At 33.3% G+C, this 101,185-nt stretch overlaps 12 protein-coding genes and 1 long non-coding RNA gene across 26 annotated transcripts; 8 read left to right on the forward strand and 5 right to left on the reverse strand.

The window, feature by feature from the left end:
* The first annotated feature begins 809 nt into the window (after positions 1-809).
* LOC140664597 (reticulon-4-interacting protein 1, mitochondrial) lies at positions 810-3,681 on the forward strand. 2 transcript variants are annotated; one of them, XM_072889837.1, is made up of 8 exons: positions 810-1,164; positions 1,549-1,825; positions 1,911-2,056; positions 2,135-2,284; positions 2,376-2,665; positions 2,736-2,921; positions 3,039-3,216; positions 3,287-3,681. In XM_072889837.1, the coding sequence occupies exons 1-8, from the start codon at positions 1,117-1,119 to the stop codon at positions 3,488-3,490; spliced, it is 1,479 nt and encodes a 492-aa protein (XP_072745938.1). In that variant the 5' UTR covers positions 810-1,116; the 3' UTR covers positions 3,491-3,681. The 2 variants fall into 2 exon arrangements, with proteins under 2 accessions (XP_072745938.1, XP_072745939.1); XM_072889838.1 differs by having other exon boundaries at positions 812-1,164; positions 1,585-1,825.
* A 231-nt stretch (positions 3,682-3,912) lies between these two features.
* Positions 3,913-6,065, reverse strand: Fen1 (Flap structure-specific endonuclease 1). Its single transcript, XM_072889843.1, has 8 exons — positions 5,885-6,065; positions 5,601-5,703; positions 5,353-5,519; positions 5,124-5,233; positions 4,859-5,062; positions 4,568-4,786; positions 4,305-4,487; positions 3,913-4,183 (listed from the first exon to the last, which is right to left on the reverse strand). The coding sequence occupies exons 1-8, from the start codon at positions 5,964-5,966 to the stop codon at positions 4,109-4,111; spliced, it is 1,143 nt and encodes a 380-aa protein (XP_072745944.1). The 5' UTR covers positions 5,967-6,065; the 3' UTR covers positions 3,913-4,108.
* Positions 6,066-18,468: 12,403 nt separating this feature from the next.
* Rs1 (Dead-box helicase Rs1) lies at positions 18,469-23,736 on the forward strand. Of its 2 annotated transcripts, XM_072889809.1 has the most exons (14): positions 18,469-18,719; positions 18,954-19,136; positions 19,474-19,564; positions 19,740-19,885; positions 20,022-20,327; positions 20,424-20,551; positions 20,690-20,887; positions 21,076-21,220; positions 21,288-21,469; positions 21,583-21,908; positions 21,989-22,234; positions 22,294-22,375; positions 22,471-22,529; positions 22,624-23,736. In XM_072889809.1, the coding sequence occupies exons 1-14, from the start codon at positions 18,666-18,668 to the stop codon at positions 22,626-22,628; spliced, it is 2,151 nt and encodes a 716-aa protein (XP_072745910.1). In that variant the 5' UTR covers positions 18,469-18,665; the 3' UTR covers positions 22,629-23,736. The 2 variants fall into 2 exon arrangements, with proteins under 2 accessions (XP_072745910.1, XP_072745909.1); XM_072889808.1 differs by having other exon boundaries at positions 22,471-23,736.
* Pds5 (cohesin associated factor B pds5) lies at positions 23,281-31,189 on the reverse strand. 2 transcript variants are annotated; one of them, XM_072889791.1, is made up of 17 exons: positions 30,881-31,189; positions 29,825-29,979; positions 29,541-29,735; positions 29,230-29,420; positions 28,936-29,143; positions 28,329-28,835; positions 27,949-28,247; positions 27,520-27,862; positions 27,233-27,337; positions 26,704-27,123; positions 26,251-26,613; positions 25,927-26,158; positions 25,572-25,819; positions 25,189-25,485; positions 24,926-24,961; positions 24,760-24,810; positions 23,281-24,671 (listed from the first exon to the last, which is right to left on the reverse strand). In XM_072889791.1, exons 2-17 carry the CDS (start codon positions 29,903-29,905, stop codon positions 24,615-24,617), a joined length of 3,633 nt encoding a protein of 1,210 aa, XP_072745892.1. In that variant the 5' UTR covers positions 29,906-29,979; positions 30,881-31,189; the 3' UTR covers positions 23,281-24,614. The 2 variants fall into 2 exon arrangements, with proteins under 2 accessions (XP_072745892.1, XP_072745894.1); XM_072889793.1 differs by lacking the exon at positions 24,926-24,961.
* A 602-nt stretch (positions 31,190-31,791) lies between these two features.
* On the forward strand, positions 31,792-33,892 carry Poldip2 (DNA polymerase delta interacting protein 2). Its single transcript, XM_072889841.1, has 6 exons — positions 31,792-32,098; positions 32,443-32,598; positions 32,722-32,821; positions 32,893-33,234; positions 33,307-33,512; positions 33,594-33,892. Exons 1-6 carry the CDS (start codon positions 31,827-31,829, stop codon positions 33,703-33,705), a joined length of 1,188 nt encoding a protein of 395 aa, XP_072745942.1. The 5' UTR covers positions 31,792-31,826; the 3' UTR covers positions 33,706-33,892.
* Positions 33,893-34,301: 409 nt separating this feature from the next.
* On the forward strand, positions 34,302-37,323 carry LOC140664599 (bleomycin hydrolase). The gene is made up of 4 exons (XM_072889839.1): positions 34,302-34,603; positions 35,033-35,343; positions 35,427-36,254; positions 36,328-37,323. Exons 1-4 carry the CDS (start codon positions 34,594-34,596, stop codon positions 36,541-36,543), a joined length of 1,365 nt encoding a protein of 454 aa, XP_072745940.1. The 5' UTR covers positions 34,302-34,593; the 3' UTR covers positions 36,544-37,323.
* Positions 37,324-37,428: 105 nt separating this feature from the next.
* Positions 37,429-38,933, reverse strand: LOC140664608 (uncharacterized protein F58A4.6). The gene is made up of 4 exons (XM_072889850.1): positions 38,810-38,933; positions 38,086-38,671; positions 37,885-37,999; positions 37,429-37,802 (listed from the first exon to the last, which is right to left on the reverse strand). The coding sequence occupies exons 2-4, from the start codon at positions 38,448-38,450 to the stop codon at positions 37,506-37,508; spliced, it is 777 nt and encodes a 258-aa protein (XP_072745951.1). The 5' UTR covers positions 38,451-38,671; positions 38,810-38,933; the 3' UTR covers positions 37,429-37,505.
* A 175-nt stretch (positions 38,934-39,108) lies between these two features.
* LOC140664611 (uncharacterized) lies at positions 39,109-42,642 on the forward strand. Its single transcript, XR_012046476.1, has 3 exons — positions 39,109-39,258; positions 39,371-39,434; positions 41,344-42,642. It is a non-coding gene; the product is annotated as an uncharacterized lncRNA (long non-coding RNA).
* On the reverse strand, positions 39,625-42,576 carry LOC140664609 (uncharacterized). The gene is made up of 3 exons (XM_072889851.1): positions 42,439-42,576; positions 41,862-41,963; positions 39,625-41,521 (listed from the first exon to the last, which is right to left on the reverse strand). The coding sequence occupies exons 1-3, from the start codon at positions 42,574-42,576 to the stop codon at positions 41,189-41,191; spliced, it is 573 nt and encodes a 190-aa protein (XP_072745952.1). The 3' UTR covers positions 39,625-41,188.
* A 275-nt stretch (positions 42,643-42,917) lies between the features above and the next one.
* Positions 42,918-49,791, forward strand: LOC140664583 (uncharacterized). Of its 2 annotated transcripts, none has more exons than XM_072889794.1 (3): positions 42,918-43,443; positions 44,525-47,069; positions 47,435-49,791. In XM_072889794.1, exons 1-3 carry the CDS (start codon positions 43,375-43,377, stop codon positions 48,247-48,249), a joined length of 3,429 nt encoding a protein of 1,142 aa, XP_072745895.1. In that variant the 5' UTR covers positions 42,918-43,374; the 3' UTR covers positions 48,250-49,791. The 2 variants fall into 2 exon arrangements, with proteins under 2 accessions (XP_072745895.1, XP_072745896.1); XM_072889795.1 differs by having other exon boundaries at positions 47,438-49,791.
* A 1,596-nt stretch (positions 49,792-51,387) lies between these two features.
* LOC140664587 (uncharacterized) lies at positions 51,388-74,743 on the forward strand. 4 transcript variants are annotated; one of them, XM_072889799.1, is made up of 4 exons: positions 51,388-51,802; positions 64,322-64,424; positions 68,324-68,535; positions 71,151-74,743. In XM_072889799.1, the coding sequence occupies exons 3-4, from the start codon at positions 68,354-68,356 to the stop codon at positions 73,444-73,446; spliced, it is 2,478 nt and encodes an 825-aa protein (XP_072745900.1). In that variant the 5' UTR covers positions 51,388-51,802; positions 64,322-64,424; positions 68,324-68,353; the 3' UTR covers positions 73,447-74,743. The 4 variants fall into 4 exon arrangements, with proteins under 4 accessions (XP_072745900.1, XP_072745903.1, XP_072745902.1 ...); XM_072889801.1 differs by lacking the exon at positions 51,388-51,802 and adding an exon at positions 61,843-63,125; XM_072889802.1 differs by lacking the exon at positions 64,322-64,424.
* On the reverse strand, positions 74,430-87,008 carry LOC140664596 (hexuronate transporter). Its single transcript, XM_072889836.1, has 10 exons — positions 86,870-87,008; positions 79,386-79,502; positions 79,070-79,193; positions 78,455-78,607; positions 78,214-78,324; positions 77,938-78,100; positions 77,304-77,499; positions 76,278-76,556; positions 75,906-76,103; positions 74,430-75,610 (listed from the first exon to the last, which is right to left on the reverse strand). The coding sequence occupies exons 2-10, from the start codon at positions 79,489-79,491 to the stop codon at positions 75,411-75,413; spliced, it is 1,530 nt and encodes a 509-aa protein (XP_072745937.1). The 5' UTR covers positions 79,492-79,502; positions 86,870-87,008; the 3' UTR covers positions 74,430-75,410.
* Positions 87,009-87,060: 52 nt separating this feature from the next.
* Positions 87,061-100,231, forward strand: LOC140664593 (UNC93-like protein). Of its 7 annotated transcripts, XM_072889823.1 has the most exons (9): positions 88,980-90,291; positions 92,458-92,621; positions 92,929-93,263; positions 93,728-94,152; positions 94,932-95,137; positions 95,416-95,807; positions 96,219-96,351; positions 96,665-96,802; positions 97,288-100,231. In XM_072889823.1, exons 3-9 carry the CDS (start codon positions 93,069-93,071, stop codon positions 97,506-97,508), a joined length of 1,710 nt encoding a protein of 569 aa, XP_072745924.1. In that variant the 5' UTR covers positions 88,980-90,291; positions 92,458-92,621; positions 92,929-93,068; the 3' UTR covers positions 97,509-100,231. The 7 variants fall into 7 exon arrangements, with proteins under 7 accessions (XP_072745925.1, XP_072745926.1, XP_072745928.1 ...); XM_072889824.1 differs by lacking the exons at positions 88,980-90,291; positions 92,458-92,621 and adding an exon at positions 87,061-87,193; XM_072889825.1 differs by lacking the exons at positions 88,980-90,291; positions 92,458-92,621 and adding an exon at positions 87,109-87,197.
* The last annotated feature ends 954 nt before the right edge of the window (positions 100,232-101,185 follow it).

A 101,185-nucleotide genomic window follows, 5' to 3' on the forward strand; every position in this document is an offset into this window, starting at 1 on the left:
TATCGTATTATATTTATCGACGCATACTGTTGCATACTTGATACAACAGCTTTCTAAAGTAGCATAATCGTAAATAACATAAAGCAAGAATTTAATATATAAATTTAAAATTCAATTCTTAAATTTCAACTATAATTATAAAGCAAATTTCCAATATAAATATACCCTTATTTCTAAAACATTGTGCTTATTGTATTCGCGCAAATGTATGTTGAGCCACATATGTAGAAATTGTATTAATAAAATGTATTAATTCGGCGAAGCGAGTTTGTCAAAAAAAATCATATATAAATTAATATATTGTATATACCATAAGACATTATAACAATATATACTTTTTAACAATATATATATCACAAATATATTCCTATCATTAATTTATTCCTCATCTACCGTTTCTCGTTCAAATTTTGTAAAGGCTTGCCATGATAAAACAACAACGATGTATAATCGTGCAAAGCGTGCGATTGAATTAATAACTCACCGTCATATGTTGCTATGACAGCTGCATTCTACGGATAGGACACTGCACTTCGATTACACTTTATGATATTTGTAAAATTAATGCCGCGCTTCTTTTCTAAATACCGAAAACTAATTAACTTTTGCACTCGCGAGCCGACAAAAGCTTCCACTCTTCTGACCTGAGAAAATTTGCCGTTACTCTGGCGTCGAGATTTAAAGTACAGTATACGGCGCGAAATTCACGTGTCACGTGATCCGAGTTGCGCAATGCGTCATCGTTACGTCACGCTCACATGAAGGATAAAGGTTATACGCCATAAGTGTGCAGCGCGAACTAACCTGTATTCCTCGATGCTAACTTGAAGGGCAATGGTCTTGTAAAAATAACATGACAACGTACGAAAGCATTTATCCGATTGAGAGACATTGACGTACGTCATCGCGAAAAATGTTTGCCAAACCGTCGTCGCGATTCGCAACACAAACTTGATATCTATTTCGAGTGGTTAACGCAATGCGTTAATCGTTTATTTATAACATTGCTGTGCCGCTTTTCCAGTTGCCGTTTACGTATTGTCTACGCATTGTCGTATATTTTACAATGCATTAAATTTTATTATTAATTTCTTTTTCTTTTTCCGCATATTAATTATGGACGAAGTTTATTTTCACTTTTCGAATCAGCTTGAAACATTACAGGTAATTGGATTTTCTTTTGTATAAATATCCACACTCCTGTAATCGTGCTTTATATAATATTTTAATAATATACATGTATGTAGTAAAATTATTTTGTTAGAATTTAAATATTCTATCAAGTAATTATACCAATTGTTACTTGTTTTTAAATTGCATGTTACATTGTTTTCTATTTATGCAAAAATTATATAATTTTCTATTCTATATAGAGAAATAATGTATATTGCAAGTAATATATAATTATATCTATATATATATATATATATATTTCATATTTTCATTTCTAGAAAGAAGAAATAGAAATATTTTAATGTGTAAAATTTTTCTATTTTAAATGTGAAAAATATATGCAAATTACTTTGCATTAAATATAATTATTCATAGAAATCTCAATATACAAAAAAAAAAATTTGGGGGAAGGTTCAAGCATCCGTAGCAGTTCAACAGGCACAACAATCGTGTATGACATGGCTAGCTCAGTTGCATCAGTTTATCCTGCAGCTTTGCGACGAGCAATACACGCAGCATGCCAAAGACATTGTGCTAGGTATGGCTACTTCTGTACAAAGAGGCTGGCAAGAAGTCCAATTTCAATATTACACTGTCCAATGGAATACAGTAGATTTTTATCGTCAATTAGGAGTCATGTGGGCTAATAAAGGCATGGAAAATATTTAATTGTTGATAAACTATGTTTCTATGTACTTCAAAAATTAACTTATAAGTTTGTTTATATTCTATTCTAGTATCAAGAAGAGAAGCGATATATTGCTTAACAGGCATAGCAATTGGAACTGTGATAGGCTATTATATTGGTCTCAATTGTAAACCCTCTTCTCATCACATACATCACATAAAAGCTATAGCTTGCCATCATTATTATGGTATCGAGGTATATCATACATATATATATATATATATATATCTAATTAGTTTTTGGATATAATTTTTTTTTCCATTTGTCATACAGAGTGTATTGATGATAGACGATTTTGAAATACCAACGATAAAAAAATCGAACGACTTATTAATACAAGTTAAAGCTGCTTCACTTAATGTTATTGATACAAGGATATGTTCTGGATACTCTAGAATTTATAGAAGATTACTTAATTCAGGGGTAAGTATAAATTTTTTCAAGAATCTAGTGATATATCTCGCAATATAATATTATATGTTATAATGAATGAATATGTGAATGTATTATTTAGAAACAAAAAGAACTACCTGTAACTTTAGGGAGAGATTGCACAGGAGTGATAGTTGACATTGGACAAGGTGTTATCAATTTTGATATTGGAGATGAAGTATTTTTAGCTGTTCCATCGTGGGCTCCTGGCACGATGGCGGAATATATAATTGTTCCAGAAACGCAAGTAGCAAGACGGCCTAAATCTTGTAATTTTGAAGCATCTGCCAGCTTACCATACAATGGTTGCTTGGCATGGGACGCTCTAGTTAATAGATCTGTTATAAAAGAAGGCAATGCCAAAGGAAAACGGTAATACTTTTTACTATTAGTTCAAATCTTCTAAACTGTTGTGTTCAAAATGTTAATAATATTATTACAGAGTTTTTATATATGGCGGAAGCACTCCAATCGGTTGTATTTTAACGCAATTAGTTAAGTTATGGGGTGGATATGTAGTGACCGCATGCAGAATAAATGCAGAACCTGTAATGAAAGCACTAGGTGCCGATGAAGTTATAATAATAAACGAAACCGATATTGAAAAGGAATTACAATTGCATGATAAGTATGTAAAATTAAATATGATTTATTATATATATAAACTTATACTTTATTTAAATTTAAATGATTAAAACAACATGTAATAGTATTTTCTAATTAAGGTACACTTCTTTCATTACAGGTATGACGCAATTTTTTATACTGATAATGAACCCTTTCAAGAACATATTTTAAAGAAATTCTTACTGCCACATGGTTCCTACGTATCTACTGTTCCCGAACAATTAAGATCGGACTCGTTGGGATTTATTTGTGGAAGTATATTTGCTGGATGTGTTAGGATAAAGTTATTGGTTCAAGTATGTTTCAGTTAATGTGTTCGCAATATTAAAACTGGATTGCATTACTGACTGATGCTTTATATTATAGTACATGTTCGGATTCAACATGCATCAATGGAAAGAGGGCGCAAAATTGAATGCTGCATATTTACGAGCTTTATGCGAGTTGACTGATGCGAATCAACTGCAAACAGTCGTAGATAGAGTGTATGCACCATACAATATTGAGCGGGCATTGCTTCACGTTTTAGATCCGAATTCTATTGGTAGTACGATTATTACATTTCAGTGACATTTCATTGTCATTATTAGAAAAAATTTATTCCGCGATTACCTCGTTTTGTATATAATAGTGTATAATTTTGATGTAAACTGCCAAATATTAATGAACATTCACAATTTTGCAAATAGAATATTGAATAGTAGTCATAAATAAATTTATAGTCATAATACTTGGTGCTAAAATAAAGACTGACAACATAATACAATTAACAAACCATAATATAAAATATTACTATATACTTTTTTCTAAATTCTTTCTAAATCAAATTATACTAAAAAAGTTATATGAAAGAGAGAAAGTATATAATAAATAATCACATTGCAAAAATCTAAATATTTGTAAAAATTTTTATAGAAACATGCGAAAAATTATTGTTAAATATAACGTATTGGAGTTTATAATATATAAGGATATACATTATATGAATATTATTGTACTTGATATATTTTATGAAATAAACAAAAAATGCATGCTATTATGTTATCAGTTGAAATTTTACAATTTGTTTAGAAATTTAAAAAAATAAATGCGAAATATGTTATAAAAATAAAAATTCGAGACGTCTTATAAATAATACATAAATATGCAATTTTAACATTGTACCTGTTTATGAAGTTCATATTATTTTTATTTTGCTTTTCCGCGGAATTTACTGTTACCTGCTGTTTTCGCCTTTTTAGCTGGTAACTTTTTTTCTTCTGTCTATAACAATATATAAAGAAAACATTTTATATAAATATTTATGTAGATTAATATGAGTATTAGTATGAGTATTAATTAGATGGAAATTAAATAAATATTTCATGTTTAAAAAATATTTCACCTTTCGCTTTGGTGTTGGGGTCGTCGGTAAAACTTTGAAGAATGAATCCAGTCTGCCTTGTGTGGATGTATTTCGGGCTTTATGAAGTTTTTTAGCTCCGTTTCTGACCCGTTCTTCGTTAAATTGCTTATCACCACACAAAAACTTTACCAGACCTTCTTCATCTGGTTCAGACCATTTTAACTTGCAAAATAAATCATATTTAGTATATATAATTTAAACAGAAAAAAGAAATTTATTTGAAAATTATTATCAAAAAGTACTTGGATATCTTCTGCATTTGTTACTTCTGGTTCTTGAAATAATAATTTTGCCTCTTTATAATTCCAATTTTCTGGCGTGGGGTACTTTTTGGAATCTATATTTTCAATAATTTTGTCAAGAGATCTATGATTTTTTATCAATTCTATTGCTCTTTTTGGACCAACACCTTTAATGCTCCCAGTATAATCACAACCCAACATAATACAAAGATCAATAAACTGTAAATTATGTTATTTCAGAATTTGATAAAGTAACACTTATTGTAAAACAAATATAAAAAAAATACATACCTCATCTTGATTCAACTCTAAACCTGTGAGAACTTTGTCCAAATGAATCTCTTGTACAGGCAATTTTCTGGCTTCGCTGAGAGTTAAACGTCGAAGTAGCACATTACAGCCAAAAGTGAGTGCATCCATATCTTCCGTAGCAGTGGCAAAAACTTTACCAGCTTTCACTAAAGCAGCACATTGTGCTTCAGCCTCGCAAGGAGCCTATAGAAAATATCTGTTAGTAAGAAAAAAAAAAAAATTATGATTTTATACAAATGCTTACATCAATATAAGGTATGCCCATTAATTGGAGTAATTGTTTAGCTTCATCAGCATGATTTTTTGTAACTTTAACCAATCTTCTGCTAAATTTGTCTATAGCCTCTACATTTCCTTTAAGAAAAAACATCTGCTATTAAAATCTTTTACAATTTTTTCTGCAGAATGTAAAATTTAAATTATTTTTAAAATAATTATAACTCTGAAAAATAAAATATTTTATATGTTATTACCATCTTCTTCAGCAGCTTGCAAGAGTTTTTGTGCTTCGTCTCTCCTCTCAGCTCGTTTAGCTAACTCTCCGCTTTTTAAGTTTGGTGGCTTTCCATCAAATACATAAACAGGTTTTATTCCTTGTTCTACCAAACGTATGGTCCGATAAAATGTGCCCATTAAATGGCTACGTAACAAAATTTACTAATTAATCCTTCTTTACAATTTAATTCATAAAAACCTAACATAATATATAGGTAAGAAATACCTAGTTGTTTCACCATCTACAGTAGTGAGTTGAGCCCCTTCACTGCGCACAGCTATGAGAAATTGATATAAACACATAGAGGCATCAATAGCAATTTTACGACCTGAAACATGAAACTAGAAATTAATAATGCAATATGAATATTAATAATAAAACGGCTAATTAAGAATATAAAATATATATTATAAATATTATTCGCATGGAAATTTTAAATAATAGGTTAATTTCTTTTTGGTTAAATATAAAAGCTCAACACATACAAGACAGAGATAACAATTACGTACCAAAATAATGCTTCAATTCTCGCTCTTTGATAGCTTCCGGAGCTATATCTGCTATGAGCTTCGATAAACCTAAAATACCCATAATTGGCGAAATATTTATTAAATACGTAAGAAAAACAGACAAGTCGTTAGACAGTCGACATTTTCTAACACACGTTTCCCGCCAATTTGCCTAATATAAACCAGAGAGAAGCTTAAGAGACGCCACGGCCCGATTTTACGTGATTTCTGAAAGCGATACGCCCTCTATGGACATAAACATTCAACTACATAGCTAATGTCCACGAATGTTCTCAATGGATAACACATAACGTGCACAGTTTTGGTTGCGATCCGTGCTATGTCAACAAAATTTATTACACATTTTGCTTATTCGCTTTCACCTAAAAATAATTTGTTATTTCTCCACACTGGCAATAATTTACTTTTAATATCAAATAACCATGTAAATATTGTCAATATTCTAATTTTGCCAATAATATCTTGATTTTTGGTAATTCTTTTTCTTTTATTAAACGCTATTTTTACATTCTACATTTTACAAATTAAAACTTATTTAATATAAAAAAGAAATTTTCTTTCAACAATTTAATAATTTAGAGTATTATATTGTTCTACAAATACAATAATAAACTTTAAAATATCGATAGATTCAATTAAATGAAATAAAAATCAGATATATTATATGTGTACGTATATATACAAAATTTTTTTAATTAGAGAAAAATGTCAATTTTTTACTTATTTAAATAAAAATTGCCCGAATTATATCGTGTTTGCTGTCATAATCGCAAAAATTTCATTAATTTTAATTACATATTATTTTAAAAAAGATAAAATGAAAAATAAAAGTTTTAATTTTTACTTGACAAGCATTTTAATTTATATAGCTAAAGCATTAGAGCTAAAAAAAGGTGCTAAATATTTAATCTTATAAATTGTTGTATTATTAATAAAAAAGTTGATGCAAGACACTTTTTGTAACAACTAATGATTTGAAAAGAAAAGGAAAATTACTTATCAAAATTAATTAACTCAGATCATTGTTGCAAGAGACTCTTATGTAACTATATATATATGATATATAAATACATATTTATAATATAATTTTATTTTATTTAATTACTGTAATTCTATTCATCAGTTGACTCATTTAATTCATCTACTTGTTGCTTTGAATTTACAATTTTAAGAGCAGGACGTTTAATATATTAATTTCAAGAAAAGAAACTTTATTAATTAATGTTAATTAATGCATATTATCCAATCGGCATACTTGTATGCGATTAGTAATATTTAATTCTAAACTTTGTAATATTTTACTTTAAAATATACTCATATTTTTGCGCAATCGATATCAATATCAATCGGCGAATGTCGCGGGGTTGTGCGCGCTTCGGTGGGCGGAAGGCCCCGACCGATCGATCTATGCCGGCGCGTATCGATTCGAGTATGGATCCGCGGGTGGATCGTGGTTGGCGGCTTCTCGCGGGGCGCGGTTTCGTCGGCTCGTTCGGGTGGCCGACAAGATGGCCGGGAACGGAAAGGACCGCTTTGCTCGAGACTCGTAGAGCGCTTGGATATGATTAAAAAATGGGCGCTCTGCGTCTCTGCCCATTGTCCGGCGGGTGTTGGCCGGGTAACGAGGGCGCGGGGTAATTTCGTTTTCGCGCATTATGGCCAGTATTTGACCACGTACTTTTCTAGCCAGTTGGACCTACCTTTGTTGCTCCTGGCCATATTCATTCTGACTCGATTTTTAGCCAGAGATCAAAGAAGAAAATAATTCCTTCCTATTGCCGGTTAATTATTATCGCCGGCAAATAAGACGACCTATATTTATAGGATCGTACGATATTATAATCGTTTTCTAGACGTGTTGTACGTCATTCAGTCGTTTAAAGTCGCAAAAAATAATATAATCATGTATATACCGAATTTTTTCGATGCATATAAAATATATTAGCATGTATGTTAGGTACCCCTCTGTCGGCAGGTCATTAAAATCTGTATCTTTAAAATTATTTTATAAAACTCATATTACAAATATATAATTGAAATAAATATTTTATGTATATTTCATTCATCATATACATTTTATAATACGTGTCTTGCATAAAATTGGAATAAATATTACATATTCTTATTCCTAAAATATTTTTCCTTTTCTTTCAATTTATATGTATAACTTTTCTATTTTAACAAAATTTTCTATTAAAAAAAAATGAATAAAAAATATAAAATTTTATCTTACATATAATTAAGATATAAAAGAAATTTTTCTATGATTTAAAATTGGCTCAGAATTCACTAGAATACGTTATCCTGCCGTCCGAGGGTTAAAGCAACGGATTTATCTACAATCTACATCTCTATCTACCAGAATCTCTACATAAATTCGTTGCTTTAAAATAAAAACTTTTTTTCGCTCACCGTCACTGATGTGCAACAGCGGAGTTGTCGATATTGAAGCTATGTTATCTGTAACATACAAATATAAAGTCCAAATTATAGCAGCGCTTAAAATAATTAATATTTCAAAATTTCTTATACTCATTAAATTTATATTCGATGCGTACAAAAATAAGCAGATATCTAAATATTAAATAATTTTGTAAATTAAAAAAACTTTTCTTTTTAAATAGAAACTTCTATAAGATTTATACAAAAATCTTTATCTCTGAATTTCTTTTGATTAAATCATTCAACTAAAAGAATCGAATTATTTCGTATAAGGCATTTATTAATTAATATACAAATAATATTTACCCTGGGGTTGCTCCGCCGATGCAGGATGCCTCTCCAAGGCCTTCTCCTCCTCTCAAATTGTAAGGGACGTCAGGAACTACATATTGTTTTACACGCGCGATATAGTTTTTTTAATTTGTTGAAACCGCACAAAAATAAAATTGCGCAATATATTAAACCGTACAAAAGTAAAAACGCGCGATAGTTTGACGGCACTCCCGCACTTTTACGCGCGATACTTTGACGGCACTCCCGAATTTCGAAACGATCGAAAATCCCATTTTATCACGCGCGAGAATCATACTTGGAGTCGACAGGTCGGGCACGATCAAACTCCGAGCAAGAATTTAAGTCCGAATCGGAAGAGGACGGAAGATCGAGGGAATCGATCGCGAATGGGGTCCGCTCGATTCTCGTTCGTGCAGTTCCGCATCTCAGACCGACTCAAACTCATTAGGCACGATTTCGGATGAGCATATGTGTCTATCATACAGACAGTCCACATGATACGTCATAGGGCTGGTAGACGGATCAAGAGGAACACCCATTTCATGAATGTTCAACAATCTGAACATTTATCAACTGGATCGGACCTCTTTACTGAGCGTAAATCATGACCTAAATCTTTCAGTCGACGTCCTCAATGCGATACGTCGTATTGCTGGTGAACGGTACAAGAAAGCCCATCAACGATTTATTCCAACAATCGACCGACCTCTAATCGATTAGGACCGAAACCTGTTGCCGAAGCAGACCGTGCTCTCAACAACCGATTATCGAGCGTTAGCTCAATATTAACCGCGCGTTCAGGTATCTCTCTATACTGAACATACGTCTTACGCGGCCGGCATTCGCCTTAGCCGCGATACTGAGGCGTGTAAACGTTGTTGCCCAGTAAGAAATGACGATTGAAAAAATGCAAATTAAACGCCGATAAACGACATCCATTTGACAACATCTTCCTCAATCAATCATTTTTCACTGGAAAGCAACACTGAGAGAATCCCAGTTAGTCGGCATCAAATACGATCCCCGACAACATAATTTCGTGATCGAAATCAGGAAATATGAACGAAAACACGACCGCGATCGCGATGAAACCGAGAACCGAGAGCCAAGAGCCAAGACGAATGTCAAAAACAATAGCGCGCTATATGTCACCAAAGTCGAATGTTATTATTTTATTTCGAAATCATTTTAGACGTATTTTAACACGTTAAGATTTATCGTAATATTATTGCATATTATTCGTATTATTATTACGTATATTATCGTCGCGAGAAACGTGTACGACGCGCTCGACCTCGAGGTGACCGAACGCGAGGCGCATGTGCCAGCGCAGACGTCGGAGTAAAAACACGTGCGCACACTACGTCCGCCCAAGTCGAAATGAATGACTCACCGCTGTCACGAGTCGCGTACGCCGTGGTCTCCCCTCTCTTACCACCTCTTACTATGGAATGCGTGACGTCAACACAAGGTCGAGTATGCTCATTTATCCCGCGGGAAGAAGGATACCTTCTTTGCGAAATATGTTTTCCTAATAAATATGAAAAATTTAAAGAATTATATATAAAACAACAATTTCATTCTAATTATTTAAACACGTTTCTCATTCCTTCCATAGGTCGCGTTCGGGGAGACACTATTAGCACTAACAGCATCGTTCACATAAATTTGGAAAAATAAAAAATGTCTTTAAATAATTAGAATGAAATTGTTGTTTTATAAATAATTCTTTAAATTTTCCAAATTTATGTGGACGACGCTGTTAGTGCTAATAGTGTCTCCCCGAACGCGACCTATGAAAGGAATGAGAAACGTGTTTAAATAATTAGAATGAAATTGTTATTTTATATATAATTCTTTAAATTTTTCATATTTATTAGGAAAACATATTTCGCAAAGAAGGTATCCTTCTTCCCGCGGGATAAATGAGCATACTCGACCTTGTGTTGACGTCACGCATTCCATAGTAAGAGGTGGTAAGAGAGGGGAGACCACGGCGTACGCGACTCGTGACAGCGGTGAGTCATTCATTTCGACTTGGGCGGACGTAGTGTGCGCACGTGTTTTTACTCCGACGTCTGCGCCGGCATGTGCGTCTCGCGTTCGGTCACTTCGAGATCGAGCGCGCCGTGTACAAGTTTCTCGCGACGATAATACGTAATAATAATACGAATAATATGTAATAATATTACGATTAATCTTAACGTGTTAAAGTACGTCTAAAATGACTCCGAAATAAAATAATAACATTCGATCTTAGTGACATATAGAACGCTATTGTTTTTGACATTTGTCTCGACTTCGTCGCGATCGTGATCGTGTTTTCGTTCATTTATCCTGATTTTAATCTTTCTTTCGTTGGAGTTTGATCGTGCCCGACCTGTCGACTCCAAGTATGATTCTCGCGCCTGATAAAATGGGATTTTCGATCGTTCGATGGGATTTACGAAATTCGGGAGTGCCGTCAAAGTATCGCGCGTAAAAGTGCGGGAGTGCCGTCAAACTATCGCGCGTTTTTACTTTTGTACGGTTTAAAATATTGCGCGATTTTATTTTTGTGCGGTTTCAATAAATTAAAAAAAGTATATCGCGCGTATAAAACAATAATTCCTGACGTCCCTTACAATCTGAGAGGAGGAGGAGGCCTAGGAGAGGCATCCTGCATCGGCGGAGCAACCCCAGGGTAAATATAATTTGTATATTATTATTTGTAGATTAATTATTATAAATCACGTATATGATTTAATTCAGTTTATTTAGTTGATTGATTTCAACAAGAGAAAGTCAGAGATAAAGACTTTTACATAAATCTTATAAAAGTCTATTTATTTAAAAAATAGTTCTTTTTTTTAATTATATAATTATTCGATATTTATATATCTGCTTATTATTGTACGCATTGAATATAAAATTTAATGAGTACATAATAATAATTTGATGAGTATATATAATAATAAATTCTTGAATATTAATTATTTTAAGCGCTGCTATAATTTATATTTTATATTTGTATGTTACAGACAACGTATAGATTCAATATCAACAACTCCGCTGTTGTACATCAGTGTCGGTGAGTGATAAAAAGCTTTTATTATATTTTAAAGCAACGGATTTGTGTAGAGATTTGTAGATGTAGATTAATAGACTTGTAGATAAAGATGTAGATTGTAGATAAATTCGTTGCTTTAACCCTCGAACGGCGGAATGCATGCATGCCGTACTCTGGGTCAATTTTAAATTATAAAAAAATTTCTTTTTGTACGTATTCCAAAAGAAAATTTTATATTACATTTTTCATTTACTTTTTTTTTAACTTTTGTTAAAATAGATATACCATTTGTATATTAAAATTGAGAGAAAAAGAAAAATATTAAAAAAAATAAAAATATATGATTTATTCCGGTTTTATGCAAGACATACATAAAATATTTATTTTAATTATATATATTAGATTTTTATAAAACAATTTTAAAGATACAAATGTTTAATGACCCGCCGACAGAGGGATTGATATGCATGCTAATATATTTTACGTACATCGAAAAAATTATATCCTCAGCTTAAGAATATTTTATTTAACTTTATAATATATTTCTTTAAAATAAACACTAAGAAGATCTTCTTACAATTAGTTTAAGAGAGAAATCTTCTAAAGAGTACTTCCAGATATTCTTAGCAAGTAAGAATATATATACTGAATAAAATATTTTCTTATCATCTTATATTATTTAATATTTGAGATTATGAATCCCAATAACAAAAAAAAGCAATTTTACAAATCATTATAAATTAGGTGTTTTAAAATATATCACGGTAAAAAATTATTCTTGTTTATTAAGAATATCTATTAAGAAGGCTTATAAAGTCTACATTTTGAGTACAATTTTTTCGGTATATACATGATTATATTTGTTATATATCTTTTGCAACTTTCGACGACTAATGATACGCATTTACAAAACGATTGTATTATAATATCATACGATCCTAAATGAATATAAGTCGTCTTATTTGCCGGTGATAATTATTACCGGCAGTAGAAGAAGTTGTTTTTCTTCCTCAATTCTTGGCTCGTAGAAATCGAGTCAGAATGAATAGCCAGGAGCAACAAAAGGTAGGTCCAACTGGCTGAAAATACGTGGTCAATTCTGGCCACAATGTGTAAAAAATATGTAATCGCAAATTTCCAATTAGGACTCTCCAAATCTTGTTTTATCGGATTTTTGCTGATGTAGCTAGTAGAATTAGGTCTGCTAGGGCTATTAAGACAATTTAAAAAAATATATAAAATTTAATAAAAGAAAAATTATAGCTATTATAAAATTAAATTTATTTGTAAGGAAAAAATATAAAAATATAAATATAAGATAATATAAAATTGTAAAAATATAAAAATTTAATATTTTTTTCAATAAAATAAAAAATTAATTAAATATAAATTACATATAAAAACTGTAAAAACAAGTATTAAAACATTATTAGGTAAAAATTAAAATTATATTTATAATAAAATTTAGTTTAATTATGAAAAACGTAAAAAAATGTAACTTATTTATTGTACATGTAACTTATTGTATGTACGTATATAATATGTATATTATATGCATATCTTTTATATTAAAATGTATATTATGCAGGTATAACATTGTATTTATGGTATGTTATATATTATATATTATTATATATTATATTGCATAAGATTGTATGAACATTAAGTATGAATTTTAAATATTATATTATATTATTAAAATAGTATATAAGATATTATTGCGTAAGAGATAGATTTAAGTTGCGTTATATTATATGTATGAATTATATTTATTATATACTTATTGTAAAAAGTAAAATTACACGAAATGGAAGAATACATACAATAACATAAAATTCCATTAATATTCTAGGTTTTCTTAATTGAGAGAGACGTATCGATAAATTTATTAATAATTCGATCTTTTGATCGTGATATAGACTATATCAATTACGTTTTAAAAATTTCTAATAAATTATATAGGTCAATTTCGGATATTTCGTATAATTCTATGTAATAAAATTATTTTGAATTAAAAATTAAAATTATATTTTATATTAAATTTTGTATACACCTGCGCTAGCTCCTAATTGCCTTTCTCGGTGACGTTTTAATTAAATTTTGTAAAATATATTTGTAATATAATTAATTCTCTATATGTAACATTGAATTAATTATATATAATATGTATTTTGTACATTTTACAATGTATTTTATACATTTTGTAATATATTTTATATTAAATTTTATATCATATTCATTCGTTGCGAATACATTATCTTATTTCGGTATGGCGTTTCTAATTTCCTGAACTGAATAATTCATGCAGACTCGATCGATAGCTAATTCGATTTTTGATCGAATAGAGAATTCGAATTTCGTTTACCGCGGAACATCTCGCAATATCTTATTGACTTTCTGATTTCTTTCTTTTCGCATCCTTCTAGCATTCTCATCACATATCCTTCTGGCTATGTCTTATCTTTAATTTTTAATAATGCATCGAAATTAATTAACCGAGTATATTGTTGCAAGAGACACTTATATAACTATATATATGATATATAAATGCATATTTATAATATATAATTTTATTTTATTTAATTACTGTAATTCTATTCATCAGTTGACTCATTTAATTCATCTATTTGTCGCTTTGAATTTACAATTATAAAAGCAGAACGTTTGATATATTAATTTCGGGAAAAGAAGCTTTATTAATTTTTGTTAATTAATGCCGATTATGCAATTGACATACTCGTACGCGATTAATAATATGTGTCTTCTAATCTCCTCGAAAGTTCAATTTTTATTAATAAAATATTTTACATAAATATCGGCAATGTACTTTACGAGCAGTAATATATCTTAAAATGCTCGAAAATTCGCTTCTGAGTTATTGAGAGAACATATTTCGCAAAGAAGGTATCGTTCTTTCCGCGGATCTTAGCGATACCTTCTTTGCGAAATATGTTTTCCTAATAAATATGGAAAATTTAAAGAATTATATATAAAACAACAATTTCATTCTAATTATTTAAACACGTTTCTCATTTCTTACATAGGTCGCGTTCCGGGAGACACTATTAGCACTAACAGCGTCGTTCACATAAATTTGGAAAAATAAAAAATGTCTTTAAATAATTAGAATGAAATTGTTGTTTTATAAATAATTCTTTAAATTTTCCAAATTTATGTGGACGACGCTGTTAGTGCTAATAGTGTCTCCCCGAACGCGACCTATGAAAGGAATGAGAAACGTGTTTAAATAATTAGAATGAAATTGTTGTTTTATAAATAATTCTTTAAATTTTCCATATTTATTAGGAGAACATATTTCGCAAAAAAGGTATCGCTCTTCCTGCGGGATAAATGAGCATACTCGACCTTGTGTTGACGTCACGCATTCCATAGTAAGAGGTGGTAAGAGAGGGGAGACCACGGCGTACGCGACTCGTGACAGCGGTGAGTCATTCATTTCGACTTGGGCGGACGTAGTGTGCGCACGTGTTTTTACTCCGACGTCTGCGCCGGCATGTGCGTCTCGCGTTCGTTCACTTCGAGGTCGAGCGCGCCGTGTACAAGTTTCTCGCGACGATAATACGTAATAATAATACGAATAATATGTAATAATATTACGATTAATCTTAACGTGTTAAAGTACGTCTAAAATGACTCCGAAATAAAATAATAACATTCGATCTTAGTGACATATAGAACGCTATTGTTTTTGACATTTGTCTCGACTTCGTCGCGATCGTGATCGTGTTTTCGTTCATTTATCCTGATTTTAATCTTTCTTTCGTTGAAGTTTGATCGTGCCCGACCTGTCGACTCCAAATATGATTCTCGCGCGTGATAAAATGGGATTTTCGATCGTTTCGAAATTCGGGAGTGCCGTCAAAGTATCGCGCGTAAAAGTGCGGGAGTGCCGTCAAACTATCGCGCGTTTTTACTTTTGTACGGTTTAATATATTGCGCAATTTTATTTTTGTGCGGTTTCAACAAATTAAAAAAACTATATCGCGCGTGTAAAACAATATATAGTTCCTGACGTCCCTTACAATTTGAGAGGAGGAGAAGGCCTTGGAGAGGCATCCTGCATCGGCGGAGCAACCCCAGGGTAAATATTATTTGTATATTAATTAATAAATGCCTTATACGAAATAATTCGATTCTTTTAGTTGAATGATTTAATCAAAAGAAATTCAGAGATAAAGATTTTTGTATAAATCTTATAGAAGTTTCTATTTAAAAAGAAAAGTTTTTTTAATTTACAAAATTATTTAATATTTAGATATCTGCTTATTTTTGTACGCATCGAATATAAATTTAATGAGTACAATAAGAAATTTTGAAATATTAATTATTTTAAGCGCTGCTATAATTTGGACTTTATATTTGTATGTTATAGATAACATAGCTTCAATATCGACAACTCCGCTGTTGCACATCAGTGTCGGTGAGCGAAAAAAAGTTTTTATTTTAAAGCAACGAATTTATGTAGAGATTTTGGTAGATAGAGATGTAGATTGTAGATAAATCCGTTGCTTTAACCCTCGGACGGCAGGATAACGTATTCTAGTGAATTCTGAGCCAATTTTAAATCAGAAAAATTTCTTTTATATCTTAATTATATGTAAGATAAAATTTTATATTTTTTATTCATTTTTTTTTAATAGAAAATTTTGTTAAAATAGAAAAGTTATACATATAAATTGAAAGAAAAGGAAAAATATTTTAGGAATAAGAATATGTAATATTTATTCCAATTTTATGCAAGACACGTATTATAAAATGTATATGATGAATGAAATATACATAAAATATTTATTTTAATTATATATTTGTAATATGAGTTTTATAAAATAATTTTAAAGATACAGATGTTAATGACCTGCCGACAGAGGGGTACCTAACATACATGCTAATATATTTTATATGCATCGAAAAAATTCGGTATATACATGATTATATTATTTTTTGCGACTTTAAACGACTGAATGACGTACAACACGTCTAGAAAACGATTATAATATCGTACGATCCTATAAATATAGGTCGTCTTATTTGCCGGCGATAATAATTAACCGGCAATAGGAAGGAATTATTTTCTTCTTTGATCTCTGGCTAAAAATCGAGTCAGAATGAATATGGCCAGGAGCAACAAAGGTAGGTCCAACTGGCTAGAAAAGTACGTGGTCAAATACTGGCCATAATGCGCGAAAACGAAATTACCCCGCGCCCTCGTTACCCGGCCAACACCCGCCGGACAATGGGCAGAGACGCAGAGCGCCCATTTTTTAATCATATCCAAGCGCTCTACGAGTCTCGAGCAAAGCGGTCCTTTCCGTTCCCGGCCATCTTGTCGGCCACCCGAACGAGCCGACGAAACCGCGCCCCGCGAGAAGCCGCCAACCACGATCCACCCGCGGATTCATACTCGAATCGATACGCGCCGGCATAGATCGATCGGTCGGGGCCTTCCGCCCACCGAAGCGCGCACAACCCCGCGACATTCGCCGATTGATATTGATATCGATTGCGCAAAAATATGAGTATATTTTAAAGTAAAATATTACAAAGTTTAGAATTAAATATTACTAATCGCATACAAGTATGCCGATTGGATAATATGCATTAATTAACATTAATTAATAAAGTTTCTTTTCTTGAAATTAATATATTAAACGTCCTGCTCTTAAAATTGTAAATTCAAAGCGACAAGTAGATGAATTAAATGAGTCAACTGATGAATAGAATTACAGTAATTAAATAAAATAAAATTATATTATAAATATGTATTTATATATCATATATATATATATATATATATATATATATATATATATATATATATATAGTTACATAAGAGTCTCTTGCAACAATGATCTGAGTTAATTAATTTTGATAAGTAATTTTCCTTTTCTTTTCAAATCATTAGTTGTTACAAAAAGTGTCTTGCATCAACTTTTTTATTAATAATACAACAATTTATAAGATTAAATATTTAGCACCTTTTTTTAGCTCTAATGCTTTAGCTATATAAATTAAAATGCTTGTCAAGTAAAAATTAAAACTTTTATTTTTCATTTTATCTTTTTTAAAATAATATGTAATTAAAATTAATGAAATTTTTGCGATTATGACAGCAAACACGATATAATTCGGGCAATTTTTATTTAAATAAGTAAAAAATTGACATTTTTCTCTAATTAAAAAAATTTTGTATATATACGTACACATATAATATATCTGATTTTTATTTCATTTAATTGAATCTATCGATATTTTAAAGTTTATTATTGTATTTGTAGAACAATATAATACTCTAAATTATTAAATTGTTGAAAGAAAATTTCTTTTTTATATTAAATAAGTTTTAATTTGTAAAATGTAGAATGTAAAAATAGCGTTTAATAAAAGAAAAAGAATTACCAAAAATCAAGATATTATTGGCAAAATTAGAATATTGACAATATTTACATGGTTATTTGATATTAAAAGTAAATTATTGCCAGTGTGGAGAAATAACAAATTATTTTTAGGTGAAAGCGAATAAGCAAAATGTGTAATAAATTTTGTGGACATAGCACGGATCGCAACCAAAACTGTGCACATTATGCGTTATCCATTGAGAACATTCGTGGACATTGGCTATGTAGTTGAATGTCCACGTTTTTATGTCCACAGAGGGCGTATCGCTTTCAGGGATTACGTAAAACCGGGCCGTGGTGTCTCTCAGGCTTCTCTTTGTGTAAACGAAGCTTAAATTGATACTTATGAATAGACCTTAATACACATTGTGTTCCACGGGTACCACGTGTGTATATATTTGTTTTGTTTACACTTTTTACACTCAGAGTTTCTTAACTTTCTTTCTCTCTAACGTCAATGAATATGTCCATCTCATTTCAAGTGCAGAAATTTTAAAAACTTCTAGCAAATAAAAAGAATCTAAAACTAACCTAATTATAGGTTTCAAGTATTTTCAAGATGGAATTTATACAATCTGCGAATTATTCTGAAAGTTCGGACGAAGAAGACGATGTAAGTTGAAATCATTGTATTAAAAAATAATGTACAGCATCTGTGTATTAAAATGTATTATTTTATATAATGTTATTTGTTATTTTTGTGAATACATTTTAATTTATCTTGGATTTTTTAACCTCCTTTGAACAGCGGATACCGAGTGTATAGTAGAATTTCTTGAATTATAATGTAATTATATTTATATTTACATGTTCTTGAATAAGAAAATGTATATTAGATTTTTATTAGTTTCAGCCAAGAAAACAAAAAAAGAAAGGGAGTAAAGACTTTGATAGTAGTTTCCAATTTATAAGTAGTGCAGCTGAATACAATCAGGATCCTTGGAATGATCTGAGCAAATATATTAAACGCAAGCCAAAAACAAAATTAGATGACAAGATAAACAAGATTCGAAAGGAACATAGCAGTCAGGTACGTGATATTATCATCTATATTATTTTAACTCTCAAACTGAACATGTGGGTCTTTTGTGTCCATGTCATTTTTAATCCATTGTTTAAAAAAAATATTAATAAAATCTCAAAGTTGGAAACTTATCCAAAAAAAAGTTTGTGTCAAAAGGGACTTATAACTGAAAGAACAATTTAAACAGGTCATTCAGTGCAATGTACTGACGAATCTAAATCTGAAGCAGACACAAAAAACATTCAGTTTGAGGGTTAAAATTATAACGACATAAATTATAAGATCAAAGATTATTATAATTTATATGAAATTATTAGAAAGAATTTATTATTATATTTGTTAGGATGGAACAGAGGATGATTCTATTAAAATAGAACTAGAAACAGATCAGAATGATGATACCATTTCCCTATCTGAGGATGAGCTTAAAAAAGGTATGTATATTTTATTTATTTACATGATAAAACAAATTTGTAAAAATTATAATTTTTATAGGTTTCTGTTATTACTTATGTTTGCACAACAAAATCTTTAATTGTATATTTATTGTAAAATATTTATCTTTGAGACTATATAGATATATTTATTTTATTTATTGATTTATTATAGATACTATTAAGACCAAGGAAAAGAAAAAGAAAATAAAGGAACTTGTCAAAGAAAATGATGAAGAAGCACTTGATTTTGAGGAATATACCGATTCTCAAACATATTCTACATTTTATCAAATGAATTTGTCTAGACCTTTGCTAAAGGTATGTGTGTATACTAATTAGTAAAGTAATTACTAAATCAATATATACAAAATAATGTGTTAAATATGTAATAAAACAGTAAACTTGATAAAACAGTATAATGTAAAAGATACTGATTAATTTTTACACTTTCTAGGCTATAACAGCAATGAATTTTGTACAACCAACTCCCATACAAGCTGCTACCATTCCTGTAGCTTTAATGGGCCGTGACATTTGTGGTTGTGCAGCGACAGGTACTGGCAAAACTGCAGCTTATATGCTTCCAACTTTGGAAAGATTATTATACAGGCCACTAGATGGTCCTGCTATTTCACGTGTTCTTGTACTTGTACCTACCAGAGAGCTGGGAGTACAAGTTTATCAAGTGACAAAACAGCTAACTCAATTTACAACAGTAGAAGTTGGTTTGTCTGTAGGTGGATTGGATGTAAAAATACAGGTGAGTTATTTTGTCTCTTGTATAAAAAGTTCTTTTACATAAATTATCTTCAATTAAATAACATGCCTAATAAATTTGTCATATTTTTAAATGCAGGAAAGTGTATTGAGAAAAAATCCAGATATTGTAATAGCAACCCCTGGAAGATTAATTGATCACTTAAAAAATGCACCTACTTTTTCATTAAACAATATTGAAGTATTAATTTTAGATGAAGCTGATAGGTAAAATGATTAATATAAGCAAATATATATTCTCATATACACATATGCAATACAATAATATTATTAATTTATTAGATGTAATAAAAATAATTATATAATTAATTATACATATACATAATACATATTTTTTTATTTAAGAATGTTAGATGAATATTTTGCTGAACAAATGAAATACATTGTGAAGCAATGTGCAAGAACCAGACAGACTATTCTCTTTTCTGCTACTATGACAGAGGAAGTAAAAGATTTAGCAGCAGTATCTCTTGATAAACCTATTAAAATATTTGTGGATAGCAATCAAGATGTAGCCTTTAATCTACGCCAAGAATTCATTCGGTAAGTAAATTTTACCTGTAATTAATATGTTTTATTTCTTTATATTTTTCGTATTTTTTTATTTTTTATATAATATTTAAAATATTTTTATATTTTATTTTTATATTTATTATTGTATTTATTATATCTATAATTATTATTTTTTATTATTACTTTCTCCTTTTTTTTTACTTTCAATATGATTTTAGCATACGTAAGGAAAGAGAAGGAGATCGTGAAGCAATTTTAACAGCATTAGTTTGTCGAACTTTTCATGATCATACCATGATCTTTGTACAAACAAAAAGACAAGCCCATAGATTGCATATTTTATTGGGCTTATTAGGTTTAAAGGTAAATAAATTATTAATATTAGTGAAATTAGTAATTATATTATATTTTTTTTCTTATATTTGACTAGGTTGGAGAACTTCATGGTAATCTCACACAACCACAACGATTGGAGAATCTGCAGAAATTTAAAGAAGAAGAAATTGATATTTTATTAGCAACTGATGTTGCTGCAAGAGGTTTGGATATAAGTGGTGTAAAAACTGTAATTAATTTTGTAATGCCTGCTACTCTACAACATTATATACACAGGTATAATTTTTAATTAACATCATTTTTATATATATATATATATATATATATATATATATATATATATATATATATATACCAGAGTTATAACAAATTATTTTTGTAATTATTAGAGTTGGGAGAACTGCAAGAGCAGGTCGTGGAGGTGTTTCTGTATCGTTAGCTGGTGAACAGGAACGTTCCTTAGTAAAAGAAATTATTAAACAAGCAAAAAATCCGATCAAGAATAGGATAATACCATCTGACATAATAGAAAAATATAACAAAAAATTAGAATCATTGGAAGCAGATGTGGAAAGAATTTTACAAGAAGAAAAGGCTGAGAAAGAATTGGCTAAAATAGAAAATCAAGCTAATCGTGCTGAGAAATTACTTAAAGATGAAGATAAGGATCAGAGAAGTTGGTTCCAGTCTAAAAATGAAAGAAAGAGAGAAAAAGGTAAAGAATCGAAATATTTTACATTCTACTAACAATAGTATATAATCATATAACTACTTGAATTTTTTGTATACTTTCAGATAATCTTCTATTAAGTAAAAAACAAGTTAGCAAAAATAAAAAACGTGAAAAAGAACCTTCCAATATAGTGGAAGAAAAAAAGAAGAAAACGCAAAATGAACTTAAGAAGGATACAGCCGAAGATAGAGCTAAGAGAGAATTAGAGAAGATAGCTGCCTATCAAGCACGATTGGCCAAAAAGAGTAATAAGCAAAAGAAGATTAGAGTAGTTATGGATGAACATAATCGTGACTTTACTAAAAAAGGTATAATTTTATATTATTTTATAATATCGAAAGAATCTTTTAACAAATTGTTATTTCAGGATCATTGAAACGATCAAGATCATCTTTTGTCACTGATCTAACAGACACAAGCAAAAAAGGTGTGAAAAGAATGCGATATGAGTGAGTATATTTTTTTCATTAAAATCATAAGATAAAAGAAGATATAGATATTTCTATATATGTATATGTATAATAATCTTTATTATACGTTTTAGGGCAAATGTTAAGAAAAAACAGAATACATTTAAAATGCAACAAAAGAGTGTGAGAAAAGGTCAAAAAAAATTTTCTAAAAAACGTTAATTTTATAATGTAACATAATTTTATAATTAAATACATGGCATATTATTTGATTTGTTTTATTATAGAATGATTATACAATACGCCATACGTATCTCACAGATTGACAGATGAATAGCACTGATTGATTGTTTAATCAGATGTATGTATACTTTTCGTAGTTTGTGACCTGTTTGAAAAAATTGCAGTACTATGCAATAAAATAATCATATATTTGCAAATATATTTCAATAAAATCAATACAGTAGATAGATATTTGCTGATAGAAATATCTAATGAGAAAAAATGTAAGAAAAAAATAACATTGCAATAAATATTTCTATATTTTCACAAATGTGAAAAATTACAGAGCGGTTGAACCTTGCATTGTACTGTAATTTCTATAAAAGGTAATAGATATACGTTAATTCTATAATTATTAATGTGATTTCAATCATTCATCATCATTCATGAATTCGTTCACAATTTTCATTCATCTTTAGATCTAATATTGAATGCTTAAGTTTGGTAATTCTAATATTGAGAACTTAAGTTTTCTCAAAATCTAGGCCCATTTCATTTAAACTTTATGCTTAAAATTCTTATTCAAAAATCTCTTCTATTGTTTGAATATTTAGAATATTTAATAAATAAAATCGAAATACGTCCTTTTTACATGTGTCGTAAAAATTGCATTTACGTTAATATAAATTAAGGTATTACACAATAATCGTTTGCAATCAATATAATTTTAATTTTATGTTTATTTATAAATACAAAAGTTGAAGGTTTTCGCACAAGTTCTCGCAATATTCTTTTTTTTTTTATTACACATGTAGATCATACTTAATGTGCATTAATTATAATAATCACGACTAAAATGTAGCGATAATTGTATTGTTAAAAACCAACAACTTTGGATCACAAAGCCAATAAACACACAACTTCTTATTTAATACATATTGTTTACGCAACAAAACTAATAATATTTTCTTTCGCTGTTTATAAAGTGATCGTATATTTGATATATCTGAATATATTTTCTTTTGCAGAAAATGGATTTTGTTGTATGTGCTTAAGTCATTTATTAATAATGTTGACAATATTGTGTATATGTACTTGCTGATTAAACTGAATACTATTTTTCAAGCAATATAATGTTGTAATTAAATGTTCGTGAAGTAAAAAGAAACAAAAAACGATCTTTATCTAATAGTGTAAAAGTGAATGCAATATCAAGTGAATGGTCAAATGCGAAATAAGAAAGAGCACATTAATATGACAAATAATCGTAGAAACATTACATAATTTATAAAAAATTTTTATGTTCACAGCATTTCCTCGTTAACAGAAAAAAGACTCATCTTTTTCTGTTAATAAAATAGTGAACTCGTTTACCTTTCAAAAATCATGTTTTATATTATTTTTTCAACTCGTCGAAAAAAAAAAGAAAGAGCAAAATCAGGACAAAAAGTAGAAGAGTAAGAGAGAATAAGAATGCATAATTTTTCAAAACTTGTGCACTATCATATGTTGAAAAGATATTCAAACAAGTTCGAGACTCACTTACATAAAGAAAAAAAAAAAGGGAAAGGGAGATGACTTTCTATTAATAAAATTTTTTTTCAACGAGGAAATACTATGTATATGACCATTTATAGGAATTGTTCTATCATAAATTATATATGTATGAAACATATTTTTGTAATTCGTAGTATTAACGAGAAATATATAATAAAGTATTTTGTTATCAACGCGAAATAGATTCATGAATTCAATTTAGCTGTGAAAAATTGATAATATTTTCGCTCCACTTTTATTTTTTTTCTTTACTCATAAGTTGCAAGTCCAAAGAGTTCTCTGCATTGTAAGCCTGACATTAATGTGCCATAATCTTAATATCTTACACTCTAAAGATACATGAACGACTTAGGTTTATTAATCGTTATACATAACCAAAATATTCTGTTTTCTAATTTATAAAGTATTTTTTAGATCCTTTAATTTTTTTTCTTATCCTCACATACTCTTTAAGTCTTTCCCCATCCCAATGTTCCCTGGGTATAGTCCAATCACTGAATTATTTATTTACTTTATCCGATTCCCTTAATGCCCTCTTTGCTGGTGGTTCTTCAATCTAAAAGTAATTTTGACAAAAAAAAAATCAGAAAACCATTTTATCAATATTTTTTAAAAATTTCGCTTTAAGGCAGAAATCAACTTGCCTCTTCCTCCAAGCCAGGTAATTGAATTCTGGTCTCTGATGCTTCAGCAGGCTGTAAATAAACTTACTTAAATAATCAAATATGTTCATAAATTTACTTTAGTGTATTTAAAGAAAAATCTTCATATAGAAGAGCAAACATTAGTCTAACATTACATCCAAGTTACCTGTGCATCGATACATTCCATTTCCCCAATTTGCAGCTTGAAATCATTAAAATTATACATATCCGAAGAATTAAATGGATGCTATTACAATTAATTTTTTAATCTACTATACAGCTTGTCATATATTTTCGTAATTTACTATATATATCTTGTTTAATGTGGATATAAATGTCTATCATGATTAATTTTTATATTTAACTATGAATTAAATTCAGCAAAATATTCAGTAAGTAATTAGAGAATTATTCTAAAACTTATCTTACCCTTGCATCTGTTTCATTAGGTCCAATGCCCACTTCCTTCTGTTGTTTAGACTTAGTTCTGCGTTGTGGTTTCTCATTGACTGTATGTGTATTATGGAATGATCCCTTTCCTTTCGGATTCGTCATATTTACTTGTAATTCCGCAGGCAAATAATTCTTAGTATTAGCCACCATATCGTCCACTCGTTTGAAGTACATTGTAGGTATTCGTGTTTCGCTTGGAAATTCCTTCATGTCGAAATTTGTAGTCTTTGTATATATTACATTCATTGCCAAATCACAAACGGCCCACAATTTCTATGAATGTGTAAAAAATAAAAATTAATTTACAACGAACTATTTTATTGAAAAAGAGAATCTAAAAAATAATTTATGATAATTACATAATTCATTTCGTTGTTTTCAGGTTTGAGCGCATCTTTATGACTTTTCATGCGTTCCACGAGATTTTTGTAAAATCCGTAACAATAATATTCATTTTTTGTGATAAGGGGTTCTAAAATGAACCAGAGACACTGTTGAATAACTTTTAACTGGCTGACCATTATATGACTTGTGAATTCAGGATCATGCGCGAGAATAGGTACCGCGAAAACCAACATGTAATCTGGCAAAATATGGGGTAGTTGACCTGTGAAATTGTGAAATAGCAAGAATTTTTAGAATAATGAAATATAAGTATAAAAGTAATACTAAATAATTTATTTCGACTATCCCTATTACTATTTAATCTCTTACCCATAGCTCGCTCGACGGTACCCAATGAAAGTGTCTTCACATAATCCCTCCTCTTATTTATGTCTGTTTGCATGTATGTTTTCATCACACACTTTAACCTTTTGTCTTGTTCTTTACCAGCCAGAGCGTAATATCCCATGAAATCCAGTGGCAAACATTTGTTTGGAATTCCTCTTCCAAGACCTTTGTGTAATTTACTACCAAAAGCTTCTCTGACTTGAGGAACTTCATCCTATATATCAAGTCAATATAATTAAATAAATTTTATTAATTACAATTAAAATTTTATTAAATGTAAAAAAAATATGTTTGTATCAAACGTACCACCATGAGTTGTGAAAGATTATAGAATTGTTCTGCAGTAAATTGATCTCCAACACCTTTCTGTTCACATATTTTCAACATTGAACAACCCGCTTGCAATCGTAACCAACTCATTTCAGCTTTGCTTAGCCGTCCTTGCGATAGCAAATCTCCTTTATTCACCATAAAGGCATTCAGCATTCTGAATGTTTTTTGCGCTGACAACACGTCGCTCTTCAATCCTAATAGCCAACGCGCCATGCACTTTAAGCCTTCCAATCTGCATCGTGTCTCTTCAGGTAATTGATCCTCTCTGCACCAATCTCCCTCAATAGTTTCGGAAGTTTGCTCGCTGCTTTCCTTCACTAGTAATTCTTTAACTATCTACAGGAGTGAAGATTGTGTTTCGTGTATATAACAATTGTGTAAAAGCGGTCAAAAATTCATTACTGTTACAACTTTGTTTTTACTTACTTTTCTGGAAACCATATTTTTTATTTGTATTTGATATTTGTCTGGCAAATTATATGCTATGTGACCTAACGTGACTATAGACGTTCGATAATATTCCGATGTTGGCGTTAGCGTGTTCTTAATTCTCTCGATGATTTCAGGGAAGATAGTATCGTGAATGTTGGTCATGTTAACAAATAAACATCTTACGGCCTGTTTTGCCTGCTTTGGTGTTCCTGTTTCAGCGAAGTTCTTGCATATCGGAACCATAAGATTCATAATATCCGGTGCTACATCGCACAAAGGTTTGTATTTTCCTAAAAATGTGAAAATGGAGAGAACTAATGGTGCCACCATCTCGTCCTCTAAATCGAGTAGATTGACCAGTTGCATCAAGATATCGTTATGCAGGAAATGCGGGCCAAATACAAACGACAGCATCTAAAATTTTATTAAAAATTTATTTTTAAGTTCACATTTGTTTTCAAAATAAAATCACATTTATAAACATTTATATTTATATTTAAGAATATAAAATTATCAAACTTACCACTAATAATCTCAAGCCTTTCTCGCCGGCATTATTTGGATTAAGACCGACCTCTTCTATTACGTTACCTCCTTTTAAACAATCTAACACATAGCCTATCAAAACCTAAAAAAATATATGCACATACATATATATATACACACACACACACACACACACACACATATATATATATATATATATATATATATATATATATATATAGAGGTGTGTGTGTGTGTAAATTAGTAAACATGTTGAATGTTTCTTTAAATAAAAAAATAAACTTTTGAAGATAAAATGCCTACCCTAATTGCCTCTTCATCGATCATAACAGAGCTTACTCTTTCGAGTAGCATCTTAATTGTATTGTAATATAGATTAGTCATAACAGGCTGTCCTAGTTTTTTAAGAACTTTAGTTATTGTTTCAGCACATTCCTTACAAGAAACATTAGGTTGTACAATCGTTTCCATTTCCTGCAATAATCTAGCATCCTTCTTCATGTGAGTACTATACTTTTGAAGAAATTCTTGCACTTTCATAGGATCTGGCAAAAAGCGCGATATCTGATGAATCTTCGTCACTAATTCGTTTTTAGCATCCGCTTTCTTCACGATTTCTATCCACTCGACTACTGCTCTTCGTACACTGAGTATATACATAATCAATTTGTATCAAAATGAAAGATTGTTTTTATCATATATAAATTGAAACAAATAATATACAACACATACGCAAGCTGATGTTTCTGAAGTTCCACAAATGCTTTGGAAGCATGATCATCAATTGTACCTAGGAGATGATACAATTTCTTCATTCTTTCCTCAGCTGGCAGTTGATAAGGTACTAAACATGTATTTAGCAATCTCTCCACTAACAATCTGTCTTCCATGCCTGCCATATAATAACCATGCAATATTTTATCTTTTATCCAAATAACTGCCTTCTTTGTTGCCTGTGGCACATCTGCATCATTCAGATGTTTTTTATATATCATAGCTAAGCCAGACATCGCTTCTTTTCGAATTTTAAACTGGAAATATAATCATTAAGCTCAAGCCATAAGTTATAATGTTTAATTTTAAATTTAAACAACTATAGATTAATATTTTACCTTTTTATCCAATGTTCTTTCTTTGACAAATTCAAGTAAATCTTCACTATCTGACACCACTTCGAAGTCTCGTCTGGCAGTTGTCACAATAGCCATCACGACTTCATAACGAACACTCTCATCAGCATCATGTTGCCTTAATTTCAAAGTATCTGTGATATCCTTCCTCAATTCTGGATGATTTAATAAGAAATGCATCGAATACTGCACACATTTAATACGAATCGATACACTAATATCATTAAATCGTCCTAAAAATGCTCTCCACAATTGTGTATGTTGTACAGCTAATTGCGAACCCTTTTCAGAAAACATTCTTGCTAGCAATGCCACAGCACCCAATCTTTCAGTCTCGGAAGAAGATTTCAATTTGCATTCTAATTGAGGAAGGACGGATAGCAAAACACTCGGACATATGTGATTCAACTCGTAAATCAGATCATAGACCTTTTTGCAAATCTGCAAACTTTTTTCTTCCTTACCCAGTATCAAAACATGATTGAAGAACTGTAAAAAGAGTAATATAACATTTGGTGTATCATGTTTCTATATGAAAATGCATACATTCATTTCTTGACAGAAATTTTTCACGTTTTTTATTACTCACTGCTTGAATGTATGGTTCTAATGTATCACTACATTTAATCACCAACTCTTTAGCAAGCAAATATGCATTTTTTTTCTGTGTTTTGTTTGGTTCTACAATATTCATAAGTATAATATCCAGAAGTTCGTTGCTGACAATATCTGATTCAGTAATCAGTGGACATAGAACATCCAGCATGAAGCTTTTAACTTTGCCAGAATGTTCATCGCTAAAAACAAATTGCATTGATCATATTATATTGCAGAACTTTTAACAATAGGTTTTTCATTTTCAGATATATTCAGATGTACTCACTTTACAATTCTAAACATGAGAGAAAATAATGCGCAAAAAATCTCTTGGCAATCCTCTAACTCAAAGCACATATTAAATGATTTGACATATGCTAAATTCTCAAGTAGGTAAAAGTACCTTTTAAAAGCAGGATCTTTAGGATCTTTTAAACCTGCCAGTTGTTTAATAAGAAATAGGAATATTGTTTTGACCTAAAAAGTCATATTAAAAATAGCAATGTTAAAACTGCTTTATATGCCTAATTAATATTTATTATTTTAATTTATATAAATACAATTAAAATGATTTGATACAATGTTATTAAGTATTACCTGATCAGCATCTTTGTAAGGAGCTTCTGGTGCATAAACTCTTAAAACATCTGCAATGCAGCAAGCAATTAATAGTTGCACATCTTTACTCTGATGCATCAGAAAGTGTTCTTCTGCCAAATGTAATGCAAGTGGAATATATTGTTGGTACATTCCTTCATCTTGTCCCATAGCTTGTAGTGTGTGTGCTAGTGTCTATACAATTATTACATTTTAATGCTATATACTTTTGTACATAATAGATATTTTTTATCATAACAAAATAAGATGTCGAGCAATTGTACCTTGAGTCTCCTGATTAATTCATCTGGACCTAAATCTTCGCTAACCGACCTGCACCCTGCTGGGTATACTATTTCTGACATGATGGTTACTTCGTAAACCAATCAAATATAACAAGCACTTTATTTTTAATATATTCTAAAACACGGTCCAAATTCTGCAATATAATAATATAGTAAATTAAATATAATTAAATTAAAAAGATTTAAAATACAGGAAAAACATGATTAATATTTTTAATAATTTTGTTTCCTTTGTACCAATATTAAATAATATATCACTGATAACTCTTATCTCATATGTTTGCTCTACTTTTGAAGAAAAACTAATCTGTTATATGTTATATGTTTCAAAAAATATAACATATGTATAATACTTAAAGGAAAAAGCATGTAAAATTTGTATAAATTTATAAAATACCAAAAATTTTGCACTACATTTTATACAGCATTTTCTATACATATCATAACTTTTTTATACAACACATTTATAATACACCTTAAATCCCATCTGTGTATTATAACAGTAAATGTTACCATAAGGTATATATGTGACATAATATTTTAAAGACTGTTATAATTAAAAGAACGAATTGTGTGCATTTAAAAATTTTAAAATAAAAGATTGACAAGATCATTGTAAACGTGACAATAATTTAAATACTAGACGTTATAACAGGTATAAATGCTATCAACTTTTGCAGTTTGCGTAAGCCTCTATACTCTATATGATACATCTTTTAGCGTATTTTACACAAGATATATTAAGAAAAAAAAGTGAAAGTATTACCAGAGAATAAAATATATATTAACGTCATATTAATACATTAATAGGCGCATTATTGTTAGAGAGATCTTTTTCTTTTTCTTTTGCAGCCCCTCTTCAACTCGAAAAAGTTATCCGATTAGTTTCGAGGTTATGTGCATTTGCCGTGCACGTATACAAGCCACGACGTAAACAAGATTCTCGCGTAACGAAGTTGGTGAGAAGCTCTGGGAGGCGAAAATGTCGCGGCGGAAAACAGGACGAGCGGTATTATTAATACGGTTAAACATTACCTGGAGATATGCATAGGCCTGTGACACTCAAAATATCAATAAAGCAAATATATCCAACCCGCGGGGCACTCACTGCACGGTAGATCGCTTCTTTCAGAGTTCACTGTCCGGGCGAACAAGTCGCCAATTTTTCAGTCCTTAATTTACTAAGCGCACACGTATCGTCTACGACATAATTTGCGTGAGTTTATCGAAACACTTGGCATGGTAAGAACGACTAAAAATGTCAGCGGAGAAACGGCGGCGGAATCGGTTTCAATACGCGGTTAAGCGTGTCAAAGGACGCGAATTCGCTCGTCTGAAGTTGCCGACCACGGCGATGCGATGCGTCACTACATCACCAAGGATGCGTTCGAAAATTAATACTCACCGGAGTAGAAGATCATCCGCTTGACCAATTGGGATAAAAGAGGCGAAAATTTCTTCGTCTCGATTGGTCAATCGGTAAGGCTACTTCGTCCGACAATTAGATCTTCGAACGTAACCCGGTCTGAGTTGACTTCTCAAATCTTATTGGTCGACGCCCGGCGATTGTATGGCGTGAAGTTGCCGCTGTTTGTACGATTTATCTCGAAATCAAAGCTTTCTTGCACGTTTTCACAAGTCACCATACTCTTTTCGTTCAACTGGAAGTAACCAATGAAACGTTTCCTTCGTCAACTTGCATTCGCAGAGCGAATCACACTGTATATGTGGTGTGTTTTCATAAGTTACTTTGCTGGAAAATTTTTCAATTATATTTCGCGAATAACTATTGTACGTATTTTACGCACAATTTTTTTATTAACTAAATTAAATAATTTTAATTTTAATTAAAATTAAATTCAAATGCGTCGCACATATAATAATGACTATATCTTATTTTTTCGTCATAATCGATTCAATTTCTCTCGTGTGTGTTGTGTGTGTGTGTGTGAGATGCGTGTGATGCGTGTATCACATACACATGTACATATGTCAGATATATAAACAGTATAGTATAACCTCCGGTATTCCGGGATGCTTGGAACAAATCAGTAGAAATGTCAATGCAGCGGCGACAGTTGTTCGCAATTTTCCATCTAACAACATAAATCTCTTCGATCGCATCAGATTTTCAGATATCGGCAATATCTCCCGGGCAAGTATGGAACTTATGCGAAATCTCATTGGTCACAAACTGGCACGGTCGCTCTTGAAGGCGCCTGCAACACGCCTACAACACGCGCGATATATCAGGTACCGAAATGAGATAAACGCAATTTATTTTATTACCTTAATTAATTAATGTTAATCGTTTTGAATAATCATGCCTTATCGTAAATAAAAAATTTATTTCAAAATAAGATCTTACTAATGTCTATTACAACTGATTTTCACACATTTATTCGTATTTATATGTAAGATTATAAAAGAAAAAAATAAAAATTTACTATTTTCTCTATGGTTTATTAATCAAATAATTTATGTGACATGTGAAACATCTGTCTTTATTTAAAATGTTTTTGATTGTTATAATGAGAAGAAAAGAGTATTGTAAAAAATAATTATGTATTAATATATGCCAATAATTATTTTTGTAGATTGGCAGAAGTCGGTAAATTGGAAACACCAAAGTTACAAGGAAAGTATGAGGCAGGTCAAATGATTTTGCACAGGGTCTTTGGTTATCGAGGCGTAATTCTATTTCCATGGCTAGCAAGAGTATATGACAGAGATATATCCAATAAAAAGGATAAGTATGTGTAAATATTTATAATTGTATGAATAAAAAATGTATCTACTTTTTCTTATGTTTAAATACTATATACTATATTCTATATATATATATATATAAGTAATCTATGTATTTACTTATATAGAAAAGATAACAATTCCAACAATGTTGACGACAAGGAAGTAAAAGGTAGAACACATACATTCTATCAAGTTTTAATCGATCAACGTGATTGTCCTTATATAGTAAGTAAAGATGAGAAAATGTTTTAATGATAGATGATTTTATATATGTAACATTTCTGCATACTGTCTAGCGTGCTCAAACAGAGGCAGTAACTTTTCTGGGTAATCATGAGAGCAGTCGCAGCTTATATGCTATTCCTGGATTAGATTATGTTGCCCATGAAGATGTGTTACCATATACTACGAACGAAAAAGCGGCACTGCAACATGAACTATTTGATAAATTTCTAAATTATCATCCGGGAAAAGAACCATGCTTTGTAGCACAAGAAACTCTTCGAGCATGGCAGAAAAAAAATCATCCATGGCTCGAGTTGTCGGACGTACATAAAGAAACAACTGAAAATGTTCGAATTACTGTTATACCATTTTATATGGGTTGCAGGGAGAGTCAGGCTACTTCTGTATATTGGGTAAATTAATACTAAACTTATTTACAACAGATGTAATTGATAAATATTAATTGTTATTCATCTCTTTTATAGTGGCGCTATTGTATCCGACTAGAAAACTTAGGTGAATCAAGTGTGCAGTTACGCGAAAGGCATTGGAGAATATTTAGCTTATCAGGTACATTAGAAACTGTTAGAGGAAGAGGTGTAGTAGGTCAAGAACCTGTGCTATCAAAAGCTTTACCTGCTTTTCAATATAGCAGTCATGTGAGTTTGCAAGCTCCAAGTGGTCACATGTGGTAAGCATTAATTAACAAATTTTTACTAATATAAAAAAGTTATTTCTTGTTTGATTATTTATTCAACAATTCTGTTTATAGGGGAACATTTAGAATGGAAAGAGAAGATGGATACGCTTTTGATTGTAGAATACCACCATTCTCTTTAGAATCAAAAGCAGAAGAAACATCCACGCCTAATGTAGAAATCTGATTCTTCAAAATAGAATGAAATAGTTACAAGTAACTAGCTAGTTAACATATAACAATTGTTAGGTGGCGATACTACAGTTTCAAATGCAATTGGCAAATGGATAAACTTGATTAAGCGTGAATTTTGTGATAACTTTTGAGACCAGTTTCCATCGTAAGCCAGATTCAATAAAATTATAGTGTACATATTTTCTTCCAAAATTCTGTTATAATCTTCCATGTAAAAGAGAGAAAATATCACCTCTAATTATTTATTTCCTTTAGTTATTTTTGAGTAAAATTTATTAACATATGTAAAGAAATTTAAAAAGTGATCTAATTATATAGTTTTTAAACAATAAGAATACAGTATATGTATACGGGAAAAATACTTTGTGTTTGTAATTTTATTGTATATAAAGTTACCTTTATTTAAAAAAAAAATGAAAAAAAACGTCAAAAAGAAAAAAGATTCTGAACAAAGTAACATTAATAAAAACTATAAACAATATTATATTAAAAAGGATTATATATATATATTTTTTTTTATTGCTTAAAAATAATTGTTCTTTATAAATGTATTTGTATATATATTTTGAGTCACGTTACATATAAAGTCACGTTAGAAATAAAAAAAAAAGAAAGATCGTCCAGGAAAGCTTTTTAAACAAAATCTGAGATTGCATATTTGGCGACCTTTAAAAGGCCCCTAATGTAGAACACGAGGAAGAGCGAGCGAGACAGAACGTGTAGATTTTACTTTGTCTATCGATCACGGGATACGAGACGAGATAAAAGCGACGTGCGCCGTTTCTATAAACGGTAGTTTGAACGTAGCTTAAGCATAGCGTGATATACAACTTCTTGACGTCGCCTGAGTTCCTTGGAGTTGCTTGCTATATCCGTTACAATGGTTATTTGTAAGTTACATATGTCGAAAATTCCACATCGCAGAAAAAAAAATATATATATATACTTATCTAAAAAAAAAAAAACTTGATTAGAAACTAATATGTAAGAGTGTAACTGACCAACCTTAACCTTTCCGAATATGCCCGATTTTTTGTTCCGGAGCAAGCCACACCCCTCTGACGCTATTAATAATTTTAAAACCAGCCTATCCACAGTATCCGCGTATTCACTAGCCATTATAAAGGACGCGAATATTTACATTATTTTCGCGTAAATAAATCTTTGAAATAAAGATGATGGAGATTTTTTATTCGTCATAACGCGCAATTGCAATAACCCAATATTATATAACTAATAATAAGCCATGTAGATTAAATTTAACATTGAATATTAACATTGAATGTTTTCCTTTTTTTTTTTTTTTTTTTTTTTAATAGGTCCTCTAACCCCCGACGTTCTTAGTCAGTTACGTGCGAAGTTTTATGCCGACGATCGTAATGTATTGGCGCAAAATGTCTGCACGAAAACGAATCCTATTGAAGCTTGTTCTTCGAGGAAAATCTTGGAGGAAGCTAATCATGTTTTCACCCATAAAATCGAGACTGAAGGCAAGCCTGTAACTAATCAGAAAAATTCTGGAAGATGCTGGTTGTTTGCAATCTTAAATGTCATGAGGACTGGCTTCATGAAACAATATAATTTAGATGAGTTTGAATTTAGCCAGGCTTACTTGTTTTTCTGGGATAAAGTATGTATATGCCAACAAATAATATCATTTAACTCTCGTTTTATTATTACAAACAATTATATGCAATAATATTTATCTTATAGGTAGAACGTTGCAATTACTTTTTGTATAATATCGTGAATACTGCAAAACGCGGTGAACAGGTTGAAGGTCGTCTGGTTAACTTTTTATTGACCGATCCGACTTCCGATGGTGGTCAATGGGATATGATTGTGAATCTGATAACTAGATATGGTGTCGTACCAAAGACATGTTTCCCAGAATCATATAGTTCTGAAGCCAGTGTTCGCATGAATAGTCTGTTGAAGAGTAAATTGAGAGAGTATGCCAAAGCTTTGCGGACCATGATCGAGAATGGCGCTTCGGACGAAGAATTGAAGACGCGGATAAGTGAGCAGATGACAGTGATTTATCGAATAATTGGCATTTGTCTGGGTATACCTTCTGAGAAGATTACATGGGAGTATTATGATAAATCGAAAAATTACAATTGCGTGGGACCCATCACGCCATTAGAGTTTTATGAAAACTATGTGAAACCACATTATAATGTGAATGATAAAGTATGCTTGGTGACCGATCCTCGACCAAGTAATCCTTATGGTAAACTGTATACTGTGGATTGTCTAGGAAACGTTGTAGGTGGGAAAATTACTCGCTACAATAATCAACCAGTGGAATTATTGATGAAACTGTGTGCGCAGAGTATCAAAGACAATGAGCCTGTTTGGTTTGGCTGCGATGTTAACAAAAGATTAATAGATAAGCATGGTATTCACGATTTAAAAACTTATAATTTTGAGCTGATGTTTGGCTCGGATATTAATCTTGGTCTTTCAAAGGCTGATAGACTGCTTTATGGGGATTCCATGATGGTGCATGCAATGACTTTTACAGCCGTTTCAATAGATGTAAGTATTTTTATAAAAAATTGAAGTAATTTTTATTAATATGTTATTTAACATATGTATACTATTCTTTTAGCGAGATGGTAAGATAAAGAAGTTCCGGATAGAAAATTCATGGGGCGAAGATCATGGGCAAAAAGGTTATCAGGTTGTATCCCGTGAATGGTTCGGCGAATTCGTCTTTGAGGCAGTCGTAGATAAAAAATACGTACCTGAGGACGTGCTTGCTGTATTCAATCAGGAACCCTTTATTTTACCAGCTTGGGATCCTATGGGCACACTCGCTCATTGATATTAAAGTGGATTTAATTAAACACAGTGGCAAGCTGTTTTCCTTTACAGATGAAAGATTTGAGGCATAATATGAGAAATGAAATATTTAATGAAAATTTCAGATGCAGCGAGTGTACAAAATATAGATATTTTATACCTTAAAAGAATGTAGTAGTATTGATAAGTGGCTTTGCCGTTTATACGAATTTCAAATCTTATTTCTTCTTTATTACAGTATATGAGGGCAATGGTTAGTTCAATTATGTCAAGACTGAATATATGAGTTACCATATTGAAATTATGAATTATAAATGATTTTTTTTACACATACAACTGCAGTCTCTGATCATTTCTGTAATATACATATTTGCTGAAGCATATTAATTTGCTATGTCGTATTATATATTTTATCTTAATAGATAATAAGGTAATATAAATGCAATCTGTTATAAATACCCAAATGATCATTTCAATATTTCAGTTTTTAACATAATAATTGTAAAACTAAAAATGAATAGATATATATAAATTGGAAACAATATTTCATATATTATATCACATACCTACGATTTAAAGAATTATGTTATTTAAGTGCAGTAATGTATGATGTAGTAGATACAGGCTCTCTGTACCTCTGTATATTAATTTTTAATTAATTACATGCACATATTACAATAAAAAGCAATAGAAAAATTATAATTATATATAAATATATAATTATAAAATTATAAATATAATGCGCGTGTGTGTATAAATAGATATGTCAAATTTATAATAAAGACTTGCCAATGATTGAAAACGTCTGGTCAATAGACCATTTTGAATTTATTACTATTGTTTCTTACTTAACTTGGAAGTAATATGTACAAGATTTATTTTAATTAAGAAGATAATGTTCAATAAATTGTAGAGAACTTTGTGTTTGCAAAATAATATATTCTTAGTATATTTAAAAACATACATATACAAAGTTCAAATTTCCTATGCTTTTGAGGATATATGTAAAGTTTTAAGTGATATAGACTTTCTTTGTTTATATTGTTTATAATTATGTCGCAACTTGGCCCATACACCATGACACATGTTTTGCAGACGCACATCCTTTTCTCTAAGTGCCAATTTGTAAATTCTCTGTATCATGTATTTTGGAGTAGTAAAGCAATCACGTTGAATTAAGCTTAAAGCAGAATATAATCTGCAACGAGCAATAAGGAGAGGATTGTCAAGACGTAATGCTAATTCAAATTGTCTCACTGAAATTTTTCCTGCCATTTCAGCCTATACAAAAGAAACATAACAGATTATTAATTACAGTATATGTATATAACTCGACAAAGTGAAAAACCTAGCCGCAACTTACACAATGTTCAAATTCTTCCCCCAATGCGGAAAATGCTCCTCCTAATGTGGACAACCAAGACATAGCACAATCAGCTTCTTGCTTTTCTAGAACTATTTGCATTAATCTTTTGTTCCTAAGAAATATAAATGTAAAAAGAAAAAAACTGTAGTTTATCGTACAATTTAAAAGTTATATTATAAGATCACTGATAAAACTTGCCATTTGTAATCTAAAAATTGTTTTTTTGGCATTCTCAATCTTATAAATATTATCTTTAAATATCCTTCATCAAATGACAAGTTATTGCATGTTCGTAGAAACGTTTCCAACATTTTCATAGCACTTTTACGATAAACAAATGATTTGGATAATGTTACAGTATAAGCTGAGACAAGATAGGAATTGAGTCCTTTTGCACATAAACAAACTGGCTTTGCTCTATTTTTACATGTATTTTCAACATCCCCTGCAGGTCCTTTAAACCATTCACCGATATCGTATTTAAATATAGCTTCTGGTTTGACAACGATATCGTTGAAAATCATATTATTCCTATATATAATCAATCGTAGACGAACATCCATTTCTCGTTTTAATTTGTGTAACTCTAATATTTTACAGCGTTATTGCACCTTCATCAAGACGCGCTAAAATTTACTAAATGAATTTATTCAAATATAATTCTCTATCTAGATTTTTATGATTAATTAATTATTAAGTCCAAAATTTAATTCTAAAACTAAGCTTTATAAATAAATATGAGTTTCAGTATTTGTTTTCCATCGACGATTACTCGAATCAATTTCTGGAATAAGGTTATATTATTTAACGCAACGTGATGCACACGTGACATGCATCACACAGATGATATATAGTTATATAGTAAATATAAGAAATAAGAAAGAAATAACATGCATTTAGACTTCAGACGAAAACCACCTACAAACGTAATCACTAATAACGAATTCAATCACTGCACTAGTGCATTCTAAAGGCTGTTATGTATGAAGTATCTAATGCAATAACATATTATATAAATATTTTGATGGTGAAATAATTATGTTTTGTTAAATAATACGTGACAATACGTCATATGGGATTTTAATTCTTTAAAATGTTTATATCACCTTTTTTATATTTAGGTAACTTCATGTAAAGCAGCCTTAAGTACTAGTGTAAGTGACCGATTGCGCTATAAATTTCCCTAGTCTGTTAGTTATCGCATTAGTTATTATATCTTGTGTGTGGCTGCACTCGATTCGGTTTTTAACGAATATATTTTTCCGGAACGAAAAGTTTACGCACATGTTGAAAGTAGATTTAAAACAGGTTTAACGCCGTGCGCGATCGATAAATCAATAAACATCTCGTCGACGATAATAACTTTGAAAGGTTAAATATTTTTGCGCGTTTTTTGCATCTCGATTATTTATCAGTCGTATTATTTATATACATCTGTATTATTTATGCATTGTGAAATATGACATTTATATTCTATTTACAGATTCTATTTAAAACGAATACGAGCTGCCCGATATCGACGCTATTCCAGAAAAATGTTAAAGGAGGTACGATTTTAGATAAAAATTTTTAGTTCAAGGTTCTTTTCTACAACATTTTAGCATGCAAATCCAATATCAAATCAACGTCAAGGCAAAAGTTTATCTCGGTAATATTGCATTAAGAATTTAATTACAAAATAATGTGTTACATTGCACAGATATCTTCGAGAATAAATAACATTATAAACAGCAACAATATTGATAATAATTACGTTATTGTATTTGCAAACGTATGTGCGTGTGTACGTGTATTACATGTATGTGTGTATGTGTATATATATGCGCGCGCGCGCGCGTTTTGCTTAAAAGTCGAATATAGTTTAAAATATTACTTGTACGACTAAAAACGTCGTTATTATAAACGCCATTATATTTGAATAATATACATTATTTTTTTATAGCAGTAGATTATATTATTTCTTGCATATATTTCTGCGATGTGTGTATATATATATAGAATGGAAGAAGTTAAAATGTGCAACATATATATATATATATATATTACATAAATTTAACCCTCTGTGGATTAATGCAATTATTTGAGAGTAATATATCGCGTAGAATGTATAATAAATTCAATGATTGTATCGTCATAAAATATAAAATAAATATTACAATTTTTGTATAAAAAAAACTTTGCATTTATTCGAAACTTTTATTCGAAAATAAAAAGAAATAATATGATTTCATCCAAAGAGGGTTATGAATATTTCGAATCTCAATTTACCGTGTCTTATAAGAAATAATCGAAACCAAAACACTTAATACAATTTATTGTTTTGAATTTTAATGCAAAGAGAAACGGCGAATATGTATTGGCTCACAGATAGTCGCAATCGCTATACATATATACATTATGTATATATGTATATTATATGTCGCTAAATTTAAATACAGACGGAATAAAAAATAAAATTATTCGATAATAAAATGTATCCGCCGTTCACTTATTATTACGCGGCGTTAAAACTTAGATTTAGAAAAATAGAGCGTAAACTATATATTTGATAATAAAAATATATACGGTTTCTAGAAGAGATTATAATATCTCTCTAAATCGATGTAAAATAATATCACATTATTTGCATAGTAGGAAAGTTTATCACCGGCTCGGTTCGCCAACATGCATTTTTTTTACACCTGATATGTCGATATTGTCAAAGATCTAAGCACAAAGCCTTGATTGCCGGACATTCGTGTTTACAACAATACTAAATTTATCAACAATATGTATTCGCGTATATATACATTTCATAATATATATGTATATTACCATAACAATATTGGGCTTTCAGCGACAAAGAAAATGTCGCGCGATATATGAAAGAATCAATAACAATCAGAAGATCAAAAATATATCACGAGAAAAATATCAATATACGATGCAACAATTAAACTTTATACACACAATTTAACAATCTTAAGTCTATACGAATTCTTACGTATATGCTGGACGCTTACTGCTTATTATTTATGCTTTTCTTATAGGATTATATAAGTATCTTTCTCTACAAAACTGCAAAATTTATGCCAAGAAATTTCTTGAAAAATTTCTCGGTTAATACTTACACAAGTAACATATTTGTAAAATATAATTTTATACATATTTTTCTAATATGCATTTAAAATGAAAGATATGAATTAGAATTTAATTAAGAATCATATCTTATATGAATTTATCGTCCAGCCGAGGTCCGTTAATTAGTAATTTATTTCGTTAATTGTAAATCGATGGAGTGACGATTTTTCGAAGGTTTCGATTACTTCTTCAGGAACTTCCGCATTTGTTTCGTCTGATGTTGCATACTATATTGAGCGTTTTCAGCCTTCGTGATCAAAGAATCCAACTTATCTAAGTGAGATCCCATTTTCTGACTGAGATCAATTTGTTTCGGCTGGTCGCCGCTGTTCTCAGGATCATTCGCAGTATCCGCGGTGGTGTCATCCGACATTTCCACCGTCATCACCTCTTCTGCTGCGGCTCCTGGCTCCTGATTGTTGTCGGGATTCGGCTCCTCGGACTTATGTTGAGGCGTACTACCACGAGAGCTCACCTTCACTTTGAGCAATGTTCCCAGACTGCCGCAAACTGTCTACAGAATTTTTTTATTTCAGGTAAGAATTCTTATTTTCACCTGGTATGCATGAATACAGGTGTAATATCGATCAGTTGTAAGTATGTCAGTATGCGTAAAACACGTTACGTTGTTACGATTTCTGCTTAAAATAATTTGTTTAGTCGGTCGATAAAATCAAAGTGTAACGAGAAAAAAGCGTTATCAGTTTGCGACCGGGTAAGGATATAAAGCATTCCGTCGTATCGGTCGTAACAATTCCGCGCTATCGTTATGATAAACAAAATAATAATTAATTCGAGTGAACCTGAGCGAAATAAGGTGCGGGTCCGCTCAACAATTAATTATCCTAAGTCACCTTGAATCTATTAAGCTTCTTCTGCGTGGTACTCAAAATGCTGTTCAGCTCATCCAGCCCGCCGCCGATGCGTCTGGCCTTCTCGTCCGCGTAATCCAAATCCTGAGATAAAAATCGTCGTAAGAGGAATTATACTGTACTACTGTGACATGCAAACGTAGGCGTTAATGAACTCGTGATTCGACGTCAGCGATTTATTCTCGACAATCTGGCTTACACGTGGACGCGCAATCCGATCCTGCCGCGTAATGTCTATTGCGAACATGATATTGACATAAGTGCATTAGCCGTTCATAGATACGTGAAAGGATGGAAGAATAAAAGAAATTGCACTGTATGCACATGCAAAGTGTGTATTGCTTGAATCTCTTTTCACATTTTATTTATATTTATTTGATGTGATGTTCAATTTAAAATTTTTATTAATTTGAAATTAATAAGAAACATATTAAAATAATTGATGATGGATGTTAATTATGGTCGATAATAAAAATTTATTATTCTCTGTGCCTTTTCTGAATACATTCTCAGCTTGTATTTTATAAAGTTTTAGTCGTAGCTTTAAATAAGATGTTACCTGTAATGCACCATCGCCGTCATCATCGCAACGATTTTCATTCTGCGCCGCTTGTGTCTGCCTCCACTCCTCCTCGCTCGGCTTCGACAAACCCAATAATTCTGCCCTCTCACAAGCATGTTGATAGTCCTCAGACATTATACTAAGTTCTAGCTATATAACAACGGGTTATACCCAGCTACGAATGGGAGACTATCGTCACGACGACGAGGCGAACGATCGTTCGCGAGTACTCTCGGACGCGAAATTCCGCTAAAATTACTGCACCCTTAGCATGAGACATGCATTACTCGGGGAATCCATATTAGGATGGAAACTGCGCAAGCTCGACCGTCGAGGTGGGCAGAATTTTAGATAAAGCTTGTACGAAGCGCTTGCGTTTGCAAACTGTAATATTTTTCTTATTTAAATAATTTTAATTATTATATATATTAATTGGCAAGACAATAAGCTGATTCTATTGAGATTTCTATTGAGAAGTAGAAGAATTAAATAATATATAATTAAAAATGTTTTCGAACAGAAAACAAATTTTGAAAAACTTTGTAAAGCAACTATGATAATGACAAATAATATTGGATTATAGTTAGAAAGTTAGAGAGTTAAATATATACTATTAATTTTATAAAAACAACTTACATGTATAATTATATCGATTATAAGAAAAAGCATTAGATTGTAAGATAAGTATGAGTGGAACTCGAGTTTTCAGGACCGCGCAACGTATCGTCGCGATAACGTGTAATGTAATTAATTTCAATCCCATCGATACACTCGATACTGGTCCACACAAGCTACATACGTCCTCATCCACGTGCATATCATAAAGACATTCATGTGCACCTTATATAAGCTACGCGACAGCTTGATCGGTTTGCATTGTTATCGGAGCGAACTGCGTCTCGCGAGTGACTTGCGTGAATTATAGCACTGACAATGTCATCTCAATTCATAATACAGGGAATCGGATGTATTTTGACCATGCTGCTTGTGTTATCCGTGCAGGTGAGATAGGGATGTCTGACCTTAACAAAACACGTGGAAAATTAAAGAAAAAAAGAGAGAGAGAAAGAGAAAGAGATGATGGTCGAAGATAATATATTAATATATTTCAATTGTTTTTATTTTTATAAATATAAATAATTATAATTTTGAATTTTTTAAGTAAAAAAATTTTTTGATATTAATTAGTTGAGAAAGGAAAGTTAATAGGAAGGAATAAAAATAAAAACATTTTAATAACTAAAAGCTTTTGATATTCATTAACATAAATTGTATATTTAATACAATTTTAAACGAATTATTTCAAATGTTATAAACAATTGTGATAAAGTCTAGTTATAATTTAAGTCTAGTTATAAAAAAAGCAAAGGATTACGTTTATCTATTTTTCAAGATTTATTATGGGTTATTATCTATTAAATTAAAAACATCAATTGTCAACGATATCAATTTTGAAATGAGTAACAGTGTATTATTATATAATATTCGCGTCGTCGTCCCAATATTGCCGACGCGTTATTGAACGGGTTAACAATGAGAACGATGCTTGATATAACTCGTTAAATTTTTCGTAACTTTTCGTAATAATAGACTGGAGAAAATGAAAGAAATCACGGACGGCCATGGAATTTAAGAAATTAGTTTAATATAGTTCTCGCATAATCAATAAGATTAAATAAAACTTTGACTATGTTATAAACTAGATTTTTTAAGCGGGCTCTCAATCCTCTCAAATCTTTTTTTTGAAAAGTAAGAAGTTTTACTTATTTTCTAATTTCAGTATACAATGTTTCTGTATGTAATATGCTGTATGTAATTTATTTCTATACGTGATAACATAAAAAGTGTATGCATTTATATATAAAAATAAAAATAAAATAAAAACAAAAAGAGTAAGATATATATATATAATAAATTTAATAAATAAGTAAATCAATAGTGATTAACAATAGTAATTTTAATTCATTTAATTGCATTACTAAGATAATTTAATTTCCAAAAATATATTAATATATAAAAGGCGACTTCGACAATCTCTCTGAGTGTTTCAGGATAGAAATTCATTTCTCAACAATTTCTTTAGGCAATCAACTATGAAGTTCATAGATACGACGTAACACCAACCAAACTGAACAGCAACATAATCTTAACGAATCGTGATCTTCTCGAGCAATTGAATCATGTCGCACCGAAAGCGAGTTACACATTACAAGAGAGCACGGAACGCTTGCTGTACTTTGGTGCCCTTTTGCGAGCGCGAATCCTTGACACTTTCGGCAATCTCCTGTACATCTATTACGATGACTTCAGTGTAAAAGAAGTGGAGGCATTATATAAGGTTTATCAAGAGATGTTTGAGCGACGATACGATATATTCAATCTGGTCCCCGTCATTCTTAAGAACCCGAACACAAGACCGTCAAAGATTTGCGCCGGAATTTACGTCTATGCAGAGCCCTGCTTGAAGAGAAGCGCCAACATATGTCGTAGGATCAAGAAGCATAATTTTCCGCATCCTGATGATCTCAGCATGCCCGCTTTGAATGTTACGCATTTAGCGTATCGTTTTTCCAGGATATCGAGGCAATATCTTAGAGGATTTTCCTTAGCGGCGATATTAAAACTCTTACAGAGAAAAGTGTTAAGAATCACACCCGATCTGTTATCTGGACTTCTTTACAACGTAAGATATGATAATTTTGATGATGACGTTCGTCTCGCCGAGAGAGAGCTCGTACAGTCTTTTCGCAAGATCGCGCAGATTACTAAAATTCCGATACCGTTGCCGGAGCTGAAGAAATTCCGCACTGTGAATTCTTTCCTCAAGTATTATGTCAATATATACGCTGAGAAAGTTCCAGATAATAATCTAAAGAGACATGCGTCTCTAATCAAGAAACGTATTATCGACGACGTCGGTACGATAAACGAGAATATTTATCTACTTGGTAACGTTTACGAGAACCAAACAATTCACATCAAGTATCTCTTTGATCTTGTATTGCCCGATGACTTACTTGACAACGATGTTATCGAAGCTAAGAGATATCTGGTGAAGAAATTAAACGAATTTAACATGGTGGAGAAATATCTCAAGGTGCAAAAGTATCAGCAGGCCACACCGGCTCACTTGGCGATGGAAATCACCGGACAGCTGAAGGATATCGATTTTGCTAAGAGCATTGCGATATCTTTGCGAATACACGCGAGATTCTGGCGTAGCAACCACATGATCGAGAGTCTCGATGAGCTGCTAGAACTGTTTGACGCCTATGAAAATCTACGTCAAGTGCCGTACTACAACGATATGATGCAAAAGATCGACAGCATTAAGGAAAATCTGTGGGATATGAAAGACATCCCCGTTGAGATCCTTTGCAACACTCCACGAGCTTGTCTGCAAATAGGTCTACGATCAATTTTACATTGCAAATATATGAATTCTGAAATCAAGGAACTCATTAAGGATTTCTTTAAATTGAGCAATATGTGCGTGGTTCCCGTATACGCGATACAAGAAACATCGAGACGGACGGTGGATATTCCTTTCAAAATATCGAAAATACATTTTCTCACGCAGCTAACAAACGTAAGTACTATAGAGAAACCCAAGATGCAAAGAAAGAAAAAACTGACGACAACCAGCGAAACCACGATTCAACCTAGCATAGTTGAAGACTATGTTAAGAGTAAAAGTATGGAGAGTTCTGAATCTGAAGAAACTACGGAATCTAGTGAAATATCGAAAGAATCTACGGAATCTGCTGAAATTTCAACGAAGCCTAAAACATCTTCGGACGAAAGTACAAACTTTATGAACAAGGCGACGACGATTATGCTGAGGACAATTGAACATACGGAGCCTATTTCGACAACGATGATAATAAATGATAGAGCATCAATAATTCAGGAAGAAACTACGACTACAAAGAGTACCACAACTATGACAACTACAGTATCACCTATGACAACTACATTATCACCTACGACAACTACAATATTACCTACGACAACTACATTATCACCTACGACAACTACATTATCACCTACGACAATTACAGTATCACCTACGACAATTACATTATCACCTACGACAACTACATTATCACCTACAACAACTACATTATCATCTACGACAACTACATTATCACCTACAACAACTACAGTATTAACTACAACATTGCCTACAACATTATCTACAACGCTTACTACAACATCGCCTACAACTACAACATCGCCTATCACTACAATATTACCTACAACTACTACATTGGCCACAACGACTACTACTTCTCCAGTTACAACAATATCAACCGAGACAATCACAAAGTTACCAATTTTGGACATAAAAATGACGTTTGAACATTCAAATATTAATAATTTATATAACGATGAAATTACACAGAGTTCAACATCTGTTACGACATCTGCCTCGAGGTCTTGCGAATCTGACGAATGCTCCACGGAGCAAAGTTCAGAAGAAACTAATGAAAAAACGACGACACAGACTTCTACTCTTGAAACTATTCAAATAACATCTGAACCGTCAATAACTAATCAAGACTTTGCCATCACCGAGACGACAGTGACTTCAACGACGGAATTAAGTGAAACGTTAGTTACAAAAGGTAAATAAAATAATGTTTTATGTAGCTTGCAATAATAATACGAGATCAATTCTCAATGTTGCACATATTATTACCATAGAAAAAAAATTAGGTTTTCTCGTTTTCGACGTTTTTATTTCAATTTCGATTCAAATATATTTTTTATTGAGTTTTATATACATATATGTATATATATATATATATATATATTTATACATATATACATATATACATATATACATATATACATATATACATATATACATATATACATATAAACACGTACGCGTACATTAACATATTTTAAACAGAGCTATATAAAAAAAAAATCTTAAGATTAATATTATGAAATGCAATGCAAGCAATGATTGCACGATCTTGTTTAGAAGGATGCAGATCCAAGAGTGAAAGCATCGAGTTATCAAGAACGTTCTGCGAAACAAGCTGTGACTCCGATGCGGATTGCGATGGAGAGGACAGTGTTCTGAAAGACATCTCTGAAAAAGTAAAGAATCACACTGCCAAGTGTTCCAAACACTTACACTGCAAAGAGAATTCTCCGGAGATTTCTTCGAAATGCGAAACGGAGACCGACAAGAGTTGCGAATGCATTTCCAAGGAAGAAAAAAGCGCAGAATGTATGACATCGTGTTCCTCGGATGAGAACAGTTCGTCATGCGAAGGAAGCCAGAATGATTGCTCGAGGTCGGAAGTGCCGACGGTCAACATGAAACTCGAGCTCGCTAAAAAACGAGGCATGTGCGAGATTCAGGATCCTCATCATCGGCGCCAAATGAAACGGTTAGCAAAGATGCGAGCGATCAGCACCCTCGTTGCAACATCGAACGCCGACGTTTTCAGATCAAAAGTATTACGACATCGGACCGCAAGCAAGAAGCTATATAATTTATTAGCTGCCAAACTATCTCATATCAAAGATGAAAGATCCAGAAGTAGGATAGCAGAATACTTGCTGAAGAGACCTCTTAGGCTAAAGAGAATTGAAGGTAACAATCGTAAGCAACAAGAACAAGTTTACAGGTTGAGGAGGTTGGCGACAAAACTCAATGGAAAATTGATTGAAAGGACAATGCATCGATCAATGAATATACCGTTTCAACAGAGCCAGATCAAGAGGATATCGAGCAGAAACGTGAAATCGATAAATGCGACAATGCATAAAAAAGTGATACAAGGTTAGAATCTGTCGATTTAAAATTACGCATCACTTTTGTTAATAATATTATATTATCGCATATTATGTTATTATATAAAAAAATTGCTATCGAGTGTATATTATTACTATTCGCGCCATGTTGTCTTTATCTGTCTGAACTTTCCGTTCAGTTTATTTAATTAGAAAAATATTAAGGAACGTAACGAGATTCATTCTTAAAGAAGTAATTTTGTTTGAAACAAGAATATTTATCGAATTCGATTAAATAATGATTTAATCTGAATATTTTAATATTCATCTATATAAAATTGAATATTTTAAATTCAGGATTATCGCGATATTTTTGTGTGCATTATAAATTATTTCTCCGACTCTTCCATCTTTAACGAGACATTAATCAATTAATTTTGAAGTTTTTTTATCAAGTGATTTATTCAAGCAACGATCTATGATATTATGAACGGCCGAAGTCTTTCCTTTATCCTCAATCATCAATATCTTGAATCAATTATTAAAAATTTTGATGAGTTTTGTAAATATGGTGTTTGATATATCCGGCCGTTAAAAATAACTTTGTGATTGAACATTATATTGACGATATACAATGCAATAATTTTGTTCGTATATTAAATATACTAATATAACATCTACTTATTAGACTGATAAAAAATTAACAAAAAAGTGTATAAAAATTGCAGAAAACATAAATTACAGAGACAGAAAGAGTAAACAATCTAATGAAAGATATATTTATAATTATTTGAATATTTCTTTAGTTAGATCCGTTTGTTTTCATTAGATTTAGGCTCTTTTTTTAACAAGCGTCGAATAAATACTCGTTAAATATATTTTCGCTTCTCGTACCAACAACGAGGTCCGGCATGAATGTCATAAACGGATAAGCGGGGTGAGCGATAGAACAATGAGAAGTAAATTTGACATGGCCAGTGCGCGGCGCGTAATCTGTCTTATTAAACGGTCCTCGTATGGTGAGCGATTACATTTGAATTTAGTTTATGCTCGAAATAAGCGCCGTGTCGCGCTATCGGCCAATTAATTCTCCATCCCCAGGATACTTTTACGACCACGGCGAATTTGCTTGATTTCATCGAACGCTATTTCACCGCGACGTACACAAGTAATTTTTTTCTCGCAATCAAGATCGCGTGTTCTTCTAAATCTTCGCGATCTCGGAATCGCGACACGCGACTTTATAGAGTTTATATTACGAAAGAAACTCGACCACTTTCACCTGTCACAGCGAGGCAAATACGCGCGTTTCCAACAAACGTAAATATTTCACCTGTGCGACTCGCATTTGCGGATAGAATGGAACGCATCAATATTCGTGAAGGCAAATTAAGAGAGCCGGCTGTGTTAAAGAACAGAGGATGTAAATGATTAAAAAATCATAAAAAAAAAGAAAGATTAATTGCCGATGTGGTGAATAATTTTACCGATAATATACATATATTGTTCTTAAGAGCAGAAATAAATCTACCGCAGCGATATGAATTCGATCAAGACTTTGAACAAGTTTATGTAAAAACTACTCTTCTTATGATATTCTTGTGATATTTCAAAGAAGTTAATCTTTATTGAAAAAATAGGGATTTTTTTGTCAGAAATTATTATTAAGAGAACCTATATGTATATTCTTATAAAATATTTCATTGCTCTTTTTTAGAGCTTATCGCCTTAATGCGACACTTATCCTTCGTCGACCTTGTGGTTGCGAGAGAGTATGCGGATGCAAGTATTGATCCGTGATTATGTAGCGCTTGAAATTCTAAGGACCTTACCTTGGAAAATGCGACACGTGCGCGAAAAGAGAAGTCGAGATAAATTGTCGGTATAATCAGTACACGTGCCAGACTGATATTTGAAATATCATTCGCTTTGCATAGACTAGACAATGCAGCCGATGAAGCGTATTCACATAAACGTACAAGTGCACATACACACGCACGTGTGCGTGACCTGTCAGGAGTTTAAATAGAATCGAATGGGATGGAAATCTTACAATTAGAGGAATACAAGCTTTATATTATGAAGAATCGCTTTGTAAAATGTAAATTACTTTGCAAGTATTAGTCTACTTTATCATAAATCCTTGAGTGCGTCATTTTCACGAGAGTCCGCTGAATAAACGATCGCATTTTACCATATACGATAGAAATTTTCCGCTGAAGAATTTTATAATTTATGCAAAATTTTACGATGCGTCATAGCGGATAGATTGACATTTGCGGTGGCTTGGTGGTCACAAATATCTTTAAATAGCTTTAACCAGTTGAAGTTGGTTGATTCCTAAAATACGCTGACTGTCCCGTGTTCAGCAGTGCATGTAAGTTGTTTTTTTATGAATTCATTTGACATCACGTGCTCCTCTATAAATCGCCTTTTGCATGCGCGCGAATTGACTACGCGCGACATATTTGCGGTGCTCATTAACTTCTGCGGTTAACATACCTCTATACAGTTGGCTCATGTGACCGGCAATTTGTATCGATGTACAAATTGCGATTTGCACAGGCGGCAGGATACGTCATCGCGAGATTCCAGAAAGGTAAAACGGATATGATTATATGTACACGGCAAAGAGTAAATAAATTGCGATCACGCGCTGTTTAAGCAAAATCTTTCGCGCGTTTGAGAAAATATAATTAAATATTAGCAAAACTAACGAAATTGCTTTATCGAAAGGCGATCATTTTTTTCGTTTTGTTTGAATAAAAAAATTTATTCATTCATCATCGCGGGAATTCTGATAATGAGATACACTCATCTTGTCTACCTACCTACGCTCGGTTTATCCCCGTAGTTTTCGTTCAAAGGGCAAAAATCTACTCCATCATCATTTAAAGATCGAGAGAGGGTTTAGCGTGTCGGGAAAGTCCCATCGAGACGCCGTTGCTAGGCTGCGGTAGATATCCCATACAAGTGTGGGGGGAAGATAGGAACAAAAAGAGAGAGAAAGAGAGAGAGAAAAAGGGAAGAGCGAGAAAGTGTCGTGACAGAGAAAGAAAAAGAAAGACGATCTCCCGCGCGTTTGGCGCGCGCGCACGCTCACCCAGTCTCGGCTGCCGGTCGTGCGGCGATCGGGCGTACTCGGCGGTTCGGCGGCTCGGCGGCTCGACGGGCGACGCGCTCACGCGTTTCACGCTCGTCGTTCAGTCCATTACGGTGCGTCGCGTTGTATGGACACGTGTTTGTGTGTGTGTGTGTGTGTTTTTTTTTAAAGAAAGAGGACGCACCGTTGTTGCAACGTCGCTGCAGTGTGGAAAGCGCCCACAGGCAGCGATATAATAATTTTTTTCGTTAAACGCGCTCTTTTTCTCTCTCTTTTGGGGGAAAACCATCCCTCGAGCGCACGCATCTCTGACATGCGGCCGGCGATCACGAGCCATTGTTCGCGCCGTTTGACATTCGGGGCAACGGCCAGCCGCGGCGACTCTTCGCAGCCATACCGTGCCGCGCGCGCGACTCCGGCTTGAATTTACCTGAGGATCGCCGAGAGGAGGCGGAGGACGAAGCAGGAGGCTGCGCGTCGCGCCGAATCGGGGATATTTTTATGGTGAGTATTTACCATGCACTGTACTTTTAACCGCTTTGTGGACTCTCGACAGACTTGCTCACTGATTCTCGCTCTTTCAAAGTGGAATATTCTATGTAAATCACCTCTCGTTATTATACCACTGTAAGGTTTCAGGCAAATTTTATTGTTTAAATTTATTATTCGATTATTCTCTTTAATATATAATGCCATATACTTCATATTTTTATAATATTAATAGTAATTTTTTATACACAAAATACATACACACATATATATATATATATATATATATATATATATATATATATATATATATATATACATTACGCTATTTCTTTTTCACTGTCGAGACGATTATGGAGCTGTAAATTTTCTTACTATGTAAATGCAAACCGCAATATCTTTAGGTGCTACATCTTGTTGGCAGGACTTCTCAACGAGTAATATTTTGTGTCTTTCTTTCCATCTCTCTCTTTCTATTTCTTTTTTTCTGCCGCACCCCCACAAATTTTCTATAACGGAAAGGCCCCGTTATAATATTCAGAATATATTTAAAAAATTTTTTTGGATGTTTAGAATTACTTTTATAGAATATTTTGAATATTTCAAAATGTTTATATTTTAAAATGTTAATGAAATATTAAAATAGATAATTTTCAATTTAATCTTGTGAAAAACTTGTTAATAATTATTTAATTTATGTGATAATAATTTAATTACACATACTTAGAAAAAAATAGTTTCTTGAATGCAAAAGATTCAACTTTATATACTTTCGTCACGATCGATTATTTTACGCGTTATTACCAATTTATATTTATGTCGACATAAACATTATATAATTTGTTCACAGTTAACATTTGAACAGTCAATTTTCTATTGTAACGCGCTTACAATTAGCGTTTAACTCAACAAACGATTTCTCCAGTCATTTTTTTAATGCGAAAATAAAAAGCGGAAGGTTCCGTTGATTGAACCGGTACCGTTGTGTCTAACAACGTCACGTAACTTTCATTATTTTCGGCAATTTACTTCAAGCAAATATATTTCAAAATAACATATGATCGATACATTATATACATTCAAAAATTAAATACACACAATCATGGTCAGCAGAGAAAAAAAAAGAGAAAAGAATTCTTGTTTTCTCTTTTCGTTATAAATTTATATAATATTCTGCAGTTTATCGTCATCACGGTCGACAGATCGCTATGAATGGGATCAAGATCGTATTCTAAAGGCGGCACGATACACATATCGCGCGCGACTCGCGTTTAGAAAGTTTGAATTTATGCTAACTTACGTAATATATTTCGTTTGAGATCATAGCCGGCGACCTTTTGCTCGCAATGCCCGCTTTCGATATCTGAGTTCTTCCCAGATGGGATTTTTTACGATTTATTTTGGTACCGGACTATATTTGCAGAAATGTTCACACACTTTTATAACTATGTATGGCGATTAATTTAAATTGAACAAATTTTGTAAAATATTTTTATAATTTTTAATGGCAATTCTTAAAATCTATTTTTCCTAAACTGGAAAATATTTGAAATATTTACAAAATTAATAATTTTATAAGATATTATGTATATATATATATATATATATATATATATATATATATATATATATATATAATATTAAATGTTTGTGTGTGTGTGACGCTAAAGGTATAGTACAATATTTGGAGATTAATGCAATAATCGAATATTTTATATCGTAATACAAACAAGAGGAGAGAATTTATATTAAAATTTTTCAGTGGCATATTTATATTGTTTCCAATTTATATCACAACCGTAAATTTATGCACTTCTTTATCGCGTTTATGTATCATTTCCATTAAAAATGATTAATTTGCTCTCGGGTCCACTTGTATATACAGAATGCGTGCAGTTATCGGCTTTTAGAAATCAATAACGTGCAGATACGCGGAGTAGAATATTTTCTAGAAATCAAATGACTCCGTAATGCGTATGACGTTTGCACTTAAAGAAGGTACATGATGATTCACACGGTACTTTACATGATGTTCGTTTGTATCTAACTGATGTCATCATCAACGATGTAACCTTTTCATGCATTCAATCAAGAGACACGGTAGTATCTTGTCCCAAATCACAAACTATACATTTATATGTGAGCTGCGCAATTAAATATCTTATAGATTTTATTAACGACTTTATTAAACTAATCAAGTTCTTAATATGTTTTAGCTTGAATTTCAGGTATACACAGTAAAAAATAAAATGTTAATTTTTTGCATATACCCCAGAAAGTTCACTCTAAATTTTAAGTTAAAATATTTATTGTGTGTTCACAAACTAGCAATATTAAATAATTGACACAAAACTTTACATTTATTTTTGTCAGTGTGACTTTAAGTGTGATGTAAAAATAACATACAATTTAATTAAAAACTACATGAAAAAGTAGTTACAATAACTTGTAAGAAATGTTGATAGAACATTTTAAAGTTTATGATTACTCGAAGATTTATTTTAACTTTTCTTAGAATGTTAACTGATTTTGGAACATGTTGATTGTTTGAAATTCTTGTTAATGTTGTGTTAAAAGCACTCAAAATATTATTCCATTTCTAAGAGACATACACAAAGTGTTAAATTATGAAGTTATAAAGTTGACATAAATATATCACATGAAAATATTATAAAATTATTAACATATCAGTTATGTATGTTAATTTTACAGTGAAGTAGTAATCAAAATGTGGTAACAAAAGAAAATTTTAACATATGGACGTACAATTTTTTACTGTGTATATAATAAAAATGTCTGTTTACTTTATATGTCTTACAAAAGATTATAGATATCAGTTATTATCACTTATTATAGATATCAGTTTGGACGATCTCGAGGACTTGACTTTTCTTCTTTTTGGGAAAAGATAATGTTTTTATTTGTTTTTATTATTTGATAAAATAATTAATAAAATAATAATAAAATCGTAAATAATTTTCAAGTCGTTGATTAAGCGATCAATTTCTTTTTTTTTTTGTTTTATTATCTCACATGCGTGACAGGCAAAATTATAAAATTATGTGAAAGTCAATAACTTACGTATTGACAATAATAAGCAGAAATCGAATCGGTCATCGATAATCATAGCCGTAAGAAAGCACAGGTTCAGAATTTCATCTTCGCTAGCCGACTGACGTCAGGAGTCCCTAAAAAATTTCCAATGTACCGAACATGAACGAAAATGATTGGCAGATATGTTGTTGAATAGTAAGCGAAATTAGACGGCTGCGGATCACGATGGAATAATACCCAATGCTCTGTTATTTTTGTTACAGACAGTCTTTTAATAGAACGTACCTCGTCGATCTGCATATGCGTGAAAATTGATTTTATCTTGTTTTGTTTCGCAATAAACTAATCATATAAAAATATAATAATCTAACTATTGGAATTAACAAACTATTAAAATAATTATTCTTGTTTTAGAAATCTGTAATGTCAAAAATTTTAATAAAGAGCTAATGTGTGACAAAGAATAAAAAATTTCTACAGTAGATTTACAGTCACGTGAGCAGTTTTTTAGTTTAATATAAAAAAAAAGAAATCTTATACATTTACTCTTATATCGTATAATTACGGCTGATAGGTAAGAAAGTTGAGAGTAGTGAAAGTGACGTGCAATAAATTACTTTGTAATGTACTCTTTGATGTACATATTATACATGATTGCGATTGACTCTGGGGATCTATACATGGGAATTGCATTTTACTCTGTGTTCCTTCCAATATCTCGATATTACATTCCTGATCGCACACACAAGACTTGATATAGAATTTCTCCGCAATATGGGTCTTCATAAAATTCTAATCTAATTTCCCAGATTTGCAAATTAAGCGGAGCGAAATATTTAATTATCTTTTCGACGTTTAAAAAAACATTTCGACTTCCTCGATTACGATTTATCTTTGATTGAATAGGAAATGACGGGAAGTAGCCTGGAAAAGTACCGTTACGATATTTTCTCATTTGCGATTATCTCGTAGAAAAGCTCGCGCGATTCCCCGCTGTTCGGGTTGGTGTAGTTAGTGTTAATGTCTGATAAAAATCTGACCGGGTCAACAGTGATTCTCATTCGCCTTAACCTAGTTCGCACAAGCTTGCTTGATGGGTGCAAACCGATCTGTGCCATGATTACGGGCGCAAATCATGCCGGTAACGATAACCGGCGCAATGCCAGCTCGTGTCACTGTTGCCGTAACATTGAATGGAATCGCGCATTTCGTATCGCCCTTATTACAGACGAAATCGCCAAAGTCGATAGATTCAATAATTTAAGAATACACATTAACTCTTTAATCGTAAGATCGTTCGGTTCAATCATATAAATTTATTTCAAATATGTACTTAATAAAGAGTACACTATATAAATATACTACATGTAAAAAGTCATTAACACACAGATATTTGTGTTACATTACAGGATTTTGTAAAAGTTGGGCTGGCTATATATGTACAGTCATGATTTTCTCATTAAAACATAAAACAAACAAAAAAAAGTTCTTATAAAACTTTTCCTAAAATGCTTCGTTAATAATGCATAAAATATGATGCGAAAGAATCTGGAAATGCATTTCTTCACGCAGTAGACATATTGAATATCTTCTTTGAGTTTTGTTTCTTTTTGAACTTTTTAACATTATTTTTTTAATTTTTTAACTTTAACATCAACATTTATTATTCTTTCAATCTAAACTTGACATTAACTTTTTATTAAAGAGTTTAAGAACATATTTTATAAGCACTTTTCCATTTATCTTGAAAAAAATATGAGTATATATAGCTAGCCCAAGCTTTACGAAACACCCTGTATATATATATATATATATATATATATATATATATATATATATATATATATATATTCCCTCAATTATTGTCTCTAAAAGAATATGGCATGATATATTTGTAACAAGTATATATCACGATTTATATGTATATTAGAATAATTCTCATTTTTATTACATTTGCCGAAGACAAGATGTTACATCCGCGTTTAGTTAAATAGTAAATAATATCGCGGAAAAAAATGCAGTTAGTAATACGAGATGGAAAGGCCGGGTTGTGCTGGGAGGGGTTGCGCTGCAAAATCTCAGATCTCAGAAGGAGCTGTGTTGCAGCGCTGCATCGAGCGTTACTCGATACATGCCGATAAGCTGCATAATTTTTCCATGATGCCGCAATACAGCCGTTATACGATTCGAGTTGAATTAAGGAACTTTCCTTTGGAGATGACACAAGAGGATCGCGCGAGGCACGATCCCGATAAATGTAATCGCCTCAAGAGAGGATGTATGTGCAACGACCGAATTACGACGCGTGACAAAGTCCAAGAATAACGAATACTTATATTTGTCTGGAATACGATACACATTATCGTAAAGAGTCGTGAGTTTACATCAGTGACTTTTCGGTTTTACTTTGTACCGCGCCGAATTCTTCGAATTGTTGCGTTCCCGACCATATTTCTTAATATTGTCTCTGTTAACGCTTTGTCTCCAAGTAGAATATAGTACTAACTGTGTGAAGAGAAAGAGAGAGAGAGAGAGAGAGAGAGAGAGAGAGAGAGAGAGAGAGAAAGAAAACGATATTGAAACGTGGAGTAGGGCGAAATGTAAACGATGACGCATATCTGTAAATTTAACAACACCCGTACTATCCGTTAGAGATAGTCTCTAAGATATATATAAATTTCTTTAGCAATAAATTTCTTTCGCTTAACGATTTGTTTTCTTACGTTGTACTTAACGATCAACGAAAGTGGCGAGGTAGAAATTCGGAGAGGTTTATATATATTGTTAATGTCATAACACGTTACAATATTATCATGGCAACTAAAGAATGTACAATTGAGTACGCATTGACTGTATAATGTATAACACTTTGGATAAAGATTTATAGAGAAAATTTGTCAATCGATCGAGCAATGTTGACCCGCTTATTAAGCTTCGCTAAGCTAATTGCGTGATCGGTGATTAATGCGACTTACCGTGTTGACCGGTATTAATTTATTCGAGACACGACTAGGATGGAAATGGCGAGATGTCACAAGCTAGAACGTTGTTGAAGCATTCCACGGCATATTGTTGGAATTAGCATTCGAATCCATTCTTTATAATGGCCGGACATCAAAGTACGTAATGCATTAAGTAATTGTCTATGCTCACAAGAGCGTTCAATATTCTACGAACAATTCTGACGTAATAATCGTTCTGAGAGAGAGATCATTTATAACAAGATTATTATTCATATTAATTAATATTCTCGTTTGAATTATTATTTCAAAGATTATCAGTAATATTTTAAAATTGAAGTATTTTCTCTGGAATTATCTTGATCGATAAAATTCATAAAGATATAGAGAAATTAAAAAGAGAGAAAGAGAGAGTCGGAAAAATTTCGTTATCGAAAATAATCTATAATAACTTCTCGATAGAACATAAGTATGTGATCTTGATCCTTTTCAGATCACTTGAGAGTTATTATTTGCATGATTTTGCAAAATTATCAGCATTGTTAAGATTGCTAAGTATTTTCATGTTGAAATTATCTTTACCCATATGAATATACAAAAATATATGACTGATATCCGAGTCTTCGTTATCGAAACTGATCCACGATTTTTCGACGTGTACATTCAACCTTGATATGTAGAATCTTTACGCGCGATATAATACGATTTATATACGTGTCATTATGATTTAACGGGAAAATTGGCGTGGAATGGTTTATGATTTCTCTTCTACTTAAGAAGTTAATATACAGAGATAATAATAGCGCGCAAAAGAATTAATGCGATTTCAGCTCACTTCGGATCGATTTTACACGCCTATTCACTGCTTTTTAATCGATTAAATATCTTCGTTTAGCGTATCGAACTACGGCGAAGCGAGTCGCGATGCCTTCCTTCGCGCAATCCGTAGCATAATTATTCCGGGCGCGCGCTTACTCGACGCACTTTTTCCCCGAAGCTCGCTTATTAATAACACCTCGTGTATTTCGCCACGATGAATTTTAAGGCGTTAAATTGGACGTAGCCGGTGTGTCGAGACAATATTTCAAGCTCAGCCATCCGTTGACAGACGCACCAAAAAGTATCGACCTTGGGTATCACCACCGGTAGTCGCTAAAACTTTGACAATGGATTATAAAAATAAGTTACAAAGAGAATAAAGATAAAATATGAAAGAAACATTGAAAATTTTAATGTACAAGGTCCAAGTATAATTCTATCATATTCCAGCATCTACTATCATATCAGAGATTAACCTCTACTCTGCCGCTATTTTTGCATTAAAATAGTGTTTTTTTTTTTCTCAAAAATTTATATATATAAACAACAGGCACATTGCGTATAATTTCGAGTTTTATTCAAAGCCACAAAAGTTGCTTTGCGTCAGGGAACGGAGGTAAAAAGTTTAAAAAATTTTTATTTTCTCAAGAATAGCGTATTTGGAGGTTCTCGATGTCACAGATTTCGATTCTGAACACTGATTTATGAAATTTTGAATCTAAGAGCAATATTGACAATATGAATGTATATAAATGTATAGGCTTATGTATTATGAAAAATTATATATTTTTTGAAATAAATAAAACAATTAGTAATTATATTTTTTTGTATTGTATTTTTTTTTTGTATATTGTATTGTTTTTCAATTTCTGTAAGTTTTATTTATATTCTTTTGTTACATTTTATGATTTTTATGATATGTAATAGGCTACGTGTTTATATATATATGTGTATATGCTATGTCTATAATGTAAGAAATAACAATAATTTTGTCAAATATATGCTTAGTGCATAACTAAAAAAATAGCAGAAAATTTTAGTGCTATACGAACACACATACACAGGCACGTACGCACGCACACACGCACACATATACATATAAGAACGCAAATACACATTATATACTCGCTACATACACATATATATGTGTATTAATATATATTTAGAATTTATTAAATACCACCATTTTATTAGCACACTTAGAGCCACAAAAGTGGCTTTGCAGCAGTCTAAAGGTTAATCTCTCTGCTAGTATAATACATATTAAAATTTTAAGTAATTTTTATGATATTTTTGTTTGCAAATGTTTCTAGTTAAATCTGTTTTAAAATCGTATTTTATTCTCTTTTTCTGTCTTAAGCTTTGATGTTGACCGACGATGTAGGTATCGATGGCGAGTTGCAACACACTCGTGAATGGCCGCGAGCCAGCTCAAGGTGCTAACAAGTCTATGAAACGACGCTCTCGTTCGCCGATATCCACCTTGTGGAATTTGTTAATTGAGTTCGTGTAAACTACAGCGTTACGAAACGCGGTACGCGTGCGTGCGTGCGTGTGCGCCGACGAAAGCTTGGAGGAAGAAGCTATTCGTGTAACGGGAAAATTTAATGTCGCACAAGAAGAGATCACGCATGGGTTTCCGCCGCTTATAACAGTAGATGATTGCGTAGTGAGATTGGACATGGGAAATTTTTTTCTTCCTCCGGGAAACGTAAGTCTTGTGAGAAAACGGAGTACGTTTGAAATATGTTGCATTCTTATTATGCAACGCATATATGTTCTGGAAATTATCAGAGATTTCTTCTATGCAGTAGAGATATTATTTGTCGGCTCAATGATTTTTGCAGCAGTTATTTAATACTAGTTTTATTCAATACTGGTTTTCATATTTGGATAACACTACGTAATACTTAATGAATTTCAAGAAGTCGTTACGTCACGTAATGCGACGTTATACATGTTTATATATGTTTATCATAATCTGCCAATAAGTCGATTAAAATGTTTAAGCCTGATATACCGGTCAAAGTTGAGAGTGTACAAAAAAGAAAACTATACGGAAACAAGAAAATAGAATTGCAAGTCAACGTGAATTTTCCATGAAAGATACTTTGCTTAGCGCGGCGAAAACTTTGACTATACTCGATGAAATGGCCAGAAATGTTCCGCGGATATTGTGGCTTCCGCGTGCGTCGGAAACAAACATCGGGCACAAGAAAGAGAGAAGTTTCAGTGATGTCAGAAGTACTGATGTCGGAGACCCGCATATAACCCGCCTGCTGCGCTCTTACATAGTCCTCTTTGTTCGTTACACGCTATATAAAGAGTATTCTAGAACCAATAAGCGCTTTCTTTCTGCCCACAACACAATGACTAACTTATAAAAAAAAGCCTAAAATTTAACTGTAAATTAATTTAAAAAATATTTAAAATGGATATTAAAAAAATAAAATTCGTTATGGATATAGCTTATTCTTATATAACTTTTTTTTATTTGCTAAATTTATTATATTCAAAGTGTCCCAATGTTAACATACTATCTGAATAATATTATTAACAATTTGCAGAAAAAAGTTTCATGGTAAAAATTTTTAATAAATTTTTTTAGGGAAAGATAAACTTCAAGTTTGTTGAAGATATAATATTAATCAAGTTTGAAGATATAATAACTGACGGAAATTGCGATAATTTTGGAGTATCCTGCGGCAATCGTGCATGTATATTGAACAGATAAGTCACTGTGAACACGCGAGCAAATAGACTTTGTAAGGTGTATCATTCGAATGATATATCACGATCTTACGTGGATCAGATATGGAAGCTTGATTTCTATTAGTCGTATATAATTATCGTAATGGGATAATCGACAAGAGTAGCCTTGTAACAATATGTGGCAGGGTTTTTTCGCGAGTTATTTGTAGCATTATTTATGCAATTATCGCGTGGATATTATGCTTATCGATCTTCTTAAAAACAGCAAAAGACTTTAAATATAAAAATGAATGTGAATTAGAAACAATCAGTGTTATGTAAAGAAAAAGATAGATTTTTTGCAACTAATATCAGCAGTAGTAATATCAGTTGCGGATGTTGATATGTTGATTGAAAATTTTTATTATATAATTTATTATTTAACAGCAACGATTATTTATATTAAAATTATTTTTATGTCTATAATAAAAAAAATTTCATTAATTTTTTTTCAAAATCCATATATTTTTAAATTTAGTAGATGTATAATAATAATTTTTATGATTCCATAAAAAAACACACGAATAACGGGGAAGAGCGATAAATATTCAAGAAATGGAATATTTCGTATTCGTTCGAACGAGGAAATGAGATTGTATTCAACGCGCGTCGGCGACACTCCGGTTTCTCGCAAAGTTTCGTAAATCTTCAACCGGTTTACGGGGGAGTGCTTATATGCGTATACGCATTCTCATTTATGCGATGAAAGAAAGGACATTCTTTTTTTTTTTTTTTTTGTCACTGGTAATATAATTTCAAAAGCAGTAACACACTCTGAGAGATTCGCATTGTAAAATTTTTTCTCTCCCAACGTAACACGCGGAAGTAGCAGGCGGTAATACGGCGTAATAATAAATAAGGGGTTCAGGGAAAAAAGAGACGATAGTTTTTCCACGGGCGGTGAATTAATTAATTAATTTCTAGCGTCGCCAAGTAATAAGAAAAACGACATATGCGTAAACATCGATTTCTTGTCTGCAGAAGCACGATTATGTTTCGTTAATGAAATTGATGTTGTAGAAAAAAAGTACGTAATACAAAGATGCATCTGCATCTGCTAATGAATATGCTTGATTTTTTATGATTCTTGTTGCACGCGAATCATGACTATGATGACACAGATTAAGAACACTGTTTTATTGCAATTCTTAGTATCAAGTCTGTTCCGTGCTATATAACACGCACTTTCTACGTTTCTCTATATTCTGTTTTATTACTTTTTTCTCTCGCTAGTGTTTCTCAACTTATCCAATTTCTCAACTATGTAATCGTTCAAAACAATAATCTCGTAAGATTGCATTGCAATAAGATTGGCGATGCTTTATCCGTAATCGATAAGATACAATGTTAACTCAGGAAATTATACGATACCACATTAATATTAGAGCTAAGTACACATAGATATCCCCTCTCTTTACTCTCTTCCATAACATGATTTTAAATATTTCGTCAATGACTTCAGTCCCACGTTATTTGTTCATCCAGTAGACTCTTGTGAATTGTCCCAAAAGATTTGCTACCTTTAACTCTCTTTGGTTGTCACATTTGACAATTTCCTTTGTCGCGAATTAGATGAATTTCTCATTATCGATCAAAGTGATTTTCGCGTATGCAAAAGATTCAATTGATAATTTTCATTCTCAGATCGACGCTGAAAACTTTAGTGCGATTACTAACTTCTTAAAAATTTCGCATAAAAGCAAACATCGCTTTAACAAATTTTATTTACAAATGTGTTTTAATTTATGTGAGTGGTGAGTGTAAAAAGTATCTTCTATAAATTCGACAATTTTGTGGAGCCGTGCAAATTTGTGAAAGCCGAAGATTTGTTTTCGCAATTTTTCTTCGAGGAGTTTGTTTTCTTAGACGAATTGTATCTTGTAGAACGAAATAGTGCACATTTTTTTGTACCGATATATATATATATATATATATATATATATATATATATATATATATCGACACATATATCTCATTTTAGATATGCTTTTTTACACACTTTTTCAACGTGTGTAAAAAGTTCAATATATCTATCGAATATATGTAACCGAAGGAGGAACTTTTTCACAAATAAAATTTTTATGACTCTGCCTCTTATCTGATGTGCTATAAGTTTTATCAAAATAAACGCTATCTTTATTACTATTTAAAACTTCTAATTTTGTTTTACTTTATATGTGATCTTTTAATTTGAAATTCTTGCAGTGCTATGTATATACATGCACTGTTTCCACCTGTTCTTTGCGTTATTAAATTATCTGTTCGTGTGTAATTTTACCTTGAACGATACGTGGCGAAGAGTGTAAATTGCACAGACAGAATTAATTCGATGATAATGAGGCCTCAGAAACTAATCAATCCTTATGAATCAGTCGCGGCCTAAAGCTATCAGGCATCTGGAGAATTCCAGGAAGAGTACCGACATGTCTTTTGATAAATGCGATAAAATACCGCTTATCAGCGTGACTGTGCCTGTTCGATTTATAAGAGAGAGAGAGAGAGAGAGAGAGAGAGAGATGCACTTACAGAGATTTATCATGATTATACTTATCGAAGATATTCAATAATTTTTCTCGAACAGGATATACATCGAGAATGAAGATTTTTAATGAATCCATAATAAATTTTAATTGTGTTTTAATGTAGTTCCAAAAAAGATTACTTTATGATTTTTTTTTGTTGCTCTTTTCTATTTCAATTTTTTTCAATAGTTTGTTTTAATACATTTAAATCAAATTAATACTACGGAAAATCTTTGTTGTATTTTATATATATTTTCAAATTAATTATCTATGTTTTGGTCACGATTAAAAAAATTCTTACGTAAAATTCCTTTCAAGTTGCATCTTGTGTGGTCCGAGGTCACGATGTATGATAAGAAATACTTGGGAAATACTGTTTATCCGGACGCAGAAAGAATAATGCTTTTTGTGTCTGTTTTATCTTCAAGGTTTTCAAGAATCAACATGGAAAATTGAGGCAAAGGGAATAGCGATCGGCACCATGTCATGCCTTTGTATCGTCAAAATCATTGGCTGAATTTCACACATCTGGTGAGTTATTGACCTCTATTCAATTCTTGTTAACCCAATTTCGAATAACCTTCCGAAAAAAATTGACGAGATATTTTTTGTCGCGCCTGATAAATCAGTCCTCGAGTTCATTGTGCATCTTTCCAAATTTCTTGGTGAAACCATTGTGTAAAAATATAACAACGTTTTCGAAACATGTTGTGTTACTATTATTTTTTTTTACGAAAATAGCTCTTTAAATATTGGTTTTTAAATTTTATCTTAAACATTTATTTTAATGGAAAATAAGTTTTAGAGAAAAGAACAACACGGTCAATTTTTTATTACGATACGAGCAGAATAATTGCTGACGCCGTGTCTGAAAATGCGAAATCGAATCTTATCGGAATCGATGGAGGCGTATACATACTCCGATGTCACCGACCGTTACCAAATCAAATTTTCTCATATATTTTATTATATATACATACATATATACATACATATATATATATATATATATATATATATATATATCAGGAAATTGTACATGTATAATATATGTGTGTGTATTTCCGTACACCCGCATAGCATGTGATGTGCACTGACAATATCGCGGTTCACGTCACTTAACTCACGTGAGTGACATGCTACGCAGAATGACAATGACATCTGCTTCGGATTTACTGATGGTGATTTTGTTATCGTGCGCGTATATATACATAATCAGGCGAATAAAATGAGCAATTTTGGCGCTGTGTTTAGATATTCGCGCTCTATTCTTAGCAAAGATAAACACAATAGTGGTAGACATTGTCGCGGTCGTTCGCGTGGAAACGATTTCGTGCTTTATCGAGTCATGTGCGCGAAAATAGCTCCGTATTATAAGACGAATACATTACGCAGCATTTTCGCATAATCGGCACTCGTACAAGCCTTTTATAGCAACAGCTCCGGCTCTTGATATTGAATCGGTCACGACGAATTATCGATGATTGCAAATTGTTTTCTGATCGAATGTTAAATTTAGTATAAATGTATAAAAAATACATAAATTAAGTTGTGTACAATTTTTAAATAAAAAAAGAGTGAGAAATTGCGGCAATTAAAAGATTTATATATACACGGTAAAAAATTTAACACATTTCTCGTGTCCCATTTTAGCCACTCTAATTTTAATGTTAATTTAACAGAAGGCAAATATGTAGACAAATAACGCAAATAATATGTAAAAAATTAACACAAAAATGTGAATTAGTGTAAGATTTACTTGTTAATTGTGTTGTTTTAACTCTTAGAAATGGTGAATATTAACTCAATGCAAAAAAGTTAAAATAACATAACGACAGTATGTTATATTAACATAAGAGTATGTTAAAAGTTTAACACAAAAATTTCTACGCAAGAAAATTTCAACAAAAATACAAAATGTTTTTTACCGTGTACGTATACATAATTTAAATTTAAGAAAAGCAAATTTATTTATTAGAAAACTTTTTTTTTATATTAAAGATAAATATGGCCGAAAATTTTATATATGTATAGTAATATAACACTAAATTTACATAAATTTATATATTAGAAATTTGAGAATGAATTAAAAGATTTAAAAATAAAGAAGCGTTAATAATGCACCCTACAATTATAATGCTGTATGTTATATGCAAAAAAAAATGTAATGATATGTGAAAGAAAGGAGACTATATATCTTTTATATATTTCTCAATTTTCTTGTAACATTTTACATTTATGAGATCTAAAATTTTTACTACGAAATATACCGCAACGATTTTACTCGTGATATTCGACACCGGTTATAAAAAATATATTAAAGACAGAGTCTTCTTCATATATTAAGAAATTAGGTCTGAAGGATATTGAGGAATAAAATCGAGTTAAAAGATCGGATTTAATTTATTGCGCAATGCGAATGAGCTTCACATACGAAATGGTTTCTTCTCAACTGTTTTTCAACTCAACTGCTGTTATCGTTCGCTTCATAAAATTGCGGGGGGTATGTTTGTTGTTATTGGCACGTTTGCGTTGTCGCAAGCGCATGACATACGATAACATTGATTTCGAAGCGACCAGCCGTTAATGATTCGCCTGTCGGCTCGATTTGCGTCTCACGATCGTGGTTTAAGCGACACTTTCCGCCGAGAGTTTCGTTAAACCGAAATAAACGACTATACATACGCCTGCAGATCATGTAGATTGATGTCTATGTGATGTGTTCTCTCTCACTATTCGAGTCTTGAACCGCTGCCAAATCTCCCGGCGATATCGACCATAAGGTCGATCATTGCACGCCGAAGTGATGGATCGTTTTTGTCAGCTTTTCCTTTTTCGTTATCCATCGTCGCAAAAAATATTGAGAAATGAAAGTTATAATTTACATCAGATACATAAAGAGGTTGCTGTGTAGACTTTTCTTTTTCCATTGTTCTTCATCACAAAAGAAAAATATATGAATCTAAGATTTTACTGCTAGAAAGGCTGATCTTGTTTCATTCAAACACTTCTCACAATGTAATTTTTAGATAAATTGTCATAGAATGACGTAATATAATTTATTACCGGCTAATCGTCCATTATATTTTACGACGTTAAATGTTGGCTGTTTTAAAAATAACCGGTATAAAATATGTAGAAGAGATTTTCTTTTAATTTTCATTATATATATAGTCTGAGTTTCGCGTTATAAGTACTAGCAAATTTAGACTTTATGTGATATTAAAAACATATCTTGATAATATTGTATCAAAAATCGTACTGTCTAAATAGGCACTTTAAAAGCGACAAATATTCGGGGATTAAGCGATAAGCAGAGAGATGCGCGTGATAAAGATTATTGACTTAATCGCGGTAGATAATTGAAAAAAAAGATCATATTGCGATAATATCAATCGAAAAACATTAGTTGACGTCAATTGAAGGAGATGGTGGGGAAAGGACGCTTTATTTTCGAAACATGTTATATCTTTACGCTTTCTGTTTGTTCATCTTGTGTGGCGAATAAAAACACGTTTCCAACCGCTAAAAGTTATATATTCACGTGCGATACTACAACTCACCGATTTTTCACGTTAACCTATTTTATTATCTACAGGGAATATAACTTTATGTGCGAGAAAAAGAGAGACAACCAATTTGTAAGAAACATACGTTACACTATATTTAGAAAACGCATTTTCATCACATTAACCTTAGCCTCTGTCTGCGAATCATGTTTCTCCTTTATTATTTAAATTAAGTATATTTATTCAGATAAGTTATTTGTATCTTACCGAGTAACAATGTTTGCAGAGACGATCTCCATTCACGTAAAAAATACAAAAGCGCACTTTTTTTTTTTTTTTTTTTGTTATACAACCCATTCTTCGCTCCTTCGAATACAAATCTCAATATGATTTTGATCATACTTTGCGAATACGCAGTCGCACGCAAATAATTGGATACGTAGGGCACGTGTGTGTCCACATAGATATTTTTACAGCACGTGCGGACAGGGAAATCCGTCTAAAAATATACATATGTTGATGGGAACTCCTTAGCTTCGTACATTGGGGTCGCGCCATTTTCGCGCAATCGTGATACAAATTGACCCATTTCGAGAACGTAATTCTACATACAATTCTATAGAATCATCCAAGAAATAATTTGCGTCATAATAGACAATTACAACTGTCTAACGTAATTTTCTTGGAACTTGAATAAATGCCGAGTAAATTAATCTTCTCTATTTCTGCAAACCTATTTTTTTGACACATTTTACACTAAACTTAAATAAATTGATCTTTGAATTAAAGAATACAAGTATTAATCTTAATTCTTCGGTATTAAAATTAATTGATGCTATTCTTTCTAAATAATTCTAGGAAGCAGATTAATCTTTGAAAGGTATCATTCTGACAAAAATGCGTTACGCTAATATGTTGCAGAAAGCCCCGTGGTACATTTATTATTTATGAATGGATGGAGCTGCGACGGGGATCGTGGAAGAAGGATCGGTGGATTTGGGAGATTTAGAAAGATGGTGGAACAACCCGGGGATTGCGGCCTGGAGCTTCGTGCTCTTCGGCTGCTTCCTCCTCAACGCGACTCTTTTGCTCGCGTTTCTCGTACGGCCTGGATTACGCACCATTTCTAACAGGTCAGTATACCGATCGTTTCATATCGAGTAGGAAATTAAAATAAAAATAACTAAATCATTTTTTTTTTTTGTTTAAAAAAATAGCATTAACTTTTATTATTTATTGCCATTAATTCCTTGAAATTTTTGTCTAACATTTTGCCTTATATTTTTTTTTTCGTTTTTAAATATTCCTTCTTTATTCAATATCGGACATATGGGCCGTAACCCTGAATCACTCCGTGTTTATTTGTTCAGAAAAAATATACATAATAGACAGATAATCCCATTGACGTATATAGTTGCAAAATTGCGATCGCATTATCATTGATAAACAGTGCTCTTGTCAATCATACAAGTGACGTCAATCCTTATATAGGACGGTTTTTGAAATTCATTCACGCGCTTTATCGACGTATGTCACGACAGATATAATCTTTTCGCGGACAGTGTAAAAAGTTGCATAATATAAAGAGACACGAGCGTAGGGAGTCTTATGACAGTTCAGCATGTCGCGCCAAAAAATGGAAATAAACCGCACACGCCAGATGATTAAGGCAGTAATATATTTAGCCATCGTTAGATTTGCATAATATTTGTTAAGACGCCATGCCGATAAATAATATACCGTGCATTTATTTCACGCGTGTTGCGTTTCTGCCAAAGTTAATAACCCTATAAGTGCATTGATAGCGACAGACGTTTGCATTTTTTCCCGGAGAATTAATAATTGAGTCTTAAAGTTTAGCCTGCTATAAATAAATAACGATAAGGTGACATTACAACCAGAAATGAATTTCAAATTCGTTACACGAACGCCATATCTATGGATCAATACACTTGTAAAATTTTGAGAGCTCTGATAAAAATTCCAAGTTATTGATTGTAAATAAGAATGTAAAAGTTACGAAATATTCGCCAAGTTATTAGATTGATTGTCACATCGTATGAAAATATGATTGCCTAAAAATCGTTAAAGTCCTGTATCGGTTGTAGGAAAATTATTTTCGTTCAAATTCACGCGGCCTACGTATTTTTCTGTGAATACATACAGACGTATTTTGCATCACGCTCGTAAATAAAATCGCGTTTGAAGTGTCGTTTCTATAGACTACATCTCGCATTTCTTGTGAGACACTGCCAGTCTAAATATTCCAGTTTACGATTTCGTCGTGTCGCTGAGGATGCACGATGTAATGCGGAAAGAAGGAGGTAGATAGCTATATTTCTTCGCATAATTTTCATGGAAATTTAACCGTCACGCTCAAATGACTCACAAAGCTTAAATTTGGGCAATTTAAAAAATAATTGTATGAAAATAAACGTAAAGAGATAACTGACTTATTTGGACTATATATATATATATATATATATATGTATATTTATTTATTTGCCATATAAATAAAATTTATAATTATATAAAAAATGTATAATTATATAATCATGAATAATATTTTTTGAAATTTAATCGGGTCGAAATTCGAGTACTTTTGATGTAAAACCAAACACGTACCGTTCATATTAGTAAGATGTATTAATAGAGTTCTGTACTCTGTACCACGAGGACTGGATCTATCATTGTTATTACGTAGATTTTCACCTGCTGAGCCAGGAAATCAATCAGACGCACCTAATACCAAATTTTGGCAACTACCGCAATGAGTATAATAATAAACCTTCGTATATTTTGAGAGCACTTCATTATTATTAACGGTATACTCCAAATTAACGATTACTGTTGTAAAAAAGAAAATTTATTTATTATATTATTGTATCGAGGTTTTACAAAATAACGCAAACAATGTTTTGAAACTATAATTAGATCAAAGCGATTTTTGTCGTTCATTTGGCGAAAAGATTGAGCGAATCCGGTTGTCAATCTGTTGACAGCATAAACCAGTGAAATGAAACACTGTGGGTTCTTTAAATGCTATTGCTCTCAGGGTAATAAATAATTTAAGTTGGCAGAAATCGCAACCATAATTTGTCTGTGAACAATAAAAATGTCAGACAGTTCGATAATTTATATACTCTTGTATATTTCTTATATGCTAATATGTAACTCGTCATTAAAAACACTACTAGGCTAAGAAATTATATGACGTGAATGTAATTTATGCAAGAAATAGTGATCTTTTTTTCTTTGAATTTGATCTTATAGCTATATATTTCTTTCATCTCGCTTTACGTCGCTTTATGTTAATGCGTTGTATATTATAATTTATTGCTATATAACATTAATTTATTAATTAATATTAATTTAAATTCAAAATTGTGTAATAAAAAGATAAACATGTTAACATGTTTTCCTTCTCTCCCTTTTATTTTTCTGCTTTTCATCTCATTTTTTAATTATATTTTAAGAAAATTGTATAAAAAAAAGATAAACATATTAACATATTTTCCTTCTCTCCCTTTTATTTTTCCTCTTTTCCTTCTTTTTGTCCCATTTTTTAATTATATTTTAAGAAAAATTCTTAATACATCTGTGATTATTAATAAACTGTTACTACTCATTTAGTTGAATTTAAAGAGTTTATTCCTATTCATAATCTAAAATTCTAAAACAATCGCACAGGCATCGAACACTATCAATATTTGATTGAGAGAAACAACCTGTTTTATCTCCATTCCAGGTTTGTGATGAATCTAACTATCTCGAATTTGCTGACGTGTGCCATGTTGAATCCGCTGCTGATGATGGACGGGCCGGTAACAGGTAACACGTTGACAACTTCTACATCGACGCCGGACGACGCCACGTCGCCGTTCGGCTCGACGTCAACATCAACACCGACGTCCGCATCGGCCGCTAGCAATATTTGCGCGATATCAGAAGGCGCGACCGCGCTCGTCACCACGTCATCGGTACTCTCGGTTCTATTGATCGCCATTGACCAATATTTCGCCGTGGTGGATCCGCTGCGTTATCGAGCTCGGGTCGACAAGCTCAAGTCGGCCGTGCTGATCGTCTCCGTCTGGCTGATCTCGGCGGGATTCGGCTTGGTTGCCGCTTTCAATCCGAATCCACGTAGTCTGTGGTTATCCTGCACGACGGCCTTGGATAACTCGTCCTTCCGTGAACACATCGCGCTGAACATTTCCGCGACGACAGAGATCCCGATTGATTCCGCGTTCGCATTCTTCGACAACGAGACGAGCGAGATGGAGATGGACGATACGACGCCGACGCTGCTAAAGACGATCGAATCGATTAGGATTGACCGCAGCGTCGACCTCCTCGAGAATTCCACTATGAGCTTCCGTACCCTGACCAACAATTCCTCCACTTACGGGCTTATTTACGCGATCGTACACAGCATGTTGGCGTATCTGTTTCCGTTCGCCGGGGTCTGCTGGATCTACATCAGCATTTACTCGGCCGCGCATCGGAACTCTGAGAGAACTCGCAGGACCGGCTCGCGACCAATTCTGTCGTCAGCCAGCTTCTGCGAAGATCCATATGTGAGATCGCAGAATCAATCCGTTGACGCGTTTCCGGAAGAATTTCGCAGAATACCTAAAATCTCGAGTCTCTCTTCCATCGACGAGACTAGCGAGACCACACACTCGGCCAATCAGACGTCGCGTCGAAGATCCTTTTCGTCGTCCTCGGACAACGCGCAATCGGGACCAAACGACGAGAAGACCTCGTCAGGAGTCGTTTTCACGGTCGGGCTGCAGCCAGTGGAAGTCTCGCCTTCGCACGAACAAAATAACGATAATAATCTGACAGAGGCGGCAGACCTTGAGAACGATTGCAGTGTTTCAACTTATGAGAACCTTGTCAGAAATAAATTTGATAACACGGAAGCAAATTGCAAACAGAAATCATTGCACGATTTTACAGACGTCGGAGTGTCTTCCGAATGGATCGCCGGGGACTCTAGCGAATCTGAATCCGAAGACGATCGACATTACGATTTCTTTGACTCCTTGGAAGTTCCTAAGGCAACTTGCAAGATAGCGGACGAAATATCTTCCGATTATCTCTTGTCATTCGCTAAATGCGAGACAACGAAAGAGTCGTGTGAAAACACAGAAACTTCCAGACAGGACTCTCTCGAGAGGACGACTCGTCATGTTGAAGAAGCAGAGAATTGTGACACAGTTAAAAACGCAGAACAGATTCAAAATGAGATCTCGAATTTCAATAATAATTTGGAGAATAAGAGATCCAGACGACCGAGTCGCCGTTTGTCGAAATCTGGCATTTTGGAAGTTAACGGGGAACCGCATGTGATTGAGCGTAGAAACGTGGATAACAACGTGGAATCCTCGTCTTGCCTTCTAGCACCGATCGTCACAATCACGCCGGCGCCCGGAAAGCCAGGGACTCTCCACCGGGCGGCCAGTATTCGCAGCACTAGCAGTTACATCAACTGTATCAAGCACAGGATCAGCAACGGCTCCTTGTTTAGATACCGCGAGGAGACCCGGGCGGCCAGGATTAGCGCGCTGGTAATCGTCATGGGTCTGATCTGCTGGTCGCCGTACGTACTATTGAGTATCATGAAGAATCTGCCTCAGTACTCGAACTACGAATTCCCGCACGAATACGACGTGCTAGCTCTCAGCTTCCTGATTCTGGCCGCTTACGCAAGCCCGTTGCTCTTCGGTTATCGGTCCAAACGGGTGAAACGAGAGTTGCGCAAGTTCTTTTGCTTCCATCGCGAACTATCGTACAAAAACAATCGTAGCCTGATGGCGAAGAAGGTGCTGAAACGCCGGCACAGCAGCACTTTAAGTCACTTGGAGATGGACCATCGATATAACATCTTCAATTGCGTCTACGGCAAAAACAAGTGGCCCAAAGAGAAGGTACAATTTGTGCAGGTACCAGACACTGCCCTTGCTGTGGAAACTTGCAGAAGTAGCTTTTCCAGCGGCGCCAGTACGCAGATCTCCAGCACATCCACGGAGGAATGTTGAATCGCGATGGATTTCGCGAAACTGTGTGTCGAAATCGCGAGAGAATTAGTTCCTTTAAAGATCAATATGATTATGTATGAAAAGAAATGCGAACGGTATGAAAGACAGCGTAAATTATTCCTGCGTTTATGTATGTGGTGCAAGTTTGTCGATCGGCCCCTAGCGATTGAGGAGACAATAACGAAATAAATGACGTGGCCGAATGAGAGAATAGCTTGTATATGTTTTGATATGCAAATCGGCATACTTGCATGAGTTCATCGTCATAGTTTTTAGGCGTTCCAGAGATAGACTATTCTTTATTTTTGAATATATGAATAGAGCCGAATGACGTTATCGTTACGTACTTTCTTGCGTCTTGAATTCGTGTAAATTGTTTTTCAACGACACACTTTCTCATTTATGCGTAATTCGATCTTGCAGAATAAAAAATGCAATCGTCGATGAAGCAGTTTGTTTTGAAAACGTTGTGAATTTGGAAACTCTCAGCGAGAAAGACCTCGTAAAGTAACTGAATAACACGCATCGACATCACTTTGTATCGCAATCAAAATAAACGGTCCGTCGTTGCATCGAGCTTTGGTGAACAGCACGATGGCTGTTCGACGAAGAGAGCATCCGTATTAGTATTAAGAGCATTATTGCCGTCGGGTATTAGCCAGCTCGAGAAGTATTAGAGTTCGCTGAACCCGAGAAGGAGGCTTTAGTCTTTACGCTTATTTACGCACTGCATCCACGTACTTCCTTCTCCTGCGTTTGTCGCACGCAGGTAGATTAATCAGTGTAGCAGCGTACACTTTTGAGCGAATATTTATTCGAATGCGTCGTATGTGCGTGTATTGTCGTATGATTTTATGTAGATATGTACACAGCATTTCATGACAAAATCGTTGTCGAGGTGTCTTTGTGTCTCGTCGAAGACGCCGCTCCTAATTATTATTTTTGTACATTATAAATATATATATATATATATATATCATATATTATATATATACTCATTTATATTTATATTAAATAATTTGTACATATAGAGAGAAAAGGATAGCGAATCTCATCACTGCGCTAGTTCGTATCCGGTACATAGAATTATTTGTATCCTGTGTGTGTAGAACTTCATCAGTGTGTCCAAGTGATCAGTAGTAATGTATGATACATTATTATTACCTTTTGTATTATCCGTCATGGTGAACTCAACACAGGCTGTCTATAACATGTGATAACACGAAACCAATCGCCACTTAATATTAATTAATTAATTTATGTGATTTTCTCAATAAAATATTTTTTGCGAGAGACAGTTGGTGATGAGTTTGTGCATGTGTATAAACTATTTCGCGATACCTGGATCAATCCGTTTCCTAATAGACGCTTGACCTACGTAAATCGTAATTACTTTAATTCTCTTGCGAATTTAAAAAAATTTTTTTTTGGTAAAAATTACAAGCTACATTCCTTTCTTTTTTTTTATTACAAATATCTATTTTAAAAGCACAAAACGCATCTTGAAAATTGTTTACCAAGTTTGCAAAATTTACCAAGCTTTTATAAAATTTTATTTTTAGCAAAAATCTTACGTAATAATTTGTCCTAGGTACACACGAGTGTTTTGCAACGCAACTCAAATTTAAACAAAACAGAATTCTTAATTATCGCAGCTGTTGCTTGATAAATTGCGCGCTCGCATAATTTTATAAGTCCCAGTTTGGCGCGAGGAACTTTAGCTTATCAATAATCGACGAAAAACGTAAAAGAAATATCACACTTATGCTTGATATTCTTTACGTTATAGAAAAATTGTTGTATTTATCAATACTTATTGTGCATTTTTTTGAAATTTATTTTTGATTAATTTTAATGCATTATTGCCGTTATCATTATAAGCTACGCGATTTGTACTTGATTTATACATGACTCGAAACATTATTTACAGTTTATTCTATATGAGAGCAACTGCTCTTCACGGCTCATAACCGAGAATGTTCGTAGATCGGCGGTCGTGCCGGAAACCGCGGTAACTCTAATGTTGACAATTGGCCATCGTCGTTAGTAAATGTGCTATTGTCGTATGCTGGCGAAGCAGTCTTCTCCATCTCCCTGTCCACTTTTCTCTCCACCTCCGCAGAGCCGTCCATTAGGAACATAGTGAGGAAGAACATAATAGAACCTACAAATAAAGTACCATGAGACTGTCGTTCGATCTTCTTCCAAAAAAAAAATTCATGATAGAAGTTTCATTAATTCTTGCAATTATTTTCATTTAAATACTTAAAAAATGTATTATAATAATTATAATTATTATATAGGATAATAACGATAATATGTATATTACCAACGATTAATTATACAAAAGTCTAAACTTTTCATAAAGCTTTTATAAACCTCTTAATGACGTATAAATGATCATGAAGACGAATGATTATACGGAATAATGAGAATTAATTTGCCATTTTATTACTTACTGATGCCGTAAGCACCAGCATAATAAATGTACAACGATTCTCGGAAACCAATGGTCATTCTGGTAGGTTCGACGAGAATCGGTAAGTTTCCGCCGATGTTATTCATGACAAATAAAAAAACGCCGACGGTAGTCGATCGCAGATTTAAAGGAACAATCTCCACCACGATAGCGAACAATATTCCAAACCACATTTCGGCTGTAAACAAAACGACAAGATCAAACATGGAGATAATCATTAATTATAAATATTATATATGTTTGCGACATTAGTATAAAATATATATCAACATTCAATTAATCATTAAATTATAAATTAAATATAAATTTTTTTTTTAATGGTTTTTAATTCATATTTAACATAACGTCTTACCGAAGAAATAAGAAATTCCCAGTGTGATCATAGCCCAAAGAGGATTAAAGTACACCGAACCGAATGCGAACGGCGTCGCGATTATCTGACTGATCGCTAAACAAGCTACGCGTGATCGAATTCCTAACTTCGTCACAATTTTGTCGCTAATAACTCCACCGAGCACGACACCGATGCTGCCGATGACGATTGTAACGGCGAAAAGCCACCAGCCGAGATTGTAATCCGGGAAATAATCCCTGTAGTATAGGTCACAATTGTAAGCGAAGCACAAGCCACCTAAAAAAAGAGATAAAAATTTCTGATTTAATTACATCTATATAAAGGGATACGCGCAATTAGAAAAAGATTGATATAGACAGCAAATGTGAATCACTCAATTGAAGAGGGACGTTTGCTAATTAAATGTCTAAAAGAATAGAAACTATTTCTCTCTATAATTTTAATTTTTACAATTTATCTTTAAATTAATTAACTTTTAATTAAATATAAATTTGAGTTTAAAATTTCTCAAAAATATTTAACTATTTAGCTACTTGTTAGAATCGGCTTTTATCAATTTTTAAATCAATGAAATTCATATATAAATTTTATCATAGCCCGTTCCTTTTGTTTCCTTTTGTCAAAGAGTAATGACCCCTCTACATACATACATATGTACATCTGTAGTGTGCGTCTTCCGCAGTTATATGAGATTTACAGTTTCAACAGCGGTTCCAAACTAGAGTAAAGAGGTGTTCATGGCAAAATATTCTCGGTGATTCGCTTTCCAAGAGGTGCGATCGAATAAATTTGATGTTTATTATGAAATGTGTGAATCCAAGAATTCTTCGGTTTAGAAAGCAAACGCACAACTCACTGTGCCGCGATTACACACATAGATTTTAATTATTGGAAAAAGGGATAAGAAAAAAGAAAATGCGTGCGAACATCGAGGCAAATTCGTCGGTTTAGTGCAAACTCGTAGACGCTAATATACCCTCGATATGTATCTCAATCCTTTTGCGTCAACGTATTGCCCTTTACCGCAATGTCTGATGCTGGCAGCGAGGCATAAGAGAATAATGCGCGGTTGCAGTAGCGCTTGCCAAACCGATACTTGCTTCCCGTCATTGGCTTCCTCGCCGATCGTCTTCCTCTTCGGCTCGGTGAGCGTCAGACCGGTGAGGACAGCGATGATTAAACCGATCACGCCGGCACCGTAATAACAGGCTCTCCAGCCCTGCCAATTAACGATTTGTTCTGATTACGTTAATTCTTAATTGTACATCTCACGATCAGTTAAGGAAGTAGTTAATCTACAGTGTTATTAACGTAATTGTTAACTACATCCTTTGCCTTCTTCCGCGTCGTCGGTATTTAATTCTAAATTATAAGTTACTTTTTTACGCATGCAATCATTGTAAGAAATATTATATTTATTTATTTATTTATTTATTTATATTTGTATATATATATATATTTTTTTTTTTTTTTCTATCAGTATTGTTATTAAGCAGCATCTACACTTTAATTCAGCATGTCCTTCATTCACACATGCTTTCCTGCCGCACGGAAATTATCTCGAAATGTTTATCGAGCAATTACCTGTCCGACTTTGGAAATCACAACACAAACAAAAAGAGAAAAAGACACAAAGGAGACAATTGTATCGACTCACCAGATCCCAGACGTTTAGATCAGGTATGTAGCGACCGACCGGAAAGGCGATGCCGTAACCACCATAAATGCCCCAATTAAAAATGGACATAACGAGGCCTCTTTGCTTTTCCTCGAACCAATCGGACAGAAGACCAGTCGCCATCGGATTACACCCTGCCTCCCTGCAATATTCGTTGAGACTTTATTAATACGCGAAGATTCTCTATTGTCGTTCGCGAATGAACGAACGAACAATCGGAAGCGGAAGCGCCATTATTACTAAGAAAAGACTTACCCGGCTGCCAGAACCATTCGTAGAATAAGAAGCTGCCAGTATTCCTTTACGGCTCCGCTCAGGAAGATCGCGACACTGAATACCAGAGTGCAAAACGTCAGCAATCTCACTCTGAAAATGGTAAATATAATACTCGTGCGTTATATATTTTTATTATTCATATAGTTGTATATATAAATATAAAATATAAATTTGATAAAAAATATTCATATAAAATATATTATTTGATTTTGTTGATTACCTGTTATATCTGTCGGCCGCAATGCCCAAGATAATACCGACGATCGTGTAGATCGCAATGAAGCTAGGGCCCGCCAGGATTTGATAGTCCAGACCGAGGCCATTGTAATTCCATTCGCAATAATGAGATCCGTTCAATTCCAGGGACTCGCAGCTGCGGAAGGAACAAAGAACGCGTTATGCGAGGACCGAGCGAAAGTGCAACACAATGACGAATGCGATAAGTTGCTGCGCGCGTGCGGCAAGTTTTCGATCTGCTTGATTGATGCTCGTAGAATTACAATACCGTACAAATGGAAGTTAGAGACGGAGATGGGAATTTTTTTTTTTTCTATTGTGAATCGCAAAGTTATTCGTGGCATTTAGCAGTTTTTCCGGAATGGCGAGACAATTAATCTTGATGCAATGTCGTGCGTTCCCTCGCGATATCTTGTTTCATTATCGACGCGTAACTTACAATTAGCCGGTATCAAGCCAGTGAATCAATCACTCACTCACAAGGAAGTCGATTTGTCAGAGAAGGAAATACTGACCGCTAATTACACTCACAGTTACGTACGATTCTCGTTTTCATTTGGGATTTCTGGAGCACATGGCTGGCATTAACTAGACTTACTAGGAGGAATTCTCCGCAATTTCGCATTGCACCGGAAGGTCGACCAACCACAGTGTCGTCGAATTAAATTGGCAGGAAATATCGCCGTAATGCAGGTCTTCGGCGATCTCTTTACTCGTAACACCTTCCCAAAAGAATTCATTAGTTAGTAAAATAAGAAATGCATTGAGAACAAAATGCAAAATATATAATACACGAAAAAAATAAAAAAAAAGATTCTAATAAAAAATAAAATCTGATTGAAATCGATTGACGATTAAGATAAATTAAATGATTAAAATGTCTAGAGAATAGAGAGGATCGATGGATGACTTACCTATTACAAAGTGGCCCAATTCTGCTAGGACATAACCGGTTGACAATACAGCCAACGCATAAGGCTTATAAAGAAACGCCAATTGTTGCATTAACGAACGAAACATATTTATTTGATCTGCAAAACGTACAATTGAAACAGGATCTTTTTTACTTGTAGCAAGAGAGTTATATAATTAACATGTGATGAGAATTATAGTTGTCGCATTTGTTGGCGGACATATCAACCATCGCGCAGTTAACTGCAAGCCTTGTATTATTATTCGGAAGGATTACGGATAATGCAGTAAATTGCAATGAATTTAAATACGAGATATCTAAATAGCGTTTTTGAACATGTACATAGAAGTGTGATATTCCTGTGATTATTCTTATATAAATTTATTTGATTAGTATTTATATTGATTAATTTCATTAAGTTAATGATTTCTAAAATCGTTTAATCTCTTAAATTGTCAATTTTAATCGCATTTTTTTAAAAGAAAAAAACAAAAAAGATATGATAGATTTTTCCATGAATATTCATCGTTTAGCGAACACTCGTGTCATTCATGAATATGAACAATGACAATTGCGTGAACAGGTGTGTTCATCACCGAAACGAGGAGATGAGATCGCGAATCACGATCGGAAATCACGATGGGAAAATACTGTTACGAAACTGTCTTTATTATTCATGATTAATCATGACAGTAGTATTTTAATTTCAATAAGATAGTCAGCTAGTAGTGACTATGCCGATCGATATAGTACTAATCGTTCAAGGTCACTTATACACAATGCCATTGTTAAAATGGTGCACTGTATCGAGCCTAAAAGTAAGCAAGTGACGCGAATACATTCTGTGATACACTTTAGTACAGGATAGCTCGGAAGATAATGAAAAATGATCTAATTGGTTACGAATGTTAAACGTAAACATTTCGTCTAAAAATCGCTGTAAAATTATAATTAAAAGAAGTGAGGAAGTAATATATATATATATATATATATTAAGAATGTTATCCTCTGCAAATATACATCACCACAGATTTAAGTTTTTATACTATCGCAATATATCACGGAAAGGTTACTAGGTTTAGGTTAAAGAATCAATATGATTAACAAGATAGATGACAAAAAGAAACAACGCATTACACTTGCGGTTATTATTACAGTTATTTTTCTTTAAAACTACTACTGCAAAATTGTAAAAATAACATCGTAAAAATAAATTTTTTCTGCAATGGAAAAGATAACTCGATACATTTTTTAGTAATGAATAATAAAACAATTTAGTAGTTACTTTTATCATTATTTTTCGAACGTGGTATGATTTTGGTGCAAAGACAGATATATATAAAGAGCATTAAATATTGTTTTAAATGAAATAATTTTGACAAAATGTAACACAACGTATATTTTAAATTTTACATATTTTTTACGTTGGTTTTGTAAAAGTAAAAATTGTAACTCGTTACTATTTCAGGATATAAATAATAAAGATAACAAATTATTTTTTAAAACCGCGGTAATAAGTGAGGCTAATGAGTTATTCTTCAGCAAAAGAAATGGTAACGGTAACGAGTTACTAAAATAGCTTTCCCAACTTTGGATGACAGCATATTTTCGCACGTGTCGCGTCTGACACATGATAATTCGTGCAATAGAATGCAAAATTGCGCGCTTGTTTTTATCATGATTTTATGCGATATCATGTTTCATCGCACGCACGAGTATCATCTTCACCGAAGAAGGACTCATGATTGTGATTATGATAATGAACGGATAGAAAAGCTCGTATTCTTGTACACGTGCGAGAAGTTTAAGTTAAGACACGAGTCTTATGCCGTATATATGTACGGCTAGATTACCTTGAACCAAAATCATTGAGATGGAACGAAAATTGTCATTTGAATATCGCTAGTATTATTCAATTTATTAAAATAGTGACTCGCCATTTTAATTCGCAAGCAGGAAAAACATCACCCTTAGAGTCAATCTTATTTTAGGACCAATCACATTTACATATATTAATTTAAATTTTATATGTATATAATGTATACAATTTTTTATTTTTGTAAGGCTTATTTTATTTTATAATTTGTTTGATATGTAGATATATTAACTCGATTTATTTGAATTTATAAAAAAATATACAATGCGCGTAAAAATGAGGCAAAGATGAAGCCGATGGAGCTAAACGTTATAGGGAATCAATCTGTGAAGGCCGTCACGCTTCATTTGATAAAGCGGTGGATGTGAAAAGAAGATAATGGTATTTTTGAAAAAGTGACAATGAGATCGATAAAAAAATCGATTAACTGCTCGAATAGCATGGATATCTCAAATTAGTAGGAACATTTCAATATCGTATTCAAGAAATGACATTATAAATAGATACACACAGTGGCTGATAATTGATATAGGGAGACATAAACTTGATAATGAGATGTAAAGTTATAATAGTCATAAGACATGACAGTGAATTTTCGTTTCAAAGAGCGTTCTATCAACGTCGAAGTGCACTTGATGCATGGAAGCGATGCAAATCTGTAATTCAATCCGTTGTAATTACACGCGCGAATACGCGGTGCCACTGATACAATCAGAGATATGTGAACACGTGAGGCATAGTTATTTGCTATATTGCTTAGTTAACAATCGATATCTGTATATACGTTTAACGACTTACAGCTAATTTATTTGTTCGATTACTGTCTGATTGAAGAAGAGGAAAATTTGTATACAAGCCTGTCATTACGGCAACACGTGAATTGCCACAGGGTGAGCCGGAAATTCTCAGGCGGGAGAAACACGGGATGTGATTTATGTATAATGTAAAAATCCTTGGTCGCGGTCGCATACGATAGATGGATAAACGCATAAATAAGATTGCAACGAGTAGGTGTATGTACTATATGAAATTATACGTTATATCTTTTCGCGGCATCTTCCCCGTATTTGATTTGCAGAATACGAACAGAGCTGATGCTATAAAAATATCGTCGTAAACGAGGATTCTGCATCATCGTATGCGGCAATAATATTTTATTAGATAACAACAAAAAAATTGCCTCAATTATGTTTTATTATATATTTACTTGTGCTTTTAAAAGAATAACGGGAAGGTTAACAATAACTCTGCATCACTTTGTCTAACGTAGCCTGTGTTATAGATTAGAAATTTTTAAATATTATTCATTGATTCACGCGGGTGTTGACGTACAATACTTTACATTTTAATTGTTTATTTTATTTTTTTTATAGCTTGCATTTGTACAAATAATTCATTCCATGTACTTGACACAGCAATCTTACAAAACTTTTTATTTTATTTTCTTCAACTCAATAACCAACACCGCGTGTAATATAATTAATCTTCATTGTGTGAAATTATCGCGCGAAATTACTGCATTATTGCACAGCAGATACACGTGTATCTGCGCGTTAATCGCGCATTATAATTCTGTGGAGCAGGTAACGAACTCGTGTGTAACAGGTTTCCAAGCAACATTAATGCGTAATCATGAAAATTTTTTGCTAATTCCAAAACGAAAATTGTAAAACATATTCTTTTTGGAAACATTGATTATTTTTTATAATTAAAAACTCTTTGAGGTCTTTGAGAGTGAATTAAAATTGCCACACACCATGATATGGATTTTTAAAGCATCCTTCACTCTACTCTAATTAACACGAAAAGGTTGCGTATTTTTATGCAAATTATAAAATAGTAAAAATAATATAACAGTATAAATATTTGAAAATATAAAAGTTAAAGTAATCGAAACTTAGCGTCTACTAATTTCAGATTTTGATTAGAAGCTTAGCTATTTTTGATGTTTATTATTACAAAGTAGAGTTGAGTGATGGAAATAGAGGCAATCAAAAAACGCATATTTAAGATAAACTTTAATTACGTTACTTTAAGGCTACTTTAGAGATTATACAGTAAAATTGCAAAGCGGAGAAAAACGAAGAAATAGATCATGTTGTTGCAACGCTGTAATTTAAAGAGATAAAATATAGTTCGCGTCTTATATCTTATATCTTATTACATCTTATATCTTATTACGTAAAAGTGTCATTTATTCATGTTACACCAATGTCGATTAAAAGGAAAATCGAAAAAATCGTTTCGCAACTTCAACGTAATGACGAGCGGAACGAACGGGCTCGTCGAAAAACCATTTAGTTTTAATAAGTGATTGCATAAATACACATTCTTAGAAATGTGGAAATTCTAGGTAGAATCTAGCAATTAAAAATTTAGCAGTTCTATTTTATAAATAAAATTAATCACAATTTAGAAAAATTCTACGAGCTATCGAATGTTCTCATATAATCTGAATTATTTCAATTAAGAAAATTTATAGAAATTTATAAAAATTCGTTCATGATAATGATTTATTTATGCAGATTAATATTTCAAGGTACACATCGTATTATGCACTGTGCGTTCACGCGTTGCCAATTATTAGCATAAGAATAAAAAAGAAAGAATAGATCAAGGAAAACGGTACCTAGTCGAATATCAAAAGATAAAACACGCAAAAATACGAATAATAAATAGTAAATTGCATGAAATAATTAAAATGCGAATATGTATTTATATACATATTCATAAATTATAGCAATTATAGAATATAATATTCAAATTAGATATCTCTGTGAAGATATCTTAATTATCTCCATTCACTGACAATCGACAAATTAATGTTATCATTTATAATCAAGATACGTAATCTGTTTGCGAATCATAAAGCTCTTATACAATGTGTGATTTTCGTGAGTATATATTTTTACAGTAACAGTTTTCTCTCGGCTCTCCCTTTCGATACATTATTTATACATTGCCTAGAGAGCACCCCTCCCTTCCCCTTCCTCTCTCCTCCCCGATCGATCGATTAAAAGCCATCTGCCGTCTCGCTTTTCCCGAGGGGAGCTTTTCGTATTTTCCAACCGATTGGATTTAATGATTTTTTCCAGCGATGCTCGAGAGAGATTCCGCAGGGCGACGAACATCGTTATGTTTATACAGGGTGTTTCACGAAGCGTGCATCATATTACGGGAACGTTCTTACACCTAGAGATGACCTTTCTTCTTCGGTGAAAGTTTGATCGAGTAATGAAAAATATATTTGTTATTACAACGATGTACAAAAGTTATATATTTGATAATGTTTCTAATATCATATTCGATTTTCGTTTTCTTTTTTAAAATATAATATAAGATAAATTTAATTGCGCAAAATAAACATATCGCTTTTTTATATATAAATAAATGCATGTACAAAAGATTCTGTTAATATATACAGTAATCGCGAAAGGTAGTGAGATACGATACAGGAAAGATTGGTAATGAAAATGAGAAGACGGCGTAGTTATTTTATGTCGATGAATATCAACTAATGAGAACTTGTTTATGTCATATCAGATCATCACACGTCTAATAAACATATACATATTACGTAAATTCATTAAGTTATTCACGAGTAACTCCACGAATTTACTTCGCATATTGGCATGCAATTCATAATTGCAGTAAATGCGGTATCATAAATGCGAGCGAATACACGTGTCATGGATCATATGATACTATGAATGGATGCGAATTTGCGCAATGTACACTTGTTAGCTGTGATTATTCAATCAGCTGCGAATAATTTATTGATTATTAGATTCCGGCGTTATTACATCTCGCAAATATTTACAGGCTCATTTTAGTTTACTCAATTCAAGCGTCCAATTCAATTCTACGCAATCGGAGATCTCACACTGTTTGCTCATTTGCAAGATTGCGAAATTGAAATTGAAACAATAGAAATATGGCTACAAAGGAGATATCAAAATAATTAATAATTTTGCGTGAAATGAGAGAGAGAGAGCGCGTCACGATCTATCGCGACATCACGTTTGCGTCATCCATCGAAGCGGATGCGAGAGATTTTTAATTAGAGCTTTGTGCGCTAACAAGTTGAAGGCTGAACGAACGTTATGGGCGTAGATCTTGCGTCGGCATTCCGGATTGGATGCGGATCTAACGAGCCTCTATCGCAAGTTACAAAGCCCCGCAAATAGCGCGGAACAGCGTAGCGTATGCAATAATAATCGCGCCCGCATTAATTAATTAACCGGCGATCGAGAACGAGAATCCATCGTGAATCTGGCGAGTCATTTTATGTCGCATGCAATCAACTCGAAAAGTATGTACATTTATTCATTATTTGAATTTAACCACTCCCATAATTAGGGTACCCTTATTTTCGTGTTTATTTAAGTTTCTCGTGCTTACGCGTACGCTATTTATAGTTAAATTTCATATTTGCATGCGTATGCGGATTTAGATTTTTGCACGTGTCGATTCTTTTACTAAGCCGCATTTTATAAATAGCGCGAAACAACAAGACAACGACGGGAACACGACTCTTACATGGATTTACGTATTGCATACCGTTGTATTACGTATGCTTGGAATTTTCTACGTATTGTCTTTCCTTCACACGTTTATTCGATACTTTCACTGTGCCTTTTTTTATATTCAATCTCACTTGTTTTATTACTACGTTTTAATTGTCATTTTCCCTTTAGTTAATTTAGAATTTTTCTTTAGTGTAAAAATATGTACATAATGTAATTATATATCAAATATTAATATTTAATATTCCGTTAGAGAACAATTTTTTGATAAATTAGAGTAGAATTAATTAAAAAAATATGAAGTTGCCAAAGAAAAAGATCAATATTTTAAAGGTGCATTTTATATATTATGCAGCACGTATGTAATGCTGTATAAGAAAGAATGGCCGACATAAATCTCAGAACAAAATTAAAATATAGAACAGAATAAAAAAATATAAAATCTTTTAAAACTAATAAAAGATAAAAAACGTAAGGCGTAATAGAGCCAAATATTATGACATAATTAAACATAAGAATAAAATTAAAAATTAGAGGTTTATTGCTAAGTCAATAAGTTTACAAAATGACAAATTATTGTTTGATTATAATTACTATTTTTGCGTTCCATTCCTTTGCGCTCAAGAAGGCTTGAATAATCAAACCGAAACGCTCGCTTTTTTGTTGTAAACTTTTTCTATATTTTAATTTCTTTACCGTCTATTTTATTATTCATTGTTAATTTGTTTCTTTCGATCTTAATTTATTGCGATAATTTGTCATTTTGTAAACTTATTGACTTAGCAATAAACCTCTAATTTTTAATTTTATTTTTATGTTTAATTATATCATAATATTTGGCTTTATTACGCCTTACGTTTTTTACCTTTTATTAGAAAAAATCTTTTATACATATATATGTATATATAAAATTCTTTTGCCTTGTTTATTTCTATCGCAATAAATTTTTTATTTGTCTCTTTCAACAAGTGATAATGCGAAAAGTATATAAATAGCTTATTTGTCCTTTTTATAGCTCATCGTTAAGAAAAGCTTAGCGACTAATCTCGCCGAAAATGAACAAAACTGCGAAAAAGTACTTACATATCTTTTGACAAAGTCCGTGATTTCCAAACTCCAGAAAGAATCAGGAAGAATCCACGCTCACAATCAATATTGGACCGATCGTGCAAGAACCCGATGATAAGGAAACCGGAGAAAGAGAAGAAGGAAATAATGAGAAAACACGAGAGAAAACCGGAACGTTCTCGCGGATCGATCCCTCCGCGTGCGGAGGGTGGAGCGTCAAATGAGGCGCGAGTCAGTAACCAAGCTTCATTTATAAGAAAGTGTCCAAGGATCTTCCTTCTGTCTGCACAGCAGCCGAGCGAGGAAGGGATACGAGATAGGAGTACGGACTTTGCGATGGTGTGTATGTATAAAAATTATACTTCTCTATTATGGGAGATCATCATTACCATGGGAATTACCTCGCGAACTCGGATTTTCAAGGTCGCGTCACGACTTGACCGCTTGCACTTCGCTCATTATGTCATCGCGTTTAAAATGGCAGAAGAGAAGTGGAGAGAAGAATACTTATGACGTTTCGTCACAGAAACAAGAAATCCTTCGCGCGTTGATGATTTAGCGGAAGACATAAGATTTTATAGATCTTAATTCGAATAATTATAGCCGTATTTAGAGACATTTGTAAGATTAGACTTATTATATCCGAAATTATCCGTAATTACCAATACCTTATATAGAATCTAGGCAACATTTAACACATTGATCTTTTTTTCTTATTATTATAATTTTCTATCAAACGTGTGTGAAAAACCGCTCAACAGTAGTTGACTAATTAGTATTTCTCAATTCCTGGGAAGTACTCATTTCTGTCGATGTAATAGAGCACAATAAGCAGTTTAGGGTGATTAACCTTATAGCTCGAAGAGTAGCTTATACCTACGCACATATATCTACATAACACATGTGATTGTACATAACATTGACATACTTCCCCATGCTTCTCACGTGTCATGGTTCTTAAGTGCGCGGCAATACAATAGCGAAGATAGTCCGATGTTTCTCCTTGAAAGGCACAGGAGCAGGACATATATTATTATCGCGATCGCTAATCGGAGAACGTGATCTTTGGGGGAGGGTAACTGAAACTAATCGCGTATCTTGATTTTTCATCGAGCCGCTCCTTCGAGATCTGATTTCTGTTAAAGTTAAATTACATTTTTTTGTTTAGTAAGTTTTAATAAAATATTTTTATTTTATTAATTTTAGTCACGTTATTGCAAAATAGTGGCTATTATTTAAATCTTGGCGAAAATATAGAAATTAAAGTGCGGGTTAACGCTGTCATAAATCTGTGCGTTTTTTGTACGCGTGTCTGTGTATCGTAGATTCACTTATCTGAGGCTGAATCTTTTAATTTCGAGATTGTAGGACGTCTAATCGAATTAGCAGGACAAAAATTATTCTGTCAAACGAAACGTAGCGGAAGCTTAAGGTTGGTATTATTACCATATTGAATTTAGAAAGTTTACTCGTGGTAATAATTGGATTAAATCTTATCTAATTATTCCTATTTCTTTGCTATATTTTAATAAATAGTACATGTTTTCCTTTCTTTTTTTCTCTTTCTCTCTTTCTCACTGATTTAATTAACTTTACACTCTGCCGATATTGTATTTAAGCGCTTCGCGCTCAATTCTCTCCCGCTATCGAATGTGTCAGCCACACGTGACAAGTGCAACAATCGATGTTACCGTCAACGATAGAACTCGCGACATAATTGAAAGATGCATGCCCGGTGCGTGTATATCAATAGAAGGCCGTTTGATTCTGTGAGTAAAACCTTCATCCCCGCAAAAGTGTGGGTCATTAGTGGGTCGGAGATACTGATTATGGATCTAATATCGTTCACAAGCGACCCCGACCTAATTTTTAACGAGCGACAGGAAATTTCGATGCCAATTTATTTGAACTCGAACTTTGTTTCAGAAATGGAATTAATTTATGAATTATCCTTTAATGCGCTCACACCGTTTATGTTTATGTAACATAAACGTTTTTTTTTTTTTTTTTTTCTTACTTTAATAAGTTTATTTTTCTTTTGCATCTCTTACAATTTTTATAATTACAAATGTAATCAACATTTATATTCTTTAAGAAGAAATGTACGTGAAACATGGTGAATGTGTGCTAACAGATGACATCGTCGAAAGATCGGTTCGACTAGTCTCGTAACAATCGAATAATATCGATCTTGAAATCGACCGATTGAAATTCGCGCGACAGGGAGGATTTTTTGCGTGCCAGAATGAGATAGACTCAAGGAAATTCGCACTCGGGAGAGATTTGCGAGGGAATTAAAGGAGCGTGCCTTCAGTACGCACTCTCGTTGTTATCGACCATCAGGAGAAGAGGCCGAGCCGAGCTGGCTCGAGCAGAACCGAGCGACACCGAATTGCGGACGCAGAGTTGAGCCGCTCCGTGAGTCGTCCCTTCGTCGGCCCAGGACCTAGATCCCGTCCTGCGAACGCGCGGATCTCGGGATTTCGGACTAAGTGTGCGAGCGATCGCGAGATACGTATATCTCGCGTTTACGTTCCGCTCGCGTCTTTAAAGCGGACGCGAAGAGCTTGGGCGGAAAAATCAGAATTATGGACTAACACTGTGTTTACATTTTCCAAAGGGAAATATCTGGATCCCTTACGACGTTAATAGAAATGGGAGAATCTTAATTAGATCTGCTGGTGAAACGGAATATCACGCTCGGTGATCGATCGTATGTCAGTGCCCTGACGTATACGTCGCGTTTCGTCACTCGATCGTGCCCTTTATATTTTTTTTTTTTTTTTTTGCGATTCATCGTGTCAATGTTCCGCGCGTTAATGATGGCCCCCAGAGCGTTATCCATGAATCCGTGCGTTGATTCATGGCGATTAGTTTGAGACGTGTGTTAATTCTCATCTCATATATTATCGTCTCTTTCAATAATCGTCGATGTCTCGCACATGCATTAGATCTGTCAAACTTATTTAATTAGTCGCGCGCGACATGGTGTCGATTTTAATTCGATTTTAATATTAAATGCAGTGACTCGTCGCGTTTTTATACCAAGCACGCTGACATCTCGCTACGAGCTTAACTTTAATTAAATTCAAAGTGACGCGCGAACTCACGCCGGGGGATGCGAGTATTCGTGACGACGAATACTCCCTTGAGTTGCTAACATTTTGCGAGTGCCACGAGTGCAGATTTAATATCGCGTGTCATCAACTCTCGTACTTGAATTAAGCCTCCAAGAGGCGACGTGTGAAATTCGCGTACCGCGAATGTCGGTGACGAAGTTTAGCGTTACCGTTATGAAAGCGACGGTGACGATCTCGAATGACGATCATGCACTGTGACAATCCACTGCGCGACAACTGGCTAAGTTTTGACAGCTTTTCGTCAGCGGGAATCATGGCAAATGTCGAACGGCCGCACAGCAGCGTGAACGCGAAAACGTAAGCTCTTCTTCATGACTTTTTTTTTTTTTTTCATTCCCACTCCGTTTCTACAGTTCTTTCGATTTAAAAGCTAGACTTAAAATCATCTTTGCAACGATCTGGAACGTCCTTCATCTATATACGATTCGGGCATACGTACAATAAATTGCTTCATCATCCTTCTTTGATTCATTCTTCGATAGCCGCGTTATATTATTGTCGTTGTGTGAGAAAAAACGCAGCGTGAAAAAATAAACCCCGCTTCGCACGCGGTTCCATTCTCTTCGACCAGGCAGTTTGTATCGAAATAATCGTATTTCGATTTAAACGTGAATAGAATAAAATTAATTTTTCAACCGAATACGATTATATATCATATATAAGTATATATATATATATATATAGACTTTTGAATTTTTTAAATTATCTTGATAAAAAAAGGTTAAATAAAATTATTTCTCTCATAAAATAAAATCAGTTAAAATTGATTACCGATTAATTTGAAAGTAGTTTCATTATTTACTTTTTTTTTTATTGACTCCTGAACAGTGCTTTGTTAGAGAAAGGTAGAGATGAGAGGTTTACAACATTTTTTTCATTCTCAATCATTGTACCTCGTTACTCGAGTCCGGCGGCGCAAACCTACGTAATTATCGGCAGCTTTAACGTTACGTGGGCCGACACGAGAATAATAGTCAAGGTCAGGAGCGCGGACAGTGCTGAAAAACGAAATATCGATTGCGCACCGTGTCGCATCGGCCGCATTTTCCCCTGTGACGCACGTCGTCGCAACGCCGCGAGATGCATCCAGCATCCACGCAGCGGATACCGCACACGGAATGCAACGGTAGCGCGCCACCGCCGTCTTCAGGTCTTCCAGAGAGGATGCAGAGTCAGAGAACTGTGGGGGCGAACACAACAGGGTTCATTTCTCCTCCCCAGAGGGATTCAAGCCACTCTTCACCTTTTATTTTATTCAACGACAATTATTATTATTTTTTTTTTTCATTCCCGAGCTGCAACATTAATGATTACATTTCGAGATTGCTCTTGTCAAATTTTATTATCGCTATACCGATGTTTATTCGTTGCTCTCATCTTTATCTCTTCCTTCTTTTTGATCTCGAACCCTCCGTAGATTTCCCCGAGATCATTAGTTAGATATACGTTGTTAGATATAATATTACACGTGGAAACTGGTTCACCTTCAGTTGACTGACTACACCCATCTAACTTTTTCGATAGATTTCCACACATTAATTTTCCATCATCAAATTGCACGCGACGTGCACGTTGACGTTACGAAAGATTAAAAAAAAAGAGATTCATGATCGAGAGATGCAAAAAATTAGCCGTGAATCACTTGAAAACGCTGAATCAGTGTTACTTTTAGCTTGAAAACAATTGCTTTCCGAAAATTCCTCTTACTAATCGAACTATTTGATGATGATTCCAATGAATATTTACTCGGATGTTTTGTTTTTTTTTTATAAAAAAGGCATTTGTATATATATAAGTACTGTTCTCGAGTATACGTAGCTCTTCTGGCTCCTTGTTGTAAAGTATTATAAGCAGAAATATTTTAATAGATGTGACTTTATAATGTGGAATTATGACTTTTTAATGTGGAAATGAATGAGACATATTACCCAGTAACAATTATTGTCGTGTCTTCAAGCATTCTAATCTGTAATCTAAAAATTCCATTAAAACTTTTTGATAAATAAAAGACTTTTGTGATTTAATTTGACATTAATAAGCTTTTCAATTATTAATTCTAACGTAGTCTACAGATGCCACAAATTATAAATGTAATCGTTCCTCGTTTTTGATCCGATCGTTCGATAATAAGGATTGCGCATGTTCCCTAGAAGGTGTGTATTGCGAAGCAAGTGTTTGTTGAATTATAATCTCGGATTACATAAGCAGATAATTATCGTATTCTCAAACATATCGCTATTGGTCTTGTCTATATCTTTTTTTGCTCTCTCTCGATCTAATTAAAATCACGAATACCGTAATCACCGAGCCGTTTCACGCCCCTTAAATTTGCATTTGTTTGCATTTCTGGTTTTACCGATTGTACGAAATCATTTGACGTGACACCCAAGGCCTCACATACGTGTGGTTGATTTATTTATAATTATACTATCAGCTCGTTCACTCAGCAAGTTCTCGTTCAAGGTTAACACGGGTGACTGCTGGGATTTTTATCTTCCATTTTTTTTCTTCCGTCTCGTAATTGGCCCGAGAATCGTCACAATTATGCAAGACGTTGCTGCGATCTTGTGGCAATTTCCTTACTTAAAGGTGCACATCGCGATCATTCTTCATCCGATCAAATTCGAGTGAGTTAAAGAGATGGATAATGATTAATGGAGATGAAAATTCTACGTATATATGTCAAAATATATCGAGAGTTTCACATGTTACTGTTTTATTTTTTTCGAAGCTTCAGATTTAAAACTTTAAAGAAGAGAAAATATATTTCTATCAAGCTTATCAATATTTAAAATTTTAAATTCGAATAATTTTTATGTATGTATATAATTCGATATATAATTCACTATGAGATTTTAGCATACAAAATTGAATTTGTATATAAAACAAAGATAATCACATTGCATAATATAAAGTTCATTCCTTCCTGTTTAGATGACCAACTCGCAGATAAGAAAAATGATCGTGATCGCGGTTACACGATCGTAATGAGATCGAGCGAGGGGCCTGATCGCGCGTGACGAGGTATTACACGAATAATCGCGAAGCGACAACGGCGGGAACGGGTGGGAACGATGGGGTCCTTGCCGAATCTTCATGAACTGTCCAAGGAAAAGCTGGAGAGTCCGGTGTACAAACCGGCGCCTCTCGGCGGTCTTGGTCCGGTGCGATTGCCGGCGCAGCCTCCGCCATTGGCGCACTCGCATAAACGCGCAAGAAGCAGCGGACATCATCATTCTACCCTGGGTGACAATGATGCCATGCTGGAGGTAATCCATTCGATAGTCTATCAGTAAATTCGATTTTAAACAATTTAACCGATATATACGAAATTATAATATTTAAATAATATATTTAAATATAATATTAATATTTACGTATAATTATTAAATGTCTAAGAATGTATACATTAATGTAGGATATATCGGAAACTTTAATGTGTCCTAAAAATTCAATTTAATATCTTAAATTCAACTTAAATCTGAACATGACCTTTTACTGACTGTGAGATTCTATTATAAAATCTTAGTTTAAATCTAGATCTATAAATTTAGATTCGTAACAATAAAGTGGAAGAAAAACACATGACTTAGCATAATGGATATTTTATAAGTGTTTTTAATTTCCATCGCATTATTACTAATTATTTATCACGGTATTTTTAAGAGTTTACCGATCACGCTCGCGGGAGATTTCTCTTCCAGCTATTCTCGACCTATTTCTCATTTTGCAGCACATGGCGGCATACTCGCCGATCTCCTGCCGGTCCACGAGGACATCGGCGCTGTCGTGGCGACGTCGCGATTCCATGAACTCGTCGGCGGGCGCGTCATCGGTGCGCCGGCTGATCGCGGCGGTCCGGGCAGCTCCAGCTGGGCCCCGGCCACCGCGTAAGGCCGTGTTACGTCACATTGCAGCCCTGCTCCTCGGCCACGCGAGTTGCTCGGCCGCCACACTGCCCATCTTCCCGTTGCAGGCAGGCCTGGGTGCGTTCGAGCCGCATCTAGGCCCGGTGCTACTGGCACAGCTCTATATGATGGCAGCCGCCACCAGCTGTTTCGCGCCCATCGTCGTGCAACGGCTTGGCACGAATCTTGCCATCACTGCGAGCCACGTGGTTACCGCAATCTTCGTCGGCGTGCATTTGTATCCCAAATGGTACGATATATGCTATTCGTATTTTTTCATGGTTCGAATTTTAAGAATTTTCTCTTATTCGTTATTGTAATTGCAGATATTTAATTAATTCTATTTAGTTAATCTTTTTAAAATAATTTTATTTAATTGAATTATAATCGCGAATTTATTTATTTATTTATTGCGTTGGATATTGATCCTATAATTTGATTAGAAATAAAACGAATTAAAGTATAAGCTATGATGCGAATTATTAAAATATATACTTGACAAAAGTCCGAGTATACCCCTCAAAAATTGTGTTACCCCCAGAAAGGAATAAATTTTATCGATATATTTTATTAGATTATATTTGAGTGATAGAAAAACATTCGAGTCATAAATCAACAAAAGGAAAGCATGCAAGTAGCAAACAGATTGAAACATTTCTATGTCTTGTCATTTCAGTGCTTTGTTTAAAGTCTTTTTGCACCAAGAATTTTCAGTACATCTTCTAAGGTCAGCTTCTTAGTATAAATATTGTATGCCCCGAATTTGCAAGGCGGTTATAAAGGCAAATCATCATTTTGATAAAAGCTTAATCGTTTAAAACCTTAAATCGTTTCATAAAGCGAAAAGCTGTATTTATTAAATAAATAAATCTTTAAATTTATATTTCCTATATTTTCAAGGTAATGAAATAATTTTCGAAGCTTATTATTCATTGTCTAATTTTTTATTCAGACGAAAATAGAGGGTGTGTTCAGACTATCATCAAGTACTGTATATATAATATATGCATGTTTTCTTTTGCATTTCAGGTACATACTCGCACCTAGTTACGCGATGCTAGGTTGCTGTGCCAGTTCGAGCTTTCTAGCAAGGACGTCGCACGTCAACGTATCCGCGAGCAGCCTGGCGATAGTCTGCGTCGATCCTGAAGATCCAGATGAGACACGACGCGAATGTCTGTTGAGAAGGCTCAACCGGGGAATCAAACTAGCCGAAGACATCGGTCTCGCAATCGGTATTTTCAATATTTTTAACTTCATTATCAATAAATCCCTTTCTTTCCTAAAAATGCTTATGTTATTAGTAAATTGATTACTTTAAAATTGATTAAAGGATCATGTAATTAGGTACAGATACCTTTCTACTTGGTTAATTTTGTCTAAATAATTCATTTTTTATTTGCTTCCACTATACATATATTAATTACATACATACTAATAATTATTATTATTATTATTTTTCCGTAATAAATAATATCGATCTAAATTATTCTCCCTTTTTCTATGATTCCAGGCTGCCTCATCGCCGCGATCCTCGTTAGGTTGACGGATCTAATACCGTCTAGCATAATAAACAGCGACATAGGGGATGTCTGCGGAGCCGAGTACTGTTCGGAAGAGATGTACTTTTACAACGAATCGCTCTACGTGCCAACGATCGCTTCGGGCACGTCGAAGGTGCTCGTCAGTATTTGGCTCGGTCTGGCAGTGCTTGGCTTAGGCATATCCTGCGCGTTCCTTGACTCGAGGTTGCAGGAGCCTCAGGCGAATCACGATCGCACCAGCGTCAAGGATATCCTCAAGTCCGTAAAATGCGCCTTCCAGGACCCAAAGCTTCAGCTCGCAGCACCGCTCACGCTCTTCATCGGACTGGAACAAGGTTTCATCTACGCCGATTTCATGGAGGTAGATATAAAATGATTCAATGAAAAATTTTACATTTGCTTTATTTAATATTAATTTTAATGTAAATATCACAATTGTTTCTATAAATTTAATTTAGTATTGTATAATCTGGGAGATAAATAATTGAAACGAAGGAATGCCAATCTTTATGTATTTACAATGTTCTATATTATTTTTGGAGTTTCATACTTTATTTGTTAGACGAAAAAGAATTTTTCTTTTTTCCTTTCTTCGAGACATATATAAAATCTCACAGATTTGTCTCTCGTGTGCTTGAAAAAATATTTACTTTACAAACGCAAATGTATGACAAATGAGTGACTTTGTAAATTTCCTTAAACCATCTTTAAAAAAAATTAACACTGTATCTTTTTAATATGAAATGGCTATAATTAACGTTTTTTTGTATAGGCGTATGTGGTGTGCACCTCAGGTGACGCCGGCACAATCACCTTAAACTTTTTGAGCTTGGCTCTGTTACAAGCTCTCGCCGCCGTAACACTTTCGATGCTGTTGAGGCAGATTAAAAGGTACTATGTTGTGGGTAAGTAATTTCTCTAATGCATTACATTCAATATAACAAACGCAGGGTCGGATAATATTATTTATATAATATACGTATATAACAAAATGATGAATAGAATGTAAAAGTGAAGACAATCAATATGTAACATACATAAAATAGTTAAGATAAACGTTATGAGTTTAATACAATAAAAAAAAAATAGAAAAAGAAAAAAGTTAAATTAATTTAGAATTAAATATAAAAATATATAGAAAAAAATAATTCTTTAATCCGCCCCTGTTAATTCGGACCAATTGGAAACAGGCGAGATCTGGTTTTTTTATCATTTCAGTCGTGGGTTTCGCCTTTCACGCTTGTCTCTTGCTTGTTTTGGTCACTTGGAGACCGACGGGAGACGATCCAGCTCTTTTCCATGTCATATCAGCTGCCTGGGGAGTTTGTAATTCCATTTGGGAGACTTTGATATACAGTAAGTATCTTGAATTTTTTGATTTACAAATGTCTGTTTTGTGTGATGTTCGCAAGTTAGGTCGATGACTCTTAGAAACTTCAGATCTAAGTTAGGATTAAGCCAGCTAAAAAGTTTCGGAAGTAATTTCCAAGCTCCGTTCGTGTCAGCCGCGGCTGTGTCTTGTCAAAACGGCGCCATTCGCCAGTTATTTACACACGAACCGTGCGTGTGTGTTCAAACGTATAGAATAAACAAACGGAGACGATTCGTTTTTTGTATCTGCGAAAAGTGGCAAACAACGTGAAGAAAGAAAGAGATAATATAAAACATCACGCAATTTAATTTAAAATTCTCTCTTCTTAAAAAAAAAACAGATTAAATATTTAACTGTGTAAGATACCATTGATAATTTGAAAGAATAAATGACAACACTTGTCATGCGAAAACGAGAACATGAGTCTCTCAAAGAGAGAGACATTCGAAATGAATCTTTGACATTTCAGCGCTGGTGATGGGCCTCTACCCGAACGCGTGGCAGGGACCGCTGTCGACGTCGCTCTTCTGGCGTTGGCTCGGATTGACCCTCGCACTCAGCCTGCACGGCGCGGTGTGCACCCGTTACCGCGTTCTGGGCCTTGCCGCGACCCTGGTCCTGGCGGTGGTGCCATACCTCTGGCTGGAGAGCCGTCTAGCCCGCCGTGGTAAAACTCTGGCACCCTTATGACCGGGCGACTCGACGGCAAGCGAGCGCGGGTCCACCAGCGTGGAGACGGCGACAGCGACCGACGTCAGACACCGGGTGGACTGAGACCGAGCCGTTCCGTCCGGACGCACCGCGGCGAGATCGTGGACGGGGATCGTAACAGGTAGACGCGGTAGCCACAGAAGCAGCAGCCTGATGACGCAGTTGCAGGAGTCCAAGACGCAACAGAGCAGCAGCAGCGGCGGCGGGGGCGGTACCAGTGCGTCGATCAAGGGCAAGACGCAGACGAGACGCAGGGCGAACAGCGTCGCGTTCGCCTGCCGCACCGATTACGGCCTGCCCGACAGCGATGACGAGAGCCCGCCGAAAAATCCGCTGCTCCTCTTCGCGGAACCGGAGCGTCGCAGGAGTGCCATTGACAGCGCCGAAAGTGCGAAGGAGCGCGACCGCCCCAAGATCTTTACGCTCTCGTGAGGAGGTCTTTTTTTTCCACCAGGGCGTGAGACTTCGCTTCTGTCGTCGGGCCATGTAATAGCCATCATACTCATATGCGGGGTTCGAGGGTAATGCGCTGGATAACGTGAAAAAGAGCTTCGGAGCTTTCGGAGTTTCCGAACCGTAATCATCCTTCAAAGAACGAGAGACGCTTTTCATCCGAGAGAAATTTCTCCCAATTTACGTGTGTTTACGGTCCAAGATTTGATTTTAATATCGTGGAACACGTAAATTCACGCAATCGATACACCGATATCCAGCGCATCTCGTGCGAACGCAGAGTATTGCAACTATTGCAGTGTCCTATTTAATACTCGACTCGGGAGAGAGAGAGAGAGAGAGAGAGAGAGGGGGGGTTCTCTCTTTCCCTCGCGAATTTGGAGCGAGGACGGCGACGATCGATAGTCGCTTTAAAGCTCTTTCCAGGCGCACTTAAGCTGCGATTAATGAGGATAGCTCTTCCAAAGCTGGACGGAACGGCTGTGTATACGGACACTATATAATACATACACGTGTATATACATATATACATATATACACGCTTTTTCCCGCTACGGTGCGATCGATGCACATGACTGAATAGCGGGGAAACGACACACGCATACATACATATGTATGTATGTACATAAATCTACATATATCGTATTCTAGTATCGAGCGTACCGTTTTGTATCACTCGAACGAATCGCCGTTTGACGTAACGAAACGTCGAGATGTACCTGATGTCTTTCAAGTTACATAAAGTATAAACGGAATCGCTTCGCGCGAGACACCCGATATATATATATATATATAAAATCTCCCTATTTATCGTAGATGCTCGTATACGAGCCTTATCGATTTTTTTGAGCGAACGACTCTTGTCATTTTATATACCAATACTCGAAATAATGTACGCAAAATAATGACGTAGCTGACTCGCGATCAGCAACAAAGTCGAATGCAAATCGACATCCACAGTGAATCCAAGCGTTAATGATTCAAATATCACGACAATTCAGATAAGATTTTTTATGATAATAATTCGTCGACGCTAGTCGCGTACGGGAAGGATTCTCCTTCTTTGAAGAATAATGAGGAGGCGACCTCCCATATAATTTTCTGCAGATAAGGAAAGCGGAAGGTGTGCATTGTAATTTCCGCGCCTCGTCGCGGAACAATCGCTATGTTGGAAATCCGTTTAGGAAACTTTTTCTCCGATCCTACGTGTAGTGATGATGATGAGCGTCTCCCGATTGAGGACGTTAGATCGTTGACGTTTGTTTTGTTACGGATCTAGGCTAAGCAAGCGAAAATGTACTCGCATAAATTTTAAGGAAGATTAATAAGTGTTATCTCGTTTAATGTTATACACGTGTAGGCGGATCGAGCGATAAATTAGAACGTGATTGAGGCAACATATCACCGACGTATGTACAACATTGTCTAACGGAAACGGAGCCTGGTTTCCATCTGCCTACTCTCAACAGGGACATACATATATTGTTTGTACAACAAGCCGTACCGTAGAGCGCGTATCGCGGTGAAAACGCGTTTACGAGGATAACTTCTTGCAACACACCGTAAAAAAAAAAAAAAATAAACAAAGCCTCTTAATAATATTGTCAAAATAATTCGTGAGTTTTACTCTTTCAGTGCCTTTCATTTCTTTTTCTTTCATAATTTTTGTCAATTGTATTTTTATCATTTAATTAAATTTACACAATTATTTATTTGAAAGAAAGAGCTAAGGGGTGCAATATAATTTAATTGTATATATATACCTATGTTAATAATTGAATCAATTGTAAAATATTATTTAATTATATACGGTACTATTATTGAAACAAAAATTGTTTTCGCTAATGCAACCTTATCCCAATTAACGGTACAGTTTGTTATGCGCCTCATACGTGTTTTCCAATGTTCGAATTAATTACGCTTGATCGAGAATAGGGATCGCAGGACGATGGTGAGATAAAATAAAAATGTGTCACAAAGTCTCGAAAAAGGAAAGAAAAACTGCTAGGACACAAAAACACTCGCACAGGATCTGTACTTACTTAGCAATAAACTTGCTCACACACTTCCGGTTCATCGAGGATCGCGGCCGATAGTTCGCGGAACAAAAAGAAAAGAAAAAGGAATGCGAAAAACGTTCAATGTCCTAGTGAAAACGCGAAATAAGGAATATATCGTCAGTGGCATTTGAGGAAAGGCATATATTATCTGTATATTTCATGAAATAATAAATATTATCTTATTTTATATATCTCTTGACCGACGCTTTAATTCACTTTCATGTGCAATCCATAAAATTGCTATTCGAAAAAAAGGAACGATTTTTGCCTACCTATAAACATTTCCGAGGAGAAAAGTGAATACTTGTTCCTCCAGTTGTGGAGAAGGGACACGCATTCTTTTTTTTTATTTTCTTGTTTAATTATATTTAATTATTTCAATTACTTTCATAGAGAGATCGTTGATATTCATTCATTTTTGTACTTTATAAAATAATAATATTAAGAGCTAATTGCGTGTGGACCTTGAGACTTGTGGCAGATTTTTCCGATCTTCTTTCAAGCGCTCGCTATTAACGAATATTAATTCAACGACATATGAATTTTCAACGATTCGTTGCAAACCAATAATCGCCGTTAAGCGTCGATTAAATAAAAAAAGAGAATTGCACGTAAGTGATCGTCGAGGAATGAGATGAAGAAAGATAAGATCGGTGAAATCGGCTGCACAATCGCACACAACTTTTAGCGTAAAACTATTAAAAAATTTGACTGAAAAGGATAGTGAAGAATTTTGTCGCCACTTTAACACTTTGGCAGTAAAACGCCCAATACTCGTGAGAAAGCAGAAGTTTCGCGACAATTCTTCGCTGTTTCTGATAAACGCATTCATTATCATTATCATTAGTATCGCGCTTTACTTTCTTCGAACTTTTACTAAGTGACATAAATGCAAGTAACAGGACTCACATATCTTTTATACGTTTATATATATATATATATATATATATATATATATGTATATATATATATATATATATATATATATACATATACATATATACATGTCAACATTTTATATACCTAAATTATTGTCAGTATATCTTACGTCTTACATCGCGATCACATATAGAAATTTGCATTTACGAGCACGATGGGATACGAGTTAGTCGGCCTTGAAGAAGGCCTTAGAACTCAACGGAT

This window comes from Anoplolepis gracilipes, chromosome 4 (assembly GCF_047496725.1).
Source record: "Anoplolepis gracilipes chromosome 4, ASM4749672v1, whole genome shotgun sequence".
Taxonomy (NCBI): domain Eukaryota; kingdom Metazoa; phylum Arthropoda; class Insecta; order Hymenoptera; family Formicidae; genus Anoplolepis; species Anoplolepis gracilipes.

Bases quoted from the DNA above. Each gene is read 5' to 3' on its own strand.
- LOC140664597 (XM_072889837.1), top strand. From the start codon at position 1,117: ATGGACGAAGTTTATTTTCACTTTTCGAATCAGCTTGAAACATTACAG. The intron at 1,165-1,548 runs GTAATTGGATTT...AATTATTCATAG, and splicing joins ATCAGCTTGAAACATTACAG to AAATCTCAATATACAAAAAA. The intron at 1,826-1,910 runs GCATGGAAAATA...ATTCTATTCTAG, and splicing joins AGTCATGTGGGCTAATAAAG to TATCAAGAAGAGAAGCGATA.
- Fen1 (XM_072889843.1), bottom strand. From the start codon at position 5,966: ATGGGTATTTTAGGTTTATCGAAGCTCATAGCAGATATAGCTCCGGAA. The intron at 5,704-5,884 runs GTACGTAATTGT...TTCATGTTTCAG, and splicing joins AGAATTGAAGCATTATTTTG to GTCGTAAAATTGCTATTGAT. The intron at 5,520-5,600 runs GTATTTCTTACC...TTTGTTACGTAG, and splicing joins GTAGATGGTGAAACAACTAG to CCATTTAATGGGCACATTTT.
- Rs1 (XM_072889808.1), top strand. From the start codon at position 18,666: ATGGAATTTATACAATCTGCGAATTATTCTGAAAGTTCGGACGAAGAA. The intron at 19,565-19,739 runs GTATGTATATTT...GATTTATTATAG, and splicing joins TGAGGATGAGCTTAAAAAAG to ATACTATTAAGACCAAGGAA. The intron at 22,376-22,470 runs GTGAGTATATTT...TATACGTTTTAG, and splicing joins GTGAAAAGAATGCGATATGA to GGCAAATGTTAAGAAAAAAC.
- Pds5 (XM_072889791.1), bottom strand. From the start codon at position 29,905: ATGTCAGAAATAGTATACCCAGCAGGGTGCAGGTCGGTTAGCGAAGAT. The intron at 24,962-25,188 runs GTAAGATAAGTT...AATGATTTCAAG, and splicing joins CTAATGAAACAGATGCAAGG to CTGCAAATTGGGGAAATGGA. The intron at 24,672-24,759 runs GCAAGTTGATTT...AATTACTTTTAG, and splicing joins TACCTGGCTTGGAGGAAGAG to ATTGAAGAACCACCAGCAAA.
- Poldip2 (XM_072889841.1), top strand. From the start codon at position 31,827: ATGTACATATGTCAGATATATAAACAGTATAGTATAACCTCCGGTATT. The intron at 32,599-32,721 runs GTATGTGTAAAT...TTACTTATATAG, and splicing joins ATATCCAATAAAAAGGATAA to AAAAGATAACAATTCCAACA. The intron at 32,822-32,892 runs GTAAGTAAAGAT...CATACTGTCTAG, and splicing joins AACGTGATTGTCCTTATATA to CGTGCTCAAACAGAGGCAGT.
- LOC140664599 (XM_072889839.1), top strand. The intron at 35,344-35,426 runs GTATGTATATGC...TTTATCTTATAG, and splicing joins ACTTGTTTTTCTGGGATAAA to GTAGAACGTTGCAATTACTT. The intron at 36,255-36,327 runs GTAAGTATTTTT...CTATTCTTTTAG, and splicing joins TTACAGCCGTTTCAATAGAT to CGAGATGGTAAGATAAAGAA.
- LOC140664608 (XM_072889850.1), bottom strand. From the start codon at position 38,450: ATGGATGTTCGTCTACGATTGATTATATATAGGAATAATATGATTTTC. The intron at 38,000-38,085 runs GCAAGTTTTATC...TATATTTCTTAG, and splicing joins CAATTTTTAGATTACAAATG to GAACAAAAGATTAATGCAAA. The intron at 37,803-37,884 runs GTAAGTTGCGGC...TCTTTTGTATAG, and splicing joins GGGAAGAATTTGAACATTGT to GCTGAAATGGCAGGAAAAAT.
- LOC140664609 (XM_072889851.1), bottom strand. From the start codon at position 42,576: ATGTCTGAGGACTATCAACATGCTTGTGAGAGGGCAGAATTATTGGGT. The intron at 41,964-42,438 runs GTAACATCTTAT...TTTTTATCTCAG, and splicing joins ACGGCGATGGTGCATTACAG to GATTTGGATTACGCGGACGA. The intron at 41,522-41,861 runs GTGACTTAGGAT...AAAATTCTGTAG, and splicing joins AGAAGCTTAATAGATTCAAG to ACAGTTTGCGGCAGTCTGGG.
- LOC140664583 (XM_072889794.1), top strand. From the start codon at position 43,375: ATGTCATCTCAATTCATAATACAGGGAATCGGATGTATTTTGACCATG. The intron at 43,444-44,524 runs GTGAGATAGGGA...CAATTTCTTTAG, and splicing joins TGCTTGTGTTATCCGTGCAG to GCAATCAACTATGAAGTTCA. The intron at 47,070-47,434 runs GTAAATAAAATA...GATCTTGTTTAG, and splicing joins TGAAACGTTAGTTACAAAAG to AAGGATGCAGATCCAAGAGT.
- LOC140664587 (XM_072889799.1), top strand. From the start codon at position 68,354: ATGGATGGAGCTGCGACGGGGATCGTGGAAGAAGGATCGGTGGATTTG. The intron at 68,536-71,150 runs GTCAGTATACCG...TCTCCATTCCAG, and splicing joins TTACGCACCATTTCTAACAG to GTTTGTGATGAATCTAACTA.
- LOC140664596 (XM_072889836.1), bottom strand. From the start codon at position 79,491: ATGTTTCGTTCGTTAATGCAACAATTGGCGTTTCTTTATAAGCCTTAT. The intron at 79,194-79,385 runs GTAAGTCATCCA...TCTTTTGGGAAG, and splicing joins ATTGGGCCACTTTGTAATAG to GTGTTACGAGTAAAGAGATC. The intron at 75,611-75,905 runs GTAAGTAATAAA...CTTTATTTGTAG, and splicing joins TGCTGGTGCTTACGGCATCA to GTTCTATTATGTTCTTCCTC.
- LOC140664593 (XM_072889824.1), top strand. From the start codon at position 93,069: ATGGGGTCCTTGCCGAATCTTCATGAACTGTCCAAGGAAAAGCTGGAG. The intron at 95,808-96,218 runs GTAGATATAAAA...TTTTTTGTATAG, and splicing joins TCTACGCCGATTTCATGGAG to GCGTATGTGGTGTGCACCTC. The intron at 96,352-96,664 runs GTAAGTAATTTC...TTATCATTTCAG, and splicing joins TAAAAGGTACTATGTTGTGG to TCGTGGGTTTCGCCTTTCAC.